This window comes from Sander vitreus, chromosome 2 (genome assembly GCF_031162955.1).
Source record: "Sander vitreus isolate 19-12246 chromosome 2, sanVit1, whole genome shotgun sequence".
In the NCBI taxonomy this organism is placed as follows: Eukaryota; Metazoa; Chordata; class Actinopteri; order Perciformes; family Percidae; genus Sander; species Sander vitreus.
The window spans coordinates 16,838,538-16,982,716 of record NC_135856.1 but is presented as its reverse complement, the minus strand read 5'-3'; the positions used below and the strand labels follow the sequence as shown (position 1 = coordinate 16,982,716).

Sequence of the window (144,179 nt, the reverse complement as noted above, 5' to 3'; positions counted from 1 at the left end):
AAGGCATTGAACTACAAGCAGTCCACAAGTAAAATTCTCTAGTTACCTGTATGATGCTTCCCATGGATTGGGCTGCCTGTCCAGTTTCCTCCATTATCAAAGAACCACCGTGTTGATTAAAGTTTTTGTAGTAACGACAAGATCATCCACTTCACCACCCACTCACTCACACACACAAGCAATGACAATGTGATCAGTTGTACAATATCTTTGCTGCACCAAAGTAAAGTTGTTTGACCGGAGTTTGCTTGATAATGATCAGGGTGTTATGGGAAACTGAGTAGACTTAATATAAAATGTCTCTATTCTTCCAGTTCTTGAACAATCTCTTGTTTTCTGTCTGTGTTTTGTGTCACAGGTTGTCCCAGTTTGTGGACATTAAGAGAATCTGAATCCCAAACCAGTTGCTACATTTCCCAACCCCCTCATCTTCTCTTTCTCTGCTGCTCTTCTCTCCAACCAGCTTGACTTTCTCTGCCTCTTAACTTTTTGACTTTGTCAGCCTTTCCTTCTCTACCCTCCTGTATCATGTCTAATTATCGGAGTCAGTGTGTGTCTACGGGGAGCTCCTCAATACCTCCTCATCAAAGCCTCTGTTTGTATTTGCTTGTTTATCTCTGGCTGCTATTCTAGGCGCTCTCCTGGAGCCCTGATGAGACACAAGCCTTCACTCCCTATGGAGCCTTATACTGTAAGCTGTCACTGCACCTCCAGGCATTAAAAACACTGCCAAAATTAGATTTCGTCTCTGTTGCTCTTGAAGGGTATTTCTTGTCTCTCAATCTCTCTATATATATTGTGTATGCATATTCTCATGTCTTTCTGCTGATCCCCCCCCTCTCTGTCTCGACCCCTCCAGTTCTTGAGAGGCTTTCAGTGTAATAAAAGGCATGCTAGAGGTTCTTTCCCCATCCAAATGTGTTCCCTTCCTTATCTTCTTTCATCCTTCTGTTTTACACTCCTTACACATTACACCTACATATTCATATTGTTTTATGTAAGCCTTTTTTCCCCTATGACATGGCAACCTACCCCACACCTTGAGGGCGCCGAAGGAGTCCTTTAGGTGTTGGTAAGGAGAAGTTTCTCACTATGCTATCACCCCCTAAGGCCCTGAAAGATCCACCATATTGGAAGAGCAAATATAGCATCAGCTCTACCGAGTTGCCTTCTGAGGAGAAATGAGAAACCTCATTCACTTGCATGTGTGCGTGCTTTTGCTAGAAAATTAATTGTCTCAGAAATAATTGCAATTAACAATATATTTCTCTTTCAGTGAAATAATATATTTTTTTTTTATTACGTTTTCAAACAATTAAAACTTAAATGAATCCCAGGGTACATCTTTTGTTATCACTGTTATGTGACAGCCTACGAAGTAAACCATGCCTCTTTATTATCATAAAACATTTGTATTTTTTGCTTAAATTAACAAAACAAAATTGAAAATAGAACATTTATTCCCATCAATAAAAAACAAAGCATTAATCATAAACAAAATTTATAAACAAAATATAATAATAATTTCTCTGGCTTTAGACGGCTACAGCCAGGATGTTTGAGTGACAGCTGCTGCTACCATAGCTTTAGCCAAACAGTCCAACCAATAATCACTTAAATAATTACAATTTGGCACATCTGAACAAAATCAACAATTACCATCAACAGTCATAACCCTTAGGATCTTAGCAAAAGTTAGCAAACAAGTTGTTTTGTACAGATTAGAAAAATAAAAGCACAAATCTCCGTGGAACTAGCTACGTTAGCATAATGTTAATTAATGACAGACATTTCCGCTACAGCGCCATCATTTACGGTAACGTTACTAATTAAACAAAGCACCATAGTAGATTAAACACCACAGACGGACTAACTACATTATTTAAACACATGTAAAGGTGCTTCGGTGTATTTTTTTAAGTTTAAAAGCCGACTGCGGGTTGGGCGTCCTCTGGTAGGAATCCATAGTATCATAGGCTAGCTAACGTTACTGTTAGGTAATGCTACGCCGGTATTGCAAACGCGTTTGATGGATCCAAACAATAGTGTGACCAATCTTATTAAAAAAAATGCTCTAATGCTTTAATTGTGGTTATACAAAATAACCGAGATTATGTAATGCGGTTAGACAATTATTTAATAATTGTTACAGGCCTAGTGTTCAAGTGTTAAAAGCTCTGTGATGGCGATTAGCGACAACAACTGATAGTGTGGTATTTCTTACAGAAAAAGGGTGCCGTAGTGCTCAGGTCTCCCACAGTTGCTGTGATGGCTAAGTGTGTTTTTTGGTGTTGGACAGATCTCTTTATACACCACACCGGATTGACAATGACTGGAAGATTATTGCGTTTAAGGCTATGTTTAGACGGAAACGATCTGAAGAGAAAACGCAAAAGTGGCGTTGCGTTCTCACTTTTTATTCCGCGTTTAGACGAGAGTTTTGGGGGGAAAATCTGCGTGCATATGGTGACACAAAAGTGTGTGAGATTAGATGTAGTATGCACGGCAGGCGGCTAGGTGGCACTGCCACACAACACCACCAAGGCCACGCGCCTACGTAGAACCTTCCTTCTACTTCTCTCCTTAGTAGCGCGAAACCAAAACATGTCGAAGCGAACAACAAAAGCTTGTCTGGAAAGACAAGGAGGTGGAGTTGCATGTTTGTCTGATGATGACCGGCACATTCAACCGTGATAAACCACAGCACAGCACCCACGGGAGCACTACCAATATCCTGAGCCTTGCAGCCCTTCAGTGGCAGCGGCCAGCGGGCAGAGGAGGCTGAAGCAGACCCTCCTCTGCCCGCTGGCACTCGCTTTCTCTCTTTCTCTTCATCCGCAACGTTGTAACCTACTCTGGCTCAAATGAATAGCCTACTTGAACTATAACAACCTTATCCACATTGTCGAAAGCATTTAAATATTGAGCCATTACATTGAAAATCTTTTAGATAACAGGAGCCAATCATTTCTGTAGCCTACTCCGTAACAACAGACTACCTGGACGATATTTTTTCGTTTTCACCCGCGGTAAACAGGGCCTAAGGCTACAATTTCTAATAACAGTGTTTTCACTTTAATTATTCTTATCATATGAAGTCTATTTTTATGAAATCCACCCAGTGCAGAATTCTATGTATGCTAAAAATAAGTGTTGTTTCTCTACTGGGAAGTTTACTAAAGTAGAGTTATGGCTTGTGATGGCAGGAACTCGCTAATGAATGAGTTGCTGTGAGCTGGTTGCTATGTATGACTCTTGTCTATATTCTCTCACGTGCCTTTTGGGAGCTCAAATATTGTCCAATTTAGTCTCAGCTGCAGGGGAAAACAAATATTGCTTGTGTTTATTTTCTTCAAGATGCCATAGGCTGTGTCATGACCGAAACAAAAGGCTTAATGGGGGTGTGGGGGAAAAGGTTTTGGTAAGGGTGGGAATGGTGTTAGTGGATTGCATGCTTCATAAATTGCAAAGGCTGAAGTGCTGTGTCTGATCTTGTGTCGCCACTTAGCAGCTACCTCTATATTAGAGCCCGACCGATATATCAGCGGGCCAATATTATCGGCCGATATAGCTATTTATAATGGCCGATAAATGAATATTTAAAAAATATAATAAAAACGGACGAAACACCCTTCAACCATGTTGTGAGTGTTGGCGTTGCATAGTTTGTCCACCAGAGGACGCTCTACAACGTCCCTGTTGGCAACACTCAGATTTTTTTGTTGTTATTGTGTTTTTGTTCAAAGGACTTTAAGTTTCATATCTTAAGTTTGTATTTTTATACATTTTATTTATCAGAACTTCATATATTTATATATATTTATACTAATATATTTTGATGTTCCTCTGTTCTGTTTTGACAATAAAACAAACAAGTTTATTTTTAAACTGCATTATCATATTATTTTAGTGAGGACTCATAAATAACTACAAATAACTAATGTTAGGGAAATCTGTTTATGTTTTGTTACGAGTTTCAGGATAATTTTTTTTTAAGTATATATATCGGCCGATATATCGGAATATCGGATTTTTAAATCACCAAATATTTGTATCAATATCGGCCTTAAAAATCCTTTATCGGTCAGGCTCTACTCTATATCCTCTGATGTAGCACAGGTGGGACTCCAGGAGAAATACTGTTTGATTCTCTTTTTCACACACTCTTTAAACCAACCTGCAACTACTTTGCAAAAAAACAAAGAATGAATACCTCAACATAAGAAAGTGCTAAACAGGGTTTTATGAGAATTGCAGAGAGTGTATCTGTAATAATGACCTGGGAATAAATGGATCTGATTCTTGTACTCATATTTGTTTAACCCCTGACCTCTAACCTTCAACCCTGTCTTGTTGTGTCACAGGTGCCGGGATGGATGAGACGGAGAAGTACAATCAGCGACTGAAGGCCATTGCTGTGAGTCCACACACCTGTATCTGTGTATAGACGAATCCTGGTAGAGCCGCAGAGGCCCAGGGTTTGAATCCGACCTGCGATGTCTTCCCCGTCTCTCTCCCCTTTCATCTCTAAACTGTCTTATCAATTAAAGGCGGAAATTCCCAAAAAATAATCTTAATCTAATCTGGGTTAATAACGGCTGGCAGTTGCCCCCTCAGACAGATGTGAATGTGGAAGTCTCAAAAAAACTAGTTTGAAATTGTTAGAAAATAAAATTAGTCTGAGTGTGAAAGTTGTGTGTGGAGTAGCTGATTAACCCCAGCAGAAATTACGTGTTAGTTTATGATTGAAATCTGAAGAAATGCATAATTTAATCAAAAACATGCAATAGCGTTGAAGTCATATTTCAGATGCGAAACATAGTACCAACCTAGTGGTGTGATGGTTCACCATTGGCCTGGTGTAGGCAGGTTGCTCAGTCTTTGTTTCGGTCTCAGTTCTGCTCTGTGCTTTTTCAGCAAGCTGCTCAGAATGCGAAAAATAACATGAGCATTTAATGGAGATTTATGAAAGTAAAATTCACTTCATAGAGCAATGGCTTGTCTTTTTTTAGTATAACCGTAATTTTAATGGAACGTATTCACTACATTTTAACATATAACCATTTCTACATGATATCCTTGTCAGTCTCTTGCCAAAAAAGTGAAATCACCGTCAAGCAAGGTATCTACTACTATCTACTTCAGATTTGACTACACAGAGAAAGAGAGGATAAAGAGAGTTAGCTCTCTGAGCTGTCCGTAACTCCTAAATAATATATTGAGTGTTCAATGTGGTGAGCCAGGGTGTCCCTGGTCCCACGAAAACAACACCAGGTTGCCATGGGGACAGCTGCTCTGAGAATTATGGGATATAGAGTACCTGATGTCTATGGTGACAGTGTCCTTGTGACAGATGGTTGACCAGGTGTCCCCATTTTACTCTTTCCCAGTGATGTTTTATTCATTGCCGTCTCTTCCCTTTCTTTGTTTCTGTTCATTAATTTACATACCAGCTTGTTTATATGTATATGACCGCTGATCTGCTGAGTTTCTCCATCTTTCTCTTCATTTGAATAACATTGTACTCCCCTTGCTCTCACTCACTCTCTACCTAAACTATCAATATGTCTACATTCATTCTCTTTTTTTGCAATTTCTCTCCTACCATCCTTCGTTTCCTCCGTCAGGAGAAGCGTCGGCTGCAGGAGGAGCAGGACAGAGCCAGGAGAGACATGGAGGATGAGAAGCTCAGACTACAGCAGCTCAAGGTCTGACACACATACACAGGATGATCTAACCCGTCTCATTAGTTCACAAACACACACATGCAGTCTTAATTTCACTCAGCCAAAATCCTCTGGCGACTCATTTCAGTTTGATAGCAGGACAGCCCCAAAATGTGTTTTGTACTCACACACACACACACACACACACACACACACACACACACACACACAATACAACCTTCCACGCTTCCTGATTCTGCCAGTGTCTCGCAAGGTTAGAGGCAAGCCTTCCTTTGCTGAAATCAGTTTTTATGTGAGTGCATGTCACAGAGCTGCTCTATTGTTTTCACATCATTTCCAGACTAGCATTCCCACTTCCTACTCCACTGTTGCACTGCCTCGCTGGCCTGGGGCACATTCCTCAAATTGTGTGAAATCTGTGCAGCGTGTGTTTGTGTGCAAGCGGGTATGCATGTGTGTGCCGGTGTGGTCATGCAGGAGAATATTTAGCATATGCTCACCTTATTTGTGTGTTTGTGCATTGTGCTCCAAACATGACTTGCATCTATATAATCATTTTGCAAGAGGCTTCATAGAATAATTTAAAACAATTATGTCGAGGCTTGCTCCATGATATCCATGATATCATCATAGCTTTCAGAACATTCATTAGCTTTGACATTGCCTCTAACCCCAGGGTAGATGTAAGGATGTGATAGGTGGGAGAAGCAGCTTATACACAGCTCCTGACCTGCACGGACGTTTAGAGAGGGCTGTGTCCAGTCAGCCAAAGGCGCAGGGAGGGGAACAGAGCAGGGCTTGTTCTGCGCTGCAGGAAAAAACACAGAGATGGTTTTGTGACGCTTATAGTTAAGTAGGTAGCTACTGGCTAATAGTTGCCAGATATTGGAAACATTGGGCCATAGGCTGGAGGGGGAGTATGGGTTTTCAAATTTTTCAGTTTTCACCTCAGTAGTAATGAGAAGCTTACAGACACCACCTGACTTTACACAGTAAGAGAAAGTATAGCTGCTGTGAGTACTTTGTACTGGATTTTATTGCATGTAGCCACTTATTATAATAAGAATGATAATCTTGGTAATTTTATAGATTAGATTTACTACAGTAAAAGTTCACTGCAGACAAACTCTTTATTTCCACTTGTCAGGGTCAGTTGCAGACCAGCATTTCCAGAGCTGGCAAGAATTTACTGTCTGGCTCAAGGGCACTTTAGCTGTGCAGATGCTTGCTGAAACAAGCTGTTGAACTAAGGTCAACTGGTTGCAACACAGCTGTCATACCTACTAAGTGACCCCGCAGCCCCGGCTATTAGTCCTGACATACAGGGGAACACAAATGGTTTATTATGTTTGAGTGAAAAATGTGTCTCCTTCTTGATGGTGCCCTGCTTACAACTATGCTAATTCATTGTTTAATATCTTCCCTTGTGCAACCATTTGAATAGTTTCCATTCATTTTTAGCGGATCATCTTTAAAAGTGGAATTTATTTGTATGTGAAGAAGTTCTGCAAATAGCAATATAATTTGTGGAGTAAATAATGGCAGGCTTGGTTTGAAAAGCCTGACAAATGGCACTGTAAACACTATCATTATAACATAATTTTCATATCACTTTCATCACCAGGGTTCTCTTTCTGATTGCGCAGTAGTATAAGACCATGTTGGTTTTGATTTCTCGATATAGCATAAAATATGTCCAACTTTTGTTGAAGGACAAATAACTTTCTAACGCTTTCCTTGTTGGATGATCATCATTTACTATTCCTAACAAAATAAACAGCCTATATTTTACTCTATAGTGAGTAATACATTGAGATTTAAAACCATCATCATTTTTTTGTAACAATAAGTGTAATGTGGCATTACTGTAATTTTTGTATCTATGCAGCAAATTACATTTTGGCTTTGTAAGTAAACAGTAAGCTGTGTCCTAATTCCATACTATGTACAAATTCTAAGCAGGTTACTTAGTGAGTTCACATTAGAAAAGTGACAATTATAATATATAATAATAAATATATATTCAAAACAGTCACTATATACAAAAAAAATGTGATGTTTGAGTTTGCTGCTGATGTACATGATTTTCCCACAATGACCCATGTACAAAAGAAATGAAAGACCTGCTTAAAGCTGGAAAAACATTTAGATTTATCCTTTAGTTTAATGGCAGGGGCAGATGTTGGATTTATAACGTGAATTGTTGACTTGTTGTATAATAACTGCAAAAACGGTACTAGAGTATAAAGATTAGTAGCTATACAGTACATACTGTAAATAGTTAGTATGTGGTATGAACTTGGGACACAGTGGTGTTGTCATGGTATGGGAACTACTTTTTTCATTTTATTGTGTATTTTCTTGAGGACACCACGCATTTATTTTACACTTTGGACACTCAAATAATATGGTGGAGGGTAAATAAAGTACCTATCGCTACATATTTACAGTCTGCGCAGTAACTTCAGCCGTAGGGACAATAGTTAGCTTACATTGTAGGTTAACTATTGTAATAAGTGGGATAATGTAGAGCGAGGTCATTATAGCGACCCCGACAGGGTGATGCAGGACCCCGGCGCGAAGCATACACATAGTTAACAAATCAGGAGTGATAATGGACACAGCCTCTCTTCATCTCACCATTCTGCCACCAGCAGTTAGTTTCAGTTGAACATTCTGTTGCTAGTAGCAACCAGTACTGGCACAGTTGTATAGCAGTTGGGAGTTAAACTGAGATTGTTAGCTTCATCTACCACTCTGTGAACAAGCAAATATTGACAGGCATCTTTTATCTACTGAAAAAATACCCTTGTTGGACCATTACTTGTAGGTAATCCATTTATTACAGCTTATCTGTGACGGTTGTTTCAAGTGTATGTAATTCTAGATGTTAAAGGAGTTTTTTCTGTTCAACTAGCTAGCTAGCTAAGCGCTTACCAGGCTAGCCATATCATACTTACTAAGCTAGCTAGCTAGCGTTAGCTGGCCATTGCTTCAACATTCTAGTTTAGTTAATGTTAATTTACTGTTGATAGCTTGAGGTAGCTAATACTTTGTTTCTGATTTGTAACTAGAGCTTGATCTGTAAATCAGCAGCCTGATATTATCGGCCGATATTAGCTTATAGATATATCCAGTGGTGGAAATGGTGCTGGGGTACTCTGGAAAATTAGGATAATAACTGAAGATGTTTTTACGTTCACAGATTTTATTAAATAAAATAAATCCTAGTCAAGTGCATTTTATGCATGGTACAATAATGGAGGATATTCTGGTAAAATAAAGAGCCGGATGCTTATCATATGCAATTTTATATCTTGATATTGATACATGTATCTTGCTATAATAGGTTTTCTGAAAAATCTATTGATTCAACAGTTTATGAATAACATCACCAACCAGGTCTGTCTGTTTTGGCTTATCCAGCAAATTAAGCACCAAATCACAAAAGTCCATCACAGTGATGACAATAACATGAAAATCCGATATTGCCAATAAACACTTTTGCTCATTGATTTGCAGTGCTGCTCACAATGTTCTGATACAAGCAGAGATATTAGAGGTATAGTTACTGTGGTAAAACAGAACTGTATAGCTAAATCTGTGACAAATTTGCTTGGATAACTCAACATCATGTTCCTCTTCCTCACCTCTTCTTTCTTACTCCAGAGGAAGTCTCTGAGGGACCAGTGGCTGATGGAGGGAGCTCCCTTGTCCCCAACCTCCCCGGACTCCCAGAGCCCCCGCTCCCCTCTTTGGGGCGCCCAGGAGAATGAAAAGCGAATTGACAAGTAGTGTGTGTGTGTGTGTGTGTGTGTGTGTGTGTGTGTGTGTGTGTGTGTGTGTGTGTGTGTGTGTGTGTGTGTGTGTGTGTGTGTGTGTGTGTGTGTGTGTGTGTGTGTGTGTGTGTGTGTGTGTCGACAGTTTGTGAGCTGACAGAGCTGGAGAATACTGACACACATTTTTGTTTTGAATTTGAATAGTTGAAAAATGTATAACTGATAGTTGCAGCATTCCCTTTTCTATTTTAGTTTTCTTCTAATTTTTGTTGTTGTCGTACATTATGTGTGCTTTGGCAAAGCTGAATTTTAATTCCGCCAGTACTCAACTGAACGCAGGCAGAGAGTGAGAGGGTGATCCTACCTGCACACTTGCCAGACAGGGCTAGACTTTTCTTTATTGCAGTGGACAATGTTGTCTAGTCCCTGAGGTCTACACTCCAAGATACCCATTTTATTATTGCAAAGGTCTGCAGCTCTGCTTCACTTTCCAAGAAGACTCCTCACACACACTGCACATGGCCTCTAGGGGAATTTAAACATGTGCCTTCTGTAGTGTTACTTAGATCCTAAAATAAGGCTATAATCATATTTAAGCATCACATTAAAACAAACTAAGACTAACTTAACTTTTAGTATAGATTTGATGTTTGTTTTTGTGTGTATGTATATATCTCAGGTTGCAGTCAGAGAGTCAGCAGTTGGAAGAGGAGGAAGAGAAGCTGAAGGAACAGATGAAGCATGGCCAAACGGTGAGGAACTTGCACACACACACACACACACACACACACACACAAAATTGCCCATCATTCTTTTGGACACAAAGGGGCTTGGAATATGTGTTAAACAAGCTTGCGCCATCATCTTCCATTACGCAGAAGATTTCCCACAACATCTGTCTGTGGCTTTTTGCCATGAATAATTAATTTCCTCTCTTAATGTACCTTTGATGTAGCACCTCTTGTTCAAAAGCAGGAACTTTGTGAATGTAAGCAGCCCTGTTACATAAACAATTCAGCACTTGATCCACTCTGGAATTATTGTTTCAACTCAGGCCAAGTGCAAGTATGTTTACTTCACCTCGCTGAAGGTCTTTATAGTAGAACATAAGAGTTGTCCCTCCTCTCCTGCTGTACACTACAGGGTCTATTTAGTAAAGTTTTTCATGGTTGTCATATATTCATCTTAATCTTGTCTGTTTGAGTTTAGCTCACATCAACTGGAGACATAAACAGAGGATCTTATTTTTTATTAGCTTTACCAGCCCGTGATGGAGGAGAATGTATGACCTTATCCTTGGTGTGAAAATACATCACTTTAAACAGGCCCTGCCAGCAGAGCTTTGGTTTAGTGGGCAGACTGAGAGTGAGTGACAGCTAATATCTGGCAACTCAAACAGATTTATTTTTGTATCACCTTGTTTGCCTAATGCTTTCTGATGAGATTAGGGATGTGATGATATGTTCAGGAAAAGCTAGCGTTTAACTGTAAAAAGTACAGACATATACATGATCACTATTTATCTGTATACAGATCTGATGTAGTTACGTGCGTGCGTGCTACACCAAACTGTGGAAAGGGGTCAACTTTTCAGAGGGCAGGTCAGGCTTTTCAACTCAATCACTCCCCCTTGTGACCAAGCCGCATGTCATGGTCATTTAACATCTAAACTCATCACTATCATCCATCTGAGAGTCCACAGTGGACACATTAACTATTTTAGTACAGTCTGTGCTGTTAAGAGTGTAGGATATAAACTTATTTAGATGAGATGAGGAAAAATAGTCTGCATTGTGTCTGTTTCCTTAAAGCTTCTGTGATGTGGATGTGCCAGTATTTGCATCTCATTGTTTTGTTTGTCTTTTTATATTCCCTTCGAAATACACTAGATGTTCAGGCAACACAACACAAACAGTTTCACCATTTGAGTCACAGTAAATTCAATTCCTCCACTGTCCCTCTTACCCAGCAGGAGGCAGTGGAAGTGGCAGAGGCTGGAGCAGGTAAGTCAGATCAGATGAACCTTTTGGTACAGAGAAACATTTTTTACAGCTTTTTACCAGAGAAAGCGATACACCCTCATAGTGTGTGCAAATTACACACTGTATGAGAGTTAACATGAGCATTTTCAAGCAATTTGACAAGCTCAGTGTAAGACAGAGTGCAGAACGAAGTATTGCTGTCGTTGATCTGAACGCCTTTTTTTGACACTGTATTCTGTCCAATACCTGTCAACCCTGGCTACCACCACAGCTGCACTTCTAATGCTACTCTTACTTAATTACAGTACATCAGTACATTTTGAGTAGATTTCATTTGTTTAATGCTTTGACTGCTTCCCATTGTTCTCTCTTTGCTTGCAGTGATGGAAATAACTTATATACCACCTAAAAAAAATAAAAAAAGACGCAGGTTTTTAGTTAGGCTTTTGTCAGCTTTTAATTTTGCACCTGTGCATCGATATAATGACAAGATAAGTTCTCCAAAGAAGCACAGGTGTGTTGATTAAGCCACATTGTAATTCTGTCTTCAGTGTCGACCCCATTTGAATATTTTAATTTAAAGGTATAGTAGACTTAATGGTGTCATTTTAATGGAAACCAGTACTCCTTTTGTGTAGTACTTCATGATTTCTATACTGCATATCTAACTGAAAAACACTGCTACCTGCAATAAATAAAAAAAAAATTCTTTTCTTCCTCAGAAATGGTTGTGCAGAACGGAGACAACATTGCAATAGGATCGGGTGGGTATGGAGTTGATGTGTCATAAAATGCACACAGACATACGCCACAATATTCTCATGAAGCTCATGTGCGGAATGCAAACCCCAATTAACCTGAAGAGAATCCTGCACACATTAAATAACGTCTATATTCTTATTGATGTAAACATCTCATCTCATCACTTTGAACCTAAAGGAAAATCTCCTAAATTCTCCTTTTCATTCTTCCTCTTAGTTCTTATCTAATCACCATCTTACCACAACCCCTTAAAGACCATAAATCCCTATAGAAATGTGTCTGTATGCATTGTATAAACTGATCTTAAGAAATTTGCATTATAAAGAAAGGAATGGTGCAGACATACCTATTACTTCAAGTCCATACATGCTGTGATGAATATTTACCCATGTTGAATGAGATTGTGCATATAAATTTATGCTAATAGGCACTCAAGTGCATAACTTGGGCAGCGTGTATGTGGACAGCTACTCAGCTGCTGAGGTGGACAACAGAGTTCTGAAAAGGAAATTGAGCCTTCCGTTTGTATTTAAATCATCTCGCATTTATAACTTTAGACTGCACTTGACAGTCCAATAAATATCCACTTAAGTTATTACATTCTACTCTGTAACAAATAGAAGCCTTTGTTTATTATTAGACACTTTATGGCCTGGATTTAAAACAGTGCTACCCTTTTAGAGCAGAGGTGAATGACTTTTCTGTGTTATTGCATTAAGATTTATCGCTGGCAGAACCTTTTGTTAACTGCATTACAATACATAAAGTAGCTGTATTGAACACTGACATTTCAACCATTTTCATAATTTCAATCAAGTTACGGTGCGTCGACACTACCTACAATTAAAGCTAATAATCGGTGTAAATGACAGCGAGGCAGATTGATTGCAAATTCACTCAACATAATTTATATGTATGAACAGCACTACACTTTCTAATGAATGCAAGTGCACAGATATATCCTCCTTTACTCACAGTGATATTTATTTGATGTTTGTTTTTTTTAAAACCACAGAAGATAAAGTAAAGACAAACCAAAGCGCGCTACTGGATGAAACCGCAGCTGTCCTTACCAATGGCGGAGGAGACTTGGAAGCAGACCCCAATCACGACACTACCACCACCAACGGACTGGTTGTAGCCTCTGAGGGTGTTATTAGCATGACATTGGAGCCTGAGTTAAGCCTGGGTGTTTCTGAGGCAGAGCCTGGTCGGGTTCTAAATGTCAAGATTAATGGGGAGGAGGAAGAAGGGACTGTGGTGATGAGAGCTGAATGTGTGATCATCACAGATGACGGGGATGATGTACCTAAGGATCTTGCACCACAGGAAGATCAGCGGGAGACCATGCAGTCAGAGGAAACCCCTCTGCCGAATCCAGAAGGAGGCCAAGATGGAGGGGAGGCTGTGGAGGAGGTAGTAAAAACAGAAGCCGCTCCAGAAACTTTCACACAACCAGAGAAGAGTGAGGCAACTGAACGCATTGCGGAGGCACCAGCAGCAACTGGAGATGGAGACGTGCAGGGTGCCGTGAAGACAAATGAAAATGGAGATCGAGAGACGAAAACTGAAGGACAGTATAGACAATGGGAGGACCCAACCTCTGTGCAGGTGCAGTCCCCAGCCAATGCTCCAGAGGGCACTGCAGTGGTTTTGGTGCCTGTCTACTCTAAGATGCAACCCTCTACTCTCACCCTCGAGCTAGAGGCTGAGGCTGAAGCTGAGGCAGCATTAAAAGCCCAAGACCCTGCCCCTCTGCCTGGCCAGTTCCAGGAGGTGCCCCTGGCTGATCCCCAGGAGATCCAGAGGACAGAGGCAAGGCCGGAGGAGAAGGAACCCCTTCTGTCACAGGCCAAAGCCCCCGACACCCAAGCAAAGCCAGCAGCAGCTGCCAGCACAGAAACACACAGCCCGACCAGGGCTAGCCAGGGAGAGGAGACCCAGGCACCCAAACACAAAACCTGCCAGTGCTGCTCTGTCATGTAAATGCCCTCTCTGTACATTCATATCCACTCTCCCTTTTTACTCTGTCCCCCTGCTCTTCAATTCATAACACACTCCTTCCCTCGTCTTTTTGTTTTATGCACCCATCCTTTTTCTGTCTTCAAGCAACTTCATTTTCCTCCCCTACTCTCTGTCCTCATTCCTTGTATTCATCTTGAATACCACTCTTAAGTTTGGATACTCTAAAGGAAGTGAGCTCTCGATTCCAACATGAAGACGGGGGGGCATGGACTGGACTTGTCAGTGTTTAAGTGCCTCGAGGAGCTCTCTACCCAGAACTACACTTTTAAATTCTTTTTTTCACACAATGTGGACCAAAGTATGAGGTGTTTCTTTTTTTAACATTGTTTGAGTTTGATTTCATTTTCCTGGTTAGCAGATGAGCCAGCCAATCTACATAGGATCATAAAACCCACATATTAAAGATGTATTATTTTAAACTGTTGTATCTATATGTATACTTCATTGGGTAATATTCATAATCTAAATATGAGATTCAACATCCAGAGATCTGGAAAGGTTCAGAGAGGATATTCTTCTAATTGAATGACTATAACGCTGAATTAATTTTTGATTTTGGACTTTTGTTAGAGATACTTTTAATCCAAGTATAGGGCCTGGATGTTTTATTCACTCTGTAATACAGGTTTTGACAATACACAGACTGATAGTATGAAATGGCCTTTTTTATTTAAACCAGTGTGTACCGCTGAATATTTTGTGGGATGTCAGATTTGAAAGAGAAATTATTTAAAAAATGTCAGATGTGTTTTTTGAAAGAGGGGTCCCAGAGCTCCTGACATAGACCTGTGCATGGCTGTATTAACTGTATACAGAAACGTGGAATTGAGAGTGTCTGAGATGTCAGCTTTGAAATGATTGATTAATGGTTTAATGATTAAACTGACATTTGTGATACATTGCTTGATGTACTCGATGTTCATCCAGCATCTGTTCCTCAAACAGTGAATTTGTCCCAAAACAACATTGCTTCATACAAAAACAAACACACTGGATAATGTTTAACCATAATGTTATTTATTTGTAATTCCCTCTGTCAGGGGAGTGGGAGTCTGCAGTTTCCCTCAGACAACTGGTATGTATCTATCCATGGAGCTTGAGTTGTGGTAAATGTCCCCCTGAAGGGAAGAAGAGAACTAACGGGACATACTATCTATGAGACATTCTGCATTTCTCATAAATCCTCCACTTACGCAAGTGCGTGAGTGTCAAAGCCGCCTGAGCTCCCAGCAGTGTCTTCACCTGCCCTTGTAGTAGTTCCGTGGCTAACGGCACAGCCATCTAGAGGACCAAACCAAAGCCGGAGTTGCTGGAGAAGGGGATGCAGCAATGGGCTCTGTAACTCTGAAAATAAGTCCTGCTGAGCTGAGAGCCCCCATGGGGTCCTGTCCAACAGCAATTGGATTTTTTTTAGAGAACCATTGCATGAGGAGCCACTACCTTTTTTGATATATAAAAAATAAAAACATGAGTTCAATGTGTTTAATTTTTTTCTCATGAGCAGGCTTTGAACATCACTGATCATTTTCTTCAGTGAAGTAAAAAAGTCAAAACTGTTTTTTTCAATTCTTCATAATACGGTTGGAAGAAGTAAAAATGTATTATTTCTTAAAAATTATGACTTTTATTATTGTGTAATGTAAGGGCTTTAACTGTTTTGCCAGTCAAATTAACGTCACACTGTGACACCCCCCCCCCCGAGTTAGAAAACTATAAATCAAATCATTCTAATTTCCCTATCACCGAGTGGACTCTGCTCTCAGTATTGTGAAATCTCCATTTTTTTTCCCCTGATGCAGCTATAAAACCAGACAAGAATCTATACTGGCAGTACTTTCAGACGGACGCTGCAGTGCCACAGTCCAGCTGTACAGGTGTATGATTTTGACAAGAAGAGACATGTTTGCTGTGTGCGCCATCACTCTCCTCTTCTTGATATCCCTGAGCCATTCAGCTCCTCTGGACTGTAAAGACCTGGTCCAGCCTTTGGCTCAAGCGGATCCTCGTCACTACGAGGGCAGATGGGCTATGATTGCAAGCAGTCTGCAAATTATTAAACCTGAACGTACTGTATTACCTTTCGCTGTTCCTTATGCCGACAGTCTACGAATTGATTTCTACAACTCAACGTACACCCAATCCAGTCGTAATGGTGACCAGTGCCACTCTAGGTCCCAGAACATCTCAATAGAAGGCCCTACGTTTTACTCTCAGATTGGGCAGATGTCTACCTACAATGGGACCCTCTTCAAAACGTCCTGTTCAGACTGTATGATGCTTAAGCTCGTCATGGATTCACCAACACATAAGATAGTGGAGTTGTGCCTGTTCAGCAAAAGGAGGGAGGTGGACCAGAATGAGTTGAACGAGTTCAGAGCTCAGATGGAGTGTCTGAAGATGCCGAAACCTTTTGTGATGGATCCTACCAAGGAGTTTTGTCCAGAGCAAATCTCGCCGCAGCAGCTTTAGACACTGAGGAGAAAACAGAGGATCCAAAGGCTTAGGAGACTTTGGTACATGATATCTGTTCACAGTATAAAATAAAGTGTATGTCGTATACAGTGTATGTTACTGCTTTAGGGCAGATGGTAAAAAGAGAATGTGAGATTTCATGAATAATCATAAAAACCTTCCTGCAGTACAACAGTGAATATGTCTTTATCATACAGTATTATGTTTCATGTTAACAGAAAGACAGATGAACTGCTTGTTAAGCCACAAACAGTTTGATTTATGGGAGCTACAATAACCAACTTTCAATTTTTAAATAAATGTGAAAATAAGGCTTTCTTAATGACATATCCTCAAATAAATTCACTTGATTACAAACACATGTGAAGACCATTTTCTTATCTCCACACACCATCCTATGAGTTTCCTCTCATGTTAATATGTTTGATATAATAATAAAAAATTTAAATATGATTAATGCAACCACCACAGATGTAAACAAATGGAGACAAATCAAGTATTTCCCTTATAGTATATTGGCTTCATCTTAACTTACTAATAATTAAATTTTCTTATGAAATTCAATCTGGGAAGGTACAAATCTTTTCAATACACCACTCTTTGTAAGGGGTCACAATGAAGCAGATAATACAGTATAGCAAGCAAAGTGCCGGTAATAAGCATTAACAGTCTTCTTGTTTAGTTTATCTTAATAAAAATTTTCAGTTTCTAAGTAATATCCATGTAGGACATTTTGACATATTACAGCAGATAAAGTACAGGTGTAAATAATAAACCGTGCAGTGCGTTGTAATTTCAGCATGTTTGCTTGTGTGTGCCACAGCTCTCTTACAGGAAGGTCTGATATATTCAGAGACGTATCTCCCTGTAGGTATAAGGAATGAAGAGTTTCAAATTTGAAAAGCACATTTTACCTTACAGATCTCATTCAGTTTGAAATAGCTATATATCGCATGCTGGCACTAATCTCCAGACTTTAACAACCAAGACCTTGCAGTATGCTAAACAAAGTATAAGCACATTTTAATACTGTTTCAGTATGAACCCTGAATATGTACAGAACTTAAAGCCAGATAAAGTACAAGAGGCAGCACTTTTTATTGATTGTATTTGATTAACAATGAAGGCAGAAAATTGTCCGTTTTTTTGTCTAAAATTGTAAGTATGTTATGTTCATATTTACAGTATACGTATGTCCATGTGTATTTTGTATATATGCATATACACTAAGCAGCATAGTGTAGCCAACTTGTAAGAAGGGACTAGGGAAGGATCTTGTCTTCTATCTGTCTTTGTGTGTGTTCAATGTGTTTAATGTTTTGTTTGTTAAAAAAATGTATACATATTTTTAAAATATGTTAACTCAAATATTTAGTTCACACTAAATAAACAAAGACCCTCTACAAAAATGTTAATATGTATCTTTTATCCATGACCAGTTCGTGGGCTTATTTTCCTCAATGTGTGTAATTCTACACGTTCAGATAAAGCACACATCTTTAATCTAAGGTTTAATTAGACTTTGTCAAGGTTTCTGAAATATTTCCATAATTTCACAATCACAGAATTGTCAGGTGAGAAGGCACTCTGCATTCTGGCATTGACAGTGTTGCCAAACTAGAGGTTTCTGATCCAACTCAGTATATGGACACACCGAAAAACAGGGAGTAAACATCCTTACCACTACCTTCATGCATGTACAATATAACAGTTTATATGTTTTGTTAGTCTACATACATACTATATGTGTGCTTGCTTCATTAAGGGAAGTCTTCATTTCTAGAGCAGCGTCTCAGACAGCTCAATGTTAAAATGAATTTCAAATCAGAAAAGCAAATCTAACCTGACAAAGTGAACTATCTATTATAATTCTATTGAGTTTGAAGCAGTTATTATCACTTCATACTTCAGTCCTCCAGAGATTCAGATGTGTATTGATCACAATAAGTTTAATAAAAATACCATCAGAAAATGAGTGTGTGCAGCTTGCATTCACAGACCACCTACTGTTAATATCTGCAACTACAAATATAAATTTTACAGAACTTCAATCCAAGAGATGTAAAGAGAACTAAGCAATGGATTTCATGGTTTTCTCACTGTGTACCCACAACAGTGCCAACTAGTAAAACTCTACAAACAAAAAATTGTGACAGACCGTACTCAAAACATTCATTCATTTCACAATCATAGAATCCACAGAGGAAAAAGGGACTCTGCTCTCTGGTATTTTCTGTATTATGAAACTGGAGTTTTCTGAAATAACTATAAAAGCAGCCAGATCTCTTTACCGGCCACATTCTCCGTTACTGTAAACACAACAGTGTGACTGACAGCGACTGCCCTAAAACAATACAATGATTTGTGCTGCGTGTGCCATCACTCTGCTCTGTTTGGTGTCTGTGAGCCATTCAGCTCCCCTGGTCTGTGAAGTCTTGGTCCATCCTTTGGATCAACTGGATCTGGGTCGTTTGGAGGGAAGATGGGCTATGATTGCAGGCACTCTGAGCACTCTCCCGTACCTGGAGCGATTCAAACAAAGAGACAGTGCCACCGTTAACTTCTCCAGCAACACTAGTGACACTCACATTTCCTACTCTAGCAGCATCCATTTAAATAACAAGTGCCTGTACCATTCCTACAACATCTCCCTGGAAGGCAGCAGCTTCACCTATGATGGGACAGATAAAAGCAACCTCACCGGAAACTTTGTTCACACATCCTGTCCAGACTGCTTGCTGATGCGCTTCAACGTTGAGTCTGGGAAGCGGCAGCACTTCTACCTGTTCAGCAGGAGGAGACAGCTGGAGCAGAAGGAGATGGAGGAGTTCAGAGCTCAGGTGAAGTGTCTGAACATGCCTCCACCTGCTGTGATGGATCCTACCAAGGAGCTTTGTCCACAAGAGGCCGGCGATCCAGCAGCCAACTGAAGAGGAAACAGAGGCGCAAAACAATTGAGAGACAATTAAAAAGACAAGTAGTCCCATAGTGTTGATAACATGTACTGTATGTCACCATCAGTTGATGTTTTGTGGAGATGTTAAATTGTCTTTTCTTTTGTTTCTGAATGCACAACAACATGGCACCATCTAAAAATGTTTCAAGACTTAATTTGACACATTTTCTCTGATATGTTATTAATATAATACAGTAGAACTTACCTATTGTAAACCATCACATCTGTATTTCTATACAAATCTATATATATATATATACATTTAAACTGGAAATAAATGCATTTTTAAGATGCTACTTTCTGAAAAGAATTTGTTTTTCAGATCATTTGAAGATACCTTGAACATGATGAATGACAAAAAAACGTGCAAAAGAAACTAAGATGGAGCTGTTGTCATGACGGACCTCAACTTTAAAATGTATTTTGGAATTCCAATTTCAATCATTCAAATTCATTTCTCAAACACGGACCTTTGTTACCTGAGAGTGAACTGGAAGGCATCACATTGCTCATTCGTTACCTGAGCTAAACAGTTCTCATCACCTGCAAAACTCAGTCCAAACAACACAACTCTTCACACACATCTCAAAACAGGCCAAAGACTTTGAACAATCCTCACTGAGATAACACACACTGTCTCTCAGAACACACTGAGAGTAAAAACACTAGCATCAAACACCAATACAGACATTAGAAACTTTTACAGTTTAAATAATTTCAGTGATTTCACACAAATCAATATTTTTGTAGAGTAGCCTACAAATGAAGCTCAGCACAAATTCTTTCAGGAAGACTTCTAATCACCGCTCTCTCTTCCTAAAACTATTCAGCTGTTAAGAGGCGTTCACTTTTCAGTAAAGCAACCAGAATTGGCCACGAAATTCATGATCCAATCACAGCATGACATCCTGCTTTAAATGTCTTTTCTCTCTGTTGCTGTCAGCTGTCTTTTCAGGCAAATGTGCAACCCTCCTCCTCCTCCTCCCCTTCCACTTCTGGTCATCGTCAACCACGGCACCCTGAGTCCCTTTCCGGCAGACAGCTCGGTCTTCTGGTTCCTTCTCCACCATCACCAGTATCTAGGCTCCATCGGGGGGGGGGGGTATATAGGGGGGGGAGATATGTCTTGGCTTCTCTACCCCTTTAAAAAATGATTTTATAACAATGGAGTCTAATCTCCAAAGACTCTGTCCATTTCATATTATGCATATGTACAATAAGTCTTTGCATATCTGCAACGAAGTCTCTCCTGATTGAATTCTTTCACATGAACTATTACATAACATAACCATTTTTTTAGGTAAACAAGAAGGAATGAAAATCAGCAGTTTGCTTCAATAGATATATTTTTTAATTTTGTCTGTAGTAATTTACATAATTACTGGAAAAAAAAAGAAGTTACAAACTAAAGGTACATAATACGTAATAACAAAGAATTGTAGGGTCAATCCTGCCTCTCTCCAGCATCAGGCCACACGTTTTTATCATCACATTGGATGTCCTTGCTTGCCATGCACCTGCATCATCTATAAATACAAATGAATGTGATGTTTCTATTGCTTACACCTCCATTACTTTCTGAAAGTGCACAGTTTCTCTGTAGTAATTCTAGTGTTTTTCAGATGTTTTATAGCTGTGTATGTAACCTCAGACATCTCACCTGGACATGTTGGTATCTTTGCTCTTTTACCCATTCACTGTTTCTTGCCAACGTTACAGTGTCTAACTGTTTCATTCTTACTTGGTATTCTTTATTTTAAAAAAAAACCATCTTTCTGAGCTTTCCCTACTGTATGTGTTCACTAACAAGTCTGAAACAAGACAACTGCTTAGGCTTTCAGCTGAAATTGCAATCAGCAGTGTTTGAAATGCACCAGGCAGAAATCCATTCTGTTTTGAATGTGTGGTTGTACCGTTTTGACAGCAGTGTGTTAGCATTTGAACAAAGTGCTGTAAATTCACAGTGCTGTGCAGGTTGTGGTTAAAGCCATGGGGTATGTGTTTAGAGTTCTGAAAACTGTGTTCAATTGATGAAAAAGGAACTAGAGTTTGGTCCACATGAACTGCTGCTGTGCAGACTGTAGTTAGAGTTTTGCACGTATCTCCAGTTTTGCCCACTGTCATTTAGCAATCGAAAAAAGCTGTTAGAGAGGATAGAGCTTTTTCACAGCAGACGTTTTAAATAGGAAAAGCACACTAATAACACTAACAACGACTCTGTTCTTTTTTAAGTGAGAGAGACAGTGAGTCAGCATGCACAATCCAAGAATTCTGAAATCAAATCATCATTACACCTGTCAAAAATCCTATGAAAAATCGAGGAAGGGATGAAGTGACCCGGGGCCCCCGTCTGGAGCCAGGCCCAGATGGAGGGCTCGTCAGCGAGCGTCTGGTGGCCGGGTTTGCCACGGAGCCCGGCCGGGCACAGCCCGAAAAAGCTACGTGGCGGACATCTCTCCATCCCATGGGCCCACCACCTGTGGGAGGAACCGCTGGGGTCGGGTGCGCTGCCACATGGGTGGCAGTGAAGGTCAGGGGCCTCGCCGGACCAGACCCGGGCAGCAGAGGCTGGCTCTGGGGACGTGGAATGTCACCTCTCTGTGGGGGAAGGAGCCGGAACTTGTGCGGGAGGTGGAGCGCTACCGGTTAGATCTGGTAGGGCTTACCTCTATGCACAGTCTTGGTTCTGGAACCATACTCCTGGATAGGGGTTGGACTCTTTTCTTCTCCGGAGTTGCCCAGGGTGTGAGGCGCCGGGCGGGTGTGGGGATACTCACAAGCCCCCGGCTGAGCGCCGCTACGTTGGAGTTTAACCCGGTGGACGAGAGGGTCGCCTCCCTACGCCTGTGGGTTGTGGGGGGGAAAACTCTGACTGTTGTTTGTGCATATGCACCAAACAAGAGTTCAGAGTATTCAGCCTTCTTGGAGACCTTGAGTGGAGTCCTGCATGGGGCTCCAGTCGGGGACGCCATAGTTCTGCTGGGGAACTTCAACGCGCACGTGGGCAATGATGGAGACACATGGAGAGGCGTGATTGGGAGGAACGGCCTCCCTGATCTAAACCAGAGAGGTTTTTTGTCGTTGGACTTCTGTGCTAGTCATGGATTGTCTATAACGAACACCATGTTCGAACATAGGGATGCTCATAAGTGTACTTGGTACCAGAGCACCCTAGGCCAAAGGTCAATGATCGATTTTATAATTGTTTCATCTGATCTGAGGCCGTATGTTTTGGACACTCGGGTGAAGAGAGGGGGCTGTCAACTGATCACCATCTGGTGGTGAGTTGGGTCAGGGGGTGGGGGAAGACTCTGGACAGACCTGGTAAGCCCAAACGGGTAGTGCGGGTAAATTGGGAACGTCTGGAGGAGGCCCCTGTCCGACAGACTTTCAACACACACCTCCGGCGGAGTTTTTCACGCATCCCTGTGGAGGCTGGGGGCATTGACCCCGAGTGGACAATGTTCAAAGTTTCCGTTGCTGAAGCTGCGGTGAGGAGCTGTGGTCTTAGGGTCTTAGGTGCCTCAAGGGGCGGTAACCCACGAACACCATGGTGGACACCGGTGGTCAGGGAAGCCGTCCGACTGAAGAAGGAGTCTTTCCGGGATATGTTATCCCAGACGACTCCGGAGGCAGTTGCAAGGTACCGAAGGGCCTGAAGGGCTGCAGCCTCTGCCGTGAAAGAGGCAAAGCAGCGTGTGTGGGAGAAGTTCGGAGAAGACATGGAGAAGGACTTTCGGTCGGCACCAAGGTGCTTCTGGAAAACCGTTCGCCACCTCAGGAGGGGGAAGCGGGGAACCATCCAAGCTGTGTACAGTAAGGATGGGACGCTGTTGACCTCAACTGAGGAGGTAATAAGGCGGTGGAAGGAGCACTTTGAGGAACTCCTAAATCCAACTAATACGCCCTCTATGGTAGAGGCAGAGCTGGAGGATGATGGGGGATTGTTGTCAATTTCCCTGGTGGAGGTTGCTGAAGTAGTTAAACAACTCCACAGTGGCAAAGCCCCAGGAATTGATGAGATCCGTCCAGAAATGCTTAAAGCTCTGGGTGTGGAGGGGTTGTCTTGGTTGACACGCCTCTTCAACATTGCGTGGAAGTCTGGGACGGTGCCTAAGGAGTGGCAGACCGGGGTGGTGGTTCTCCTTTTTAAAAAGGGGGACCAGAGGGTGTGTGCCAATTACAGGGGTATCACACTTCTCAGCCTCCCCGGTAAAGTCTACTCCAAGGTGCTGGAAAGGAGGGTTCGGTCGATAGTCGAATCTCAGGTTGAAGAGGAACAATGCGGATTCCGTCCTGGTCGTGGAACAACGGACCAGATCTTTACTCTCGCAAGGATCCTGGAGGGAGCCTGGGAGTATGCTCAACCAGTCTACATGTGTTTTGTGGATCTGGAGAAGGCGTATGATACTGTGGGAGGTACAGCGGGAGTAAGGATTGAGGGGGTCCCTTCTCAGGGCCATCCAATCTCTGTAAGACCAAAGCGAGAGCTGTGTCCAGGTTCTCGGCAGTAAGTCGGACTCGTTTCAGGTGAGAGTTGGCCTCCGCCAGGGCTGCGCTTTGTCACCAATCCTGTTTGTAGTATTTATGGACAGGATATCGAGGCATAGTCGGGGTGGAGAGGGGTTGCAGTTCGGTGGGCTGGGGATCTCATCACTGCTTTTTGCAGATGATGTGGTCCTGATGGCATCATCGGCCTGTGACCTTCAGCACTCACTGGATCGGTTTGCAGCCGAGTGTGAAGCGGCTGGGATGAGGATCAGCACCTCTAAATCGGAGGCCATGGTTCTCAGCAGGAAACCGATGGAGTGCCTTCTCCAGGTAGGGAATGAGTCCTTACCCCAAGTGAAGGAGTTCAAGTACCTTGGGGTCTTGTTCGCGAGTGAGGGGATGATGGAGCGGGAGATTGGTCGGAGAATCGGCACAGCAGGTGCGGTATTACATTGAATTTATCGCACCGTTGTGACGAAAAGACAGCTGAGCGAGAAGGCAAAGCTCTCAATCTACCGGTCAGTTTTTGTTCCTACACTCACCTATGGTCATGAAGGCTGGGTCATGACCGAAAGAACAAGATCCAGGGTACAAGCGGCCGAAATGGGTTTCCTCAGGAGGGTAGCTGGCGTCTCCCTTAGAGATAGGGTGAGAAGCTCAGTTATCCGTGAGGAGCTCGGAGTAGAGCCGCTGCTCCTTTGCGTCGAAAGGAGCCAGTTGAGGTGGTTCAGGCATCTGGTAAGGATGCCCCCTGGGCGCCTCCCTAGGGAGGTGTTCCAGGCACGTCCAGCTGGGAGGAGGCCTCGGGGGAGACCCAGGACTAGGTGGAGGGATCATATCTCTAACCTGGCCTGGGAACGCCTCGGGATCCCCCAGTCGGAGCTGGTTAATGTGGCCCGGGAAAGGGAAGTTTGGGGTCCCCTGCTGGAGCTGCTACCCCCGCGACCCGACCCCGGATAAGCGGATGAAGATGGATGGATGGATGGATTACACCTGTGCTTTTCCTACTGTGACATGTCAAAACGTCTTCTAAGAAAAAGTATGTAAAACCCTGATTATTAACACCCAACAGCAGTTATCATTCAAATCAGCAGTGTCTTCCAGTATTCCAAGAGAAACACAAAATATTCTCAGAATTTTAATCTAAGAAAATTAGACACAAAACACAAAAAGAATGATTTTATTATATTAATAACACGTAGAACACAGTGAACCCACAACACTGCAGAATTAAAAGAGCCAATAAGTAAACCTCTAGTGTAAACGCTCAAAAGTCACAGTACTCAAAACATTATTTAATTTCACAATCACAGAATTTACAAGTGAAAGAGGGACTCTGCTCTCTGGTATTTTCTGTATTGTGAAACTAGAGTACTGGTTTCTAAGACAACTATAAAGCAGCCAGATCTCTTTACCGGTCACATTCTCCATTGAACACAACAGTGTTACTGACAGAGGTTTCCCAGCGACCGCCTTCAAAAAACACAATATGTTTTTTGCTGTGGGCACCACTGTTCTCCTGTGCCTGATGTCTGTGAGCCATTCAGCTCCTCTGGCCTGTGAAGTCTTGGTCCGGCCTTTGGATCAACTGGATCATCGTCATTTGGAGGGAAGATGGGCTATGGTTGCAGCCAGTCTGAGTCATCTACCACTCATGGAGCGATTAAGAAGCAGAGACAGTGCCACTACTGACTTCTCCAGCAACACCTCCAGTGAAACCAACATCTCCTTGAGTCGCAGCATGCGTTTAGATAACAAGTGCCACTATGGATCATACAACATCTCCCTGGAGGGCAGCCGCTTCACCTTTGATGATGGCAACGTCACCACAACCTTCATCTATACATCCTGTCATGACTGCATACTATTGAGCTTTGATGTTGAGTCTGGGAAGCGGCAGCACTTCTATCTGTTCAGCAGGAGGAGACAGCTGGAGCAGAAGGAGATGGAGGAGTTCAGAGCTCAGGTGAAGTGTCTGAACATGCCTCCACCTGTTGTGATGGATCCTACCAAGGAGCTTTGTCCACAAGAGACGGCCGGCGATCCAGCAGCCAACTGAAGAGGAAACAGAAGAACTAAAAGACATTTAAAAGAGAATTAGTCACACAGTTTTAATAAATAGTACGTCAAAATCAGTGATGATGTTCTGTGTTTCTGTGTCTGTCTATTGTACCTTTTAACTGATCTGTAACTTGAATTAAATTTATTTTCATGATGCAAGCTTTTTTTGCTTGTTTGAGTCTGAGTTTGTTATTTGAAACAATTGACCACATTTTGTGACACAAAGAGAAATATACAGTATATGCAATTCAGTGTCCGCTTAAGTGGCAACATTATATTTAAAAAGAACATATTTGAACATGGCATGCTCAATGATAAATTACATTTTAAAGAACGTTTTAAAATGTTGTTTGTATTGAACGTAACTGAAAACAAATTCTCTGTATCAGCAGAGGTTTCACGGGCAGTTTTCAAGGGCTGTAAAACGTGATTTGATATTCAGTTTGATATTCAACCACCACCACCATCAAAGAGCTTTACATACAAAGGGATCACAATCTCCAAGGCTGCACATAGTGTCACCACAGTCTAAAACTTCAGCATCCTGACTTGATCAGCAAGTTGTAAATAAATTGTAATTTTTGAGAGTGATCATTTTAAGCATTTTAATAATGAAATTGATTTGTGCAAACACAAGTTTTATTTATGTCTATTTGTCATATGTCAGGTATGCAAAGTGGAGATGGGATTTGATGGTCTCTTTATTTTTGTCTTCCTCAGGCTTAGATGTTTTCATCATATAAACTGCTTAAAAAGTAATTTGAAAAAGTAAAATATAAAAACAGCACAATTGCATTTTTATTAACAATTTGTGCCTAAGAGTCAACCAACAACACCACAGGCACGGTGGTAAGAGGTAGGAGAGGGCCAACCAGTGTTAATATTTAATAGTCACACAGTACACAAACCATTCCTTCATTTCACAACCAGAGAATCCACACATGGAAACGGGGACTCTGCTCTTTGGCATTGGTAGCATTTTGAAACTGGAGGTCTCTAAAACCCGGGGCGGATTGGCCATCTGGCAATTCTGGCAAATGCCAGAGGGGCCGGACCATTTTTTTTAAATGTGGGCCGGTCAAAAAAATGTTTTTAATAAACAAATAAATTGTCTTTACAGGCAGACAGAGCATAGGACGGATTTTTATTGCTTGCACGATTTCACTATGGTTATAATAATAATAATAATAATAATAATAATAATAATAATAATTATTATTATTATTATTATTATTATTATTATTATTATTATAACAATAACAATAATAAATATTAAGCATTTGGCCAGTCGGCAACGGCCTGGTCCCGAGATGGGCCGACCGACCCATCCAGAAGTTACTCAAATTGGGACGTTCAGTCAAAATCAAGCACGTCACCTTCAAACGGGATCTCCGTTTGCAGGGTTCAGGCTGTACCGGACCCTCCCGGTGATCATGCTGCTCTGGGGGAGCGGCTGCAGCAGCGAGAAGCTGCTGACGGGCGCAGAGCTTTGCCGGAGCTCCGACTGCTGTCTGTCCGCAGACAGATTTCCTTGCCATAAATATAGACGTTTTTACCATAAATTGGTGCCCAAAAATGTATCAGAATGCAGGAATTTAAGTCTTTTACCCTCAAAACTTTGTGCTCCCCCAAAGACCAATTCTGAGCAAGGAAAAACCCTGAAGTATAATCACAGCCATAAAAACATATTTAAATTGCAGAATTAGAGAGTTAAAACAGATGAAAAGATGGAGAACCAGACAGACAATATGTACAGCGTCAACAGAGAGAAACACAGACAAGCAGACAGACAGTGACAACAAAGAACAACATACTGTAGAGAATGACAGTAACCGCATACAAACGGCATAAACACAAATTTGTTATAAACGTGTGCTCTTTAAAAAGTAGCAAGCATTGTTTGTCAGTTACTTACATTAAGTGTTTAAAAATTTGTTACATAAGGTACTGCTTCTATTATTTCACCATATGTACACAAATGTAATTAGTGAATGCACGTGTCCATGGGTGGGGCTGCATGGGGTGGTGATGTGGGCTGGTGTGGCTACAGTGCCAGGGCTGGATTTTTGTCCCAGTCCGCCCCTGGAGACAGAGATACAGAAATGTTTACTGAGGGTTCCATCTTTCTCCTCTGCCTGGTGTCTGTGAGCCGTTCAGCTCCTCTGGGTTGTGAAGTCTTGGTCCGGCCTTTGAATCAATTGGATCCTCATCATTTGGAGGGCAGATGGGCTTTAGTTGCAGACAGTCTGAGCACACCCATACTAGAAAATCCCACAGGCAGCATGACCGTGTACTTCTCCAATTCCAGTGAAACCTCTGTCTATTCCTACACTCAGGGCAATCGTTTGGATGACCAGTGCTTTTATCTGTTTTACAACTTCTCAATAGAAAGCAGCACTTTCACCCATAATCTGGACGATTTCTTCAACCTCACCGGGTCCTTCCTGTATACATCCTGTCCAGACTGTCTCGTGATTCGCTGGGTTCTGGAGAGAGAGACTAGGGCGTCAGTAGACTTCTACCTGTTCAGCAGGAGGAGACAGCTGGAGCAGAAGGAGATGGAGGAGTTCAGAGCTCAGGTGGAGTGTCTGAACATGCCTCCACCTGCTGTGATGGATCCTACCAAGGAGCTTTGTCCAAAACAGACCACCAGTGATCCAGCAGCTCACACTGATGCAAAGACAGAGGTACAAAAGGCCTAAGAGACTTTGATTAATTAACTAATGATATTTGGCAACATATTGTAAATGACATTGCACTACAGTGCTGTATGTCAATGACAGGATGTTGAGCAGTATGCATTATCAAGTTGCATTTGTTGTTCATTAACTTTCATTGGAAGTGTATTTTTTATTTTTGGCAAACTTGCCAGGAATGTCGGATTTTTGCATTAGGGCACTTAAAGGATAAACTCAGTATTTTGGGAAATGCACTTATTTGCTTTCTTACTGAGAGTTTCTGAGAAGATCCCTTCTCATTTAGAGGAATAAAGTTTGCCAAAATGTTTAACTTTTGCTTTAAACAATAAATAGTTTCAATCATTATGGTAAATTGCATTATGAATAATACTTTTTAATGCAATACATTTTGACTTGTCACTGTAAAAGCACATGATGGCTAAAGTCCATTTAGCTGCCTTAGTTTTAGGGTCCTGGTATCGACTGACTGTCACACTGTCACATGACACTTCAGTGAACAGAGCTATGGTTATTGTTATTAGTAACACCTGTGTTTTTACTGCTATAGCCAAAATGTCTGCTGTAAAAAAGACCTATTGTAGCTAAGAACATTCACTGGACACATACCATTTCTGTGAGTGATTTATACCTAAATGTATATGTGTTTTCTCCCATATAAGTGGACGAAATGTAATGTTTAGGTGACAGGGTTACAAACTGGAGGAGTCTTTTCTCTTTGTCATTTAAATGTTTTAACCACATACCATTGGCGTGTCTACAGATCCACACTAATCATGATTTTTCTTTAATGCACCAGTGTTTAAAAAAGTCTTTCAATAATAATATGCACGTATCTTTAACAAACCTCTCTCCAAAGTCTTTATATTAGCTCACCTCCCATTTTCTTCCAAGCAGAGAATAACAGAAAATCCTTGAATGCTATCAACAGAATCATAGAGTTCATTGCCTGAAGTGACATGCATGTTGTCTTTTATCTCTAGATTCAACAAATATCTTGGTTTTGAACGTGACTATATTGTACATAAATACTGGACGCATTGGTTGCATGTTGCCTAATAGTACAACTAGTAATCAAACTTTCTTTCATTGCACAATAATGGACTCAACAGTAACTGTAGATAACGGGTCATGAACCTGTACTGTGTAGCAAGACTGGACTCTGGATTCTTAATGCAAGTTGTACTATAAAACTGGACAAGCATTCTTCATCCAGCTCCACTCTATAGGTGAGAAATTACAACTGGGACCACAGATTAAAAGGTGAATAGAAGATATCAACACAGAATCAGTATAATTTCAACATGTTTGCTATTTTTGCTACCTTTCTCCTCTGCTTGATGTCTGTGAGCCGTTCAGCTCCTCTGGTCTGTGAAAAATTGGTCCAGCCTTTGAATCAGCTGGATCCTCATCATTTGGAGGGCAGATGGGCTTTAGTTGCAGGCAGTCTCAACAACCTGCCCTCCATGGAGGCCCTGAGACTAAGAGACAGCATCACTATGTACATCTCCAACTCCAGTGAAACGTCCAACTTCTCTTATACCCAAATCAACCGCTTTGGTGATCAATGCCAGTACCTGCACTACAAAATCTTGGTAAAGGGCAGCACTTTCACCTTTGATGTGGGGAATCGCTTCGAGCTCAACGGGACTTTACTCTATACGTCCTGTCCAGACTGTGTCGTTATGCGGTGGATTGTGAAGTCAAACAAGAGGCAATCTGAAGACTTGTACCTGCTGAGCAGAAGGAGGGAGGTGGAGGAGAAGGAGTTGGATGAGTTCAAGGCTCAGCTGAATTGTCATCAGCTGCCTACACCTGTTGTTAAGGATCATACCAAGGAGCTTTGTCCACAACTACCCGAGAGCCGACCAACAGCAGCAACAGTTCAGATTGAAGAGAAAACAGAGGAATAAAAGGCATGAGGGACTTTGGCACATTGGTACATTATATTCAGTCACAGTATTGGAAAAAAGGACAGTATGAATGGATGAATGAATGAATGAACAAATGAATGAATGCAATGAATATCTTTCATCATGGAGAGATGTCGCCCTAAATCAGCCCTTGAACGCTGCCAATACAGCATGACCTGATGGGATTTATTTTGTTTGAATGTCTATTTCTGATTTATTCATGTATTGTCATTTGGCAGACATATCCCTGTGGTAATGCAGCAGACAGTTTAAACAATCAGTGGGTTTTTTTTTCTTTTACCAATACATGGACACTTGCATGCTTGTAATTAATGCACTCTCGATGGAAATGAAATTATTTTTGGCAACCTTCTCGGGAATTTTAGATTCAACTTCTGCATTCAAGGGTCAAAAGGAAAGAGGGTGTTGTATGTCTTTTGAGGCAAATTTGTGAATTGTGATTTAGGCTATATGAATAAAATTGACTTGACTTGATTTGACTACTTTAAAAAAAAAAAATAGATGTATTCATCAGAGGGCTGTAAATTGCATCTTTTCTGTGATATATACCAAAATGTAATGTAAAGAAAATGTCACACTGTTTTTCCCCCAGATATAAGAGGACAAAATTAAAGCGTGTAGTGATGTACTCACCTCCTTATCCCTCTGGTACATTCTTTATTCAATTGCATTGTATAATAATGCATGTGTGTTGCTCACTAATTGGATTGGTACTATACATTTTCAAATCCACAACAATACGGTAAGCCTCAAGCACACGTGTTAGGTCATGCACACATGCCCAGTCTTGAGTATGTGTTGGTGAATGTTTGCAAGTGTGAGAACGGAATGCAAATGTGGGCGTGCACAATCGGTGTCCAGGGGGTGTTAGTGTGCACAAGGGAGGAGATTCAGGCAAGCGAGCTGTAGAGCTGTGAGCAAAGAGATTCCTTTTGTGTTGATTAAACATCAGTGACATGAAACAAGAAACAAGTGTGCATTCTCAGAAATGAGAGTCTTTTGTCATTGGAGGGCATCTTCAAAGAATTTTGTTAACAGGTATGTGCAACTATATAGTCCATTATTCTGGAATTTACTTTTGCTTTTGTTGAATTTTAAATTTCCATACACATACATCCTTTATATTCCAATCAGGTAAAGAATTACTACAATAGAACTGTGGTGATTCCAAACAGCCAGGTATGTCGAGTTCGGATTATCCTGGTGTTACCTTTTGCCACAATGACTAAAGCATATCAAGGTAAGTGACTGTAAAATGTGCAAAGAACCATGTCAGCAACCATTAGAGAGCAGAAGAACGAACTCTAATTAGGGATAAAGTTGGCTGCAATTATTTAAATTAATTTGCATTTTTGTCAAATTTCCTCAGATCATGAACTACTGCTTAGGACACTGCTGACCCCCAAAAAAGGGCAGATATGTTTTTTTGTGTGCTATATTTTCTTTTGATAAAGTGAGCCCCCTTTGTGGATAATGAGCAAAACATAAGTCTGTTATGTAATGGAGTTTTAATCCGCAATCTCTTGCAACCTCCCTTACCCAAAAAGAGAGTTGGAGAACCTTTAGTTAAATTCTGCCAGCTGCCTCTGAGCATCTTGGAATATAAAAAAAAACAGCATGTCATATTAGATACAGTATATAATGCAGTTAGTTTGTTGAAGCAAATGCACAAAAGGGAAATATCTCATTAGGGAATTCCAGAGTTTATACCCAGAGTAGTCAGATTACATTAACATACCACAATATCAATGAGGGGATTGTTTCACTGCTGTAGCGTTGCAGGATCATTGTATTAATTCATTTAAGCTTGTTAACGCTGGGGTAGGCCAAAAACCTGCCAGTATTATGAACTGCAGCTCCCCCCTCTCTGTCCTCAGCCCCTCCCTTAATACAGTGACCTGTAGGAGTACTAGTCATTCATTACAATCATCCCCATCATCATTGTGATACTGATGCCATTATATAGCTTCAACTCTATGAGAATAATCGTCCTGTTTTACAAAGCCCTTTAAGATAACATACTGTCATTTGAGGCTCTAGCTAGCTACCGAAACATGAACTTGAATTAGCCGCAGCAACTTTTAGCAACATTTTCTCTCCATCTCTAAAACGCTTCACTTTCTCTGAAATGACCAGATACTTTCTATGTCTGGAATCTGTAAAGGTGCAGTATGTATAAAACTCAATCAATGATCGAGTCTCATTTAGACACAGGGATAACTTTGTGGGAATGCAAACTATCCCATTCCCCCTCCCACTCATCCCATGAGAAAACAGCCAGTCTGACAGCAGCAGTCAGCGGTACTGCAAAAAGTCAGTAGCACATTCAGAGTCCACTCTAATAAGCTGTTTGTTCATCATGTAGACATAGAACAATATACTCACATTTTTAAATATATGGTGAAGTGATAGCAACACAATTTTACCAATGACAGCCCAAATACAGTGATGGTATGCAGCTTGTAAGTGGTTCCCAAAACTAACCGTTGTTGTTTGCAAACAGTGTCTGTCATAACTCTCATGACTCACTGCTCTCATTCTAATTAACTCACATTAGGCCATGTTGTTCTGCCCTGGTGCCTACAGTACAGTACATGCTCTACCATAATTGTTATGGCTTCGTTCTGCCATGTCATGCTGTCCTTATTATCTCTACATGAAGAAGGGGCTGCACTGGAACTATCTATCTATCTCTCTATCTATCTATCTATCTATCTATCTATCTATCTATCTATCTATCTATCTATCTATCTATCTATCTATTGTATCTGTCCATCTGTCCCAATTCATCATTAGAGACTAGTCATCCCCAGTGCTGTGATCTACATTCCCTTAATGATCAGTCACAGTGTTGTCCAGCCAAAGTGGCTTGGCAAGAATCAACATGAATGGGAATGGCAGTTTGTCAGGAGCCAGGCTGAAAGACAATGATGGAAGAGCTTTGTGTGTGTGTGTGTGTGTGTGTGTGTGTGTGTGTGTGTGTGTGTGTGTGTGTGTGTGTGTGTGTGTGTGTGTGTGTGTGTGTGTGTGTGTGTGTGTGTGTGTGTGATACTGAGCCATTCTCCATCCTGTAAGTAGATTAAAGAAAGGTGTGTTCAGCAGAAAACTGTATACGTTGCAGAGTGGAGTAGAGTAGCTAGCCAATCACAAAGTTACAAGCAGCCTGCCTATCATACAATAAGAAGAGCACTCAGTATCTGCCATTGAAAAAGATACGCACCGCACATCAACTGGATTGCTTAAATCTTGCACCAGCTATCATATACAATTCTTTGCACGAATACAAACAGCAAAAAGGGGACAAGTTAAAGTAAAAATACATAAAGTGTAATATTAAGGTACTGGGCTACCAAAAGCAATAGGCAAGATGTAAAGCAATTGTTTGTATTATTCTTTATTTATTTTGTATTTTCAACATTTTCTTTAAAATATGCATTCCTTTCTACAAGTTGTAGCGTTGCAAGACTGAACAGGAGGTTGGATGAGGTTTAAAAACAAAAAATTAAAACAAAGCACTTTGCATTTCAAAACTAAGCCACACTAAATGTCAGAGTAAATACAGTCTGATAATTCCCAGCGCGGTAATACTAGTCATTTCATCTGCTTTGAAATAATGGGGTGTAAAATGGGAGGCCATGTTTGTTGTTCAACTCCGTTAATCACGCTGTTGTTCCCCCTTTCCCTTTCTGTGTTCCTGTGCTTTCACTCAGACTGACTGGCTGGAGGCCGAACATCCTGACTGCTCCAAATAGTTTTATATCAGCAGACTTGTGACCATGGCAACAAAGCCCGTGGCCTGGCAGGAACAGGGTCCTGTCAACCCACTAGACGAGTGTGTCAATGACTTCTTGGCGCACGGCGAAGTGGGTGCAACCATAAGTCACTCCCATCACAACTCCTCACAACTGCGAGACAAAAAGGCTCCCACAGCAGAACCTGAAGAGGACATAGACGGCCTGGATCCTGGAGCTCGAGACCAAACCCTCCAAGAGAACCGAACGCTCTCAATAACCGAAACAGCTGATGCAACCAAATCGGAAAATCAGGAATCAACGAGAATTAGTCTGTGCACCCCAAGGGAGACACAAGACATGGTGACAGACTTAGAACAAGTTGCCCAACTATCAGAAGCATTACAGGCTCAAGAGAAATCTGAAAAGTCTGCTGATTCATGTGAGAATGCTTTGCCACCTCCTCCTCCCCTCACTGCTTCATCAACAGAGGAATGCTTTGAGAAAGAGAGACTTTCCAGCTTAGAGGGGGAGGTGGCTGAGTGGATCAGTGATGCTGAGATTATGTCAGACCCAGCAGAAGACATTGCGTCCCCTGATAGCCAGAGTAGTCAAGAATGGCAACCTCTTCTCACTGAGCCAGTGAATAGAGAGGTAGATTCATCCTGTGAGAAAGTGAAGGGACATAATGTGACAACAGAGAAGAATGGCATACAGCTGAACCTCTCACCAGATGGTTTTGACAACAGTAAACCTGAAAATAATATGTCAGGGGCTGCAGCTGCTGGAATAACTTTAACTTCTCATCATTCTCCGTCTGACAGAAACAACTCAGATGATGTATATACGGTTTGCTCTCCTCCTTTTGCTGATGAAAGTGAGGAAGAAGAGGAAGTGAGCATGCATATTATGTCTTGTCAGCAGCAATGGACTGCACTAGATATCAGACGCAAGGCTTTCAAACCCTCATATTCTGCTGATATTTCAGTTTCCACTGAACAAGACCGAACCTCAACCCTGGCTGCAGTTCCCTCAGCCAAACAGCAGAAGGAGCTATTGTCCAAGAGACAAAGTGAACTTGCCCCCAGGGGAGCAAACCAGGAAGCTGCACAACAGGTGCTCGGCCAGAGCTTTTCACCTTTGTCTACCGTTGCCATGGAGCTGTCCAATCAGGGCGGGGCAGCTTCTCAAGGCTCTGGTTATGTTGTAGCTGTGAGAAAACCGCACAACAGGGCGGGGGAAAGGACAGAGGCAGAAAGCAAGCAAACAGGTGGAGAGGGAGGACAGAAAGAGAGTGGACTCAAAAGAAACAAGGCGGTTGGGCAGAAACACGGTGGAGGACTGTTGACATTTTTAAAAACAATCCAAACACAAGAGTTAAAGACAAAAAAACACAGCTTTGTATCTTCTAAACACACCAGGATGGAAAGTGACTCCTATGATGATAGCCAGAGTGACAGTGGAGTTTCAGCGGACTTCTCCCCATGCAGCACTTTGGAGGGCAACACCATCTCTACAGGCACTCCAGCAGCTATACCCAAAGAGACTCCCATTGAGAGGGAGATCCGACGGGCTATAGAGCGTGAACACAGCCTGAGAAGGTCTAGAGGTCTTCCAAATCCACCCACTTCGCCAGAGTATGTAGACATCCCTTTAAGGAAAACTGTTCTCTGCCAGCCGATAAATGCTCAGTCTGAGAGGTGTCAAGGTAAAGACAGGCAGTTTGCAGGCAAGAAGATGCAGCATGAGATCCATGAGGAGGCCCAGAGGGAACAGGATCTGGTCAATCTTGGGAAAGTTCCAGGTTTCTATGACAAAGGCACTGTACGCCAAGTCAAGGAGAGGAAACAGCTTTTTGAGGCCTTTCAGAAACCCAAAGACTCAATTTTGACTCTGTCAGCCAGGAGTAAGGCCACGTCCTGGTCCTCTGCCAGTGACATTTCAACCCTGGAGAACGAGGACGACATGTCATCACAGGCATCCACCATAGGAGGCTCATATGAGGAGAGGATTCCCACACAGAGCCCAAACCTAGGAGGGGGTTTCACTTCTTTGACCCCCCGAGGACCAGGCTTCTCTGAGGGGACAGCCTGTCAGGTCATCATCCTAGAGAACAATCTGAGTGTCCCAGCACAGAAGCTCTACCACGTCAAACCAGAGGCAGAGCCCTTTACTGTAGTCGACTCAAGTCCTAACATCTCATCATCCAGGACAGAAGGACATGGTGGGATTAAAGTGAGAGAGCAGGAAAAGGAGGAGGAAGAGGAGGAGGTGACACCCAAGGAGAACCCCTTTTTCAAACTGCGCACCTCAACAAATTTAGTCAAAGTGGAGCAGGACATCCGGGAGGCTCAAGAGAGGGAGAAGGAGCTTCACAGGCAGAGGATCAGTCTGTATGGGGGTACAGAGGGTGCAAAAGGAGGGGGAGGAGGAGGAGAGAGGCCAGTCAGCACAGAAGGAAAGAGTCCCACTTTGTCTTCTTCTTCACTGAGTGGACTGTCTGTTCCTGACTTACCTGGCTCATCATCCAGAGGGGGAACTAGACCCACAGCAGGTTAGTGTAGAGCTGAGTGTTGGTCTAGAGCTAGAAATGAGTGTGTGCAGGGCATGATTGATTCCGCTTGCCCCCACAAGCCCATACTGACAATTTGTTTGTGTGTATGGATGCTTCTGTGTGGGTATGTGTGTAATTTTTATCTGTGGTGAGATGATGAAAACCCCCCAAAACAACCTCGGGAGCACATTATTTCATTTTTTCTCATGGTCAGTGGAAAACCTCGAAACAGCTTTCGAAATAAGTGTTAGCTGTTATGAGCAATAATTTTGCACTGGAGACCATAAGCTGGCCGACAAGAAAATAGAATTCTGTAACTCCACTATAAATAAAGCATCTAGTCTGTCATATTAATTGCAAAAGCTGAGGTAAAGAAAAGACCTGAGTCATATCTCCACACTTTATTGTGTCAGCAGAAAAGGAGTGTGTTGGAAGAGTCCAGTTTTGGGATGAAGCGTTCAAAAAGTGCATACAACTTTTTTAGTTTTATGACGATATAGAGTTAGTGTAGAGACTCATGACAACAAGAGCAAATGTGAAATACAGTGCTGCCAATAAGGCATAATAAGTTATTACGTAATGTGCATTTCTTTCAACTCTTCTGCCATTGTATGCACTGTACTGTATAGCAGTCCGGAGTTGCTCAACTAAATAATATATATAGATATATAGACATATAGATATGTCTATATAGCTATATATATCTATATATATATAGATATAAATATGTGTGTGTTGATAAAGGGTTAGTTCAGTTCATTTGGCAGGGCTGCGGGGGTACATCAGACAACGGACTCCTGTGTGTGTGCGTGCGTGCGTGGGTGCGTGTGTGTGTGTGTGCATGTGTGTATTGTTAGTAGGAAGGGCTGTATGCGGTTGTATATGAATGAAAGGGTCACCAGTCATCTTAGGTTTAACAACTGTGTGACAAACCGATCAGGGTGTGCTACTACAGGACCTGAATGACCATGACTCAGTGTTGGGAAATGAACAATCATGTATTGTTTTGTAGACAATGAGATATGCAACCTTTTTCATATTCCTTTTTTTTTTTTTTTTTCTCTTTCACCAAGTTCATGTTCAATCAAACACATTTATTTTCCCTTAGTTCCCTCTGCATTCCTCTCCTCTTCATGTTCACTCTTAATTTGATTCAAGGAGGCTTTATTGCTCACATTGTGAACAAAATCACATGAACGCCTTGGCCTTATTGCTATCCTGCTCTTGCTCAACCTGCCCGCACACACTTTTTATTCTTTCTCTCTCGCAGCACGCCAGTCAGTTGGCAAGTTCGGCATGTGGCCCCCTGCCCAGGCTGAAAAGGAGAAGATTAACCAGCCAGAGGTGAGTCAGCATTGCCAGTCGTCCTATTGCAATTAAGTTTAAACAATACAATTTTCCTTCTGAAAACACGAGGCCTCATAGTGAAAGTATTTTTTGCTCTATAAAATGAACACACCAACCCCACCTATCTGGCACACTTGGTATAGGACATGAAAATGTAGGCAAATCACCTTCCTAAGTCTCCTTCAAATGCAGTTAAGAGGATATCAGGTTCCTTAATCATAAAGCTTCTTTAACTGAGAGTTCACATGAATTGCAATGTCGCTTTGGGGGTTCAATTAGTCTCTCAGCAGCATGAATATGAATGCATGTTTCAAACTGCACTGCCTGGATTGTAGGTGGGTCCAATGAAGAAATGCTCTTGGGAGGATGTCAGCATCTCTTTTCACCAAATATGGGCCAAAACATCTGATAACATACTGAACACACAGTAAGGAGCTTATCTTTATAGATAATAGAAGAAGTCAAATAGCCCTGAGACAGCGAGGGAGGGAGAGTCTGTAGAGTGTGTTTGTGGGCGGAAGTGTGTGTGTGTGTGTGTGTGTGTGTGTGTGTGTGTGTGTGTGTGTGTGTGTGTGTGTGTGTGTGTGTGTGTGTGTGTGTGTGTGTGTGCAGTCAATAGTGTAGAAAGAGGAAAGTCAATTGACAATCCCACTGATTTCTGTTACCTGCCTTGTGGGTGTTGCATCTCTTTGAAACTGTGGTACCTCTGATTAGAGTTGAGTTGTGCTCCGTGGCTTTAGCTCTTTAATTCAGTTTGGCATTTACTTCAGTTTGACGTCAGCATTAGAAACGTTTTGCTGTCTTTCCTCTCTCTCTCTCTCTCTCTCTCTCTCTCTCTCTCTCTCTCTCTCTCTCTCTCTCTCTCTCTCTCTCTCTCTCTCTCTGTCTCTTTCTTCTTTCCCTCTCTGCTGGTTAGTTATCTGCACTCTGCACAGACCTGGATCCTGATTAAAGTTCAGGAATAAATGGAAGATTGCAGGAGAAATTGGCCTGTTTTTTACTGAGTCATTCCGAACATGGCCTTGGATCACAGTCGCAGTAACCTCCCTTTGACTTACAGAACTAACGATGCTCATCCAAAGAGATGTCCTCTAGAGGAAATATGTACATTCCTCTGTCTCTTTTTGCTCTTTTTTTCTTCCTGTTTTGGCTTATTGGACTTGTCTCCTGCTCCCACACATCTAATGTTTCTGCTCTTTAATTCTGTTTCTTTTTCAACACCCACTTTCACATGCAACGTTCTGTCTCATTTACATTGCAAATTGCAATCACCAATTACTCCTGCTGTCCCGTCCTTTCCCGTCCTTTCACCCAGGTCCTCCAGAGTCCCCGGACCCCCAGACAGAAGACCCCTCTGGTACAACGCTGGGAGTCAGGTCTAGTCAACGGGCACAACATAGAAGACGACTGAGGAGACGTTCACAGGGCGTAACTGAAGGAGGGAGGAAGGTTACCAGAGACCTGTAGTCTTTTGAAGTGGAGGGCTGAAAGACTGTGAGATAAAAAGAAAAGCAGTGTAAGGAAATTGGGAGCAGACTAAAGGAGGGAGCAGTGATGAAGTAGAGGAAAGGGAGAATGTGAAGTGAGAAAGAGGTCAGGGATTGAGGCTACAAAGGGGGTCAGGAGGATTGGGAGCAAGGAAAAGGATTGGCGGTGGACTGAAAACCCTGAAGAGTCCTTCATCGAGGAGGAGAGAAAAAGAAGGAAGAGGGCCACGTTATTAGTGGATAAGCACTTGGCCTGTTTCTGGTGCTGGAAAACTCTGAGACTAATGAATGTAAAAAGGCAAAACAAAATAATAACACTGCACTGGTGAAAAGAAAAAAATTATTAAGAATGGGATTTTCAAACTTTAATGAAGTTCTTAACCATTGGATTTTTTTAATAATAATGAAACGTTATTTCTTGATGAAAATAAATTGAGTGGTACAGTATCTAGCTAGAAAGATTGTGTCATCACCAGTTTTATGCCTCTAATAATGTCTCACACTGAGTTACTAGTTTATTACACCTGTACAATCTAATGCAATCCCATACAACATCCATGCAATAAATCCTATCTTTGTGTAGCTCCGTCTGTTCAATTTTTATTGACATTGTGTTAAAGAGTTATTATCCACAGCACTGTGTCAGCGCTGGAGGAGTCTATATCCTCAATGTTCCACTTCCGGTATTGTTCAGGTGCTGCCGGAAAAAGAGAATTAATTTCAGCAATTATTGTATTTGATCACTTAATTGAGGTGTTCCTTTTGAACTGGTAACTCTGCAGTATATAGGCCAGTGATCTGGATTATTACACAAGTCATAATTCCTGAATAGTTACTTCTTTTGTACATGCATCACTACTGAGAGCTGGATTATAGTGCAATAAGGCACCTTCTTAAAAAAGTGTTGATCTGGATTTCAGAGCTGAATGATGCTACATACTAGCCTGACATCGTCATACTTCCCGACCTTGAATGTCGTGGGCGGGGCTAAGTTCAGCTGGCATCCAGGCTAGCTACATACTGTAATACACATCTAATGCTTAAATAATAGCAGCTCTCTATTGTTTAGATGTGTACCTTTTTTTAAATGATGCAGTAAATTAGTATTTTGGAATGCAACTTGATTCACATAATTAAGGTGTCTCCTTTATTGTCCTTTATTTCTCTTTTTTTCTTCTTTTTTTGTACCTGTCTGAGGCCGACATAATATGACGCTAATATATTCAGCATTATTGTATTCTACTAACTCATACACCACAGCAGCCTAAAATGAAACTAATTAAGGTGGGCTGAAGTCAATAATGGAGCCCTGTCAGTACAGTTTCTCTTTCAGGGCTTGACCCTTTAGCACCAACACTATGTTTGGACCACAACGCAAATGCCACTGATCCTCTGAACAATTTTCTGCTTTATGTTCTATCTTTATTTGGGTCCCTCACACTGTCAGTGGTCAAAGAGAAAATGTGTCACCATGGATACAGCTTTGGAAAAAGATGTAAGCTTTGCTAGAATTAGGCAGCATAAATGCCACCGTGGACCTGTGGAACTGTGTGTGTGTGTGTGTGTGTGTGTGTGTGTGTGTGTGTGTGTGTGTGTGTGTGTGTGTGTGTGTGTGTGTGTGTGCGTGTGCGTGTGTGAGAGAGAGAGAGAGAGAGAGAGAGAGAGAGAGAGAGAGAGAGAGAGAGAGAGAGAGATCAGCAGACCATGCTTTAGTGACCTCCCAATCTCCTATGAATAATTCATCACCTTATTCTGACTGGCCCAGCGACATTGCCAGAACATTATTATTATGGTGGAGCTGCCGCAACGTAAGTGCTTAAAATTATTAATAAGCTTTATTCCTCACTAGGAAACTTCCCTCATATTGCCACATTGCCATGTCTAATGGCAGATTACCTTAGTCTGTCAACATATTTAAAATATGAAAACGAACTACACTCCCTACCAGACCAACAGCTTGGCACCGAGGAGACGATTCGCAAAACACAGTATACTTTCTGTTTTGTTATCTTGGAATAATTTCAGAGTCAAAGATCAAAGATGATTTTTTTTTATGCCCAGACAATCAAACATGCAACTACTTCCCAAGTTTTCTCTCTCTCTCTCTCTCTCTCTCTCTCTCTCTCTCTCTCTCTCTCTCTCTCTATGATATATAATCTGGCTGCTTTTTAGATCTGCTGATGCAAAAATGAACCTGGACACCTGTCTATCACCTGCTCAGCTCCAGGCTCATTTCCATTATATTTCATTATCACCATTTTCCAAAGTACTGCTGGCACAAAATCATCGCAGCAGCATTGTGTGAGACAGTCGGCGTTTAGAGGATTAGCTGCTGCACAAACAGAAATTCCGTCACGGAACGGAAATTTCAAAAAGAGAAAATACTGGCATCAGCATTATTGTCAGAAAAGATAGTATTTCAACTTAGCATGTTTCCTTAATATAAGATCTAAATACTTCTTCTTATACTCCTAGTTATATTTGGGCATGTTGCAAAAAGAGGCTGCCTGTCTCTATGGAGGAAGTTGTGGACCTCCTGAATTACCTCTGTTGCATAGAACCTTCAGCTGTTAAGTCATAAACTCAGTTTATGCTTTTATAATCTGGGGGTATGAGATAAGCAGGGACACAGAATAGGTAATTAAGGTGGCAGGGGATACCATGGTTAAAAGTTTACCCCAAAGATTGTGTGTTTTCCAGAGATGGTGTGTTTCTGTGTGAGAGGTTTTATGGCAGGAAAAAGTCAAGTAGAGATGTGTGTTCAGGCGTTCGGTCAATAAGGTCACGACAAGGAGACGGGGTGTCTGTCAATCCCATTTGGAGGAATGAACAGACAGCTGCCATCCCGGGATGCATGAAGCATCCCCCATGCTGAGGAGGAGGAGGAGGACCAAGCGCCCAAAGGGAATAAAAAGAGAATGTAAACTGTATTTGAATTGAATTGAATTGCTCATTTGACTTGGGAGGTATCGGAAATCTCAGTTAGTGAGCCCACATGTGCCTTATATCTTAAAATACTGTTACTAAAAGTGTTAATTGTAATCTATCGTCTCAGTGATTTTATTTTAAGTCCATTGGTTAAGAGATCTTCCAGTGAATACGCAAAAGAGGATAGTTTATAGTGTAAAACAACTGGGATCAGAATTTAAAGTGAGAGCCTGTGAGCCTAACGGTGCAGAACAAGACAAATCCTCTTCAACTGTCAACAGACAATAAAAGAAATTCAGAGATTATTCTTTTGATTTCCTCACATATGGGCCTTATGCATATCATAATGCTTCATGTGGGTGTGTGTTGTGTCGCTTTGATGTTCAAGAGAAGGGGGAATAAAATGGCAGAGCTGAGTCATAGAGAATAAACACAAAATTTGATTGTATGGAGAGGAAAAGAGGACCTATTTAATGCTCATTCACTGCAAACACACATCTCCATCTTTATATAGGATTGTGTCTAGTAATATGTTGTTATTTTCTATTATTGAGCCTTAAAAATATATATATATATATTCTTAAAACAAGTGACGAAAACATGGGTTGGGAGAGTATCTGTTCCAAATCAGTCCATTTTTAAACCTTCCTAGAACTCAGATAATAGAAGAAATGGATTTGTTAACAAAATAAAATGGCTCTTAATCAATGAATGGTTCTTAAGTCTTAATATGCATCACCAATGACCAATTTGCCATATACAGTATGCTCTACAGTCAGGTAGAGAAGAGTGCAAAAAAAGGTTATAAGTAGTTGTGCAGCACAACTCTTTATAACCTTATTACACACACTGTTACACTCAACAGCTCACATTTGCTTTTGCCCTTGAAATATCAATTATTTTACAAGGCTGTCTGCTAAATATTACCGAGTGTTCCTGTAAAGCCACTGACAGGAAGGGTCGTCAGCAATCAAAAGGCCTTGAGCTATGGACAAAGACAGCATTTTTTCTTGGTTGTAATTTATTGAAGATAATCACATGACACAATTTGCTATCCGACCTAAATCCTCACTTACTAAATTAATGAAGTGCATTGCAACAGATTAAATTAGAGATTAGATTATGGACCAAAGTCGGCTGCTAAAACTTCCAGTCTTCGGATTCCAGCAAACACCTCCTATGCAGTCTCTGCATACACTCCTTTAGCTATCACATTGGAGACACAGTATGGGGTGGCTTTAAAAGGGTAATTATCATGAGTTATAGGATTGCCAATGTCATTTAATATCAACCTGACTCATAGTTCAGGGTGAGGCTGCCACAAGCCAGTGTGCTGTGGGTGCAAATTAAGGTGCCACTTGAATTCAGCACATCGCTCAAGCCTCTTATCGTTAGTCTGCCTCTTATTCAAACAAATCAGACGAAAGCCATTATCTGAACCTGAATATCTCCACTGTGTGTGCTTGTGCTTGCGTGTGACCGCATAGGAAGAGTAAACTGTGGCTCAGACATGACAAAACCGGTCAGACTTTGCAATCCTTAAATAAATCTGTGTTGTCCTGTCCTCACATGTCATCTTTTTTTTCTGCCTGGACAAATGAATAAATAGATTTCCCCGTGTGCATTTCTGCTACTGATAGAAAGCCCTGTGCTGCTAAAGAGGCCAATAAAATGTAATAAAACTCAGTACTAATATAGAGTTGGCTTCTACTGCTTCCTGAAGTACATTGACAGCCCTTCTTTGCTGAATTATTGTCCTCCATAAAAAAAAAAACACACACACACAAACAGGTGGGTGTTGTCTCTCCCTCCTGAGTCCTTTTTCTTTCTTACTTGTGCACAGTATTGATGTCAGCACATTTACTTACAATGTAGGAATTAAAAACTAATATACTGTAGATATGAGGGCTTAATCATAATGTCCTTAGGTTCGATGCTTCTCCCATCATCATATGGTAAAAAGTAAGCTGCAGCACATATCAGTGGCTGTTGCTTAACTATATAGATACACCTGGATTGCTCAGCTTTATGCACGTCAAAGTCACATTGTTCCACTGAACCTGTTTTGTCAATTATAAAGGAAGGCAACTTGATAAATGACACTCTTTAGGTTGTGCTGTACTGTAGGTGTGTTTTACAAATTATATCTAAGCGGTGCCCTCTGCAGGATATTTAGCAACACTACAGCAGGACAAATTCAGTAAGTGATGTTAGTTGTCTTTTCCTTCACAATCACTACCCACCGTGTCACACAGGTATGCCAGAACGTATTACATTTGTGAGATATATTATTATGTCCTGGCCCGGCCCCAGATTATATTTCTGAATGACTCTGCACTTATCAACCTGCACACAGTCTGAGGTCCTCAGGCAGGAACTTGTTTGCTGCTTCTATCTTCTTCTTTTTTTATCACCTTGTTTATTTAGGGTAATTTATTTTAATAAATACACATTCATTGTATTAATGTGTGTATGTAGGTTGGTATATGTACTAATCTGTAACATGTATACATATTCTCACATTTTTTCTTGTAAAGCACTTTGAAATTTCTGGTTTTGATACAGTAAGTGCTACATCAATAATAAACAAGTTTAATATTATCACCATTACTATGTAACTGCAAATAAAAATAATGTTTAAAGCTCCGTATATAGTATAGTACTATGTAGTATATAGCACTACAAAATAAATTGTATAGTTAAGCCTAAAGACTATACAGATAGATACAAAACAATCCATTAAGTAGCTAGTACTACATTCTGTGACGTCTGGTCAAAGTACTTCTGCTGATGAAGTTCCTGCAATAAGGTGGAAAGCTCCGAAGCAACTACTAAAAGGACCTTGCAGTGAGATTGTTTTGGCATTTGCTTTTTTCTTAAGGTCAAGAATAAACAAGTTATTAACAAAACAGATACAAACTTAATAATAATAAAATCTGTATTTGGATTCACTGGCTCAGTAACATGTAAGATCAAACAAACATCATATCCTGTCAATTTTACTGCCACACATGAAATAGGAACTGAGGAAATAGCCCTTCCTGTCCCGCTGTGTAACGCCAACTGATGCTACATTGATAAACTACTCAAATAAAGTATAAACACAGAGAGAGAGAGGGAGAGAGAGAGCAAAAACAAACATTTCTAATGGATTGGAGGGATCGGGGTTGTGAATGTGGAAAGCGAGTTCCATAAAGGAGATCTGGAGCCTGTCTCTGTAGTTGTGTCCACACTGGCCCATTCCTGCAACATACACAAACACACAAGCTGTTAAAGATCTCAGTGTAGGGTCATTTTCTGTGACATACTCATACACATTCTGCTGTTTCCTTTTGTTCTAATTCAATCATCACTTTCTCACTCTGTCAAATGACCTATATTCACATTTCATAACAGACCAATTATGTTTCTGCCCGTGTTCCTAGATCCAATCAGTCTTTGGATACTGCTCTTTAAATATCATCGCAATTCTGTCTTTTACACCTCCGCATCACCACCATGCCATGCCATTCCCTCCAGTATGTCCATGTTCCATCACACACATAAAGGCTTCACTCTACAGCATCCAGCCTCCAGAGAGATCCTGCCTATCACCCATCTTCATATGGGCCTATGCTTAATGAAGATGCTTCACATCGATGGAGTCTTATCGCCAAAGTCTTTCTCTGTTGCAAACCTCAATAAATATTGTTATACACTTTCAATTGATCTCTAAGTTCAAAATCTTCAAATTACTTTGCTGTGCAGCGACAGCATGTAACAAAACAAGACATAATTGATAAAATACCCCCAAAACACCTGCCTTTCTTGATCAAATTACTGCTCTAAAGTAAAATGTAAGACAAAGACACTCCAGATCACTGCTAAGAATGAAACACGTCTGATATTAAATATTCAGTTCAGATGTTTCATGATAGCAAGTATCAGCTGGCGATGACAGCATTCCGTCCTCTTAAGATGGTTGCTCAGTAACAGTGTGCAGAGAGAGAGAGAGAGCCTTCAGTCTAATGACTGAGTCTGATACTGAGATGAATGAGTCCTTCATAGAGCTAATTTATCAACGCGATAATATATGTGTAGGTTGACAGTGTATTTGGTGATTGGCAGTGTGTGCTTACATGTGTTTGTATGTGTGTGTGTGTGTGTGTGTGTGTGTGTGTGTGTGTGTGTGTGTGTGCGTGTTTCTGTGTGTGTCTGTGTGTGTCTGTGTGTATCTGTGTGTGTCTGTTTACAGCAAAAGGATCAGGGAAGTTTACAGTTGTTTGTTAAATTAAATCTACAGGAGGAACATGCTGTAGACCGCAGAAATACCAGAAATACCTAAAGAAGAGAATCGGACTAATGTCAGAAAACTGCACATGATCGGCCTTATTTTAGGTTAAAATGAATATTATTGCTATTGCAAAGCTTAACATGCTTAAAGGATAAGTCTGGTCATATTCTATGTTTTTGTTATTGTCAACAAATCCCATCAAAAGACCAAAGATTATATATATATGATATTAGATTTACATCTCCAGTAGGAACCAATGGGCTTGAGGCTGAGTGCCACAGACTAGAGCTGAAGATCTTTGCCCGAACTTGATGGGTTCGGTCGGGTTCTGTCTTAATTTCTCTCATTTTACACGGGCTGGGGCCGGGCTCGGGCTTGTGCTCCGGGTTGCTCGGTAAATGAGCGGTCAGGTGATGCGTTTCGATTAGCGTGAAAATGGATGCTGAGGAGGAGAAACGGAGGCTGGCCTCTGGAGGACTTATTTTATTTCTTTGTTCCAACTTCTACGTTAGTCATGAATAAATGATGTTTGAATAATGTCGGGCTGTAAACGGGTTTGGGCTTTTAAAAAGCTGTCAATCAAAATGTCCTTGTCGGGCTTGGGCCGAATTCTGTCGGGCTCGGGCCTTGTCGGGCCAAACTTTTAAGGCCTGATTACAGTTCTACCACAGACACTCTGGGAAAGTCAGAAAGTAAAGAGAGACGGACTATTGGTTGATTCATGGGATGAACAATAACAATAACAAAAAGCCAGCCAGCCTCATTCTTTAATTCAAAGTGTTGTAATAGGAGGTACAAAGGTAAAAGGAAGCTATTGCCACATCATAGTTTATAAATCACCAAATAATATTTATTAGAAATTGGAGATTCAGATGATTCATAACTACCTGAGACGGGAACCTTGTACGCCTGAGTGTAAGATCTGCAAAACACAGAAGAAGAAAAACAAGCAAGCACAATATCAAGCAGTGGTTTGTATCAGTATATCTCTTTACTTCCATGAAATATACTGCAGAACTAAAATTGCCTTGTAGAAACTAAAGGAATTTGAATGCAGATAATTAACAAGTCATAAATATGACTGTAAACTCACCAACAACATGGTCCTTAGCATGAACTTGAGCCCAGAACTGGGCTTCCTGTCTGAAACAGTTCAACACAGCAACATGTTTTACCACAATACCAATTATGCAATGCACTAATGCATTTTATGTACCAAGTTATATGGAAATCAACATGATAACCCCAGATCGGAGCTGTGTAAAGGCAAGCCATAATGTGTAATGGATATTCTTATTGTGAGAGAGGGATCAATAAAGTGCAGCAACTTTTCTCTGCTGGCCATTATACATTTTTAAACTATATAATATTTGTGCAATCTCTAAGCAATTTTAGGGTATATGTTTTAGTGATACCTTTGTTTAAAACAGTTTGTTATGTTGCCAACTTGAGAAAAATATTTGCAGTTGCTTATGTGTCACGGCTGTCTCGCTTGTTTGTGGTAACTTTAAGAAGACAAAATTATTCTGGATAGACAAACAGGGATTTAATGAGCACTGAAAAGACAATACCTTTTCTTCTTTTCCTCAGCCGCTGCTTTAACTTTAAGGGATTGTGAAAAGAGAAGAAATAGAGGAAATAATAAGTTTCACAATGGAAGACAATCACGGCTGCATGAACGTATCATGTGAGAAAGCAGAGATTCATGTGTAAAATACCTTTCCTGTGTGCCACCACAAGCACGAGTGCCACTGAGCAGATGAACAATACCACAGCAGAGAAAGAGCCCAGTACGAGAGGCCAGTCCACACCGGACAAATCTGCAGACATTTGTTTATTTGTTTACATCTCATTGGCATTAATGTGAGATATATAAATATTTGTATTCATGGTCACTGGAGTCATTTCTTTTGTCTTTTACTCCCTGCCACTCAAAATGTGTACTATAAAACTACGTATGAAATAATGACACATTATTGCAGGTCTACCTGTTGTTGATGGAGGAGGAATTCCTGAAAGAAGAGAAAAAAAACAGTCACATTTTGTGTAAAATTATATATCTAATAAAAACACACAAATATAGTACAACTGTAAATCTGCACCTCTGGTTACAGCCAATGAAAGGCTGCGCTCAGAGCTGCTCCATTTCCCTCCCAGGAGGACATCGTACTGGCACTGGTAAAAAGCCACTGGAGTGTCCTGAACAGGCAGTGGGAAGGTGGCCTGATGGTCGAGCAAGGTGGCACGGTGAGTGGCAATAGGAAGTTCAATATCAGCCATGTAGAGGGAGAACACAGCACCGGGGTAAGCAGCAGAGCCTGTGCAGAACAAATGCCACACGTCCGTCTGCTGCTGGACGACAAGGGTGGGAACTGGCAACGCATCTAGCAACAGACAAAATCAGAGGAAACATTAGTCCGATTGGTGCTGACATGTGTCTTATAACCTCACTAGGTTTTACACTGTAGGCTATATATATATATATATAAAAAAAATCATGTTTCTAGATTGGATAAATAAGGTGTTATAGTTACAAGTTAAATCATGAATCGATAAATTGATTAGTCATTGAAGAGGAAATTAATCTGCAACAATTCTGAAAATCAATCAATCCTTAAAGTGATCTTTAGGCAGATAACTCACCAGTTCCAGCTTATCAAATGTGAATATTTGCTTTTGTTTTATACTATAGTAAACTAATCATTTTAGGGGTTTTGGACTGACAAAACGAGCAATTGAAATATGTCAAGTTGGACTCAGTGATTGGGATGGTGGGCATTTTTTGCTGTTGATTGACATTTAAAAAACATAATATATTGATTAAAAAAACACATAGTGAATATAATTACTAGCTGGATCCCTAGTTAAAACAGTTTCCAATTTTAATGAGCACTAAAACATTTGCCATTCAATGCAACATTCATCTCTTTTGCAAATGTTATTCATATAGTAATTAATTCAAATAACCAGAATATTATTCAGAATGCATCATAATAATAGTTACAATATCTAATTCCTAAACACAAAACAGAAAAAACAACATCCCATAACAATAAAATAACTTGAAAAAAGTATATGATTGATTGAAGAAAAGCCACTTAATGTAAAGGAAGTTTGTAAATGTTAGTCTTCAGTAAAGATTTAAAGGAAGTCAATGGAGTAACAAGGTAAACAACACAGAGGCTGTTCCAGAGCTTGCAGGCCCTAGGAGCAAAACGTTGTGTGACACCCTCACCTGTAATAGTGATTTGAACCATGTTACTGACAGTTGAATTGACCAATCCCCTTTTTTTGGTGATCTGGTAAAGGCAGGTGTACTCGCCCTCCTCTCCTCCCCTAACTGGCCCCACAGTGAAGACTCCTGGTTGGGGTTCAGGGTTTGATACCTGACTAGCCTGAGGCTGGAAGATAACAGATGTTGCCCCTGTTTGCACAGCAGCCCTCAGCAAAAGGAAGGCCACTGGTTTGTTGTTAATGACAGACTGGGACTGAAACTGGTTCAGAAGAGGGACTGAGCAGCTGAAGGATAGCATCTCCCCACGTTTTAGCACACCAGTAGAGGGATTCACAGACAAGACTGGAGGAGGGAAAGAGGGCATGGAGCGAGTAGGGACAGCATCTGGAAAGTACAGAAAGGGAGATGATAAAGAAACAATTATCTCTATGTTTTTGCGGCCTTATTACTTTTACATATTTGTTCCTCCGCACAAAACCCATGTAAACCCCAATGCTAACAACCTTTGTTGGTCACTGTTGCTAGCCAAATTTGTCTGTCACCGTCAACAGTAGAAGCCAGTACACATTGTGTTTGATGCTTTTGTGTGTATGTGTGTGTGGGTGTGTAGTTTCTATATGAAGTGCAGGATGTAACTACCACTCCACACACCCACAGAGCGGAGGACAATAAGAGACCGCAGAGAGCACCTGCATGCAGCAGTGTGTTTTGGAGGTTGGAAAGGAGCGGATGGGAGTGTTTATTATTTTATACCACATGTAGAATCACTACTGGGTGCAGAGTGAACAGATCAACTCTACAAACTCTTTTGTTTCTCTTCTAACGAGATGTGGAGCTACAGCCCATAGACCACATCACACTCTGCTTTGTTCTCTATACGAGACCTGTCTGAGTAAAAGCTTCCATCGAGAAACTGAGGGTCAAATCAGATTTTTAAATCAGTCACAGGCACAATTTCTATAAAGATATGCATTTAAAAAAAAACATAGACACACCTCTTGTGTGCTCCAGCTGCAAATATGGACTGAAAACACTGTAATGACCATCCTGGTCCTTGTACAGACAGCAGAAGAGTTGGACTGAATCCCCTTCTTTTACCCTCACAGTGAACTGAACCTCCTCAGCAGCAGACTGCAGCGCCTGAGAGTCCACCTCAATGAACGAAGAGAAACACAGAGAAGAATAAAATCACAGGAGCCCAGTGATAAAACAAAACACATCAGAAAAAAAAAATATATCCTTAAAAAAAAGTACCTTCTCTCTAGTTCGGTACAACATGAAATGAACCCCTCGGTGGCCTTCTGGGGCCCGGCAGACCAGAACCACTGCGCTCTTTGACCTCAAATAAATGTCAAGTTTAGGTGCAGGAAGAGGAGGAGAGGAAGTGGAAGCTGAAAGCCTTCCTAGACAGGAGAGAGAAAGGTATAACATCAGATCAAGTTGACAAATTCCTTTTGAGGTGGAGCAACAGTACAGCTGTGCAGCAGGCATGTAGAAACACTGCTGTTATTGCTACATGTGGTGACGCTCGCTTTGTACCAAACCGATGTTTGCAGCTAATCAGAAAATTACAATGTGACATGAAACTCAAAATGGAAATATTGCCTGTAACTTCAATATTTAGTAAATTTACAACAGACATAATTGTTTGTTTGTGTTAATGATTATATATGTAATGGCAATTGTTTACTTCTTCTTTAACCCCCCAAAAAATCAGTGAATAGATATTTCTAGTGGAAATGTAGTGTATTTTTTAGCTGTAAGACAAAACAAAAGAAATAACAATAAGAATAATGTATTTAGAAACACCTCTAGTATGTATGATACTTACCCCAAAGTTGTAGAGAAGTGAATAACAGAGTGTACATCCAGAGTGATTGTCCACCACTAACAACCTGCATCTTTGACACAAGAAGAAGACTGAATATAGTATGAAAGCACCTATAACCATAGGCTGCTCTCTCTCTCTCTCTCTCCCTCGCTCCCTCCCTCTCTCTCTCTCTCTCTCTCTCTCGCTCTCATCTGTTTTCTTAATACGCATCACATCCTCTTAAAGACAGAACGATTGGGGGAAGTTGAACCAGTAAACACACTTCCTTTTTTGGAGTCCACTGGTTGGGTGTGTGATGAGAATAAATAGCAGGCCTGTGTCTCAGTAACCCACATGTAAAAAATAATTTACTCAATTATTGGGAACACCACCTAAATTAAGATACCAATATATTATTTCCATGGCCTAGACAAGTTCAATCAACATTTGTGAACATGAGCTATAAAGTCTGGCGCTGCTCCATACACAATGATTAGGAGACTTTGTGGACCCACAGAATGTTTGTTTTCTTTTTATATTCCCAAATTAGCTTTATTCTATTGTAGTGCTCTCAGTTCTGAAACAGAAAATGTTCCCATATACTCAGAAAATTCCCCTGGGTGCTCTCAGTGTCATCTATAACATCTTTCCCGATTCATCATCCCTATTGTCTATGGAGCAGTTCCACACTTTATACCTGATGACTTCAAATCTGAGTTTTAGCACTCTACTTTTTGGATTTGGGAGAGATTTGTTCATGTCAAATATTTTTGGACTGTATAGGAATAACATATACTGTATGAATTTTGAAAATGTGCGTAGGTCCTCTTTAAGTGCAATTTTGAGGTACTACTTGACTAGTATTTCCATTTTTCATTATTCTACTCCTCAGCCAATATTTAGTACTTTTTACTAAACTACATTTATTTGACAACACAAGTTACTTTGCAGATTCACATTATTAATACAAAATATAAATCAACTAATAAATTATGTTGTATTATTATAAGCCAGGAATATGTAAAGTAGTTGAAATTAGTCTCACTTTGCAGCTGCAACATTAGTGAGATACATCTTTCTCACTAATGTTGCAGCTGCAAGGTGGGGCTAATTGTCAGGTTAGTGTATTATGTTAAAATGAAAATGTCATATTATGCAGATAAGATTTCATTTTCTGATAGATTACATTATTAAAGAAATAGTGTCATTAAATATTGTCATGATGATTACATCACTGCCTTTTTGTTTATTCATTGATAAAAATCTTAATACATTTTAGATGTTACAGCTGTTATGTTATTTTTTTGTTACTTAATACTGTATACTGTCATAGATTAAATGCAGAGTAGCCTACAACATGTTCAGCAAACTTGCCTTTTGTTTCGCGAAAAGGAAGTAGACTTAAAAGTGTTGGAAGGGTTTGAGTCAGCTGCATGTGCAAAGGATGGGAAAAAACGAGAAATTGCATAATAGAGACCAAGAATTTAGTCATTAAATGATGAACAAGATGTTTATAAACTATATAAACAACTCCAAACTTGAATCTCTGTGAGGCAGAAGTAGTTTAGTTTGCATAACAGAGGGACTAGAACTCAAGCCTTGAGGAGAATTAAAGTGTGCATTATAAATCTAATTCATCTCAAGGTGGTAAATATTCTATAAAAAGGATATTAAATCACATCAGTCATGGAACATTACTCTGGCAACTTCCACTATAGCACCCGGCAAAATAAAGAGTCATATTTCATAATGAATTCATCAACTCGTTCATCTACTCGTGTTTTATTGACAGTGAAGTCAGTTTTACTGCGGAGGAGTTATAAATTTAATCGCAAATGCAGATCCTTAAGGATGGCCTGCCTATCACTTTTTATATAAGAGCTTCCTCTTATAAAGAGTGATCAGGTGCAGCAACATTTTAAAACCTGTAAAACACAAAGTCACGTTATCTTGCTTTTAAGGAAACTGGGTTTAACAGGACAACTTTAAAACACTTTTTCTTTGTAGAATCTCTTCTAAAGATTCATATTTTGTGTCTCATTCCCACCCAATATACATATAAAATATGTACAGTGAAGGATACACAATGACGCATGTCAAATACAGAAGAGAATAACTAGTGGCTACTGGTGAGCTGGTGGTATATTTTTGAAGAATATGAGTTATGTTATATTGAGAATAGCATTGTTCTTTGAAATTCCCCACTGAATCATTTTCTAAATAAAACACAAATCCCCCCCTCCATTTTTACCAAGACATTGGTTTCTTTCCTTCATGTACTGTAGGCTAATACATGGCAGAGTAGACATTACAAGACATACTGGTGCCCAAAAACACACAATTGTTTTAAATGCAACTCTGGGTACTGTAAACTGAATAACACATACACTGTTAGACTTTTTAGTGTCAATATGCGGTTATGGTACTGTAATGGAGTAGTTACAGTAACAGTGAGTTACTGTAACTACTCCATTACAGTACCATAACTGTACATGTTTTTTACACAGGGCTTAAAGTGAAAAACAATCCTGAGCCTGAAACATTTTTTTGAACAGGGAGGGGGCGAGGTTGCCAGGGGTGTCAGTGTATTATTTCAATATGCACTCATTAAAGTTAATTTGACTGGCAAAACAGTTAAAGTCCTTCTTACATTACACAATAATAAAAGTCATAATTTTTAAGAACTAAAAAGTTTTGGATCAATTTTTACTTCTTCCAACCATATGTTAAATTAAGAGTCAATGTACATTTATATATTGCAATAATATCATAATCCTACAATGAATCATTGTGAAAACAAAACTTTCTAGATGTTGTGTTGTTACTTTGGCCAGGTCATTAGCAAATTAGTACCCAGGTAACAATTTTTGGTTGCGGGAACGTTCCCTGAAGGTTAGTTTTTGGTTCCCATGGAAAGTTTTCCTGGCGTTTAGGGAACTTAGTTTTTGGTTACATCGACCGTTCTCAGAACATTCGCCTAACGTTGTAACCTTTAGAGAACGTTCCCCTAACATTGCAACCTTTATGGAACTTTCCCCTATCGTTGTAACCTTTATGGAACGCTCCCCTATCGTAACCTTGATCGAACCTTTAGGGAATGTTCCCCTAACGTTCTTTTTTACATTCCCTAACCTTTAAAAAACTTGAACAATCATGGTACCAAAAAATAAAAAAATATATATAAGAATCACAATCAGTTTTATTGGCCATATAGACACATACTGTACAATAGAAACAACATACTAATAGGCACATTAACACAATATACAAAAAATACAACTATACAAATAAGACATAATATCAATACCAGTACACATGGAGTGGGATGTAGAGTTCAAAATAATAGTGCAAATGTAGTGTGCAAGATGCATATTGGAATGATAAAGTATGTAATGTGTAGGTGAATGGCCAAAGAGGGGATGGGCCCACTTATCAGCAGTTCAGGAGAGTGATGGCAGTGGGAAAGAAGCTGTTCTTGTGTCTGGTTGTTTTTGTGTGCAGGGATCTGTAGCGCCTGCCAGAGGGGAGGCAGGAGGATAGCAGCACTGTAGAAGATGGCCAATAGCTCTTGTGGTAGGCCATGCTTCCGCAGTTGCCGTAGGAAGTACATCCTCTGCTGAGCCTTTTAAGGATGAGTTTGAGTTTTTTTCTGGGAGGCCGCTAGAGTAGAAGTCAAAATGAAGCAAAGTTACAAATTAAAACCTCTTATCAGCCAAGCTAAGCATAATACTGATGTGAACAATAAAATAACTTTTGTCAGACAGATTGTCAGGTCCTGGAAGGCCTTCTTTGTCTTTCTGTAAAACATATAGAAATACAAATTATACATGTAGAACAAAGTAGAGAGCTTGTACAATCTCATTTTGTAAGAGAAGTCAGTTCAGTTATAATATTTGAATTTATGCAATTATATAGTGTTAATCTTAGGGCAGGACTATGGCCACTTAATTACCATTTTGTTCCTCCTCTCCTGTTGACTGAGACTCCTGTTGAACTCAAGCAGCTCGGTGACTGCTGAGCAGGGCGACAGCAACATGTCATCAACTGGAGCAGAGGGAGGTGACTGGGAGCTCCTTAAGAGCATGAGCAGCTCATCCAGCTTCTCCTCAAATGCATCCATCCGCTGTGCCATGCGGGTAATTGTTGTCCTTATGGCTATGGAAAAATTAATGGTTTTAGTTGTAATACATTATATACTTGCATATGTAAACAACTTGAGTCTTCTTACCTCTCATTTCCGTCTCCTGTGTGATGAGTTCTGCTGTTTACAACAACAAAAGTTAAGTTGCTCTCAAGTTCCTTGTCATGGAATTGTATTGGAAATGGAAAAATTAAAGCCACAGTACCTTCAACCGGGTCCCAAGATGAAGTGGCAGGCCGAGCTTGCGTTACAATAGACCCATCCAGCATTGGGCGACCGGCTGGTTTCCTGTGTGGTGTTGACTCATCTAAAAAGAAAGATATGAATATTGGTCAGTTCATTTATGGCAGGTTTCTTGCACATGCCATTGCAAAAGATTAACCTATGCTGTTACATTAGACATCGCTAAAAAAAAATTGACATGCAAGTGGTGGAGGCAGTGATGTCTGCTGACCTGAAAAAAGGCAGGAAGAGACAAACACATCAGAACAGTCACATGATATGCACCAGGTTGAGTGTCAGTAGTTCCATGGTAGGAAATATGACTCTGGTTTCTTAAATGCATGCATAAATGTTAACTTACGGACAGGACTTCCGGATACACGGTCCGTCCTGGAATGCTTTCTTGCTTGTGGAACGGATTCATCTGAAATAAAAGACCATACAATTTGTATTGATTGCAAAAAGAATATTTGAATGTATACAGTCAGTGTAAACATTGTATGTGACAGGATTTCTCAGGATTGTCAGGAATCCTGCTTCCTAGGTTCACTTTCTGCCTCAGTTTCTGTTTTCACCTGTGAGTCTGTGTTTTTCTGAGTTCCTGAACGCATCCTGTCTAGTTGCCTGGCGACGAAGCAAGGCGAGAGAATCTGCAATCACACTCACCTGTATCTCATCTGCAATCTGCACACCTGGTCCTGATCATCACCTCTCCACCATTTAAGCCGTGAACTGACATCCATTCCCTGCCGGATCGTTATCCTCACCAGTATGTTTGCTAGAGTGCCAGTTAGTAAGTTTGAGAAGTTTGTTCTGCTCTTTTGTGACGTTTTACCGTTGCTAATCTGCCTGTTCCTCTTTCTTTAGTTTTGGGACCTGGAAGATTCTCTCCATCACCATCTGGTCGTCTGCATCACCTTTATTACTGAGTCTGCACTAATCCGTCAGCCGACTCAATTCCACCCACTGCCTCACCAGCTGGATTCCCCTGCTTCCACGTACCAAAACCAAATAAATAAATACTTACCTTTTTACCACTCTACTTGTCTGCTTTTGGGTTCCTGTCCTAGTGAAGCGTGACATGAAATTCATTGCCTGGTGGCTCAGCAAGTGATGAGGGACCATGTGCTCCTGTGGGCCACGGGGTCAGATCTTCATGTCCAGCTTTCTTCTTCCTCCTGTCTCTCTCAGTTTTCCGGTCACTGGTTGTTGTTCTACATATGAAATGATGAAAATTAATATTTTTAAGTGCATGCATGGGGTTATAAAACACAATTACAACAAGATACAAAAAAATGCACCATGCATTAGTATGCAGGGAACCAGTATAATGTAGGTAACTCTTATATTGTTAGAATAACACAGAATGTTATGTGATGCATTACAAGTTAATCACGTAATAGATAGCTAACAACACTTTTGTCAAGAAAAACTTAAAGCCATTATAAAGAGTCCTTAAATCACTTGTTTAACGATCGGGAAATAATTACATTTTACTTTTCTTTTCCCCCATAAACCATGGTAGCTATACACTAAACTCCAAACACCATATTCTTTGAGTTACACAATCTTTTGCTGTGGTTAATAAACTAAAAAAGGAAGAATTCAATGAAATATCACATTACAGAATGCTATAATACTTCTGTAACGTTGGGCACTGAGGCTAATTTTTGCTGGACATCTTGATGGTTTTAAGTGGCCAAACTCTGAAGCAGAGAGGAAAAAAATGATATCCACAAATGCTCCACATTAACGTTACTTAAAGACGTCTTCCCTGTCACCCGACATAACTTTTACAGTGGGTGTTTTTTTTAAAGATGTAATGTTAACATTAGATGCTATTAAAACTAGATGGGCATCTGTAGAGGTAACGGTTTAATGTTAACTTTACCTCCACTAATGTTAGGATAATATAAACGCGGTACGTTTTGCTTAATCATGCTAAAACACTGACAAACCAACCCACAGACTCAACATTAGCATTAAGCGGAGGTAATGGCCAAAATGCGGCAACAGCAAGCTAAAAAGATAGCAGTTACTGAGCTTAAACTTCCAGAATATGGGTTACATTTGAATTCAGACAAAGATAATGGTGGTCTGACAGGTGAAAAAGATGTCCCGAACAGCGCGTGTAAAACGAGTTGTATTAGCTTACCGAACGTCGTCATTATAGCTACCATGGAGAAAATGAAACTAGTCAACAGTTTGCTCTTGCCTAGCTATGACGCAGGTCGGTAAACTAAACCTAACGTCGCTGCTTGCGAAGGCTTGTGAGCAGAGATTTTAATGTCACGGAATTAGCAAAGACTGGTCTTACCTTAACGCTGCTCCAGCTCTCTTCGAGACCAAACCGGGCGGTACTCCTTTGTCTCTTCCCGGTACTCCTTTCAACGCCTTTGAAGTATCTACGCGCTACTCTTTTGAAGTTGTGAGGTCAGAGTTCAAATCTGGCGGTCAAGCATGTATATCCGTAATGCCTTTCTTGTTTCGCTCAATAAATGATTTCCACTGCTGAAAAACATGTCACATTTTTTAATTACCTTCACTGCTAAAAGCATAACAAATAGTGATATTTTATTTTTCCATTTCATTTCTATGCTTCTATAACATTAACTAACAATTGTATTTAAGTAGGTCTTATTCAACTACAGTAGCGCTACTGCTGTTGTTTTACAGCAGACTACTGCAAATTGAAAATATACAGTAAATCACTGTAAATTAAATGTTATTACCCATAATGCAATGCATATTACAGTAATGAACTGGAAAAGAAAATTATGGTATTTTACTGGGCATTTTGTGGTAACTGTAGAAATTACAGCTAAGTCTAACAGTGTACATCACCATCATCTTTAAAATCCACCAGGAGACAATCTTCAGCTTCAAGACCAGAAATACAACACTGCTTATTTACAAAGCAAGTTGTGGGTTAAATCTCAGTATAATGATTCTTATTATTAGCAGTACAATACAAAATAGTGAGACTTTTGTTTTGTTTTCCCAGACAGTAGCGATTTTACATCTGGTCCTTGCATGTGATCAAGGAACAGCTACTTTCTATCCCACTAACTTATTAATAACATCCGCCTTCCATCCTGCGTGTGAAGCTGTCTCTGATAAGATGCTAAAATGAAAGTGTATTGAGAACTACAGCCATATGCACAAATAGCGAAATTATTCCACTAGAAACGTTTAAGAACCTTTGCTCTGTAAACCACACGCCTATTCATGTAAACCAAAGAAATGTTAACTGGCATTCACACATGAAACCCAGTCACATGCAGCTGATACCATGAAATTTGGTACAGATACCCACGGTGCCCTGATGATGAATCCTAATGATTTTGGTGATTCCCTGACCTTTCCTCTAGTGCAGGGGTCTTCAACGTTTTTTAAACCAAGGACCCCTTAACTACTACATATATTGTATAAAATGAAGTTGCATATTAAACTGGGCCTACAATAACATGTAGGGCGGCCTAAAGCCTTTATACATAGCCTTTTTTGCATAGAATACCAAGCTATTAAAATAGCCTAATAATTGTTGGCATGATTTTATAAATCATGTTTTTATGTTAAAACATACATGTGGCACAGTGGATAAATACATAAATTAACTATCTGTTGATGGCTATCTTAGTGACTTACCTTACGCCAGTAAGCCTATCATCAGTGGGGATTTATATTTGCTAATAATAGGACTTTCTAATTTTTGAAAAATTAACAATAATTTGGTAGCCCTACTGCATTGACTCTGAAGACCCCCTAGTCCCGGACCCCCAGTTGAAGATCCCTGCTCTAGTGCCACCACCAGATAATCAAAGTTTAATTTTTTCCTATGAAATATCTACTTGATGGAGAGGCACTACATTTTAATTTTGTACAGACGTTCATGGCACCCAGACAATACAATATTCTAATGGCTTTGGTGGACTTTGGGTCTGACAAATACTCACACTGACTGACAAATGTCTTTACAAATACTGGATGGACTGCATGAAATGTGTGACACATTGATGTCCCCGTAGAAGTTTTAACTGCATTGGTGTTACCCTGACTTTCCCTCTAGCAATACCAACAGGTCAAAAAAGGTTTGTCCAATTCTTTGGCTCATGCAAACCTGCAAAAAAAAAGGACATTCCCATTAGTTTCAGTACTTTGTGTTAATGCTAATTATCTAATGTTAGCATGCTAACACGCAAGATAATGATTGAACATTATTCCTACTTACGTAAAGTCAACATGTTAGCGTTTTCATTTTTATTGCTAACATTAGCATTTTGCTAGCTTAGCTGTAGGTCTTATGTGGGTGAGTCTATCAGGGCCTCAGTTTTAAATCACACACCACTTTTTACACTTCAAAGAAGAAAAGGTCTGTTAGAGTAACTGACCTTTTCTTGTGATTTGTTTATTGTGCTAAGGTTTGTTGTAACAGCATGCATGGTAAGCTATAGTTTAATATACTCTCTACTAACAACACTGGTTGCTATGGCAGTTAGCTGTTCTACACTACAGTGAAGCTGAAAAAGTGATGACAAACTGACGGTGAGGGATTAGTGGACTTCTATAACGTTACTTTACTGATAATGGAATACATTGCTGTGCTTCCGGTTTGTGACTTGTCCTCTGTCTATCAGCATCAGCATCACGCCTCCTCTCGCGCTCAGCAGCAGCATCCACGAGCTCTTGTGTCACATGCGCACAGCCCGAGCGATTTCCAAACAACATGGTGTTTTTGTGGTTCACGTCGGGCTAAAACACAATAAAGAAATGGATATAGACTTTTTTCCTGAGCCGGGACGTCTGTTGACATTTGTGAGGAAACTCAAAGAGGTGTTTGACGTGTGTGACGAAGACTCAGACGGGTTTATCCGCCCTGAACACTTTGTGCAGTTGGGTTCCCAGTTTGGACAAGCAGAACAGGTGAGCACACGTGTCTTGGACCTTCAGTAACTGTCAGCCACTTCAGTAGGATACTGCGGTCACGCCATCTGTGCTTCGGAGAAGCGCGGTCACGCCATCTACGCTTAAAAATATATTGCGCGTCTACACGGGGTTGCGTGGCAACCGAATAACGCTTGCATTTGCCACACGCCCTGATTACTTTATAGGCTAGCCTACTGTATGAAGAAGCTTACGCGAAGTTCAATTTTTGTAAATGGACACACGAGAGGTTAATTGGGAAGAGCTCAGCTGGACCTGTGTAGCAAAACAGCCAGATGCTCCTTTACCTCTCTGACCTAAAAGTTGGACGCTCTGGTGGAAATATGCAATTCACTTTTAACATTTTTCTAACAATGGCAGGTGTAGAATATTAGAGACGTTACATTTGTTAACTAACGTGGAAAGTCAGGTAAAAAACATCCCTTCGATTTGACAAAATCCAGTAATAAAAGGAGATGAAGCCGACATATAAACCAGAGGAGCAAGAAAATGATGGCATTTGAACAAATTGAGATGTGAATAGTGCAAACTGACCCAGCTAAGTAGCCTAAAACGAGAAGTAGATCTATGGTCCGATAGTTAATGGGCAAAATCAGTGCACTGTATGTTGACCAATTGGTAACAAGAAATTGCAGTAAGGAAATGACAAAGGTTTTAACTCATCAATAATGTGACACTGTTACATGTATTGGTCCAGCAGAGAGCACTGACAAGTTTCAAAAGTCCCAATTCGTAGGCATACTTATCTTAGAATTAAATGAAACATGTAAAGGTCAACAAAAAAGGCAGTTGGACTGATCAGTCTCCCCGAGTTGGTCAAAAAAGTGCCTCGGAAAACACCAAAGCGACGAGACGTAATACGTCTCCATAACAGCAAGCCGCGCTAATCTGTATTGTCGCCCAAAAAATGAAAACCGGCAGCTGATTGGACGAATGCCTCAGGTGGGTCTGGCTGCTGCTTCCGGATTTGGGATTTTTCAACTGGCCATTAATGGCAACTCATTCAGAATACGATGTCATATTTTACTAAAATAGTTCACTGAAACGTGTTTCTGAAAACATTTTAAGCAAGAAATAGTCCATGCAGTTGCTGAATCTGTCTTCATTTCAGATTGACAAAGGTCAGTTTAAAAGATTTTGAGAGGCTTAGTCACGGTCATCCCGCTTGCCATTTCCGGGTGAGTCCCGACTGCCCTGTCTCCGACTGAGCATGTCAGGTCGGCCAAAATGAAGGCCGACAGCTCCTCCAACGGATGACGGCACGGAACACACCGAACAGACTCGAGTCAGTGACCTCGCCAGACTGTATCCAACGGCCGATTATCGGCCCGGTGTGTAGCTGCCTTAAGGGATCCCTATCAAAAGTGTATTTTGTGTTAATTTTCTATTGTTTTAAAGGTTGATATATCATCATCATATTTTGTTAAACTCTTAAATACCTACATTAAAATCCAGTATCAATAGGGTTATAAAGAGTACATTTTTCATCTGAAGTGTAGGCTATTTAAACCTAGACTGGTGACCAGTCTTGTATAAAGTACTTGAAAGCAATAGTTGACGATAGTAACTTTATCTTCATCACCACTGTCGTCGGGGTGGTCATCGTCTGTTACCATGGCGGCAGAGCCTGCACCAGGTGCTTCCATGACACTATCAGTCATTATGCTTCCTACTCTTCTTCTTTAGTTTTGGCCTATGGTTGTTTTTTTTGCCGCTCGTCAAAAAATAGGCATTAGGTCACCAACTGAAATGGAGGGTGCATTATCTTGGCAGTTAAGGAGCAATGATTCGCCAAACCTGCTTTTTATCCAGTGTAACACATTTCTTATGATTTTATTTTAACTTAAATGCTTAGGGGAAATGTAGTGGAGTAAAAATATACATTTTATTTAGGAAATGTAGTAAAAGTTTCCAGAAATGAAGTAAAGCACAGATACGTGAAAATTCTACTTAAGTACAGTAATGAAGTATTTGTACTTTGTTACATTACAACACTGCTGGTGACCTGTTCATGGTGGGTGTACCATGCCTCTCACCCAGTCTATTCTGAGACAGCTCCAGCTTGACCCTGAACAGGATGAGCAGTTTAGAAAATGGTTAGTGTATGAGTGTATTTTGGTGTAAAAAGGAAATCCAAATATGTTTTTTTGATTGCTACATACATTTCACTTCCTTTAATCTTTTCTTGAGAATGTTGACCAGGACAGAATTTACTTAGAAAGAGGAGAGCTCTTTAGCAGTAACTGCTGCTGAAATGCTTTTGAGCAAGCTCCTGTGTCTTAATTACAACAAATGACCTCAGCTCTGAGTTAGGGCTTTGACTTTTGCCCAAAAATCATATTCGAAGTTCGTTTGTTTGTTATTAATATTCGAATATATTTGAATATTTATTAATAATATTTTGACCATTAAATGCCTTCAGTAAGACTTATGTTGGTATCAAACTTCGTATATGTTCTGTCCACCAGAGGGCAGTGTATCAATCAATAGGCAGGCAATGATGTTTCCAGAAGAAAAACACATTGCCACAACTGTTTTTTTTTATTAAAAGTCAGACCCTGGATTAAACACAAACAGTATGCTTTCGACAGGAAGTTCGGAGCTTTCACCGTAGCCTACGTAAGTGGTCTGATGTTTATACTTTTGCGCTGGGGTGTGCGTCGAGCCGGCGTGTGTGTGTGTGTGTGTGTGTGTGTGTGTGTGTGTGTGTGTGTGTGTGTGTGTGTGTGTGTGGGGGGTGTAATAGAGTGACGGTGATTACCGGTATCTTCAGAGCGAGTAGCGACTCTGCAATCTGAGAGGAACAAAGCGTCTCCCCTGTTTTTTCTGACCACGGTGAGACATCTGTAGCAGGAAAAGTTAACCCTCTCCTTGATTTCACGTTGTTTATGGAGAAGGAGAATCAGGAAATAAGTCAGGGGAAATGCAACGCTACCACGCTACGGCCGAGGGAAAGTTACATTTTGAAATGTGTGAAAGAGCCTCGGAATCTGAATTGAAAACAACGTTTACAAGCAAACACATTTACCAAAAACAATGCAGATAACAGGTTAGAATATTAAGGGCTGCCTAATATTCATTCGAATATCAATATGTTTTTAAATATTCAAATTATATTCGAATAACGAAGTTCGGAGTCAAAGCCCTACTCTGAGTAGTAAATTCAATGAACTGTATTTATCCGTTAGGAACTTCATTTGTGCAGAATATCAGTGTGTGTACAGTTTACATACCTAGCAACACAATACCACACACAACCAGTCCATGTATTGGACTGCTCCTGTTAATATTCGTAACTGAATAACTATGAAGCTTAGGAAATAAATTGTTTTTCACTTCAGTTTTTCCAATACATCTCGATTCAGGATGCTGTTTCATTTGATTGAGGATATTTTCTTTGAAGCATAGCATTAATTATGGAAGACATGCCTACAAAACAAAGTGGAAAATACTGTGGCATCTTCTGTAACTAATTTGACTTAAAGAGCTTAGTTTGGGATGAAAAAGGAATATTATTGGTCATGTCTCAATGCATGTCAGAGTAAATGAGCACTGTGGTTGATTGGCTCCCCAGTGTTGTGTTGTTCATCAGCAGGAACATTGTGGAAGCACTGATTAGCTCCAGGGGGACGCTTTCCACTGACCTGACAAATGGGTTAACAGGATGAAGTGGATGCTATTTATAACTCAAGGACCTATACATTAGTAGAACCTATGCAATATAATGCTAAACATTTTGCATTTCACAGTGCATTGTATAACCTTTTTATTTGTTGTTTATCCTGTTCTTGTGATCCAACTCTCTAACTCGTGTGTTGCAAGTTATTCAGAATTTACACAAAAAACGGACAAAACAATATCTATTCTATGATGATAATAAGATTGTATACAAATAAACCATCACATGCACATTACACCTACATTGGGTTGGTACTTTTAAATTCACGCACCGTATTAAGCAGCCGCCTCCTGCATTGCCCTCTCATGTCATTGTCCTATATGGGCAAATCCCACTGGCTGCTCCTGACCTACTATTGTAACCAGTAGGTGACACTCTCCCAGTTGTACAGTCACATGCAAATGTGCACACACTCGTGTAATCCTACAGTTTTCTCCTCTGACCTCTTTTCTTCCCCTTCTATACTTTTTGCCTGCATTCTTTCTAATGGCCAGGAGGGGTAGATGCGAGAATGTAGTTACTGAATGAAGTTACAAAATGTAGTTTCCGCAAGCATCGATAAATATGAAGCCAAACGCAACAATAATCTACTTTACAATTCATTATACGGCCACGGTGGAGGGCCCCATCGGATTGATTAAGGTCAGATGGCTCATGGTCTTGCATCAGCGGGGGGACCCTACTATACACGGCAGAGGACACGCGCTCTCCCTCACAGCTGTTGCCTTGTTATGACTCATGAAAAAAACACGAGTAAAATAAAAGACACTGCATAAACTCCGCTACTGTGTGTTTATTTAAATATACGTAAACCATGTAGGCCTAAGAGATTGCAATATAAGCCTGTATATTACTATGGGGACTATAGCATACATATGTCAAGGATGTTTAAATTAAATAAACTTCGGAGTCCGATTCACTACGGCAACACTGTTGACCGCATCAGTGATCTCTTTCCATTCCACATTCTTTCCACAGCCTTTAATACCAGTTTTCAGGCTGCCAAATCTACAAACGTAAGTGCAAATGAACCTGAGATATCAGGGTTTCAATCTCCTGAAAAGTGCCGCTTCTACCGCCGCTACGAGATTACGTCTCGTCATGTCGGAAATTGTAGGAGCGAGGCCTCAAAACCCAGAATATATTGGGGTGTGATATTTAAATTACGATCGTTTCCAGCCGCTGCATTTATCAATGTACCACCATTCTTACGCTCTGATTGGTGTGATACGAACGTTTAATGAATCACACGTGAAGCCTGTCATAAGAGGATTTCTGCGCTCATATCTGCGCTGGTTTCTACGTTAGGTTGATAAATGAGGGCCAATATGAGGTGTGAGGGACGGCGCTGGCAGGCATGAGGATGAAAAACAAGATTTTAGTTAACCAAAATTTACAGCAATTTACAAAATTAGCAACAAAGTTCTGCATCCATAAAAGATATCAACTATACATAATATAACTCATTCTGTGCTAACTTAACATAAACTGAACGGACTAAACTGACCTAGTTCAGCTTTGACAAAACATTTATTCAAACTGAAACGAGGGTGCGTTGAACACGCTGCTGTGTGTGCAAGAACACTGCCTATTTTTATTACCATGAGCTTATATACACGTCGCATCTTATTGGGTGACATCTCTGACACACCCACCAAACAAGAGAAAACATACCTTAAAGCTTGTTGCACACCAAAATGAGGAAACTGCAGCAAAATGGTGCACACCGTTTGAACGTGCCCCTTACAAAGACAAAATCTGACCTAACAAACTAGGGGAATATAGGGGAATATATATATATATATATATATAATATATATAATGAGTGATCAGACCATTTTTGACATTATGACAGGACAATTAGTATATTGATATAAATATTTGAGTAATTTGGATGCTTCTAGCTCACCCAATAGAGTGTGTGCCCCCCCCCCACACTACCATCTAATAAAATAATAAAGAAATTAACCAACAAAAACACCAACAAACTACTATACTCTAAAGAAATGAACAAAATCTCTAAATCACAAATCCCCCCCATGATGTGGCAGACACTTGGTACATTCCAATTGGCCACATGCTGTATTTAAAGGCTCTGCTTTTAAGGGCCAATCTTTTGCTCCAGCCTGCCAAGACCTCCATTCAGGGACAGCTGCAATAGCATAACCTCCAGCACTGGTAACTTAAGAAATAAGAAAATAGAATAAGTTAAGACTAACACAAGTGTCACTGCAGAAGTTAACTAAATGTGTGCACAACAAAAAGAAACTAATGTACTGCCAATACTAAATAAACTAGTTTGATGTATGAAACAAAAGCTGTGTCAGTTTGTTATTGTGTGTGCAATGTGTTGAAAAGGTAAACAAAACTAAACAAAGGAGAAATAAACCATTAAGTGTAGACTATAGAAAACTAAAGTGTGTGCAGAGGCTAACTGACATTTAAATCAGCTGTGTGGTAGCATGTTGTCACATTATGACAAAGTCTGCACTTCTCAAGAAAATAGCGAAGTGTAATGGATGCATAGATGCTGATTCCTGTCCATTTTGGACATCTCCACCACCATAAGGCCAAAATATCAACTTTGCACATTGGATATCTCCTAATCTAATAGGCAGATTGCCATGAATTTTGCAAGATGACAAACCGTGTTGGTTTAATGACCCAATTGACTTTCCTCCATTGTCATTATCTTGACAAACGTAACACTCGGTACTCCAGAATATTAAAACCATCAATAATGGTATGTTTTGCCAAACAAACACACCATTGGGCCGTGCAATAAACATTACAGATTCCATTGAGGTTGTAAACATTGTCTTGTTGATGATAAAGGCAATAACATGTCAGTTAGACTTTTATTGTTGGTTATAGTCCTACAGGACTATATTTTAACATTCTGTAGGACCTTTTTTTGCATAGTAGATGGAGGACAATTGAAAGTCAGTTGTTTGAGGGACAAAAGTTGTTTTATACAGCACGGACTGCATAGTGTAGTTCTGCATTTGAAAGACCACAGTGTTGACATTGATAAAGAGGATAGATGCAGCATGAGAGAATACTATGACTATCAAACTATTCGTTATACTTAATATGGTTGGTGATATGAAACTTTTTGCAGCGCGCTTCATCTCTGTAAAGAGCCTTAGTGCAATGTTAAGTCAGGATGAGTCATGTACTTATAACTGGTTTGTATTAATCAGCCACCTGTCTATCTCGGAAACCAACTGGTGTAACGTGACAGTGAGAGGCACAGACCTGCATTAACACACGCACATGCAAATGCATGTTGAAGTGGCTGAAGAATGTTTGAATAGGGCTGAGGGTCATTATAGGTACTTTTTCAATAACCTGACACCAATATGATAATATAACAGGATTTCAGTACTGATAGATTTTTTTTCACAGCACATATTTTGAGTTTGAGTAGCAAGAAAAGCACAGGTGTAACTAATAACACTAACGATGGCTGAGTTCTGTTATGTCGGCGTTACACCAAAATGAAACGCAGCCAGTGTATCGGACCTCAGCCAGCACAGAATATATTTACAGTACCTTTTGTACCATTTGGGCTGTAAATTATTGGTAATTTTTGAGCAGTGCAGTTTTAGGACCATGGATTCCAAATTGCTCCACAGGACCTACAGACAAATGTTTTTAAGCGTAATAACCTCATCCATAATTTTTTAAATGTACTGTGCGTTAACAGAAAAGTGTTTGGCGTGCTCTGATAGCGGCCATGTTTTTTTCCGTACCTTTCCACAGGTGAAGAAGTTGGCCCAATGTCTACACCCCGACACTTTTGGGAGGATCAACTTCAAAAACTTCTGCCGTGGTGTCCTCACCATGAAAGGTTAGGGAATGGGCTCAAGTATGGGAAAACATTTTCTGTGTGTGAGAATTAATGGTTTTAAGGGCTGCACATGTGTTGGTTTAGAGAACACACTGTAAGTCTATAACAACGTCTTGCTCCCTCAACAATAGCTTTGGGAATAATTTAGCATAGGCTACATTTCTTTTTCTATTAACTCAAGTCCTATTACCATTCTCCTGTTTGTGAATAATGCCTTTATGCATTTGGGGAGAATATAAGTAATCAAAACCAAACCACATTTTATACAGAATTATGGAGTGAAAAAAGGGTGTGGAATGGTTACTGTTCTGGAGCATACTGACTGATAGCAAACTTGTTCATGTACAGAAGTATTTTTTATATGTGTGGCTCTTGTGAAGCCCTGATAATGCTTCCATGCTTAACCAAGTGGAATAATGTAGCATGTATGCCAACTCATCATATTTCCTCTTTCCGAGTTCTGTTCTCTTTGTATTCTGCCCAGACTCAGTCTCTGTAAAAGCAGGTCAGTTTACCCACTACAGTGGACCCAGGCCAACCAGGACACAGGAAGGCACAGAGCCGGGGCACTGCCACTGAGTTAGAGAGGAACAAATTGGGTTTCTAGTTTTTTGCATTGTTGAGTGGTATTGAGTTGACCTACCATTAATAATACGATGTGCATTTAACCCTCAAGTGTCAGTTAATGATCCATTTCCAAATGTGTGAGCAGAGAATTATCACCTGAATCTGCAGCTCCATTCAACTTTACTTTATGGAGAGTTAAAGAGAGTTCCAACTAATTGTTTAGCTGTCCGGCTGCAACTTTACTGTTTTGGTTCACTTTCATAGCTTTAGCGTAGTTTTCGGTCTCAGCAGGCAGCTGCTATTCAATATCTTTTTTAAAAGCCCTCTGTGCATCTGCTCAGCGCCAAACAGCAGACAGACATAGTTAGCAACTAGCTGTTGAACATAGTGGAGCATTTAGCAGCTAAAAAGATCAATATTTCCCTCAGGAGTCGGTAGAGACCAAAACCAGAGCCAAAAGGAAACATCACTCCAAATGAATGATAATATTGCTCCGCAATTGCTGGATATGTAAATGACCAAACATTTGCAAACAAGATATCAACTTAAAACGTGAATATGCTAATGTTTTGTTTACTTGTTTCCTCTGCCCTGAAATGGCCAAAAATAATGTTATTTCAGTTTTAAGGTAAAGTTTTCATTCCATGCATCAGTTTATTTTGCATTTTGCTGGATAAAGTGTTGCATCTTTACCTCATATCAACTCTGTAAGCCCTCCCTTGGTGCCACTTCTGTTTCAACGAATTTGGGGTTCTAAATCGGTTTTATAAATTACACCACTTATCTGCTCTCTCCTACAAGTTTGATCACAGAGTGTTTTTACGTTTTTTTTTGTCCTGCTATTGACCCGCTGTTTTTAAAGTAGTTTGGAAACATCAGAGAAGCTACTTCTCTACTTCTCTAAACCACAGGAGTGTCCGGTTGTTGGGGCTTTTGAAAGGTTGCTTGTTGAAATTCAAAACTAATGTGATGCTGATTTTCTTCCTTTTTTGAATTTGCTATTTTGAAAGTAAATACAAGTAATGGTGTTCAGGTGAATAATATAAATTGAAAACCTAAAATATAAAGTCACTTAACACCACAAAGACAAGCCTGCCAGTGCATTATCTCCAACCAAAATACAACACACAATATACAGTTGTTTGTCTCAACAAAGTTATTGTGTATTTAGCAGCACATGCTTTTAGAAATGATTGTAGTGCAGAATCTCAAACAGACTGAGATGAGTCATGCATGCTTTTCTTTGCAGGTTATGTTGGGATCCTTAAAAAGGAAAGAAGGACACAGTTCATCACAGGGCCATGTGAGACTGCTAAGAGTTGCTATCGGGTACGTTTTTTAAGTGTGTGTCTGTGTGTGTTGGATATACAGTACTGTATCTTGATTAATATCATCGGCACTGCAGCACATTAAGTGAGGAGCAGGTTAATTGTGATACAGCAAGAAACTACAGAAAGTACTGTACTTGGCAGCTTTCCTCTCTATTAGTTTTACAGTCCACATGTGCACATGTGAGCAGCTGTTGGAGGGGAGTCTCAGTAGTCTGTGGGCTATACCACAGTTTAGAAGATATATGTAAAGTAAATAATGGTTACTTTCTGAATTATTTCTTTTTAGTATTTAGTCTTAAATTATAGTTTACTGTACACAGGTACAGTAAACTATAGTTTTCGGTAATCCATGTGCAATAAAGAAGAAAATGTGCTAAATTTTCATCTTTAATAGCCCTCAATACAAGACCAGTTACACTATGTATTGTGGGCATTAAATACATTTTACAAAAATGTAACGGCCATGTTGAGAGTCAGAACAACAGCAGTCAAGTGCATGCAGCTTGTACTTTTACTATTCTGCCCACTTGGTGGTAGTGTTCAGCTGCAGATGTGCAGTAGAAAGTATGTATATCAGGTTCACTTACACACTAAATTACTTGTATGTCAACAGGACAAAAATCCCTAATGAGGTCTTGGATTTGGTGCATTTCTATAAACTGTTCAAAATGTATTATTTTGGCTTTTAAGGACCCTTGGTTAAATGATGAAATCTACTCTGGAAAGTTATTACAGTTTTAGTCATTTGGTCTTATTGCCACAAAGTCTTTTGTTCGAGTTCAACTGACGTTTGGGTACGCTGAGATAATTGGTTTGTTAATCATAGTCTAACTGAGATCCCTAGGTGTTACATGTGACGCATTTTTCATGAACTCCTGTGGTTATCTCTTGGGAAATTTGGTATTTTCTACAATACCATTCCCTCTAGCATTAAGAACACGGGTACTTTGCATAGCAACAAAGTCAAATGAATGTAAGCTCCACTTTATAGTTGAGAAGTAACTGTTGTAGAATGTTCTGTGCAACAGTTTGCGTCAATATTCTAGCTTTAGATTGTTTGTCTTTAAATGTGACCACAGGTTTAGAGAAGTTAAGTCTTTTCATTTCATTATACCAATGGAGAAGTGCTCTTAAAATATTCACACTGGGTGAAATACAATACGCTCACGAGTCACTACCTACTGAATCTTTCACGGGCAATACAAAACGTGTCTCTTTCTTTGGAAATGCTGTCTCATTTGCAAACTTCCCTTTGAAACTCCGCTTATGAAGGTTTTCTGGTAGCAGTCATACCACTTTATATTCCAGGAAGAGGTGTGTGCTTTCATCCAAGATTATTTTTCACTATTTATTATTTTTTCCACACAATGACAGGTACGTGTTGCAGTTATGGGTTTCGTCATCTGTTTGAATAAAAATGCATTGTGTTTTTACCCTGGAAATGTCTTTAACATGACCGGGAAACAAGAAATTAGCCAGAATGGAAATATGCATGTTACTGTACTTACAGTATGTGATGTAGAGACTAGATAGAGTAGAGACTAAGGATAAATGATGACATTTTATATTGTGATAGAGGATTTTATCCATATGGCTCACACCTAACTTATAGTAATGGATGGAATAGTAATGGAGATGAGCATTGAGATGGAGATGATGAACAGCTCATATGAGAGCAACTTGGCTGGTCTGTTTACATAATTGATCTGTTTACAGGGAGTGTGTACATACAGTATACAATTTAAATATTGTGTTCTACATAAAAGGACTTCTTACTAAGACTTTTTTTCAGCTTGTTTTTATGGTTTATTGAATGTTTACCTCTAATGAAATACGCTTTAAAGCTCTAAACTGCTTAACTGATGTTAAGGAGGTGTAAAGTTGTGTTGCCATAGCAAGTAGAGGGGGGAAGGTGTGTGTGTGTGTGTGTGTGTGTGATAGACGTAGGAGATGATTTATTAGCTTGCTCTCCTGCTGCGTGCGTGCGCGCACACACACACACACAAATATTGGTCATAACAGGGGAAAGACTCAGCATGGCCAAGGTGGGTGCTGAAATTAATTTTGGCACATAGCAAAGACAGATTGAACTAGTGTACTAAGCACCTATTAAGCAGTGTACACACCTGCTAAAGTGTGTGGGGATATTTTGGCCTATGTGCTCAGCTCCAGAGTAACAAAGACAGGGGTAGCAGGATCAATACGAGGAGGGTGGGAGAAGGCTGTAAATGATACATTTTATGGACTGGAGTAAAAGACAGAAAATGAATTTCTTGATGATATTTAAAGCAGCTTTCTGTTGTGCTCCCTGCAGTGTGCACAGACAAATGCTCCTCCATGTAAACATTTTGGGACTCATATGAGTGACAGTGACCAACATATTGTATATTTAACCATGTTTTATACAAAATCAGCATCAACAGTTTTTTGGCCATGTGGGGACTTTGCAGCAAGCTGTAAACACACCACTTGTATATATGACATTACCACCTTATAAAGTTGCAATGGCCAACATGTTAGCAAGCAGTTTACACATCCGACAAATAGGCAACATTAGCATTCATTTGGAGTCATGTCTGGTGCTACCCTACACTAAGTGTAAGTCCAATATTCACTCTATTTAGCTCTGTTTTTGAATTCAGCTATTTCTAAGGGAAATATCTGGCTCTTCAGCTGTTAAGTGCTCCACTACTACTTCACCAACATACCGGTAGTTGCTGACGCCATGTCTATACAGCAGGTGTACACATTAGCAGCACGTTGGCAGAGCAGCAGCAGCTTTGGTCCTCCGTCTTTGTCTATACAGAATGTGTTCAGCAGGCACATGAACAGATAGACCCCAGGAGGTGCTCAGGAACCTGCCCTTTTGGCCTCTGACTAGATAAATGCCCTTTTTGCAAGACATATTTTCAGTTTCTTTTCTAATTTTATATATTTTTTATTTGGCCCATGGCATCAATTCTCAATTATACAACAAGTAGATTCTACCAGGCAATCGGATTGGTCAACTAGACATTTAGAACGTTATCAAAGCAGCATGATAGCACACCAAGAGCCGTTTGAGCACACCATCGCTAAAAGTATCTGCCATTTCCATGTCAACATTACAAAGTTGAATCAAAGATGTTGTGAAAAAATGTATTAATGATAATAAATCATGAACAAATGTGGAACACACAAAAGCTCTCTAACATATTTATATAAAGTGATTCATTGGATTAAACAACGCACTGGAGTTGACTGTTACTGGAAATGTTTAGATCACATCAGCTGTGCCTGTGATACGGAGCTATATTAAAAATGGCCTTCTACGTGTGAAGTATAATAGCTAAATCTGTTTTTTCAGCAGATATCTTAGTTACAACAAGATTGAGCTAGCAAAGCAGTTTTGTGTTTATATGTGCGGTATTTATTCCGTTTTGGAAATCCTATGATCTTAACGTTATCTTAAGTTGGCTGGCTGACTAAACAGGAATGGACTACAAATCTCTGTAGCTGTTGCTTTTTTTATTTTGAGAGCGAATTGACCCACAATATGAATATAGTTTATTATTTCTTTTATTTTGTTGGTAACCGTTGTATGTATAATCTCAATATAACGCTAAAGGGTGTGATTTAACGTCATATTATTGGCACATCAGTGATGCTTACGAACCTCGGCCCAAGTGCCTGTGTACTAGCCGCATCACTGCCGTACCGATAATGATGTTAAATCACACCCTGTAATTTTCTTAATTACTGATTAGCAGCTTTAACTAACCCAGCCTGTTTAATGTTATCAAAAACTTGCCAGGGAGTTGTCACCACTAAAAAGAAATTACCGGTACACATTTGAGCTGCAGTGATAATGCAAGTACATTATTGTTCCTGGGTTTTGCAGGGTGCAAATGTTTCACTCCTTCCAGAAACTATTTTGCAGAGCCACCGTTGTTGCATCCGGAGTTTAGCGCTGCCCAAAACTATCGTGATTGGTTTAAAGAAATGCAAACAACCCAGAGCATTTTTTTTCTCCTATCCTAGAATGTATGTGTGGTGTGGCCAGACCTTACTCCACAGCGCTGTGGAGATAGGTCTGGCAATGTAAGACTAATCAGTTCTTAACAGCAGGGAACCTCAATTAACCTGATCCTGAAAATATGTGAAAACCGTGTGGTGACCCAGATTTGCTGAGCAGCTGCAGCAAAATAATCAATAATTTACACCTAATTTGTCCTCGTGTGGAGGGATGTTTATTTCTTCTCCTTAGGGTTTCTAGCAGGTCAGAGAAATCATTTGAGCTTTCTGCCTGTAATCTGCCTTCCTCTCAAAGCTTGTCTGCTCTTTCTCTGTGTGTTTTCTTTATCTCCTGCTTTTTTGCTTGATCTCTGTGTGCTCTCAGTTAAGGCACATCCTCCCTGGGTTATCACCAAGACGATTTTGTTTGTGTGTGTGTGTGTGTGTGTGTGACGGATGCAGAAGTGGGGTTTTCTCTTTTTTATTAATGCTCTGCTCTTGTTCCCCCACCCCCCTTGTCTGCTTCATACTGTATATGCTCTTGTTTAGAGCATGTCTCTTGGTGTTATTTATTATCCATCACTCCCCAGCACTCTGCTGCACCCCTTTGCTTGTACTTTGTTCTTCCTTCATCTTTTTCTAGAATTCTCTTACATTCATTGCTTCATTTTCTCTCTCTCTCTTTCCTGTCTCTCTGTCTCTGTCTTGATCTCCGTTCTCGTGATTTCTCCATCTCTTCCTACTTCCATCCTCCTCTTATCCCTCCTTCCACATTAGCACATCACATGAGTAGTGAGGAGGAGATTGCTCTGCCAGTCTCTGCTGTCATTTCATGGTCTAATTGAAGAACTGCGATGGAAGAAAAGTAAGACAGAGAGTTGCGAACCGAGACAGGAGAGAGCAATAATGACTAAAGTTGAAACCAAGAACAAAGAAAAACAAAAACTGGATGAAAAAGGGATCCAGCAAGAAACGGAGAGAGTACAAAGAGAATGTTTGCTGTTTACCATTGTTTGTGCAAGAGCACGATGTGAAAATCAGCTATCCGAGCAGAGGCAACATCCCTGTCACCATCTGCAACATGAACACTTCCTCATGAGGACTATCCACAAGCCTGCCTCAGAGCTGTGTATTGGTGGTCTTTGGCTATTTTTTGTTTACAGTTGAACTCTCTGAGTAAGCGGAAGTTGTCTAATGTTTGTCAGTCAGCAATGTAATAATGCAATTGGCTCATGGTCATATCACAGTATCATGGTTAAAATGACCTACATTTGTGTTTACCTGACAAGGAGCTCTTGTGGCCATGCAGATTGTTTTCTCTCAGAAGCAAAAGCGAAACAATGTTGTTATGGAACCTCAAAACCTCCTAGTGAGGAAGTCAAAGTTGGGGGTTAGGCTTAGAAAATGCGTGCTTTTGAAAGACTACTTAATGCATCCTGTTTCCGACCAACTGTCAGTTGGTTTCTTTAAACCATGACTACAATCTTTCCGTAATCTTAACAAATAAGTTGTGTTGCCTAAAACCTGACCAAACCTAATCCATAGCAGTGGCAAATCAGAAATGAATAATTTGTGTAACCTTCATATGCATTTTGGAAGGCACTGAAGAATTATGTTTTCCACGTTGATTGGAGCACCAGCTCTGAAAATGCTATAGTAGCCTACTATTTCATTGTTAAGCTTGGCAAACTGAGTTTACTTTGCTTCATGGGGAACCTCCATGCTGTGGGGAGGTTGCTGAGGTGTTTAGGCCGCTCTGCTAACTCTTGTTGCCACTGTGACCCTGATCAGGATAAGCAACTCGAAAATTTATTGATTTTTATTAGTATCTTTTCTCCTACAGATGTACTGAAGATCAGGCTTAGGATTACAAATGTATGAACATGACTTATGCCACTGTTTCAAAGTTTCCTTAGCAGGATGAAATGATCTGGTTACATCTATGGTTCAGTTTGAATAATATCTAAGAACCACACTGTAATGAAATCCACTTATGTCAGATCTTTGTTGAATATGGGGGCAAAAACTACCTATATGGTTTGTAGAGGTTGACAAATCATTTCAGTTTTGTGTATGTTTTATGTTTTTGGCACACATGTGGAGCAGCATGTGTAAATTCCTGCAGGCATGTAATGTTTAGGCCATCCCAAACCAACACAACACAAACTTTCTGGCCACATTAAACGCCAACACAGCTGACTGATACCCACACTGACAGCCATGGAAACCTTACAATATGCCATCTGGTATGATTTGATGTGATGGCACAGTATGACAAGCTGTCTTATAGATTTACCATTTTCTTGTGATAAGTGCTGGCAGTGTGTGCTTTTTCTGTGATGTCTGCTAATGACCAAGACCTTTTCTCAGCTGCTGCCGTTAAAATCTTTTTGAAAGTCATACAGACGTATGGAGAGAGCTAAAGTTTGTGTTGCATCTTTTGTTAACTTTCTTACAGCAACAATCATTAAAATATTCAATGTACAAATGCATCTTAAAAATATTTCTGAGAATTTTCCTGGAAAATGTTTGTCTTACAGAATTACAAATATTTGTGTTTTAAAATAAACGTGACCATCACAGAGGTGTAACGGAGCCTAATTTCACATAGTGTGATGATTCAATCTCTCCTCTTCGATAGCAGTTAATAAGACAAGCTGATTTTAGGCCTAATATTATAAATGTTGCATTCAGGTGCAAAACGCATCATGTCAGCTGTAAATCTGTAAAGCTGTAAGTCATGTAATTTTTGCAACCCAATTTAAGTTTTAGTTTGTTGCACACTTTTTTGACAATCCAACATTTACACCCGCTTCATGCCATCATTGGCCAGATGTGCGGAGGTGAGAAAGTAAGCTGGGTTTGAACTCTCTCTAGCTCTTGTTTTCATTTTTTTACACAACTAACAAATAGCCAACTATTTGTGGACAACAAAAACATGCACAAGTACAAACTACTTATTTTCGTGCGTGACCTGGTTCAGGTTTGCAGTGCGTATGTAAAAGGGGCTTAACAGAGTTATACATCAAATATTACAGGTAGTTTGCTATCGCTATAAATGTAGTGTACATACAGTAAAATGACTACAGTACTGTAGCATTTCTACCACAGCCTGTAGGAGGAGCAGAGCATGTGGGTTAACTAGCTGTCGCACATACAGCCTAAAGCAAAAATCAATTGGTATTCATTTGTTTGTTATATTGATAGTATATTGACTTTGACTACATCTAAAGGAGGTTATGGGAAGCAAGTGTACATGTGAATACAGACCATGTGAGTTTTGTTTACCTCTGTCTGAGCAAGTGAGGAGAAATTGATGGAGAAGTGATGACCGTAGAAAGAATGACACAAGGGAAACATTAATGGATTGATAGATGTGAAGGAACGAGAGTTTGGAAAGAGATAAGAGCTGTAGAAGGAATGCAGACAGAGTCTGAAGAGAGACGAAAGGAAAACAGAACAGGGAAAAACTAAAAAGATAAGATGTGGCCAAAGAGAACAGATGAACAACAGAGATAGATAAACTAAACAGCACCTTATCTAATTTATTAATCATTGAACCATTTGTCCTGTGATGGTGAGTGACGGGCCCCATTACTGCAGATGACACTCATCAGGTCTCACTCCAAATACGTTCTCTGTTCTGATGGAAACGGGAACGAATGATACGGTCAGGACGATATGTTCAACCGTGTGGGGGTCTGCACTGTTAACAATAAATTATCCAAACTGAAGATCTGCAATGCAGTTAAAACATTATAATTGTTATTCATCAGGATTTATATGTTTAGAGTTCTTGTGACAGGTTAAAGTGAGAGGAACGGGACATGCACTATAACGATTTCATATTTGGTTGATTTTACAGTATTGTCAGAATTACTTGAATTGTAAAACTTGCTTTTATTTCATTCTATATGACATTAAAAAGATAAGAAGTTTTGAATTTCACCTTATGGCAGCCTGGGGTCTAGATTTCTAAAAAACTCATTCTGAGCCTCTTATTTCCTAGTCATAATAGTCTATTCTTCAATTTGGCCTTTGAGTTATGCATTATTTAAAGCTGTCCGATGTAGGTTATGTCTGTGCCTCTCTGTGTGTCTGTGTGCGGTCTACTGAAACAGAGTTCATCTACATTTCCAGAATTTGGAAAAAAACAAAACAATGTGATCACATGAAAAACGATAACTATATTGAGCTGTGTGGAAAATACGCTCAATAGTTCCCCCATCGATCACAGTGCTGCAGAAGTCTCCAAAATACCCTTGGGAAAAGCAGCCAGTCAACCCAAAAATGTGGAGTTGCTAAATTATTCTAACTCTGTTTAAGCAGAGAGTGATCAATGGATAGTATCAATAGAGAAATGCAGTGAGGCATTCTGGTAAAGATGGGACAAGGTGCATGTAGCTGCAACCATCACCTCCCTTTTTCTATTTCATTTTTCTTGGTGCTTCATACTGTCCATTGCCAATAAATGCCATTTGAAAAATATTTAATGCAGAATTTAGCACTCATTGCTGTTTCTATTGTTATACATCAAATTCTCAGGATTGGTAATGCATACACAATAGGCTGATTGGGAAGGAAGGGAATTACGTGTTGTTTATTTGGTAGAGCACAAGCATTGCTGCCTTGGCACGTGTGTGTGTGTGTGTGTGTGTGTGCGTGTGTGTGTGTGTGTGTGTGTGTGTGTGTGTGTGTGTGGCATAGTTGTTTAATTAAGGTTTTGAAAGACTTTAATACACATGCATACACACACATACAGTACACACTGTCTGGAATAGAGACAAGGCCCAGCAGAGTCCCACCAATGACAGTCAAGGACACACAAAGCAGACAGGATTATTCTGTAACTATCGGGCTATAAGGGAGGACTGCTAATGAACAGAAACATCACTTGTTCACTTCACCCTGAGTCTCTCTCTCTCTCTCTCTCTCTCTCTCTCTCTCTCCCCCCCCACCCCATCACACATGAACATGTGAATTTCTCACTGAATAGCAATGGCTATAAAACTTATACACAACTGTCTCTCACTCATTTCTGTCCAATTTGCCAAATTAATCTTTATATATGTATGTGCTGTAGGTCTATATGTTAAAATGTTGTTACAGCATTTCCTTTGCATTAATACTCTTATATTTCCTGTGTTGTAGACCACACCATCTTTCCACTTCCCTCTTTCTCTCAATTCATCCTCTATCGCTGAAAGCCAGAATGCAGTGCATCTTCACACTGTGTGTGTGTGTGTGTGTGTGTGTGTGTGTGTGTGTTTGTGTGTGTGATCACACCTAACAAGGTCAGTTAGATCTTTAGACCAGTTGCATGTTTATTCTCCCCTCTGAGTTCAAGGGACTGTCTCTTTAGCTGTTACTTTGCATAGAGAATGGACGCCCAACTACTTTTTTACATAGCAGTTGTAGCCTGATAACGTGTATTCTCTGGATAAGCTTCCTGGTTTTACCTCAAATATGCTTGTGTGTGTGTGTGTGTGTGTGTGTGTGTGTGTGTGTGTGTTATACTGTAAACGATTCTTTAGTTGGTCAGTGTTTTCACATGTGACCCAAACTCAAGCAAATGAAGGAATCATACTTGTTGCCTTACTGTATTTAATAGGAGCAGGGGACCCACATTTTAGAGCAGTTATCTTGCACAGCAACTCAATAAACTATGTATATATACAAGTAGAATGTACACTAATGAGCTGACCTATCGGATGTGCTTTTTTCTGGGAAATATTTTAAAGATAAGTCTGGCGATATTCTATTTTTTTTTTCATTGTTAACAAATCTTAAGATTGATCCTACTATCAAGTAGGGTCCTGTTATCCAAAGCTTGATATAGTTTATTCCTTTGTGCCATAGAGCTCCATTGTTGTCCGAAAACTAGTGAGCCATACCACTGCACTGAATAACATTTTCCTTCCCTTGTTGGTTTTGAGTCAATACCACATACACCATCCTGCTGCCATAAATGCTCAAAGATCACAAAATGTGTATTATTTCGCGGCTGAAAGTAGTGCCCCGACAAATGTGCTATTTACTCCTATTTGAGTGTTTGCTAACAACTATAGTGCCCACCTGTTTTGTGTGTGTGTGTGTGTGTGTGTGTGTGTGTGTGTGTGTGTGTGTGTGTGTGTGTGCGCGTGTGTGCGCGCTGTTTCTTCTACAGTATATTATGCAGAACAGAGTTGCAATATTTAACAAGTCACAAACTTCACTTCATTTGGAAGAGAGCTGCAATGAATGTGACGAGCAAGGCTGGAGTCAGAGAGGAAGGTGGTTTTCTGCCGTTATTTTTTTAACTGGTTATTCTGTAAGTTGTTGTAATGACTGTGTCTGTAAACAACTTTATTCTGACTTTGAACTGGCTTTGATACTGTGTTGCCACAGGTCCAGACAGTCTGTCAGTCGACAGAGGTCACCTCCTGCCAGGAGCATCTGGGTGGAGAGCATGAAGCATGAACTGTTACACACACACACACACACACACACTAGCATACCTGCAATTATTTCTGTGTTGTGTACAGACAAGCATTGCACAGGCAGAAGGCAACTGATTTTCACCTTGAACTTGTCTTTGTGTGGCTATGCTGCTTTTTTTTCTTTTCTTTTTCTCTATTGCTTAGTCCAGGAAGTTTCTTTTCATTCTATCGTGATTCTCCAGATGGAGAGGAGTTGTATTGTACACTCTCAGAGAAAGGTAGAGCATAATTGTACCTTAACTACAATGAAAACCCCAGTGGTTTATGCCTGACATGTCCATGTGTCCAGAGATAAACAAGACTGTCCTCCCAGGAAGAACAACAGCATCAGTTCTTTCAGCAAGTACCTACAAATTACATATGTTCACATTCAAGTGATAAAGCTGTAGTAAAGAAGGAAGCCAGGTGATGATGTTAGCAAGCAACAACGTCCATGTAGTGAGGAGGTTGATGTGTATGGATGGGTAAACGAAACATTCAACTTTCAAATGACATGACATGATGATGCCCACAATCATTCCCTAACCTTAACCCCATGTTTATTTTTGCAACCATGATGATGAATGTCCTTAACCTGCAGTAGTAAATTAACCCAAACCACAACGTTTCCCTAACCTTAAATACTTATTTTAACCCTTACCATGATATTTTCCTAAACTTAACCCAACCTTAACCATATTGTTGTCCCATTATAAAACTGACCACCTATTTTGTCATTAATCTTGTAGGACTTGGGGAAAAAGCCAGTCTATACAGTAATGTATGTGCTTTTGTAAGCTGTTCTGTCCTCACTGTCTGTCTCAGTATGTGCGTGGGTGATCTCTACTGGCCCTTCCTTTTTTGATGACACCCCTCTTAACACTTTGCTTTGCCATCACTTTTAGCTGTGAATTTCCAAACAACTTTTCTTTCTGTCTGGGTGGTGCCTATTTCATCGTTCCGTGCACAACAGAACAGAGTGCAAAACAGATAACATGCGAACTGGCACAGCTGTTAAGTGTCCTTTCTGCAAAGAATGAAGAAGAAAAGTGTCACAGTACTCAGCAGAACACAAAGTGATTGTGCATGTAGATCTATCATCTACGTTGTTGCAAATGCAAAAATGGATCTGCAGACATATTTCTTCATACACATGTCTATGTGTATATTAAACATAAAATCGCATAACTGTGTCAATACTAATAATTGGATATACACTCAAAAACACACAAATGTGTTATCATCAAAGCTGAAATGAGAGATTGTACTGTATTTAATGTACCGATACTTAATATTTTAAGAAGCAATTCCATAAGAAATTACCCTTAATAACCCTCTTAGCAACAGTTGCACAGACTACACTGTGCCTTTGTCAGACTGAATCTGGATGATGCTGTACATCAAAGTGTCAGATGGCTGAATCAGTGTAGGATACAGTATACATTCTGTCATTAAGTGTGGCTTTGGTATCCAGCAGTCTGCCTTCTTTCTCTTTACTTGTGTGGATTTTCCAGTTTTTCCCCAGTATATGCTATGCTCTACTGCTGGCCTTGTAAGGGCTGCAGACAGGAAATTGGACTGCTACTGGGTTTTTGTGGTAGTGGGAAAAAACATCACCTCTGTGCCATCCGTAAATGAAATACTTAACTCTGTCTCTCTTACTTTCTGTCCCACTCTCCTTCCTCCCTCCTTAATTTGCTGTCACTTTCCTTTCGTCTCTCTCCACTGTTATCTCCCTTGACCAGTGCTGGAGGTCTGGGCAAAGCTCTGCTAGTGTCTGTCTGTCTATCTTGTTATCCATAACATGTGGTCAGACCCTGTCTTCATCATTTTAAAGTAGATAAACTGAAATGCTTGCAGCAGGCCTTTTGCCCCACACCCCTCTCTCTTTCTCTGCCCCCAAATCTGGGCCAGCATTTATTATGTTGTTCAAGGCTAGTGTGTAAAACACTGTACCCCTCCTAACTACCCCTGACTACATCCTTCTTTACTTTCTTTCTACTCTGCTGCTTGTGTTTTATTTGGGCCTTGCCTGATATAATTTTGTTTTTTTTCCTACCAAGCTCTTTAGATCCTCCATTTTAGATCTCATTCTCTCTTTTCAGTTTTTTTGTTTCTTTGATCCCCATTTTCAGCTTTGGTTTTTTCACTAGCTTTCGATCAGTCCACACATCTTTTTTTCTCTCCAGATTTCCCATCTTTCCTGTCTTTTTTTGTCTTTTACTCCCTCATCCTCGTTTGTTTAATTAGGTCGCTGATTGTCCTGTGATGTGTGGACTGAATAGAAAACCTGTCACATAAGCTCAGTTCTGGATCACTGCCTCCTCCTTCTCTCCCTTTTTCTCTCTCTTTCTCCCCTCTTTCATAAACAACTCTCACTCCCACTCATAGTGGGAGTAATGGCGTTGCACCACACTTAGGGTTTGATTCACCAAAGTGACTGGAAATTACCCTAAGGGCAACAAACCTTTTGTTTACAATTTAGAGAAAATAGCAATTTAATATTGGAGTGTGATCACATTTTTGTTTGCAAATGTTTGTATTGTGATATTTTGTTACGCTGCTATCAATGATAAAAGTGACTTTACATTGTTCTACCACCGACCTGTTCCAGCTGTGAGGAGAGAGACGCATGTAGCAACTTTACAAGGCAATTTCACACATAAATGTTGCCTCCACCTCAGGGTCACAGTGCAGCCATAAAGGAAGTTTAACGCTTGCACAAACTGTTTCAACAGGTGTTTCAGCAAAAATCGTATCCCCCACACTATCATAACAGGGTGAGACACAAGAACGTACAATAAACTCACAGCTGGCACAAATCCTTTTTCCACGCAAACGAGAACTATGAGTGAAAGAAAGGAGTCATCTTGGTGTAAATGTTTACCACAGCCTACTTCCTGTGTCTACACCCAGGTGTATTTAAAGGTGTCTTTAAACCAGAACACTGCTGTATTGCTTATTGTGCAACTGGAATAATAAATCAAAAAATGCAGTTAATGGTGGTCCCACTCGTTGAATTCAAATACCTTGCCCACTGTGTGTGTGATTTGTGTGTACAGTATCTTCAGATTTTGTTCATCTCTTTGCAAAGTGCATTTACAGAACATTCCATGACATTGGTCAGTAACTCCTTTCATGGTTCAGTGTCTTCCCTGTCAGGGCAAATTAGCAGCCATTGTCTAGTTGCATTGTTTCAGTTCAGCTCGCACCAAGTAACCTTTTAATAGAGGAAGTGAAAAACCTCCATAAAACCCTGAACATCCTGCAGAAACTCTGTAGCACTTCTTCTTCCGCTCTGAGCTGCAAATACACCGGGGTTTTTAAATAATCACTAGAGTTTTGTAGTGTGAGAGATGTAACTTACAAACACAAAGGTGTGTCTCTTTCTTTTTGTCTCTCTCCCCTTCCTGTCTTAGTTTTTACCAGACTAATCTTCCTCACTTCCTCATTGATCCCTCTGTCACTTGCTGTCCCAGTGGTCTGGTAGTGATTTGACAGATGGATAGCCACGGCGTGTATTGATCACCGGGCTTTGATCTGTTGTCAGTCAGAGGCTAGCCAGGCCTGCTCAGCATTCCTACAGAAAACTCAGTGTGTCTCTTTTAACCAACAATCTATTTTTGACTATTTTTAACATAGCAAACATCAGCTCACCACAGCATTGCATTGGCTAATAGGCCTACATGGGTAAAACTCAAATTGTGAGGCATGTTCACTGACTCATGACTAGTTGTAACATAATAGGAGACATAGCTCAATCCATCCATTTGTTATCTATACCCACATGTCAGTTTGAAATAACACTAAACATTGTTCTGATATGCAGTCTTATCTTAAAGTCCTTTGTTACCCAACAGCTGGTAAACATGAGTTTGTAATTCAAAACATTTTGAAGAAAAATCTTGTTGGTCATAGATCTTTACGTGTCCCCTTAACAAGGTTTTGTACTTGTAATGACTGGGAAAATGTTTTTCCTGTGGAGCATTCAATAACACTGTAATTTGCATCGTCGCTGCATATAATATACTACTATATATATGTGTGTGTGTGTGTGTGTGTGTGTGTGTGTGTGTCAAAGTACATTGTGTCCTTCCATAAACATGCATTCTCACCATATGAACTGTAATCAATACCTCAACAACTGGGTGTGAGTTTTCCCTGCAGGCAACACTGACCCAGTAGCCTGGTTTCACTCATATTACAGCCATATAATCACCACCAATAGATAGACGTGTCTCATTCTTTACATATTTGACCTGCAGGATTTCTTCAAAATATTTTGTTACTGGATACTACTTACGGTATATGTCAATTTAACTACAGTTCTGTAAAAGTAGATCAGACCTTGTTGTTAAGACTATTGCTCATATTTTAAAGACAAAGTTGTTCGTATCATACTAGATCTGCAGTGAAAGGAGATAATGTTGCATAGGTCCATGCAATACTGTACTACTCTTGCTTGCGACTTCTGTATGAGTTGTAATGACTACACCAAATGGTGTATATTGTTGCATAGATTAAGTGCAAGAAGAAGTGTGAGGAAGTTGATACTAGATCAGTGTTCATTCTTTTTGTTTGACAGTATTTATAGCTTTTTTGTATATGTATGTTTGTGAGAATGTGTGTGTATTTATATCTATTCTGTTTGTTTATACAGGGTATGTGTACAGTCTGTGTTTATTGCCTCATGATGTCGTGAAACTAAATTGAAATTTCATATTGCATAGATGTATTTCTCTCCTCTGTCATTCTCTTCATTTGACTTTTATATTTCCCCCTTCTCTTCATTTGTCCTTTCCTCTTGTAAACTTCATCTTATTTCATTACACTTAATGAGACTCATGGTCTCACTTTTCCTGTCGAGTTTGGCGAACTCAAGAAAGCAACAGAAATTATACTGCAGTTTTCAGCCTTTTCAATCTCTCACTCGCTCACTCACACTCTATCTGACCCCCTCCTCTCACTGCCTCATTATAGTGAATTTCACAGAGTTGTGCATTTAGTGCCTGAATGTTGTCAGATCTTAGGCTCTGTAACAGATGTCAGCTTTAAATATACTCCTCCAAACTCCAACCTTATATAATGATAGAGGATAATAATGGCATCAAAAGTGCAACATTTCAAATTAAGTGTGGTTATTCTATAGGTTATCAATTATGCAAGAAATTATATATTAATTTTAAAGGATCAAATCTGTGAATGTGGCACGGTCTAGTAGTCTAATCAGTCCATGCCATGATTCAGACTAGGGCTATGGAAATTATCGGGGGCAGGAGCAGCATAGGAATTCAGTAGACTGGAGAATCAACTGCAGCATATAATAGTGAATACCCAAGGGTCGTGGTTCCATACCATTAGTGGCCAATGATCTGAAATGAAATTTACTTGTCACAGGTAAACTTCTGAGTACACATGTGTGGCAGTGCATACATGCATGTTTACAGCAAATGTGAATCTGGACATGCATTTTAACTTTTTTCTCATATGTCCACAGGAAATAGCAGCAGAGTCTTTGGCATTCTCACAGCACTCAACCCACATAAGCAGTTGGTTGGTAGTATAACCCTGCCTCGTTTATTTCTTGTAAGCTTCTTCTGCTCTCCTTTCCCTCCCTTACTCTATGGGGCCTCTCCCTCTCTCACTCCATCCATCTCTACCCCCACCCTCTTCCTCTCTATCATTCGTCTTGCTGCATTGCGAACCCCAGCAGCTGGTTGAGAATCCCCACAGAGCTGTTTCAGCTGCAACACGCACATATTAGTTTTTTATTTATTACTACTGTACAGTATGTGTGAATGTACTTAAGGGTGTATGTGTGTTGGCTTTAGCCCTGTGTCCATTAATCTATGAGGAGTATAATGCAGGTTTCTCAGTCCTTATCACTTTAATTTTACTTCACTCCTTTATAACCATTACAGAAAGTAATGTAATAATAGCTTTTCCTCTCTGAATAGCATTAACCATGTTAACACTTTGTGAAAGCACGTAGTGAAAACCAGGCCCTTGGTCCATAACTGTGTTGCCATCTGAATAAGGCAGGTAGACATGAATAGAATTGTAAATGGCTTCTTTGAAAAGGGGGAAAGGGGCCAGCCCTCCAACAAATTGCACATAAACAAATAGCCACAGGCCATTGGCTGAGCCACTGCCAACATCTTTTAAAAGTGAAGGAGAAAGAGAGCAGGAGGGAGAGAGAAAGAAAGGAGACTGTAGGAAGGGTGCATTCCTTTCCACATAATTCCCTCCACTTGGATCATATCTCTCTCCTCCTCTTTGTCTTTCTCACCACCTCTCCCTGTTCTTTTCATCACTCCATCAGCGTTAAGAGTACTCAGATCAAGCATCAGGACTCAAGCGTCTCTGACACATACTATATGCGACACAGAGATTAGCCGGCATGCAGAGTATGAGTCATGAAATAAAAACTGAAACACTGAAAACATGTCAACAGGCGGCCTGACGGAGAGAAATAGCAAGAAGGTAATAAGTTCACTAACATTTCCTTGTAATTTTAGCAGGATTAAGTTTTGGCTCAGCTGCCATTAGCTCCTGCCAGTGGCTGCTGAGTCCAGTAACTGGAAGACATGAAGTGGTGAAACCTGAGCTGACATCATATAAACAAAAGCTTGCAAACAGATATGCATACTCCCAGATTGTATCATCATTATAATGACAAAATAGGTTAATATAATTTAAAGACATATATATATATATATATATATATATATATATATATATATATATATATATATATATATATATATATATATATATATATATATATATATATTATTCAAGCTATAAACAGCCAGAAAGTGAAAATGAATGCACAAAAGTAGCATACAGCAAAAAAGAAACTATCATCCTTCTCTTTTTTTCTAGTGGCACACAGACCGGAGGGGATTTGTTGTGATGGCAGTGGAGTGTGTGTGTGATTTATGTTTCAACAGCACGGGGAACAGGTCCTTCACGTAAAAGTAGGACAACAAAAATATGAGAGGCAGGGATGTTCTCAGATAACAATATTAAGAGAGAGTGTATCATAATAGCGGCTTGTATATAATGCAGAAATAAAGCAAATACAGCTGAGAAATTATTCGCAGTGAAATATAATCTTGTTTGTGAGCAGTTCTTTACAATGTATATTAACAAATACAGAACAAAGTGAAAACAGACAATTCAAATACAATACAATACAAAAATATAATACATTCAGACTTACTATTAAGGGGTTAATGTTCAAGGGAATTCATACACATGAATGTATATTTTACAGTAATCTGAATAATAATCCAAATTCATGAGTCCAAATATAAGGAGCAGTAGTACATGTGAGATATAAAATTGCTACTGGTAATCTGTTTGTAGAAACAACACTTTATCCTCCGCCTTTATTGCTTTGTGCAGCACAAATGAAACCAGGTCATCTTGTTCTCTTTGTGGAAGACGTACAGCTTCACAAGGACACATATACTGGTCGTTAAAACAGGCTCATGGTGCTATGTAACAGCACTGGGTCTGCCGTCATATCATGGTAATGTCCATATGCTCCACATTTCAGTTGTGGCCCATGAGGGTGTAGAGTTGGTTGACATTAGGATCATAATGTTAGAGCCATTAAACTACAGCCACATTCACCTTTTCACTAGGCTAACAATATGCAGTCTTGTCTTTAAAACAAATTGAATTTGGAATGCAAAAAAAGCTCCACTAGGGACTGACACCACCAAACAATATTAACACACATGATAATCACATTTTTGGAGCTCTAATTAGAAGAATTCGGGGATCTCCAGTGCTGACTCCAAATATCCCTCTTAAGAGGGTCTGGTCAGCATCCAACTAGAATAGGACCAATTTAAAAGGAGTAAGGCATAGAGTGGCAGCTGAAAGAAGGATTGATATTCCCTGCAGAACTGAGATAAGAGTTGAAAGAGAATCAATGGTAAACATTATGAAGAGCCCACTCTGAGAATATTTGCCTACATTTATTTAAAACTTCTGTAGACTCTTTGAGGAATAAATTAAATGCTTTAGGGCACATCAATAAGACCTTAAGTTCTGTGAAATTATTTAGAAATGTAGAAAATGGCACAGCAGAAAAAAAGTTGTTTTTTGCAATTGAGCATATAGTTTTGGTCTTCAGATGTGTTGGTGCAAAGGGAATTTGGAGTTTCCATTCTGCACATCATGATATGTGATATGTTTATATAATCCACTATTTTATAAATATGAAGACTTTGAGTTTTGGCACATCATTTCTCAATTATCGCATCAATCTGTAAAATGTCATCTTCTCAGGTACCACGAAAAACAGCTTTATGTGTATATTGTACACCATGCATTTTTGATAGGATTTCAAAAGAGATTTGAGGATTTTCTCCACTTTGAATCAAATAATCTTACAAATGAAACATGGACATGTAAGTCTCTTGCATTGTATGTCTGTTTGGGATATGAGAAGTAACTGGATTGTTGGGAGTTTATGCTAGAGTGGGGGGATACAGTTTATATAATATGATTATGATTGGATTGTGGTGGTTATAATGCTGTGTAGCACTCCAACTAAATATTGTTTTCATCATTGATTAATCTGTCAGTTATTTTCTCGATTAATTAGTTAATTGTCCATCAAATGTCAGAAAATAGTAAAGAATATTACAACACAATCTTCAAAAATATTTTAAAGTCCAAGTTGGCATATCCAAATGCCAAAAGTCCAAATTCAATGTTTATTTTTTTTCTGACTAACAGTCCAAAACCCAAATAAATTCTGTTTAATAACATAGAAGACTTAAGAAAACCAAAAAAGTATTCACCTTGGGGAACCTGGAACCAGAGTATTTTGGGAATTGTTACTTAAAAAGTATCCATTATTGAAATAGTTGCTGATTAATGTTGAGTTTAAGCTCCTAACTGTAATGATACAGCTTAATTGGTGTCTTCTCCTGTTTTTTAAAGAACAAACTGCTGCTGTTATTTCCTGAACAACAAACAAATACCTCTGGCTGCTTTGCCATCAACTCTCTCCTTCTCTCCTTCCCCATTGTGACTAACCAGTATGTCTTTTCTTTTTGACCCATCTTGTGGAATCTGCTACATCACTGAAGACAAACTGTTTCAGTTTGAAGTGACAATAATCACCTCAATCCCCCTCTCCACACAGCCCACACAGGGACTGGCCTCTGACACAGAGCCAGGCAGGACTTGATATGCAAATATAGCCTGAGTAGGCGGCAGCCGAGAGCAGAGTGTGTAGCAATGTGAGGACTCTCACAGGCCCCGCCCACAGAAGCCAGTTGCTAAGCAACGATCTGCAAGGGTGGGTGGAGTGGCCATGAATTCAACAACTGTTGCCTGATCTGAGCTCTCTCACTGTGTGAATGCAAGTCAGCCAGCGAACCAGTCAGCGAGATAGGGAAAGTGTGTGAGGTGCAGAGTCTGTGCGTGTGTGTGTGTGTGTGTGTTTGTGTGTGTGTTTGAGTTTCTGTTTGTGTGTGTGTGTGTGTGTGTGTGTGTGTGTGTGTGTGTAGTGAGAGAGAGAGAGAGAGAGAGAGAGAGAGAGAGAGAGAGAGAGAGAGAGAGAGAGAGAGAGAGAGAGAGAGAGAGAGAGAGAGAGAGAGAGAGAGAGAGAGAGAGAGCGAGAGCGGCAGTCTGTTGGTGTAGAAGAAGCCAGGCAGCCGGTGCAGTGTTTTAAAGTGAACGATACATCTTGCTTCGCTCCTCAGCCTCTCTTTGGACTATACCACTAACAGGGACTCACCCTTTGGACTATCCCGACTCTTGCCTCGTAAGGGAACACCTGCGTGGGGTGTGAGCCAAGACAACGGACTTAGACCTGGTGAGCAGGGAACAGTGGATGACTTCAGTGGATGAGGGTTTTGCTGGTGGGAAGAGAGGGACTGCTGACCATGGACTCCCCTCACTAGTAAACGGGGTAAGCAACCAGACTGCACCCATCCAGCTGGAAATGGGGGTGATGAAAGATCACTTGACAGAATGAGAACAAAACAGAGAAAAGACTCAATAGCGAGACGTGAGGGTTCAGTAAAAGAGAGGCAAAAACATAAGCAGAGATGGTTTATATGTTAAGGAGTGGGTTAAAGACTGGCGAGGTAAAGGGGGTCAGTTCAGCAGCAGTGCAGAGTCCATTGTCCCCGTGTGTGTGTGTGTGTGTGTGTGTGTGTGTGTGTGTGTGTGTGTTGCATGGAGTTGACCCTGCCTCAGAGCTTCCCTGTCTGTCTTGCTCAGCTGTCGGTGTCTGTGTCATTGCAACCCCATCACGCTACACTCTCCTGTCTCTTCTGTTCATTCTCTTCTTGTTCCTGTCTGCTGCCAGTATCCCTTATCATTTTCTCTCCCTTCCTCAGTCACTGGTGGCTCTATTGCAGTTCAACATCTCTCTGATGGTAATGGGATTAATTGGAAACCAGGGTGGCTGCAAGGAGAGGGAACGACAGAGTGACTGAGATCAAAAGAAGTGTGCAGGGAACAGGACAGATATAGTACAGACAGATCAGAAAAGAAAGAGGAATATGGGAAAACAGGTTAGTTGTCTAACAGGACTGAGGAGAATGCTATTTGGCACATAGTCTAAGACATGTGGCTGGTGTGAATCATTTTGTCATTTGTATTTAACTTTCTCAGTAGCCTAATATTAAGTAATTTGGAAACCGTCTCAAATAATTATTCTCTATTACTGTTTATTCAGGACATAGTTCAGTGTAAAAGGGAAGTTTATACCATATAGATTACGTTGTGTTTTAATCCAACCCCACTGAAATTGTAAACATAATACACACAACATGGCGTAGGAATGATTTAATTGTATTTAAAGAAATTTGATTTACTACTAGAAAGTTTTAGATGTCAATAATGTTACAGTAAACAATAAAAAAAACTCAGTCAGTTAAAAGGTTGTCTTTGTGGCAGAAAGAAATAAGTCTTACTGTAGATCATCAAAAATTGCTGTTGACAATACAACAGATATTTGCTGTACCTTTTGCACCTTCTAATATCCATTCATTATTCCAAAAATAGAGAGGCAAGGTGAGTTTTATTTGTATTGTGGGGTTGGAACACGTGACGTCAGACACTATAGTTGTTTTGAATGCTCCTGTTCTGTGACTGGACATTGCATAGTGAGATTTACTATTCTTCAGCTGAGCAGAAAAATTATCTGTTGATTGTCCCTGGGCAACCAAAAAAACCAACTTATTTTCCACTAAAAGAGTTTTGCTTTTGGTCATATAGTTGAACATTGTTGCTTTTTACAGTAATGTGTATTCCATAAACAAGATTGACATTTAGCCAAGAGTCTTTGACGGTGCAGTGTGTACACCAGGACTAGAATAACTAGATTAACATGTAGTACTTAGCTGGACTGGTTGAATGGAGGTTAATCTGTTAGAGTTAGAACAGTCACTCCTCTCTATGATTTCTGCCATACTGTCTAATACATTGATACTGTCAGAGACGAAAGAATAGTCTCTAGACAAAACAAACAATTATCTTAACACAAATACATTTCCCCAGAGTTAAAGGTCCAATATGTAATATATTTACTGTAATGAATCCAAAAATGAACCCAATGCGTCATCAGATATTAAGGAAACATGCTAAGTTGAAATACTATATTTTCAATGCTATGCCAGTATTTTCTCCTTTTGAAATTTCTGTTCCATGACGGAATATCTGTTTGTGTTTTGGCCTGTGTGTTGTTATCAACTGCCCAGTTTGACAGCCAGGCCGGGTTGCCAGATATACCTGTAAAAACGTAAACAGAGCATGCTACAGCTGTAACGTTAGTACAGCCATGAAAGCAGCAAACAAACTAACATGATCAATGGAGATAAATTCTACCCAACCTAAACAAACTGCATGTTTCTAACAGTTGCATGACCAGAGACGTAACAAACCCTGGGTAAATATTGGAGATGTATTTGAAAGATGGAGACAGCTTAGAATGACGCAGAGTTGGCTAATTTCCTCCTGAACAGGTAGCTAAGCATTAGCTTCAGGCTAATTTATCACTGCTACAATGGACGGGCATTTATGTAATTTCAACATTCGTGTACTCACATTTAATTATACCGCTGGAGTACTCGTGTTGGTTACTTGCAAAAACAAATTGAGACACAGCCAGTAAAGTGATCCTGACTGGTCCTGGCTAATGCCGCCATGCTAACACTGCTAACGTTACCAGAGGACCAGGCAAGTGGGTCACGGCTGTTAACAACGTGTAACGTTAGCCTGTTCAGCGGCCGTAGCCGACGACGATGAGTTATTTTAAGCCAAGGGATGAGGGCTGTAAATCGGGAAGAGAGGACTGTGAGTTTGCGGTGTGTTTAGCGATTGTTGCCATAATTCTAAGCCAATAAAGTGTGTTCAGTCGGATGGAGAGGACCACAAGGTAGTGTTATTTTTAGCAGTTCCTACCATAATTCTAAGCCAAGGAAGTGTGTCTGTTCGTCAAGTGGCACGGCAAGGTTGTTGTGTTGTTAGCGGTTCCTACCGTAATTCTAAGCCGAAAAAAGTGTGTCTGTCAGATGGGTACAGAGCTCTGCGTGAGCACGGGCTTTTATGACCGCCAATATAGCCAGCATCTAACGTTAGCTACCTCGCTGTGCTGTGAAGTAATGTCTGTCTATGTGAGACAAGCGTCTAACAACATTGTTGTGGATGCTGTGGTCTCATCCTGGCAACCAACTTGAACATCGAGTCTGGGGAGGAGGGGGCGGGGGAGACGACTCTCTCCAGTATTTTGAATTTGTACTGCAGTAACTATTTTAAACACTAGCTGTCGGTATTACATATTGCACCTTTTAATATACTGTAGTTTTAAAGTCATATTATCTGTGAACTTCTTATACTTGTTTTCCTTTTTAGAAAATGTTTAAATGAGTTATTGTTGGCACAGAATACTACATTTGAATGACAAAATTTGCATGCAACAGCTGAAAAGAAGCAGGGTCCAGACCACCTGCTGAGGGTCTGCCGCTAACGAACACACTGAAATGCCCCCATTCAAAGGCCGACAGCAAGAGGGCTGACAAACAGTCGCTTAGGAGAAAGACAAAGCACTTTGTTAAAGAAAGACTTTCTTTTTCTTTTCACTGGACATGAGTTTGATAACACTAAGAGGACATTCAAAACGCTAGACACAACACACTTTGGCTGTGAGAGGACAGACTTCAACAATGAATGAGACTGAGAGTTTATAAGTGTTTGTGCTGCTACATATGAGTCAGTGTGCTGTGCTTTTCTTTGAAGATGAATCTAACTTCTCTTCTTGCAATCCCTAATAATACTAGTGATGATGATAATTCAAGGGAAACATGACTGAACCATCCCAAATGCTAAATCAGTGGACTGCAGACCTGAAACCATTAGTCAAACAAAAAAAATGAATCCGCAAAAAATTGATAATGGATTAATGTTTTTTATTATCAAGCAAAAAATGTTAGAAATTCTCAGGTTCCAGCTTCAGAAATATGACAATTTGCTGCTTTTTATCTGGTATATATCATTGTAGATTAATGGTTTGGGGTTTTAGACTGTTGGTTAGACAAAACAAGAAGTCTGAAAATATCACCTTGGGCTCTGGGAAATTATGAGGGATATTTTTTTTTTTTTTTACTGTTTTCTGAACCACAATTATCCTTTGTTGCAGCCCCAGTGGTCTGTATTATGCTGTCTGTAGCAGGGTTAAAAAGGAAGCACTTGGTTTGACTTCTGTGGGTGAATGCATACTTCCTTGTTTTGATGTGAAGCAGTAGTGCTTTTTGTTCAAGCATATGGTGTAAGCAGTTGTCAAACACTTAATAGTTCAGAACAGGTGGTTGGTACGCAGAGAGCAAATAAACTAATAAACCTACGCACACCAGCCTACTTGTGATAGTTTCTCTTAATTACACTTCAGTGTGTCACTTATGCTGTTTGGCTTATATTTGGATTTTAAAACACTTGTCCACACAAACATTTAGCTTTCTTTTTAATGTCTCTCTCTCTCAAGCATTGGTAACCATGTGTACAGGGATATACAGAAGTACAAGAATAGCTCTTTGGTTTAACTTTTAGACCAGATTGTGCCTTTTTTCTGATATCACACATCGCACACTGACACACACACACCCCCACATGTAGAGCATTGACTGAATGTTGTGCAGTAGTCAGCAGGATACAATCATTGCTTTGCTTGCAGCTTTGTGATCTTCAAGTACTGGAGCTAAATTGTTTTGTCATGTTCTTGGCGATTTTTTTTCTTCGTAATAACAGATTTGCGGTTTAAGCATTAATTCACACACATTGTAATAGAACAGTCATAATCACTCATAATCAAGATGTATTTTAAGTTCTCCTTGTTTAATGGGCCTACTGTATACGTAAACCCACACACACCCGCACTTACATGGAAACGTTCTGCTCTTGTCCTAAACCATAGTCTGAATGTTGATCTTCACTCTAAATCCAAATGTTCACCTTAAAATACCCCCTTGATAAAATATCCTCGTCTTTCTAATTTCCAACGCCATTTTAGTTTTGTTCAAGAAATTCAGACATGCAACAGAAACACAGGCTCTCACAATGTTTCACCTGTTGGGGTTTTGTGCATGTAACTTACTGGGTTTCATTGAGAATACCTCCACAAAGTCTCCAGTGTACTGCTCCAGTCCCTCCCTACATTGTCCTTTGTCCAGCGCAACATTCCTAGTAATCCAAGCAGCTACATGTTTAGACTCAGGTGGAAACAAATGTGTGTGTTTGTAATGCTTTTATATATTTGTAGTTGTGTGTGTCAAGCTTCAAGCGTTAATGTTTTACTTACAGTTTTGATGTAAAGAGGGAGGAGGGGAGGGTTTCTCACATTGGGGAGTCTCAGGTGTTTTTGTTCAGCATTTCAGATGGACAAGTGTGTGTGTGTGTGTGTGTGTGTGTGTGTGTGTGTGTGTGTGTGTGTGTGTGTGTGTGTGTGTGTGTGTGTGTGTGTCTCATTTGCTAATAGTTTCACTCAGTGTTGGCCTAACAAAATGTTCATGGAATATGAGTCATTACTTCCTCTTTGTGTAATGTGTGAGGGTGTGCATGCATAGGAAGAGTATTGCTTACCAAAAGAGCTGAATAATACAGACATGTAGGCAGAAACATGCACATACACACAGAGTGTTTATGCTGCTATGTATTTTGCTAGAGTGGTATTAAAGCAATGATCATCACTCAACAACTGAAGACTATTTAAAGGTAATATCTCTACATTAGCAATGGGTTATTGATTTCATGAAAAATTCATCCCTTGATTATTTTCTTGATTAATTGCTTATTTGTCTAAGAAATGTCAGCAAATCGTGGGAATTGCAATCACGATTTCCCAGAGCCCAAGCTGACATCTTCAAACAAACAGTTCAAAAACCCAAAATATTCCATTTAATATTGAATATGTCAGAGAAAATCCCCACATCTGAGAAGCTGTAACCAGTAAATGTTTGACGTCTTTGCTTGAAAGAAATACTCAAGTGATTGGTCAATCAAAATAATCGACTAATCGTTTCAGTTTTTGTGTACACATTTGTGATTTAGAATATTCTGTAAAGCCTCTTACGCTCGCCTGTCCCGGAGCTTCTGCGATCTGAGGCTCAGAATGACAAAAGCATCCACAGGTAACAGTCACAGCGCTAAATATCAAAGCAGAAGCATTAAATGATTCACTTTATAGGGGAATATTTTTGTGGTGGCAGCACTTGAGGCGCTAAGGGCTTAGAAGAATGGGGAGAAAGAGAGTAAGAGAGGATGAAATAAACAGAGAGAGCAAAGCCTCTGCAGAGAAACTCATCTTATCTCTGGAGCTCGCTCAGACAAACACAAGCAGAGAGACTGCTGTTCTTTCTCTCCCTTCTCTGTCTCTTTCTCTCTCAATTTGCTTTATTGGCATGACAAAAAAAATACATCTGTGTTGTCACAGCATAAGAACAAACACATGTATTAAACAGCAACAAGGAGCACATCTGATATAATAATTACAACAGGATAATTATGATATAATTGCAGATACTAAACAAATTCTGTGCATGTCATTCAAAGGGACTCCTCCTTACTCGCTCTCCTTCTCCCTCATTCTTTTTTCTCTAACTGATCCATCCTCTATATTCCCCCCCCCCCTTTTCCAGTTTCTATACTGCTGACTCACACTATATTAAAGCTTCAGTGTGGATTGATCCAGTTGTCAGTTCATGCACCTGCACATCCAATTCCTCCCCACACTTATGTAGCACCCCATCTCTGTTTGGTCTTCTGTTGTCTTTTGCACAACACTTGTTTTGCATGATTGTACAGCAACAAGATAGTTACTGTCTAGCTAGTTATACAACAAATAGGCGACAGAAACAACACCTTTTTTAAAACCCTATGAGCTGTATAATTCTTTCAATCTAGCTTTGCTGAAATGACAAACCACATAAATATTTTTAGAGGATGGTCCTCAATGGAGAAGATCAGCTCACTTAAAGCTGTATAAGAGTGCTAGAGGGGAAATGCTTTAACTTTTCAAATGCAGAACATTTGTAATTGATAAAATATCTCATGCAGATCAACTTGCATCAAGAATTCTTTTGATTATTATGTCTTTTATTGATATTTATGGTATTATCTGCTGCATTCTTTGTTTGCTAATTGAGTTTTTATGTAAAATTTTGTAAAAGTTGGAAAACGAGTTTATGATAAATACGTGAAACTAAATTAGACACGTGGTGGGAATCTCACTCTTGGCAGCATTTTCAGCTGAGAAAATAAGATATTCAGGTTGTACCACTCTTTCTCAGGCAAGTCCAAAGCCATCTTCTCCCTCTTTTTCCATTTAGATCAATAGGGCTATGGCCGGAAGGGCAGATTAATGATTTGTTCAGCACTAAACTGGTATTGACTCTATAGCACTCAGCATAGACTAAAGGGGTGTGAGGAGGAGTGGATCTTTTTAATGACCGCTGTTTACAATGCTGCTGTTGTCAAACCTGACTTAATGACTTAGAGATTCAACACTAACCTTAAATTAATTGGTGTGTGTGTGTGTGTGTGTGTGTGTGTGTGTGTGTGTGTGTGTGTGTGTGTGTGGTCAGTAAAGTTGACTCTGGTTCTAATTGTGGAAAAAAGGAGGTGTCAAAGTGAAGACAATGAAGAGAAAGAAACAAAATGAACTTGTACTTTTACTTTTTCAGAAGATGAATATACATTTTCTTTTTTCTACAATCGTCTACATCTACCAAATTGAACAACTAATTTTACCCATGCCCTCTAGAACGACACATAGTACATTATACATTCAGTTTCACATTTCATTCTAAGAAAGAGACTCATCCTAAGAACTGTTGGTGCGTGTATGTCCATGAGGAATTTGCATCATGTATTTGAATAGTTAATGATTTGACTGCAGGTCACCTCAGAAGAAATAAGATTGAGCAGGAGGACTTTGTGATAAACTTTTAGTGTATCTCTGAATGCATGTTTGCCTCCCCCCCACACACACACACACACACACACACACTGCCTGTCAGTCTCCCTAGCAACTGTATTGTAGCAGTAATTGCAAAACAATAGCATAATTTGCGTCTCACAATATTCAGTAGGCCTATACAGTGTTGCTCAACAACTGCAGCATGACAAATACATTACTCAATGTTTTTGAGTTTCAGGGCTGTGTCAACATGGTGTGATTGGTAGTCATCATTCATGTTACATAGACTTCCATCTATGCACTGCTGAAAAACTTATGTCGCTGCCAAGCCCACCTGAAAGCTAATTAGGAGGTCAAATTATTTTCCAGTTCCTTCAAAAAGATTTCCAAAGTTGAGGCACATGTGTTGCACAGATGTATAGCAATGCCTGTTGTTGTTGTTGTTGTTTTTTTCTTTAAAGTTTGTCTTAGTGGTCTCTGGACTTCTTTTTTGCTCTACCATCTGTCTCTTATTTTTTCCACATTTGGTGATCTCTCTCTCTCTCTCTCTCTCTCTCTCTCTTCAGTAGAGAAGTGACATTGATCCTTTATTGTCTGTCCCTTTATCTCTATTCTTTTCAGTTTTTACATTTCTATTGCAGCTGCAGTGGATGTAAATAATACATTTTTCCCAGAGAGCCTGGCTTTGTTAGAGCTTCTTCTTTACTCTGTATCATACATAAGTATTCATGCCGCACGAACTAACAGCCTAGATTTTCCAGGTACAGTTAACAATCCCTGTATCTATACTGAAGGTGTGTGACTTGTATTTTCCTAGACAATGTTGACAGTTGAGTACTCATTAAGCCACCCATACATGACATGTAATAAATTACCTAACAACTCTGTCACATGTTAGTAATCCAGTGATGATTGAGAATGTGTAGAAGCTCATCTTTAAACACAACACCTGGGCGGGGCTCTGCTAAGGGGTTAGTTGGATAGAGAGAACATTCACATACGGCTAGTAGTTGTTGTTGTTAACATGCATACAGCCAGATACAGTATACACATATATATATATATATATATATATATATATATATATATATATATATATATATATATATATATATATAATTTGTATTGTTTTAAAAAAAAAACACATCACCAGACTCAAATGGACCACAAACGCACAACAAAGGTCTGTTCACTCAAATTCACTGAATTTCTCATTTCAGAAAAAGGATAAAATGTTTTGTCTTCTTCATCTCTCCATCTTTTTCTTCTCTGACATTAGCCTCACCTGGGAGAGTGAGGAGAGAAGTAGGGAATATAGGATGTCTGTATTTAACTAGGTCATACCCTGCAGCAATAGACTCACAGAGACATCAGAAATATTTTCCTGTTTTATTTAAAAAAAATGAAAAAAGCATGCAAGCAGCATGCTGTACAGAGTAATGCTATAAGGCTGCATAGTTGTTTTTTTTGTTTTTTTTACATCTGTTCTGACACTATGCTTTTATAATCCGTGGACATTATAAAGAAGCAATGTATCTGTAAATTCTCATTCAGCTAATACAGTTCTGTAATGCACCCATTAGAATCTTGATATTTCGTATACATTTTAACTATAAGGCATTTATCTGAATTGAGCCTGTTTTTACTGTATTTAAAAAAAAAATGCTACTGATGTGTTAATACCATCCTGCAAAACAATTGCACTAGCATATAAAATAGATGTTGGTATAATACATTAGGAGTTCTGCCAAACACTGAAAGTCTTACACACTCATAGATTTATTCACCTGCTGAAACCTGTTAAAAAACATCAATAACAGAGCTTTGGCCCATTCAAACATGTAACGGTGATAAAAGTCCTCCTTAGACCAAACAGTGACGTGAAGGTGTGTCGGGTTTCAGGCAGAGCCGCTGCAGTTAAAAGCACAGCAGATTTTGGTGTCGGTTCAAAGCCATTGGCAGGTTGGATGCTGTTTGGCAGGTTTGTGCTCCGGGGAATCAAGCAACTCAAATCTCATGTTTTGGCGGTCACAGCCCCCAGGCTGTTCTGGAGCAGGCGAATACAGAGAGAGGCATACTGTAAAAACACACACACACACACACACACAGAGTAAGTCAAAGAATGCTGACGCGTTCACCTGAGCAGAGAAAAATGAAAGCTCTTTAAATACTTTGATATTATTAACTACAGCCTCTACTAGGTATTGTATTATTGTAGCATGGGCATGATGTAGTTAATGAAAATGAAGGTATAAATAACAATATCAACTAGAAAAGGTGTTACTCTGCCAATGAAGCGATAATTTAATGTAAATGTATTGCATAAGCAGGATTTGTCATCTTTTCAACCCTTATTGAGAAGTTTAGTTATGTATTTTGACTGGTTCTTCTACCATTATTTGTTTATATTAGGTGAGCTAGCACTACATATGAAAATACCTCTTCGTCTCTCTTCCGCAGATCGAGCGCGACAGGTGTCAAACTTCCCTGCTGTGTTTGCTTGTTCATTTCTTCAAATTGTTGTGGTGGACGACAGTGGCATCACACTGTTTATTTTTTCTGCTGCAGGGGAAAAAGGAGACTGGTCTAAGGAATGCTAAAGAGATCTCTGTCCTTCGTTTTATTCTCGTGACTCAGCTCCAGACCCCATAGTGACTCTTTGTAACAGTGCAGAGCCTCAGTTTAGAGGTTCAATGGGTACTTGTTGTACACAGGCATGCAGGTTTGTGTGTGTGTTTGGCTGTGTATGGGATAGGGATGTAAACCAATATTGATATATTATTTGGATATGTACACATAATTGGCTCTAAACACTTGCAGTAATATTAGTTATTTACAGACCATCTCAATTTTGACTCATATTTTCACACTGTCAAAAAGCTCTGTTTCCACTATTAACAGTCATTTTGGACTTGCTTCTTTTTTGAAAGTCAGAATCCAATACAAGTCGTGACTTATTTGATTATTTAGGTACATGGTTACATTTTTGTTATAGATACAGACTTTTACACACACTAGACATTTTCTAACAGCTTTTTGGTGTAGGCCCTCCCTGCTCATGTCTGGTATACATTTGACTACATATAGTTTTGTGACATAAATACAGATAGTAGCTTTGTGTTGCATCCTTTATTTAGACACCTCCTGTATCTTTCTTCACAGCTCTCTCACTCTCTCGTCTAATCTCGCCCTCACACTGTGCTGCAATTTCTTTTGCATTCCTTCTTGGCTTTGTTCCTTATGCCCCCTTTTTCTTCTCCATGCTTGTCAGCTGTGTTTTTCTCTTCTATGCTTATTCTTCCTCCCCACCTCCATCCATACCGCCACCCATGCCTTTTCACTCCCTCTCCACCTTTCTGTCACTCACTACCTAACATTTTACTCACCCTGCTCTCTCTCCCTCCTGTCTGATCACCTCCTCCTTCATGCTCTCAGCTGTTCAGTCACGCTGAGATAAGTCCTTGTTCTCTGTTGCATTTGACGAGATTTGAGCCGTTGAAGAGTGAAACTAGATGGAGCGGGACCTGTGACCTTTGACCTGTTGCCCTTTCACCTTTTCTAGCCCTCCAGACCCCCCTATGTGAACTTAAGACCATTCCCACAGTGAAGGAATGTACTAAATGGGAAATCCAGCCTAACACACAATCCACAAGTGTTAATACTTGCAAACAACCATGATTTGTGAGCAGCTCTCCTAAAACTAAAAACTAATTAATACCATTTTAATGAATTTAAAAGGACTTCCATTGTCTAAAAATTATACATTTCTAAGATGTTTGGATGTATTTTGGAGAGACATGAACATTTCTCCACCGTTTGGCTGTCGCTGATATAATACAAGATCTGAAACAGTTTTCATTAGAACATTTTTTGAACATAATTTAAAAGTTATTTGAATTATTTGCTCGTATGCCTACAGGTGAGTTAGCTGATTTGTTATGTACTGTATAACTACTAAATAATTTGTGATAGTTTTTTTTACTCTGTATTTCTTTACATTTTGTTGAACCTGCACCATAACAAGTCATGCTGCATAAGCTGCTAGCAGTTCATGTTTGCACTATAACCATGGATTTACAAACAGAAATCACTGTTTAAGAAAACATCTTAACATGATGGTCACGAGGCAAGCCCTGACGTCATATGGAGTGTCTTTTTTGTTTTGTTTAAATGAAGTGGATTTATGTTTGCTTGCAATATAAAAAATTGGTAACGGAAATAACGCTATCAGTGCAAAGAGTCAGTTGTGGTTGCAAGATTTTCACTAAGAAGGATTTGGCAACATCACTGTGATCCCAAAAACAGCCTCAATCAATCTCTGTTTCTGCAGGCAAGTGTCTGTAAATGGGTGTATGAACTCCCTCTCACCCTCCTTCCCCTCCATCTTTGCCTTTCTTCCCATCATGCTCCAGGGTGGTGAGGAGGAGCGGCTTTGTCCGGTCATCATGTGCACACGGGCCTATCCTGACCCCGTCCCTGAGCGCCAGCTGTTTCCAGGAGAGGTGGAGGAGCCTGAGGAAGAGGTTGCAGACGAGGCCAGGGAGAGGGAATCAGACAGAGACAGTGCAGTGGAAAGCACCCAAGGGTCAGACACCTCTGACGGGCTGATCAGACCTGGAGACAAGGAAGACGCACTGGGGGATCTCTTTTTCTCTGGGGAGAAGTAAGCGTTGTTCCATCTTTTTTTTACTACTGCTTTACTGTCTGTCTCACTGTCTCTAAATCATACTTCAGTCCACATTCAATGATGCTCCTTGTTCCAGTGCTGCATATAGTAAAGAGCTTCATTCATGGGGACAGATGTCTGTTTGTTTTCACCTAATGGTCATCACTGCTGTTTTCTCAATCAGACTATCAGACTAAAATTCTCTGTCAGACTAAAAATATAAAAACAATATTTTCAAATAAAGGCCAAAGTCCTATATTCACAGTAGCACCTCTCTCCACTACTTCTTCTGTAAAATGTATCAACAGTTGATATTTTGGGGAAAATATATCCTCTGAACTCAAATAAAAGTACAAGATACCAGGGGCTACTTTGTAATCATTCATCATCATTACTTTCAGATCAAAATCTGAAACACATTCTGTAATTCTACTATTACTTATGGAGTGCCTTTTGTTTTAATTCACCACTCAAAATGAAGATAATGAATGTAGAGTGTAAGTAAGTATGACATCCCCCCCTCTTTTTCCTCAGGTGTGGTCAGACCAGCGTCTCAGTGACCTCTGACCTATCAACACGTTCCTCCGCTTCTCTGAACGAGGAGCAGTTTGAGGACTACGGAGAGGGGGAGGAACCGGACTTCACTCCCAGCAGCCCCTGCCCGGAAGACGAGACTCGGACCAACGGGTACTCTGACCTCGGCTCATCTGTTCCCTCTAGGTAAGAGAGAGTTAGAGAGAGATATATTGTGAGACATTGTTCTTCATGTTTAAATGCTGAGGTGACATTAGTAAGGTACTGGAATAAAGTGCAATTTTGGTATCGGCACTGAACTTCAACATTGTATACCATAACCACCAAAATGATCCATTAATGAAGCCTCTGAAAAACGCCACCTTGTGCCACCTAACCTTAAATGTTGACCATCTTCGTCATAACAGTGCACATTCATGTTCTAGGTGCTATTTAACACAGTGAAATCTAAATATGAAACAGGTGTGGATATTGTTTAGACTGTCATCTACTACCTACGAGACAAGATGGATTACGATCAAGTGGCTTACCACCCGTGCCAATAATTTCCATATTGACACTAGAATGTTTTATATGCAAATATTGTGGAATGGTCAACATGGTGGCAGCGTGCATTTTTTGTGTCGCGACCACAATAAAAGTCAAACATTTGGATTTTAAAACGCATGGTTTAGGTTTATCCCCTAGTTCCTCCAAAGAAACATTTTTCTGTTAAATCCTCTCTCAAACTCTCAACGTTTTTGCTTCTTACCCAAGTTAGCTTGTTGCAAAAGTAATAGGAACTCTGCACACGCCAATTGTGTAGCTAAGTGGATCACAGTTGATGACCTTGTGTACTGATGGCCTACTTCAGTTCAAAATTAGCATCTTGTTGTTTTGGGCGTGACAGGGAGTGATTTGGAGAAAGTACAGAGGCAAGGTCAAGGTAGTTACTGCAAAAATAGCCTTAATTAGCCTATTAATTGCTATAATTATTATTCAGCTTTCTTGACGAATCATAGCATTCTTCCCAGGCCCAGTGGCAAGTGTTTGGTGGCCGTGCAGATAATTATACATTTCACCTGTGCCTAGGCTTCTTTGCTGTTTGTTGAAGGTTAAGTTATGATAAAGACATTGACCAGTTTCTGTAGACACAACTCTGTTAGATATTATGGACTTGAGGCTCCACTCTGCTGAATCATTACTTGACTCATATTATTCTGAGTCTTGACTGTAGAAGTGTACTTCTTGCCCTTAAGGCCACATTAATATTCATTAAAGGCTTGTGTTTAATGGGATTAAGTCTCCCGGGCTGATAGAGTGGCAATACTGCTCCATGCTCCTTCCACGCATACCAAGCAGGCAAAACTCACCAAATGGAGTTGGCATGGAGATTTAAATTCAAAATGAGGCCCAGATTTACAAGAAGTCTTAGACAACTCAGCATGGGAAAGAAGTTTGAATAACTAAAGTACAAAGTGGGTTGAAGGTACACTCGCACATTCTGGTATCCTGCTAAACCCCAAAAATAATTTTGAGGGTGAGATTTTGAGAACTAAATAATGGGATTTGGGGGAGTTATTGGAAGCTATTATGAAATCAGGGTACATGTATGCATTATGGCTTCTCCTTATTTTGGCAAATATCTGGTAATGAGTCATTGTTTTGCTGTCTTGCTTTAAGCGTCGGCACCTTCACAACATACTGTAACACAATAAACTAAGACAAGATTGCAAGTTACATTTCTGGATCTAAGTATAATTATTCCAAACAAAGTGCTGTTACTGAGTTCCTTTGTAGCTGGATTTGTCTTAGAAAATATGGACCATCTCATAGATGGTCAGAACTTTATTCTTTCTCTCCTTCTCAATCTTTGACATCTCTTTCTCTCTATTTCAGTTTCAACTTGTATTGCTGTTATTATATAGCGGATAGCCAAATCCATTTTCTAGGAGTCTTGGCACAGGCTACATGGTTTTATATCACCCTCACTTCTCTACACACTCAAATGGTCATATATTCCCACATGCTCTCATAATCTTAGCCAGTTGAATTTCAAACGAGTCTTTCTCAGTGTATTGACAGATTAAAAACTGCATTTGTCTCTGTGTGTGTTTACAGTGCGGGCCAGACTCCTCGCAAGGTGCATCAGCATTACACCGGTGAACTGATGGATGTCTACTGTTCTCAGTGCAGCAAAAAGGTCAACCTGCTAAATGACCTGGAGGTTCGCCTCAAAAACCTCAAGGCTAACAGGTAGGACACACATATGCACACTGTACAAACAAACACACACAACACACAACACACTGTTACACAAGATCTACACCCACCAAATACCAGTTGTTAGTACAACGTCAATAAAAAATAACTTTGTGAGCTATTTCTACACTGTTCTTTCCTTCCCTCAACCCTTTCCAGCTGACCACCACATTCTTATTCTGACTGTAAACCTAATATAACTCTGCATGGTGAAATACAGTATACTGTAGCAGAAATACAGTACCTGCTAATTAATTAATTATCCCAGCAGGTCATTTTTAGACACAGCCATGATATATTAAAAGACAATAACTTAATTATTAATGACAGGAACTATACACCACGCTGTTTTAATGTGAGACAGAAACAAATGTCAGCTACTGTATTATGTGTATTGTACAGGATACACACAGAGGGATTTGAAGTGTATTGGTCCACTCACATTGGACTGGTGAGGTTGACTCAGAGGTCACTGTTTGCTTTGTGTGCTCTTCTTTAGTATCATTTAATAAGAGTATGTTTTAAGTGTTTCCCCTCCTGTTTCATGCACAGACAAACACATTATTATCATTCACATGTACACACACACACACACACACACACACACACACACACACAAGCACACACACAAACACTAATTGATTGTTATATAAGGCTGTCACTCCTGTGCTTACCTCATCAACCATTGTAATAGGGAATCTATTATTGGAAACCTAATCTGTGGTGACACAAGTGTGCACACACACACACACACACACACACACACACACACACACACACACACACACAGATACATACATATAGTTATTTGATACACTGAATGTTGTACAATATTTTTTTGGAATATTGTGTGAACTGTGAAGTCACTTTTTTCTATGTAACTTGGACTCAAAGCTGACTCTGCAGGATTTCTCCCCAGAGAGGAACGGCTCTATAATCGAACATGTCTCTGCTTGTCATCTCTTTGCTTTCCTCTTATGAATAATGAAAGAGGAGTTAGAGAATGAAAATAAATTGATTGGAAAAATTACTTTGAATGGAGTGAGCTCATAGAAAGTGGATACAGACTGAATAGGATGGTGGTAGGAATGGATTTTGATGGAGAAGGGTAAATGTGAAACTGTCTAAAATATTTAAAATGGCAACATATATATTAGTCCAAAGAATGAAGGATTTTAGGCAAGACTAAATGGATTCAGAATGGCCAGGAAGGGGCTTTTGCTACTAAGCAGCCTACAGTATTTAAAGGATCACTTTGCGTGTCAAGCTCCTTTATACACAGTTAATTAAATGAAAATGGCCACACTGAGGCACGGGTAATAACTCATGAAATTAGTGGATGGGGTTTGGTTCATTTCAAAATGGGTCATACATAGATGGGAAGGACATACATGCAATCACACAAACCAGTCCATTTAAAACCAAACATATTTGCTCTCACTGACAAATATAGGCAATATTGGTAATGTATTCATGTGAAATATTCTCTGTCTAGTGCAGTATATCTCACTGTGCATTCACTTTTAAGAACATCTGTGTGTGGGAGCAAAGGAACGGTGCTAGGGTTTTTAGCATGACCTTAAAAACGCACCGCTCGTATTTCTAACAGTGTAAAACCACAACGTGAAATGTTTAACTTTTAATTACAGTACAAGTATAGTTTGTACATAAGAGCACTTTCATACAAAAAATGTTAATTCATAATTGACTGCATATTGGGCAGATGAAAGTTCAGAAATTAAAGATAAATTGCGAGCAGAACTTCTGCTCTACACTTTAGCCCCTTTAGACTTCTTCAAAGAGGACATTAGGTTAAGTGGAACCTTAGCTGCAGGGGATTTGGTTTGTCACACAGGATTATTGACCCTCTGTAAAACTTTGCTTCATCTGAATGCTGAGAGGATCCACCTGGAAGATCAGCCTTTTAGACACGCATGTCAGTTATTTCTTGGTAAAGCCAATTTCAGTATCAAGTTTCTTGATATACCAATCTGTTACCAAAAAGTAAGAGTTTTGAATAAGCTTAAATGCTTTTGAGGTTCTTCGCAGTTTGCGTGACGAGAACAGTACTGCTGAAGCAGAATGAGTGAATTCAAGAAAATCTTAGTTGTGAGAATTGTATATGACGTGATCGACTACGACCTCTAAATCATTAGGAGCTAACAAATTTGGGTTGACATGACACAGATAGAAACATGCGCAAAGCTGTTTCACATGGATGCAACAGTGATGCATTTCTTTATTTGCACAGAATAAACTGTTTTTATAGAGTTAGGCACAGCGCTCCTGTTGTCTTACTGTATATTCTACTACTGTATTCAATTTTACCAGGAGTCTGTGATCGTGTTAGTTAGTCAGTCTACACCAACTGTCATTTCTGTGCCCCCACAATACGTTTGCTCATTTTTGTTAATCCAATGTGAAACCCAGCACAGACAGACACATCAGACTGAAAGAGTCTTTGGGCTTTTGTCCCCCTGAGACAGTTGCTGAGCTGACAGAAACCCCCGCTCAACTGAACCAGGAGTGAAATTGTGTTATCATTGACATGTCCTTCAGTCTCTCGCTCTCGCTCTCGCTCTCGCTCTCGCTCTCTCCTGCATGTCTGTCACACTGAACTGAATTGCCAAAATCTTAATTGACATCAGCAGTTAGTGCCAGTGCATTGTTGAACTGCAAGTCCAGACATATCCATGGCAATTCACTGTAATAAAAATGTCTGTAATTTTGTTTTTCCATTTGTAGCCCCAACAGGAAAATCACCAGCACTGCCTTTGGAAGGTAAGCCACTCACCTGTGTGTGTGTGTGTGTGTGTGTGTGTGTGTGTGTGTGTGTGTGTGTGTGTGTGTGTGTGTGTGTGTGTGTGTGTGTGTGTGTGTGTGCGTGCGTGCTTCTGTGTGTGTCCACAGGAAAGGTCACTCACTTGTACTGTGTATGTTTATGCATTATAGAACACACGTGCAGCCTGTGCTGCACGTGTGTTTGCTCTTTTTGTTGACATAGGCACACAAACTACCACCCACAGCAAGATTAGTTATCACTCAGCTGCCCGGGCATTGTGCTCTAACCGCCAGTTAATTAGTAATTGGTCATTCAGAGAAAACGCACAACATCTGGATGGAAATAATCTGATCTAAAACCAGGCGTGCTGTAAAAAAAAAAGAGTTTGGACATCAGCTTTTTCAGTGTCAGCCATGTATCCCTCTTCATGGCCTGTTGGTCTGTACTGAGTGAAATGTTTTGTGTCGAGGGTTTTGTCCTATATTCACCCACAGTAACTGAATTATAGCGACAGAGTGAAAACGGCCTGTCAGACCTGATCTATGTATTCAATTTAAGCTTTGGCTTTCTCCCCTTGTTCCTTCCACTGTCCTCTCTGTCTGGTTTGATTACTTCTTCCACTTTATTGCTCTCTTTATCTGTTCTTCTTCTACTCTTTCCTCCTCTCCCCTCCTCTCTTATTTCCTCCACTTATCTCCTTTCCTCTCCATATAAGTAATCTCAGTAATGGATCAGAAGCTTGCTGTTCTCAAGTTATTTTCATCAGAGGAAAAAGAGGTGTGTGTGTGTGTGTGTGTGTGTGTGTGTGTGTGTGTGTGTGTGTGTGTGTGTGTGTGTGTGTGTGTGTGTGTGTGTGTGTGTGTGTGTGTGTGTGTGTGTGTGTGTGTGTGTGTGTGTGTGTGTGTGTGTGTGTGTGTGTGTGTGAGAGACTCAGAACCAGCTGGTCCCTACCCAGAACTATTCCGGGCAGATTCTTTAAGTTTGTGCGTCTCTGTGTGTTTGAGCAGGCAGCTGCTTCACAACAGCAACTTGAGCAGCAGTAACGGCAGCACGGAAGACCTTTTCCGAGACAGCATCGACTCCTGTGACATTGATATTAATGAGAAGGTATGAATGTGTTTGTGTCTTTTTGTGTGTGCAATTGTGATTGTCCATATGTTGATCTGTGTCAGCAGACCTTTATTTACCTAAGCTCTTGTAGGAAGTTATAATAACCCTTCCTGTTTCCATGTGACTACTAAAAACTCATGAAAGATTTACTATATCTCACCTTCAGCATTCTTTACGCTCTTGGCACTAAAACTCACAGCAAAAAAAGACTTGTTTCTGGTGGATGCACAGCTTAAGTTGAGAATGCTAATTCATAGGATGAACCCTGTCAGGATTCCTCTTACATCTACAAATTCAAAGAATAGGGTTATCATTTTTAAGCCTTTAAAACCTTGTGAGTTGCACAATTACTTTTAAGAAGTCTGAAAAGTGTTGTTCAGTGCCAATGTGATATTTCTTGTTTTATTGAGTGATATTTCCTACTTTTTACACTGACCAGAGTTTAGCATACATCTTAAATCCCTAAGCATCGTCGTCACATTTGATTACTTTTACATGTATGGTGCAAATTCAGGTTTTAGTAAACTGTCTCTATTTCTATTAGGTGAGTTCTCTGGAAAAGAAGGTGGCAGAACTCGAGAATGATATTATGATCAACGGTGATCTCAAGTCCAAGCTGAAGCAGGAGAACATACATCTGGTGCACAGGTGACAGAAGTTGTTACAGTGACCATATTCTGAGAGAGAACTGGCTTTCTGAAATACACAATTTGTTTTAGAACAAATATATGACCGGCCCAGTATCATATCATACAGATTTTTCTCTGTAACTTCTCGTTGTTGAAGGTTTTCTTTCCTCAAACAAGAAATTGTGTAGACGTAATGCAACAGAGTGTTGCCGTAATTTAGTATTCACTGTTTCAAAAAAGTAACACTCAGCTCAGTTATGATACTGTATTGAATAATTTTGTGTGATGTGGTCATCATCTCAGGGTTAATGAGCTCGAGGAGCAGCTGAAAGACCAGGAGACGCGAGCAGAACAAATTCTACAGGAGGGGCTAAGACGACACAGAGAGTCCTACAGCAAGATGGAGAGAGACAAGAACACGCAGATAGAGCTGCTGACCAACCGGTGAGAAACACAAATAATCAAGCACACATATTTGGATGTTTTTTTTATTTATATGCAAATGAATGAATTAATTAAAGTGTATACTCTGATGCTGACATACAGTTTAGATTAGGAATTTTGTATGTAAGAAAGTGAACATTATCCATATGATAATGGACATTGACATGCCTGCCTGTTTGGACAAAATGCAGAATGTTGCTACTGCTAAACAGAGCTCACCGTTCTCCTAGGGTTAGTCAGTTGCCTCTGCAGCCACAGCATATTCTGTGGACATTTGCTTAAACCGGTGCCTTAGCTGACTAAGAGACACACTCAGCTTATATATAAAAGTAAACTGATGTACAGGATTTTGTGTTTTTAGAGTTAAGCAGGTGGAGGAAGAGAACAGTGAGATGAGTCTTAGCATGTGCCGGCTCAAATCACAGACAGAGAAACTGGATGAGGTAAGCCATATTTACTTTGTATGTTTGCTTTCTTTTATCTTGTTTGTCTTTTCTTTGTTCTGCCCTTATTTTTACATTGAAGGGGGATCTCCACTGATGTTACACATCAAAGTCTGTTTACAGGTCTCGGGGAGTACTACTGCATATGTGGAGAAAAAAAAGGTTGTATGAAGCCTTTAGTGGCTCCAGAGGGAGCTGCGTGAAGTCTGATCAACCGACTCAAGTGATATCACTTGAGTCAGCGTTGGGTTGGAAGACTACGGGTTTAAAAATGAAAATAATCTGTGTGTGTATGGAGTTAGAAAGAAGGGAGTTTACCAGACCTCTGTAGCCCGCTCCTCATTTCTGCTTGAGGTTAGCGGCTCGAGGCTACGTTAGCTGCTACTTGCATAACACACTTGAATGAGCAATGCACACCAGGTTTTGACAAGGAAGAATAACGTTTGGAATAAAAAAGACTATCTTTCATTTCGATTTTTACATTCTTTTTATTTTAAACTGCCCATTGCGAGTCTGACAATGTTATAGAAATGCATCCTTAATCGGTGGAGTACTCTCACATCCAGCTGATGCTCTTATCTGGAGAAACTCTTCAGCTAACGGTCTGTTTCTCTTTCTCACATGCAAGGTTGTTGTTATTTCCATATTCCATCAACACAGTTCTACTGTCCTGAACCACACCACTATTTTAAAACAGTACCTATGTAAATAACACCAACGCAGATAGATGTGAACTCTTGCTCGTGGAATAAATGTATGACCAAAGGTGTCACAGAAAACAGAAAACTTAACTCTATAAGTAAATACTTGTTTGTTGAATTTTCATGAACAAATGCAAACTGAAAACCTTTGATACCAAAGATCTGTGTTGTTTAATAGCATTCATACCAAAGTGTCTGACTGACATGACTGCATACTGTAAATAGGAATGCCTATCACATAACTGAGTGCATGTGTGCTTGTCTGATTCGACACAAAAAAAAACTTTAAGCTGTAACTGTGTGTTTATGTCTGTCCTTCCTCAGGAGAAGCAAAGGATGACAGACAAGCTGGAAGACACCAGTTTGCGCTTGAAGGATGAGATGGACCTTTACAGGAAAATGATGGACAAACTGAGACAGAACAGACACCAGTTCCAGAAAGAAAAAGAAGCCATGCAGGAGGTGGGAGGGACTATTGTATGCAATCAGATACATGCATAGAGTGGATTGTTTGCTCTGCTGCTCACTCTGTTTCCTCTCTTTCACTCATCTCTCTCTCACTGCAATTATACTGCCTCCAACACCCACACCTACAAAATACTGCACTGGCATTATATAACATTGTTCATCTGTCCTTTCTCTGTGTGAAGCTGATAGAGGACCTACGTCGAGAGCTGGAGCATTTGCAGCTCTTCAAGCTAGAGACAGAGAGGCCGGGCCGCAGTCGCAGCTCTTCCTCTGGGCTGGCGGACTTCAACAGCAGGACCAGGGAGGTGGAGCTAGAGCATGAGGTCAAGAGGCTCAAGCAGGTACTGATGAAAGACTCTGTTCAAATGTCTTTGTTGTGCACAGTCAGCTCAGTGAGTACTGCAGAACACAGTGCAGTTAACCTGGCTCTTACAGGAAGTATAATAGTTTCCAATTAACACAATAGATTTGTTTGTGTTACTGCAAGAGTAGTCTTTATCCATGACGTTCCACTTCTGGGATTGCTCCGGTGCCGCATGAAATTCCGCTGGATGCATGTATTTTTCGCCAATTTCCGTTTCCTTCCGCTTTCTTTGTGTTGGAATTTTATTTTGTTATGGTTGACTGCTCCTCCAGATCTCTGCATGGTAAATGGAGACAGCTAGCTAGACTATCTGTCCAATCTGAGTTTCCTCTCGCACGACTATTTTACAGCGGCTCTGTGCGGAGCTTAGCGCCGCACATGATGATTGTGATTGGTTTAAAGAAATGCCAATAAACCAGAACACATTTTTCTCCCATCCCGGAATGCTATGTGGACTAGCCAGACCCTCCTCCGATCCTCAGCGTGTGGATGGTCTGGCAAAGGAGACTACTGCCAGAGGAACATAAAGTGTGCCGCTGATTTCATAAATCAAGCCATACTTTTACAATACCATGAACATTATGTACATGGTTGCAGATGCTAAGTTGATCACATTGAAACAGGGTGGGTTGAGGTAGAATATATTATCATATATTACCAGTGTGGTTAGGGGCTGGTAACGTTGACAGTCACTCACACTGGCTCCTCTCATTACCTTGAAATCCCCTTTAACAGCAGCAACATCCTCGACATGATGTACTAGTTTGGTAATGGAGATTAACCCAGCTTTATCACAATTTGTTACAAAATGTGCTCTGTATATTTTCTCTGTTCTTTCGTTTCTGTATTTTAAGATACTGTGACATTTGCCTTTGAAGTAACTGCCTGCCAGATTTAATGTCTTTAATTTAATGTTACTGTTTCCAGTCCTGTAAAGTGTACAGACCTGGTGCAAAGTAAACATCAGAGACCAGGGAGTAGATGAGGGTGTTTTTTACGATCTCTCTGATAAGACTAGTAAGTAGATGGTAATGCTCCTTGAAGTTGTATAGAAGCCTGACTCATTTTCATGCATTATAAATGATGCTTCCTAAGCCAACAGAAAATGCAATAAAAGCAGTGCTCGAATTATCTTTTTGTCTTTAAGGGGGTCTCTCTATCTCATAAAGAAAAAAGTTGGCACACCCTGCACATAGCCTAACAAAGCTATACAATTAAATAGCCTAGGTGTGCTTTTGCGCAGTATATGTGCACGGTAGGCCTAGGCTATAACTTGACACACGCATACAGACAGACAGAGAGATTTTTATTTTTTTACAGAAATGGATTCCTTTTAATTAATTTCAACATATTATTGATTGTAATAGTCCATATTTCATTTCAATTTCGCAATACAAAGAAATAGACTAAATGATTTAGTCTGAGTGTCATTCTCAATTTCACGATGAAATAAAACATAACTCATTTGAACCAGACCACCGTCTCAGATATCCTCAGTGTCAAACACAATAATGCATGTAGTCTTTAACTTATACACAGGGAAAATGTACTAACTGGCAGAAATGAATGAAGCCATTGCACAGCCAAACTATGTTCTAGTCTTATAATGTACACGTAGTGATAACAACACCTGGGTGTTCAGTCGTCTCGTGTGTTGAACCGTGGAAATAAATAGACGAACAATTTTGGAATTTGCATTGAGATGTTGTCGGGTAGCCTATTCACTGAATATTCCGCCATCAGAGATTGCATTGTATTGCTGACAGGTCTTTCAAAATATCTGGGAACTTTTCCGAAGCTCTGAATGGCAGAGGATAGCTACAGATTTATTTATTTAAGATGTATTGGTGGTATTTACCTCAAAAGCACATTAAGCTAAAAGCAAGGGGACTTCTTCGGACTTGCGAGTGCTGTCAAATCGATCGTAGCCTATGCAGTTTGCTCACATAGCCTAGTGGTGTGGTGGTGAAGTGCAGTCATGCTGTGTTCATGAGCGTAGGGTAGGCTCAGGTCTACGTCCCATGGTAGCCTATATTTTAATTTAACGTCTGTAATGGTAAGAGACCGCACATGGATGGATAATGAGCGTTATTTAAGATTAAATTACAATGCCACATATGGCAGACACCTTCAGATATGAGAGACCCCCTCAGATTTTTGACTTTGTTGCTTTCATGGGAGCCAGTCCTCACTCTATGGGAGCTCGGCTCCCTCTGGCTCCCACGTAATTCGAGCACTGAATAAAAGGTAGAAGTTACTAAAACAAGTCCTGAAGCAGCTCTGTAAGTGGTGCATAGCCAGTGAGTTAGAAGTGCTGATTTGTACAGTGTGTGTATCTTATCAGGTACTAAGATGATAAAGTCCATGTCCCTGTGTAGTTGCCTCAGAACAAACTTGTCACACTAAGTGCATGCAAGAAGGGGAATAATAATGGTTTTATTCCAGCTTCAATCTGCAGATACTTCTTTTTTATGGCTTTCTCTCTCAATATATCAACTTCTTATTCTGAGCTACTTCCTGCAGTTTTAGATATAGAACAATTCAGTTTGATTGTCTGTGGACAGATTATGTAGCTGTGTGTCTTTAAGAGGCACTGCCCTGTGATATCCATGAGGATTAGCTCACTATCTTATGCCTGCCTGTGCACTTATGTAAATGTCTGTATGTGTGTGTCCAGCGATTTGTGTCCCAGGACTTTCTTCCCCCTGAATTCCAGCACCTGGTGTTGTCTGGGGCTCGGCTCCGTCCTGGTCTGATGGTAAAATTGCTTCTGTGACCTTTGACCTCCCGATTAACCACTAATCACAATGGAGTATAGCGAACATGCCTAAGCTGAATTGGGGTCAGTGCTGCAATTCCCTCACTAATGGTTCAGGATAGAGCAAGGGAAAAGCAAACTGACCGCTTGTCAGCGCTTAAAGGCAACTTAATCATGGAGCTTTCATAACACATCAGACAAAGCAGGGGAGCAATTTGTTCTGTAACACGTATAACCCATGTTATGTCCTGTAGGTGTTGAAAAATAGAATGCTGTGTTTGCTGCTGGATGAGGTACATGAAGTGCGTTGTTTTGTCATATGGGTTGAGTGAGGCTTGAGTAGTGGCCATGTTTTTAAAAGCATTAATCACAGCTGATACAGTGATTGAGTGGTCCAGATACTTATCTTATTCTCTATCTCTCTCTCTCTCCTCTACCTCTCTCCCTGATTCTGTATTTTTAGGAGAACCAGAAGCTGAGGGAGCAGAACGACGAGCTTAACGGTCAGATCCTCAGCCTCAGTCTATATGAAGCCAAGACCCTGTTCGCCACACAGACCAAGGCCCAGTCTCTAGCTGCTGAGATAGAAAATGCCTCCAGAGACCAGGTAAAATCAGGACAAGATAAAGATGATGCATGCATATTTTATTCTTAAACACTTTTCTGCCTGTATTTTCAACGTTGCCTGCTGAGCTTCTTAAATAGATTTCATCTGAACAATGTTATTAAAGGTGCCTTACATACGTAGTTAGAGCGTTACTGTATTTCTTAGCACAGCATGATAGTGTTCTAGATATTACATTATTGTAGATTTGAATCTATTATGCATAATATGGAGGTCATTTCTCACACATAGACACTGACTAACACCATGGAAATAAGCTGTCCGTGCTTAAAATGGAATAAGCACTATGAAATCTGCACCTCTAACAGAATCAGAGCTGAACAAGTAGTGGATCACTAGAAAATTAATTTTCAACTATTTTGATAATCGATTAATTGTTTTTAATCAAAAATGCCTCTGGCTCCACCTTCTGTAATGAATGTGAGAAGTTGCTGCTGCCTTTGTTTTGGTTTAGGAAAAGTAATTTCTTTTTTGCCGTTTTGGACGGTTGGCTGGACAAACAACACCTGGGGCTTTATGAAATTGTGATTGCCATTGATTACTATTTTGTGACATTATTGACCAAATGATTAATTAATTAATCGGGGAAATAGTCAAGTTTAATCAGTAATGAAAATAATTGTTAATCACAGCCTTAATCAGCATTTCTATATAAATAATTAACTCACCAGATTATTGCAGGTGTACCCCTTAACAAGTGATTTGTATGCAGCCAATCTAGTCCCAAATTAAAACTAAGAAACTCTTGTGTTATAATACTTGTTAATAAACTGAAATGAAGATGTGTTTGACATACGTCTCTCTCCCCAGTTAATGGAAGCCCTGAAGGAGCAGGAAGAAATCAACATACGTCTGCGACAGTACATGGACAAAATCATCCTGTCCATCCTGGACCACAACCCCTCCATCCTGGAGATCAAGGGCGACTAGCAGGGACTCAATTGGAATGAGAATCGTTCCCGCTCTTGGGAGAATGAGGAACATTCCAGTTGTTTGACCAGAACCTGCAACTCAAGTCAGGAATCTGTAAAGGAAAGCATAGAGAACCAGAGCCAGTCTGAAGAACTGGAACATACCGTATAAATAGACATGCATCGCCCCCTGCTGTTTGTGGCGGTGAAATAACTTCTAGAATGGGATTCTGCGCTGAACTAAAGGGAGTTTTCTCAACCAGGGACTGCTCTCTCACTGCAGGTCATACTACTGTGACTCTTCAACTTGATCTACCCTGCTCTGTTTATTCACTGTCTATGCTGTGAACTGTTGTTACTGTCACAACGTTGATCTCATTATGACAAAACAGGTGGTTTCTTCCCAGGAACATCCTGCGCTCAACATGCTTTGAGGATCGACAAAGTTGCTCGATGTAGTACACTGGACATAATGTACCTTGGAATTAAAACTGGAACAATGTAACAAACCTGATGTACTTTTTCCTGTTGTAATATTAGTTGTATTATTCACGGATAGAGTTTGGTATGATGTTTTAGGAAAATGCAGTGAGACAGACGAACCAGTTGGCAAGCAGACTGTAAACCCGACTCTCAGAGGCATGAAGGCAGACCAGTCAAGTGTTGCCTGATCTGTAAACTGCCCATCTTTTCTCCTCTGTCATGTAGGTGTTCTCTGAAGAATGCATGTTGACGACGTTTTTGGACAGGCACGTTTTAAGAGAGGATGGAGAACAGTGTCAAAGTGGTCAGAGAAAGGGAAAAAAAATAGGAACTCCTGTAACTACAAGGAAGCAGACGATTCAAAGTGAGCTTAAGAAGTGGGGCGTCAGATGCTGGACCTTGTATGCGAGCAAAGGAGGGTTTTGGTGAAGTCGTGATGGTTAATTGAAGGTGGATTTGCTTTATTCTCGAAAAAATGTCTTCCAGTAACCTTGCAACAGCACTTGCAATGTCAATCAGTCCAATAGTGAATCTTTTTCACTGAGAAGTGGCCCTTAGTTGGTTCAGATGAGTAGGAGGGTGTCACTTTATGGAGCAGAAGCTGCAACCAAGGAGTGTCTTTAAACTGTAACTTCCATGGATGCTATTTGCTAGCAATGCATTGGCTTAGTACATTGTTGCTACCCATAGACCCAATTATGTTGCACAGAAATATAAGGATATGAATGTACAGGGTGTATGGTGGATTTCCATCGGTGTGACTGGTAGCCATTGTAACATGGTTTACTGAATCATCTCTCTATGCTCAGTGAAATCACCTCAGATATTGTATGTGAGCATGCACAGGAGATTCAGTTTTTGGTACAAAAAAAACTGGATTAGCAATCTCATTGAAGCCTACAGGTTGCAGATTGTTTTTAAAGCCCTCTGAAACTCTAATAATGTAAATATCATGAATGTACAACTGGACATTTCACTTTCTGTGAGGCCAAAAAGGCTTTTTGACTTTAAACGCTGTAATCGGTTCAGATGCGTTGTAATGAAGAGGGCATTGTACAGGGAGGGAAAACAATTACAATCTGCTGCATTACCATATGTTATTATTCTAAACTTGAGTTTTGCTTCCTTGCACAAACAAACGTTTTGTTTCCTTTTGCATGGTTCACCTTTTCTTCTGTCTGTGCCTTTGAGGATATTTTTCAAGACGATGTTGCTATAGATTTACATAGTTTTTACATTCTTTTACATTCTATGTCTATGTCTGAAATATTTTCTTGACTTGTAAATGTTGTAATTATATAGTGATAATTTGTATTCATGTGCCACTCACCACTTTTTTCAGATTGATACTATGAAAACGATTTTATACAGTTTTATCAAGAAATAACTTGTGATTGCTTAGGTGTCCTATTAGAAAAGCGGTATAGCACAATGCTTTGTATGTAAGGCAAGGTTAGCATTTTGGAACTTTTTTTGTTAGTCACGGTAAGTCCATTGCTTTTCAATCTGCTTTATATTGGCTTTTACATGGTTGTAAAATGTCTTCCTAACTTAAAGTAAATGGTGAGCATTATGAGCAATATTAACGTATTTACCAATACCTGCTGATTTTTGTTTTGTTTCACAAATATTTTCACTCTATAGCTGATTGTGCCATTCTAGATAAAAAAACAAAAAAACAACAGTACATTAAGATGTAAAATTTGTCACAGACCCATTTCTTGTAGCTCTTAAATTTTGAATCATTAGGGCTATCCAATGTGATGTAGTCACTAAAACAGCAATAAAATGGCTTTGGCAGTGATGCCGTCTCATTAACTTTATTTTAAATTAAATGTATTTCTCATTTCCATTTATATATCTGTAATATAACAAGAAATCACTTATTATATGCCTACACTGCTGATGTCTTAGCTGCCATTGTGTTTTACATACTGTTCTGTAAATAAAAAAACATTTGAGCTGACATTGAACCCATTATAACCCATTCTTATCCAGTTACATGACTGATTTCAGAATTTACAATTATGGTTAATTGAAAGCTGGTTGCATCTGAAGGCATATCTATATTGAGATCATTAAAACAGGCCAACATGACTGGAGCTGAAAGACATGTAAATGGAGAAATAGATCTATCTATACATAGTACTTTGCGAACAGCAAAACAAAGTATGTACCCCAATATTACACCATTAAACTGCTTCTATAACAGACTACACTGTACTGGGAATTTCCAGTTTTATGTGCAGGCCAGTCAAGTTCCTCTGCACCAAACACGGATAACCATTTAATCATGGATCTTGCTTTGTGCATGAGGTGACTTAAGTCATGCTGAAACAGGAGGGGGCCCAGCCTTCTCAAAACTGTTGTTAAAAAGTTGGAAGCACACTAATGTCTTAAGTACCACTGTACCGGGCAGCATTACGATTTGAACAGGACCTTGCCTAAACCAAGAGCCCCAGAGTCCATACATGCATGAGGATAGGACAAATTGTCCACCTAGTTTTGACCAAAGGGTATAGTGTAAGCTATCTATAATCAGGCACATTTTTAATAGATTATTCCAGCCAATTATGATTAGTCTAAAATGCTTTGATATTCAAAGTTTAATCCTTGGTCTAATTTATAAAGAATAAATATTTCTGACTTTTTTAATTTGTACGTTTGTACTTTGAAAGGTGGCTTTGAAAACTTCACAGATGATAACGTAAAGAAAAACAGAAGCGGTAGGCTATTTATAGAAATATACAGCTGTGATTTGGCGCAAATATGAGTGTTTGTAACTAATAAGAAGTGGGTTATGTCGCATGCATTGATGAGAAGTTGTTTTTTTTGCCACAAGGGGTCCCTGTTCGATCATCGATTATCGTCCTGTATCTAAGCAATCTGTTAAGGCCCTGAGAGGAACACATTCTGAACAAACAGAATTATCTTTCACGCCTACATGGGGTTAATGTTTTGATATTTGAAAAAGACTGTATGTCTAACCTAAAAACCTAACTCACCTGGTTATTGGCGTATCGTCTAACGTTACTTCCTCTTTGTACATCGCGGGATTCCCAGTTTGTACTAACGTCACACCACCGGGGAGGTGTGCCTCTGGCTGCAGTAACGTTACAGAAATTCTCTGGTTACAGGTAAGAGGTAACGTTAGCCAATTTTAGGATTTAGAGTTAGGTAAGTTATGGGATTGATTTTCCATTAACATGTTTATTGGAAGGTTACCTAGCTGTATGTTGTTAACTGGATTGCTTTTCTTTATGGTAAGCACATTCACTGTCAACAGCCAACACGACGGTTAACGTTAGCTAGCTAGCTAATGTGGGATGTTAGCATGCAGCAGGTCAACTGTCTTTCATCGGGGTTGGGAAGAGTAGCTAACTAGCTACTGCTGAGTAAATAGCAGTGATTATGAATAACGCTGATAACGCTCATGAAGCAGGTACAACGCTGGTGTGAAAATTAAATTTTGGGGTAACGTCAACATAACCGAGTATTTGATTGATTTTAAGGGGAGCATGGCTAATGTTCTACATTGTAGCAAACGGTAAAAGTGCACAAAAAAGGGGGAAGCGGTGATGATCACGGCGGTCGGGGTACGAAGCGTTTGCCGCCCACGTGAACGCGCACAGATTTTGCTCTGCCGCCCAGCGTTCACCGTGCTGAACTTCTGGCGGTTTCCGCCAGTCGGCAGGAACCGTTTTAAAAACGCCTTTGCGTTTTGGGGAAACGCTCTTGAAGGTAGGCGGTTGTCAGGGCGGTTTCCGCGCGGAGGTGTAGCGGGATTATTACAGGAGTCATACTATGCTTTAAGGTCAGCTTCACAGTAAACAAGTCATTTAAATTGCTAATTTACATTCAAAGTAAAGATTTGTGCACCAGACTTACACTTTATAAATAAATGTAGCTAAGTTTTATGACAGTAAATGTACTCTTCTCAGTAAGAAGGGAAGGATATTTACTGGTATTCCCATTTGAAAGTTATAAAGAATTTCTTAAAGGGGTGAAAGAATGCAAAACCGATTTACCTTGTCATAGTTGAATAACAGACAGTTTGGAGGGTAAATAGGACGTACATAGAACCTCAAAATACCAGCGACACCTCTTTCCTCTGCAAATCTCACAATTTGAAACTGCCTCTGAAAACGGGCGAATCTCAATGAAGCTCATAGTTGACGTCAACTATGTGGCTGTACCTTATTTGGCTCTTTGTCACGCCCTAACATTTACATAGGCTACACCGCTGATCTGAGATCAGGTAGTCTTCTGAATAGGTCGCGCAGATCTCAGAAATTGTATACATTGTTCATCTGCTATTTTATCACTACATTCACTTCTGAGACTTTTTTATGCGAGAAATCAACTATGTAGAGGTCAAATATGGACCGTTTTACGAAAATTGATGGCTAATTTTGTCCGACTGTGCAGCGAGCTTGTTACGCCCGCAATCTCTTACCACAGGTTCCAGTTAATCTTATAATGGAATTGAATTAAATTGAAATCGGACAAAAGTGTTAGCTAAGCTTTGTAAGACCTTAGGGTAGCTGTGATATACATGCCGTGACGAAATTTAAACTGTAAATATACGATAGTTATGCTGGCAGCCGGCCAGCTCCGCAGAGCCCCGAGCCCCGGTAGTCCAGTAACCCAGAAACGGTGACTTTGCCCTGGGTATGGAGCCCAGCAGGCTGCCGCTTTCTCGTCAGACTGTGTGGAGCTCCTGAAGTCCGACACGTCTTACCAAATTTGCAATTAGCCATAAATTTTTGTAAAACGGCCCATATTTGAGCTTTATATAGTTGATTTCTTGCATAAAAAGTCTCAGAAGTGAATTTAGTAATGAAATAGTAGACGAAAAATGTATAACATTGCAGTGTCTGAAATATGAGACCTGCTGCTCAACCAATCAGCGCACAGCTCATCTAAATATTCATGAGCATACCATATTTGGAAGAAAAACTCTTGTTCCAAATAGAGCCATATTCACAGGGTAGTTAAGGGCCCATAGAATAGCACTCGGGCCATTTTCAGCCCAACCAATGTTACATACCCTATTAGGAGACCTTAAGGAACAGTGTTAAATACCCTATATAATCATTCTGTCACCCCTTTAATACATCTAACATTGACTTAGAATCCAAATGATTTAAACTGTTGGATGCATTCTTCCCTACTTTTTTTTTTATTTTTATTTTTTTATCAACGAACCACATAAATCCTAGTCTGATTTTAAAATATCCCAGGGCGTTAGTTACGTTTACTGGTTTTATTGTTATTTGGATTTTATTATTTTTTAACCGTACCAAGTGCAAAGGGGCCTAGGTCAGGGAATTACCAAAGTCCTAAGGATTTATTCTCCAGGGACCAATAATGAGCTCAATTGCATGGCAATGCATCCAGTAGTTACCAAATGCAATATTAAATTAATTGATATATCAATTTTGATTATTGTCACGTTGTTTTCTTTCATTCTTTGCACTTATATCAAACCCTCCAGATACATTACAGGTGACGTGATGCCTCAGAATGGTATGAACTATGAGGGTGGAAGAGGAGGGACGCGTCACAACACCTGTAAAGCAAACGGTCAGGTTCCAGGCACAGGTTTGGTTAATGGAGCTGTTGTTCACAATGGCTGCTCAGCTGATGCCACTAGAACCAGTGAGAAAACCCCAGCTGGCACACTGAACGATACCAAACCACGATGCATGGTTGATGGTTATATTGACCAGAGCTCCAAGGGCAGCAGTACAAAAGCAGCGCCCCCAAGGACAATCAGGAGACATGGAAGCACGATTTCAGCTGTCACTGATGCCTCAGCAGCTGGCAGGGTCCGCAGTTCAGGAACTCCAGGTGGTATCTCAGTGAATGGGGACACCGGTATAGACACTGTTGCTTTGCCATGTAATTCTGACCAAATGGCACCACAGCCCAGCCTGTCGGCAGCAGCAAAGATCCAGAGAAGAAGGACGAAATTCAGACATAAAAAGAGGTGCGCCACCTTCCTTACAGCTGCTTTGAATACATGTACATTCACGTATAGGTACTCACTCCTGTCAGTCAAATCTCCTCTATATGACTTGAGTTACAGTTACAAGGCTGGTGTAGACGACTGCATTGGTTAAAATGGAAATGGGTCTGTTCTGTCAAGACAGGTGGCTGAAAAATGTGACTGCAGAGACAGGGTGTGAAAAATACTACTTTACTATTTTTGGTGGATTTCTTTTCTCTTATGAAGATGTGCAAATCAAATGAGTACAATGTAAAAGGAATAGTTTGACATTTTGCTATACTCGTAAAGCCTTTCTTGCTGAGATTTCGAAGAGAAGATTGATATTACTCCCATATCTCTTATCAAACAATTCTACAGCCAGCAGTTGGTTAGCTTAGCGTAGCATAAAGACTGGAAACAGGGGAAACACTAATGAAGAAATTTGCCTGATTGTGGAATGCTTAAGTCAATTTGAGACCTATCAATCTGCCAACTTTTATAGAGACACGGAAGTCATCCATCCAGTGTACCCTACTCTCCCATCGATGCCCCCACAAGAGAAGGAAGACTGGGAAAATGAGATCCAAGAGGTCACAAAGACTGACTGGGGAAAGTTCTGTTTCGGGGAGACACCCTACGGTAAAGGAAAAAAAAAAAACATTTAAATATTACGATTTCTCCCTCCAAAGCACTGTATTGATACTATATGTTAAAATACATACTAGTTAGTGTATATACTTATTTATAAGTTATATGAAATAACCTTTAAGTGCTCATATTGTGCTCATTTTCAGGTTCATAATTGTATTTAGAGGTTGCACCAGAATAGGTTTATGTGGTTTCATTTTCAAAAAACACCATATTTTTGTTGTACTGCACATTGCTGCAGCTCCTCTTTTCTCCCTGTGTGTTGAGCTCTCTGTTTTAGCTACAGAGTGAGGCATCTCACTTCTGTTCCATCTTTGTTGGGAGTCGCACATGCGCAGTACCTAGGTAAGCACTGCTAGCTAGTCAGTTGCAGAGTATGAGGGCATGCCATGCTAGCAGCTAGGCGAGCATTATAACGTGTTACAAAGTGATGCACGTTCATCACGGAAGTAAAGGCTGGACTACAATAGAGCTGTTTGGAGCAGTTTGTGAACAGTGTTTTCTGTTGGAGATGGTAAGTCCCTTTAGGGTGGACTTTGGGCTTTTTCACTTTATAAATCTATAACGTGCACAAAAAAGATATATAACACGATAAAGGAAAGGGGGGAAAAAAGCCAAAAAGCATAATATGAGCACTTTAACCTATTTTGCTGTACGGGTAATTTCAGAAAAATTGTTACCACTGCAGTCAGATGAAGGAAACAAAAAATATATATATAAGGTTTCTCTCAGCAAGCTGTTTCTACTCAGGCTGACGTTGACTTTCAAAGTTCCTAGGATTCAGGTCAGACCAAGCACAAATGTTCTAATGGTGTTCTGTGCCTCCTCCAGGTCCACAAGATGTTATCCATTTTGATTTGCGCGATTTGACACTTAAGCAAAGGGACACAGTTGACCTGCCGGTGACAGCCAATTACAAACCAGCCGTACACCACCCTCGCCCTGTCAAATGGTCCTGCTACAGCATTCCCACGGAGACGGACCAGTTCGCAGACGCTGACGAGTAAGCCAGACGCATGTTGTTATGTTAAAGGTTTGGTAGAAGTCAATGTTCACATACCAAAAGTAACTAAGGGGTTCTGCTGTGAATCGTGTTAGCCCTTATTGGCATTGTGCAGATGTGGGGATCCTGGATAGTACCCATGCTTAGAATATTTGTTTAGTCACCATGAGTCTTATTTTCCTCATCTAAAACATTATTGGACATTTTTTTAATTTAAAACTTTTCTGGGTTAATGCTATCTCAGGTCAAAGATTATAGGGTGGAGCCTAGGTTGCAATCAGGTTGTTATTTTTATTGTATGTTTTACTTTGTATTTTATATTCAGATTTTATATTGTAACATATTTGTCTTCTGTGAGCTTAAGGAATGATTTTAGATAAACTACCATACTTTGCTGTTGTACCGCTTCAGTGACTGTTACTGAAAATGGTCATGCATTTACTGTTCTTCCATTTCATATCTTCATCATTTTGCTAGTATTCCAAAAAACTCCATTAATAGTTTTTATGTAAATTCTGTATTTTGTGTTTTATAATGCCTGAAATGGGCACACTGTTGGCATTATAAGTTGCTCTTTTGAGCTATCAATTCAATTGTTTATCAACTGCACGTTCACAACAAGCACATGAAGCAACTATTTTAATTTGGAGCCAACCTAACCAAGAAATGATAGTTTGATTATGTAACAACAACAAATCGTTATCTGCCCTTTCACACTTTCATTTTCACAACCACAATAAATCAAATTTTCTTTTACCTTGTGGTCAAACCTCCACGTTTATCTCCACTATTCACCGCTATAGTTCTCTGTTAAGATCTCTCACTCCCATTTTACTACAGAAACCAATGTGATGTTGCCTGGTTTAAATTGTACTGGTTTGCCATGACAGCGTTTGGCCACTAGATGGAAAAGTTGTTGTCAGATTTGGCTTTCTGTGTTATTCCACACACCTTTGGGAGTTCAGTGGGTTCATTCCCAAAGACTTGGGAGACACAAGCACGTTCTTGCCCACAATTCAAATCCCATTTCCCCCCTGGTAGTTTATTCAGAATGCTAAAGATGGCTGTTACTAAGCTGATTCATGTAATCTATTAGTACTAAATCATTCATGTCCACAGACACCATGTCAATAATAGACTGAGGTCATAATCTCTGGTGAAATCCACAGTCGTGCGCTCTGATAAGACTTTGTAGTTAAATTCTAAGTAGAGCTCTTCAAGACTCTAGATTCAAAAGAATACAACATCAGATAATTCACTAGAGTGAAAGAGATGAAGTAGCTTTTGATGTTCGCCGGCCATCTGTGTGAATTGCATTGTTGATGTAAAGGCTAAATGTGACTGGAGGAGTGATGAGCATAGATGTCGTACTTTTCTGGTGTTTACAGACACTTGAGACGGGGATTGAAAGGTCACTGAGCACTTCCTGTTGAACTGTTCATAAGAGTTTCAGACGGTTAAGAATGTAGTGTCCGAAATAAGAGAAACATGGCATGCCAAAATTAAGGGTGTCAAAGATGAACAACTGCCTCTCGATCAGTGCATGCAGGGATAGCCTTCAGCCTATCCACCCCTGAACAGGATAAGTAGTTAACAAAATGGATGGGTGAATGTCAGAATGTACATTTTAATATGCATTTGTCTGTTTTAAAACATAAATTTCCAGGAAACTGACTGAATGTCATTGTTAATTTACCCTACGGATGATCATTCTTTGCAAACTTGGCTTGACTTGGCTTTGGAGTGAAACTCCACTCCAAAGCATAATTCACATATGCTATTTGTTTGATCTTAGACAATTTGATAAATATGTGTGAGCATGAAGAACTCTCTCCCAAACCTAGAAAACCCAGATTTAAATTTGTCATGTCTTCATAAGATTAGGTCTTGTAGCTGCTTCTTTGACAGGAAGTGTTACACCGTTGCTGATTTCACATCCATATGACCTATTTTGTTAGCTTAAATGCTTTTCACAACAAAATGGCCCGTTTCCTCATTTAAAGTTCCCCTCAACACTAGGAATCTGTTTACCAAACCCATCTGTTATTCATTGTCATTGGAGCAGCTCACATACTCTCACAAATAGCTGTTTGAGAGACTGCTTCACATTCACAAAACTTGACTAAACCAGCATCATTTAAAAAGTGTTTTTTCTAGGGTGGAGTTCTCCTTGAATGCTGCAGTAGCTGTAATAGTCTTGCATTATAATTGTGTGGGGGTGGTATTAGAGAAATAGAAATAGCATGTATCATACATGTTGTAATCCTGGTGAGTGATTCATGTCATCTCAATGGACCCTTTCTCCACATCCTGCATTTGGACAAATAAGCGGCCTTTTTGCCCTTTTACATCCACACTGCAGTTATTGTATGGGTCAAGTTCAACTCATTGCTTGTAGTTCATGTTTTAACTGAAGTTGAGTACATTATTAGAATGTAGGTAGTGCGCTGACCACCCACGCTGTTTTATTGTATTGATAGCCAGATTTACTTTGATGATAATACAAAGTTACATTTCCCAGTGCTCAGAGGACTTTGGGAAAACAGTTACAGTCCTTTTAGCGCCACATTTCTCAGATGTGAATCACCACCAGTTTTTTCATCTGGTTCCAGTGTGACCAGTCATTTAGCATTCAGCGTGTTGATTGATCTGGCAGCATAATGGTTTGTTAGTCTGGCACAGGAAGAAACCCAGGAGGAGACAGGAAGGAGGATTGTGGTCATTTTAACCTCCTCCTGCTGACCAAAGCAAACACAGTGTGCTAGTGGATATAGACATTTGTCATGAAAATCGGCGTTATTCAAAATCTGCTTTCCTAAATCACTAATCCTTCCTTTGCTTCCACATGGAAGCTGCAGCCAAATGCTCAGCCTAGTGTAGGTACAAGTGGTAACTTCAGGTTAACTTAAATGGTGATATTCTACTGTATATTTTTCTACATGTTAACAAATGCCACCTAAACACCAAAATCAAAAATGTATTGATCCTATCAACAAGTATTGTCTGTTGTCCAAATACTATAGTATTAGAAACACATCAATGAGCCAAACCTGTGCACTATGGGCATGTTACTTCAGTAAGATGTACACAATCACTGTAGTTTATTATGAGGCAATCCCCCCATAGACCGTCCTGCTGCCATTACTCACTAAAGACCCAAATGTATATTTATCTGCCGTTTTAAATAGACCCCAACAAATTCACTTTTATCTTTGTTTGAGTAATGTTTGCTAAAAAAAAATACTACAGTGCCTTTTTGACCCTGTTTTAAAGATTTTCAACTTCAGTTGGAACCAATGGCCATTGTGGCAGAGTGCCACAGATGGAGTCGGGGAGTCAAAGTATTGAGAAACGTACTAACACAAGAAAATACAGAATATCAATAATAGCTATTGTTAAATATTGACATTCTGTGGTGTCAATTCAAACAAGTTATCAGATTTGAGCTTGGGTATCCTCAACTGTTTAGATTTAGTGTGTATGGAAACTAAGAAACAAAACCAAAATGTATTTTATAATATGCATCCGTTCTCCTGATCCAAAGGGCTTTATTGATGCAGGGTGCAATTAGGTCACTATTGGGGGGGGGGGGTGACCATCGAAACAAATCCTGTTCCTTCACATTCTTCCATACAAATAGCAAGTAATAATGTGTGTAATTAATAATAGATTCAGGGTTCATACGTTTTGAAAAAATCTGGAAAAGTTATGGAATTAAAAAATGCAAATTACAGGCCTGGAAAGGTTTTGGAAACATAAAAAGACCCAGAAAGTTTTGGGAAAGTCATGGAATTGTTTTTTTAACAAAGCATAATAATATGTGATTTAATAGATGTATTTCACGTCGTCCTAACCTCAACGTTCTATTCGGGGCGCGATATTACGAATTCCACTATGAACCACATCAATTGTCATTCATTTTATTGTTAAATCTCTGAGGGTAAACTTTTTATTCTTATTGTATAATGTCGACTGACATTTTCAGGAATACATAGTCATGGAAATTTGCCGAAAAGTATTGGTTAAAATGCGTATGAACCCTGTAGATTGCACACCTAGTTCAGAGGCACTTGGCTCTCTGTTTCTCCTCTGTGACTCACCTCCAGTCCTGGCTTTTTCATCTCTCTTCAGTGTGTCCGGTCACATCCCATGCCTTCTTTTGCTAGATCTTGTAACAGTGTGTTGGCAAGTACAGGAAGATGCCTGTGGTTAGCCAACCACAGCCAGAGCTAACCAGTACAAAAACATAAATAAATTGGCTGTTTGGGGGGTTAGGGATTCCGGTAAATTACAACAATTATCTTCAGTCCACTAGTGAAAATTGGTAAAAGATGGAAACTACAAGGCCCTTTTGGAAAACTTGCCTCATTTAGGGTATAGTCATGCCAGTGTTATTTCATTTGTTTTTTTGTTTTGTGTTCATAGACATTTGGCAGCATTAAATTTAATGACTCCTTGGCACTAAACTTTCTGGAAATGGTGGGTACTATGTAATGGTTTGTTTTTAGGCTGTGAGGATGTGAACACATTAATTTCTCTGAGGTTGTAATGCTCCTAAAGAAGAAGATTCATGATTTCATAGTGACTTGACCCAGTAGGAAGACAGTCAGGGTGTAGGGATCTGGGTGACAGACCCTATCGAGAAAGAAATTGACATAGCCTGTGGAAATAGCTGGCAGCAGTGACTGTAAAAGTTAGAGCAGCCTGATGACAAGGCACACTGTTTCTTAACTTTGTGATGAAACAAAAAAGGTGCTGCAATGCTTCTGGATGTTCATCCAAGTAGGTTAGCTTACACACTAAATCATCTGTGGGCCTTAACCCTGAGGCAATCTATTAAGTAAGTAAGTAAGTAAAGTTTATTTATTTATATAGCACTTTTAACAGATACAAATCACAATGTGCTTTACAATAAATTGGAATATGATAAATAGAAGACATAAGAATATACTATTAGTGTTTATATTTTGGAATTTAGGACGCTCTCATTAAGTTTTAGCATAATTTTGTGTTTTTGGGTGGATTGTTCTGAAACAAACCGTCGCCACATCTGTTGAACAGAGGAAGGGCAACAGATTTTGCTGAGTCAGAGTGATTGGAATCAAAGGGCGTTTGCCTTACCATATGGTGAAACTGGAGCACTGCACCAGTGCTATAAGCCCAGGTCTGGTAAATTCACTTCCTGAGTGTCACTGTAATACTTTTCTCAGACATTCTTGTTGTAACATGATGGTTTTTATTAGGATACAGTTAAGGGAATACATACGTTTTGGCATATTCCTCCTGAATTTAATTATAGCAACATATTTCAGCTACTGCCCAGTTTGTGGACACTCACAACTGTCTCTAATATAACAAGAGACAGAGAATATTGTGCCATCCTTTAATGTCTAACATCACAATAACACAGACATTTCCACACAGAATTAATAGAAAAAAAAGGAAAATGCCAGCATCATTTTCCAGGGTTATGGGTACATTTTACGCTAAGGAACATTTAAGAATTTGTGTGTATAGTTAATCTCCTTTTACAAAGAACCTAGCCTTGGTTTATACAGCCTGAGATTAGTTTTGCTCTCATTTAGACTTGTTCTTGTCATGGCCTCTTTTGCTACATAGGATCAATGTTTTATGAAGTAATTGCAGGTCCTCTTTAAGGTCTTAGTATAAGAAGCCCCTGGCACTGTAGTCAGTTGATTAAGTTCATTCAGTCTGTTCTTTTGTTTTTTGCTTTAATACTCTATCACTTTACACTAAATTTATCCAGTAGGGCTGCACCTAACAAATTATTTTCAATATAATTTAATCTGACAGGGATTTTTTAGTTTGTCATATAATATGTCAATAAACACCCAAATTGACATTGAGCTTGTTTTGTTTTGACCAACAGTCCAAAACCCAAAGATTTTCATTTTGCCAGAAGAAATCCAATTTAGAGTAAGCCAGCAAACTAGCAGATAAGTTGTCTGTCAATCAACATTTCCGCTCTACGATGAAGCCGTTGGTGAGCTAAAACTGTTAACCTTATTTAAATCACAAATGTCCCACTATCATTTTGAATGTTCCATGTTGAGTTGAACCCAAAGCCCAAAGTGACCTTAAAGGTGCTGTAGGTAGGATTGTGAAGATCCAGGATTTAGCCCAAAAATTTGAACATCAACAACTTCTCAGTCCCTCCCCCTTTTCTGCTAAAGCCCAAAACTGTCTAATAAGCCCTTCCCCCCACAAGGGAGAATGAATGCGTGTGCATGAGCAGTGATTTACACGCAGTTAGACTTTTTAATGTTTACTATTCTATACTCCAGGGATTCTCAAACTTTATAATCAAAGGTCCAAATCTGATTTATATACAAGGTCAAAGGTCCGGAACGATTGGCAATAAGCAATTTACTTTTATTAAACTTGCTTATAACTTACAATCAATACATTTGTTAGGTTAATTTAAATTTAAGTTTAAGGCAGTCAGAAAAAAATTACATTCAAGCCTAGTGGAAAAGATGTCACGGTTTGACTGCAATCTGTTGCCTAAATTACAGCAACTCTAACTTTAAAAGCAACATACATTCAAGTGTCGGACATTTTCAAAATACATTCCAAACTAGTGCAAAAGAAATGGCATTGTCTGCTAGACTGGGTAAACCCAGCCTGAGCTGCAGGGCGTAAATCAAATCGGGCGGCCGATCGGGCTGGGTTTACCCAGTCTAGCAGAAATCTGTACGTTTATCTATCCTGCATCCATTACAGTTTTGCGGGGACCGATCACAAACTGGCTTATCCACCTGGCGCTATTGGCGGGTTTAACGCGATGACGATAGAGAAGCGACCAAGCAGCTTCTTGTTTACATTCGGCCACCGAGCGCAGCAACCCGTTGATGCCGCTGTCGCTGCTACGTCACCCGGACCGTTGGTCTGATTGGTTGAAGGACTATCCAATTGCGTACAGAGTCATTTGAACACATCACACCTCTTGTGCAGTAGAAAATACAGAGCAGACTCCCCAGACTAATGTTCAATCTTAAAAGATTGAGCTTGCACTGGTGATAGCCAGACTAAGTGTCTGCCCCGAAATGGTTGCTTTTGAACCTAAGCAGCTCCAACATTTATGAAAAAATGTACAGGTGTACAGTATAGTTTTAGAAGAAATATTAACAAAAAGAGAACAATCTTCATTGATTGATTTTTCATGCCTAAAAAAAGTAAATGTTACAAACTAAATAAGCAAACTGTTTTTGTTTTCATGCCTGGAAAAAAATGATTAAACAAACTGACCTTAAAAACTACAAGGCACAGTAATATAAAGGCTACTCGGAGAGAGGCTTCAGTAGCACTCTCTTGCTGTGTCACAGGTCTCACAAAAAAAAATGACTCATTGGAAGATTTTAACTGACAAAGTTTTATTGTTCTCACCTCTGTATTCTGAGGATATTGCTGTTCGAAATATCCGTGCTTTGTGTCATAGTGGCGTTTAACATTTCCACTCTTCACAACTCTTTCTGTGCAAATCAAACATAAGGGCTTCATGCTGGATTGGGGCAAAATGAACGCATTTTTTTCAGTCCACTCATCTTTGAAAACTGTTTTTTTGGTCAACTTTTCTTTACATATTTGGAAGGTGACAGAATACGCCGAAGTCTCACTTTCTCGTGCCCGCAGGACAGATGTGAACGCCAGTTAGCCGACCCTGAACTCACTATGAAAGTTTGGTTTCGCTAATATTGAACGTGAACGCCAGCCGACAGTTAACTCGGTAATATTGACCGTGAACGGCAGTTAGCCGACGTCAAAGGCTTTTGGCTGTCAACGTTGTCATGACAACGATGTCAAACAGGCAAACGATAATTTTTATCCCGGGACATGAATGATCACTGTAACGTTTCAAATCAACTACTATATTCTGCAAGGCTAACAATGTATTGAGTACTATACAACCACTTCAATAAATTGTATTGTTGCATTCCTACAAGGTGTGGGCTGGGTCCGGACCAGAGTCTGGACTTTGAGAATCACTGCTATACTCCATTCCTCCAATATCCCCACCTGAATATTACTTCAGGTTTTAGGAGGAGATAACATCATCTTTTGAGTCTTTGGCTGAGCATGCAGTAATTAAATGGTTATTCGTCTCCATGCTGGCATCATTTAATGTGTGCAGTACTGTGCCAGGCCCAGACAGAGGCAGTGTTTATCAGCCATGCAGCTACTGACCCTCTGGCCTGTTGGGATGCTGGGCTCGTAGCTCGACTGGCTGCTACGCACCGGCCTGTGACGACCTGCTTGTCTGGCTGCTCAGCCTATGTCTCTCTATATTTCTACCTGTTTGGTAGTCTCTTATTAACAGCCTTTCTGTCTTCTCGTCAAACTACTTGCATGGGTGTCTCAGTGCTGCCTCTCTGGACATTTCCCGTCCAGTTGCATTTTTTTCTCCGGCCTGTCAGTCTTGCTGCACTAGCTGCCGAGCTGTCAGTCTTTCCTCCTCCTCCCTGATCGTCTTTTGTCATTCTATCTGGCTGTCTGGCTTCCCAGCTGGGGGATGTCTGGATAGGTGCTGGATAACAAGGACCCCGCAGACCCACCACTCACATACAAGAACAGTGATGAGGAAGGAGGGTGAGAGAAAAGGGGGAGGAGGACGCTGTGACAGATAAGTAGAGAAAAATAAGGAGGAGAGGATTAAAGAGGGAACACATTAACACACAGTAAGAGAGGGAGAGGGTGAGAGGCAGGAGAGGAATGACCACAAGGAGATAGACGTGCGTTAACGAGGAACAGAGGTAGACAAAGGGAGGATAAAGCAGATGGATAGGACGGGCATTAGAAATGAGCAGTAGCTGTAAATGCTGTGATATATTGCATTGGACATACTGTATTTGTCCCTATCAACTAAATATTAAATTAATTTAAATACGTGGGCTAAGCAGGGCAGAGTGAGTGAAAGAAGAAGTGAGACAGAGAAACAAGGCATACTGCTTATTATGAGGCTCACACTTTGCTGCTGTTCCTTTTTATTAAATTAGCATGCAGACATATTGTTAGTCTGAGGAGCAGAACCGTGACTCTATAGGGACTAATGCACAACAACGCACACTCATTCCTTCTCATACCTTCTCATACGCATGCACACCCACACAGGCAGTTGTGTAGTGTCAGAATTCTGGGTCTCTGCACACAGTCATTGTGATGAGACTTGCATCTGAATAACAGATGATACCGTGTAGTGTTAAGTGCTGCAGTCGGAGTTATAGATTTACAACTCATTCGTATAACACATAACTGACTCTAGTTAATCTTATCAGGCAATCTGGGCCTTAAGTGTCTCTTCTTGCATGATGCTGTGGCCAAACGCTTCGCTCCGACCCCATTTGTAATGCATAAACTGAATTGAAGTTTTTTTTTTTTTTTTTTTTAAGATAATTTTTTGAGGCTTTTCCCTTTATTTGAAAGTGAATAGACATGAAAGGGGGAGAGAGATGGATTGATGACACGCAGAAAAGGGCAGCAGGTCGGATTCGAACCCTGCGCATGGGGTGAACGCTCTTACTGGGTGAGCTAGTAACAGTGCAATGGCGTAGAAGCTAAAACAGGTGGTATACTTCATTAAAAATGTCCAACTCATATATTCAGATTAACTCCCTTTGCCTTTTAGTGTGTGTGTGTGTGTGTGTGTGTGTGTGTGTGTGTGTGTGTCTTTAAACTCAGAACCCTCATTCTCCACATTGCTTTGTGGACCGACAAGAGGAGCTTACACCTCCCATGCCCATTTCTACAATAAACAGACGCACACATACACACACTCGCACTCTGCACCCATACATCACCCACAAATCTGCCCTTTTTAAAGATGAATTACATTCACTTTCCTGTCTCTGTTGCCTCTCCCTTTTCTCTCTCTCTCTCTCTCTCTCTCTCTCTCTCTCTCTCTCTCTCTCTCTCGCACACACACACAACCACACACAAACACACACATGCACACAATCCGCGAACTAAACAGGCTACATGACCAAAGTCCAAAGGTCTTCAGCTCTCCTGCCATCCATTCAGAAAAACCTAACCGTTTTTCCGCCCCTCCCTCCTGTGACTCGGCCCATGTGTTGTCTTTCCATGCCTTTTGGAGCTGTGGTCAGCGGAGCCATCTTTGCAGCTGCATCCACAGTTATAACTAACTTTCCGTAGGGGAAGGCCCGTCTGACAGCACATAACAAAGGAATGTGACCAGACTGTCACAGCTGATAGAGATATCTGTGGCCTTGTGTGTTAATTTGCACCCTAGCAGTAGCTGGTGGTGGAGTTCAGCAGTTTGTAATATTAAAGCGGTTCTCCTCTTCATCTACATTTGGAAAAACACTCAAATCGTCGTTTGCAGAATGGAATTTATGCTTGTAAAGAAAATAATTATTTGGAGATGAGAAACTGCATCTTTCATTTGGCAATGGCATGCAGATTCCTACATTGCAATATTTTTTTTGGTCATCTGCTGTGTTAGGATGCTGCCTGGTGACACTTTCTCCTAAAGCAAAGCTGTCATGTCATTCTGTTGGAACACCACATGTGTTTGTTTTGTTAATTTTGACTCTATTTTAGGACTCACTTCCTTCATGATGACATAGAGAGGAGTATACCAATGCATTGATTTTGATTAGGAATGAAACAATTAGTTGATTAATCAATTAGCTGATCCACAGGAAATTAATTTGCAACAATTTTTATAATCAGTTAATCATTTAAAGTGCTCATATTATGCTTTTTGGCTTTTTCCCTTTCCTTTATTGTGTCATACTAGTGCAGTGCCCATTGAAAATGTGTCTGTTTGGGACGGGCCTATTGCTTGGCCTGTGGTATTGCTGCTTGTAGAATTCATAAAAACCAAATTGTACCCCAAAATTACTTACCGAAGGACCCCAAACCACTTCATATGCAACTCCCCTGTATACCCTACTACTAACTTACTGATTTACCTGACAGAGAACGTTACAGATTCAGAATGTAATCACAAAATATCACTGACTGTGGAGTAATCAGACATTAGCCTCATGGACTCAGGGGGCAGTGTGCTACCCACCCGGCCCGTTATGAGAGCTAATCAGCACATATCTGCGTTAATCAACCACCAGAACCTGTGTGTGTGTGTGTGTGTGTGTGTGTGTGTGTGTGTGTGTGTGTGTGTGTGTGTGTGTGTGAAAACTGATGTGTCCCTGTTCAGCTCTGAGATTTTCTGGCATTGCACAGTGCTGTGAAGGAATAAACTCTTAATAATAATCTTACTTTATATTCTGCCTCTGGTTAGAAGTGGTGAATGTAGGCTACAGCTCACAGCAACTTAATACTATAGTGTCTGGCTTTTGTTTCATATTTAGTGTTGGCAAATGGCTTTTTGTTGAGTTTCCTCTTAGCGAAAAAATAGACACGGAAAAGTGTAGCGCCCTTATTTCGCCAACCTGTCGCGACGTTCCTTTCAGCTATCTGCTCGTGCTCCAGGAAAGTGAAGAAAAGTAAGTTTGGTATATCCAGCAATCATGTAGCTAACGTTGGAAGCAGGAAAAGAGTCAAAGGCGGTAACCCCTCCCCCACTGTTGTAAAGCGTTCTGCATGTGGCGTGCAGGTTACCTTCCCACCAAACACGCCCCCAAACACGGACAACGATATGACTCAAAAACAGTGTCTGGTAGCCTGCCTATAAGTGGTATCACGCTCTGTCTCCCACAAAAAACTGTAGCTGGTTGTGCTTTGCACATGTGGGATTCTAAAACGTCCTTGAATTCGGGAATTGTCGTTTGTTTATTCAAAGTCAAAGACCGTCCAAAGTAGTGCTACTTTGAAAAGAGAGCTGCAGCAATGTGCAGTACAACAAAAATGTAGTGTTTTTTAAATATTAAAACACATAAACCTATGCTGATACAACCTCTAAATACAATTATGAACCTGAAAATGAGCATAATATGAGCACTTTAAGTCATGCAAAAATGCAAAATATTCTCTTATATTCTATACTTTTGCTGGTTTCCATAGCCTTTTATGATAATAAGCTGAATACTTGTGGTGGTTTTGGCTGTTGTTTTATACAAAACAAGCAATTTGAGTATAAGAAAATTCAGTCCCTCCAGGATTTTGCGGCCTTTTCTTGAGATTGTTGCGGCCCAAAATGCCTGATTTCGCGGGAGCTTTTGTAAAGAATTGCGATAAAAGTTGCGATGTCTTTTGTATGTTTGTCGCAATGAAGTTGCAGGAGACAGTGAAAGTTGCGATTTTTTTATTTATTTTTTTTTAAATAAAAAGGAAACTTGTTTTGGGGAGAATAAAATTAGTCTGGGCTGAGTTTTCCTAGTAACCTTACCAAAAAGGCTCAGGATGAATGTGAAAATGGCTGGTGGATTTAAGACAAAAAATTATAATTTATTGAATCAATCAACTTTACATTGTTAGTTATTTTCCTATGCTGGCCTGGGACACATATTCATACGGTTTGATAAAGTACTTATTGGACTTAACAATAACGAGCGTAGCTGTCCTCAATTTAGGTCATTGTGTCGTCTCATCTCCTTTTTTCTCCTGCATCCACCGTGTGTGTGTTTGTGTGTCTGTGTGTGTGCAAGCGTCAGTCGCGGGGAGTACGGAGCAGTAGCCCCACCCGCTGCAGAGAGCCGACAGCCAGGATGGAAACGGCAGCAACTTCAGCGACTTTTAAATCGTTAAAGTCTACATTGATGTTAAAATGTATCAGACGGTCTGAAATGTTTTGCACGCTGTGACGTTTTGACATACTAGCTTAGACATACGTTTAGGCATACTAGCTCTGTACCCAACTGACAGACACATTTTTTTCGTCTCAGAATTACAGTAGGAACCGCTAAAAACACTGCAACCTCGCTGTCCTCTCCACCCGACAGATAGACACACTTCCTCGGCTTAGAATTATGGTGAGAACCGCTAAAACCGTTTGCCTGGTCCTCCGCCAACCTTAGCTAGCAGTTAGCAGGGTTAGCGTGGCGGCATTAGCCAGGACCAGTCAGGATCACTTTACTGGCTGTGTCTCAATTGTTTTTGCAAGTAACCAACTCCGGTACTCTAGCTATATAATTCAATGTGAGTACACAAATTTTGAAATGACATAAAATGCTTGTCCATTAGCCTGAAGCTAATGCTTAGCTACCTGTTCAGGAGGAAATTAGCCAACTCGGCGTCCTTTTGGGCTCTAAGCTGTCTCCATCTTTCAAATACATCTCCAATATTTACCTGGAGGTTGTTATGTCTCTGGTCATGCAACTGTTAGAAACATTTTTTAGGTCAGGTCCTGTTCATTTGTTTGCTGCTTTCATGGCGTCAACGTTACAGCTATTGCGCGCTGGGTTTACGTTTTTACAGGTATATCTGGCAACCCGGTCTGGCTGTCAAACTGGGCAGTTGATAACAACACACAGGCCAAAACACAAACAGATATTCCGTCATGGAACAGAAATTTCAAAAGGAGAAAATACTGGCATTAGCATTGTTGCCAGAAAATATAGTATTTCAACTTAGCATGTTTCATTAATTCCTTAATGATGACGCATTGGGGTCATTTTTCGGATTTATTACAGTAAATATATTACATATTGGACCTTTTAATATACATGTCGCTCATTCACTCTATTTCACTTTGGCAAAACCATTCCTTCATAATGAAAAAATCACTCTTCAGCAGCACATCAACGTTGCATGTAAGGGAGAAGAACCCCCACATACTAATTAACATGGGCATGTTTTGTCATGATCCTTGTCAAAGATCTTTCTTAACATGATACATTGAAGTAAAACAGAGCTGTCTGCCATTGAAATTTTGGCACAGCATGGGCAGAAAAGTGTGCATCTGGTGGAGCGACACTTCTGTGCTCCTCACAGTGTAACCTGGCACCGGCTGCAGAGAGATGGCAGTAGTATGGCAGCTTAGTAGGCGGACAAACAGAGGGAGCGGGCATGGTATCCAGGACAAGCAAGGTCACCGGCACAGGTTGATTGAGTGCTTGTAGGAGTGGGTGACCTCCTTCCCTTCCCCTCAGTGGCAAATGAAAGAGGAGAACGACAGGAGGATGGAGAGGAGGGAGTTAAGAGCTGTGTCGCTGCCGTCTGTCCCACTTTCTCTCTCTCTATCTCTCTCTCTGTCTCTCGCGCTCTCTCTTTCTTTCTTTCTTTCTTTCTTTCTCCATCTCTGTCCCTGTGGACCCACTCACAGACACGCTCTCTTTGTCCATACACATATTTACACCGTACAATATACTTCCATACATACTTATCAGGGCACAGTTAAACTCTCTGCTTCTATCTTCCACATTTATACATCCAGTGTACATGTTGAGTGTACTTTGGTGTGCCTACACACCACATATAAACACCTTGACCATTTTTATTATATAGCATCAAAGCAACACCCTATAATTTAGAGCCTATGTTGAGATTATCTCTGACTTTCTCTTTGTCTCAGCCACCTCATTCCTTTCAGCCAGCTCCTGTTGTACAGGACATATTATTGTACATTAGCACAGCCATGTTTTCCGCGCAGCATTGATCACACTTAATCACTGTGACAGACGAGCAGGTTGGTGAGTCAGCGGGCGTGCACGTCCATGTGTGTCAAGAGGGTCTACCACTGAAATGTAACAGGCAGGCTTAAAACCTGGCCATCATGTGCCAATGTGAAAAGCACAGCAGGGCTGATCTGTGGAGGGCAGAGAAGAAGAGGGGGAGTAAATCGAAGATTTAAAGGTGCTCTATGAGTTCAACACAGGGGTCGTAAATGTCAAACAAACACTAGGGGCACAGGCTGTGCACCAAAATACAACAAACCACGTTCCAGCCAATCACCGACAATATGGTTGGGGGAGGGGTGGGATTAGTGCTCACTGTCTTTCTCTTTTGTTTTTCCAAAACGATTGATACCACTCTCATGTCTGTACAGTTACTGTTAGCTTAGCACAAATACTGGAAACACATAAATACAACAAGCATCTCTTTCTGAAGGTCGCAAAATCTGCCTACCGGCACTTCTAAAGCTCAATTAATTGCTTATATCCTTTTCCTTGTTTGTTTAATTCATGCAAAAAGAGTGGCAGTTTTTTAAAACTTTGGACAAAGTCAGGCTAGCTGTTTCCCCTTTGTTTTCAATCTTTATGCTAAGCTAAGCCAATCAGCTGCTGGCTGTGGCTTCATTTTTAGAGTACCGACATCAGAATGGTATGGATCTTATCATCTTAACTCTCAGCAATAAAGAGAACAGGCGTTTCTCCTAAAATGTAAAAGTTTTTCTTTAACAGTGCAGCCTTTGTCGAAGGTTTTTTTCTTTTTAAATTAAGTTTTTTTTTTTTAGGCCTCCTCTTTGATTCATGCCTCGTTTTCCCATCCTCTGTCCTTGTTCTTCAGCCCTTTGCTCCCTGATTGCTGTCGTCTGTCTCTCCTCTCACAAATCTCTCTCCGGTCTCTCTACCTTTGGGCCTTTGAACAAGCCTTTAAACTCCTACACTCGCACTCCTTGTTGGACTTCATTGCTGCACGGGTTTGTTTAGCTTGTTTTATCTCCTCATGCACAACCTCCCAGTGAAATTGGGTTGCAGTGCTCCATCGTCTGCTGGATTTGAGGAGCGTTTCTGGCTCCTTCTCCCCTATCACACGTCCACTAACACCTACCTCCAGGCTGGGTCTTTAGAGCCACGACAGGGATGCATGCTTCGTTTGGAATCTAGCCTAGCGGATGTTTCTAACAGGTGCCCTGCCCTTAGACACCCCTGTATCTATGTCTGCTGAGATATGTGGCCTGGATGACGTGTGTGTGTGTGTCCGTGTGGGTGTGTGTTTGTGCGCGTTGGCACTGACTCCTGCATCCTCTGTGGGAGGAGGCGGGGGAGGGGGAGGGGGGGGGGGGTCATCAGGGGCACTCACTGAAAACAGATCTTCGTGGGCATCAGCAAATCCTCTGGCTGGAGCATGTGCTCTATACCATTCTATCATTTTCTCTAACACACACACAGGCACATAAACATTCTCACTCATGCATTTACACATTGCTTATCTGTTGAGCAGAGGTTTCAGTCTCTCTCTGCTCTCTTTGACACACAGTCTCTCTCTACCCCTTTCCCTGACAGTGGGGCCTCCCGCTTGTTTTACCGTTTCCAGGAAGCGGGTAAAACCAGTCTTGAGTTTCTCTCCCCTCCATTCCAAGCTTCCAGGTGGTGAAAATAGACTCCGCTGTCACCCTTGTCCAAATCTGTCCTCACGTTGGAGTGGAAAACAAACAGTGGGGCTGCCTGACAGGTCCAGGAGGACATGAGAACCTGCGGACTGTTGGAACAGAGCACAAGAACTGAAATGTACTTCAAAGCTGCTGCATTTCACCTAGTTAACTTTCTTCTGCCTTGCCATTCATTTAGCTTTTCGTCCACCTTCTACCTAATGCCAGACAAACAGGGCAATAAATCTGCCGCCATGACTGAGTCTCAACCTCATGTCTTACGTCACAACCTACTGTTATACATCACTATGAGCCACAAAAAAATGTCTTACGCTCTTAGCTGGTACGAAGATGCCAAGCTGTCAGATGGTTTAGTTTCTTTCAGGGTGTCAACATAATGATATGCTGCTAAAATCAATATAACCTCTTATATTTAAAACTATTATACATGAAGATGTGATGATTCCTGCAAGGTGAGCGATGTTCAGTTGCTACTTAGAAACCATCGTTAATCATGTGACAGCATTGTCTATTTCCTCTTCCAAGCAGCACCTACTGCTGCTGGGTCCCACCTCTAGTAGTAAGTTGGAATGCTGACAGCGTTTACAGGCAGCACTTAAATTACCGTATTCGTCCGAATATAAGACAACCCTGATTATAAGACGACCCCCCCTTTTTCAAGACTCATTTTTCTGAAAAATACTTTATAAAAGCCAAATATTGTTTTCATAAAGAAAATAATTTTATTTGAAAATAATTCTAATAAAACCACATTGAATAAAACAAGGTAGGCTGTTGTTTTTAACATCTTTTAAATGAAATATTTTCAATATCTCTTTAGATGAAAGTGTCACATTTAAATTAATGGTAAATATTTTCAAGGCCTTCAGCTGAATGACTGCTCTGGTAATGGGCATCTGATCATTCCATTTTTCTGTCATGTAATCACACACTCTCCTGTCAGTCTCTTGGAAGCGGCCGCTTTGAGGACCACGGTAAGATTGTCTCTGGCTGTTTGCATTTTTAGATGGTGTAACATCTCCATGACAACGCCTCGTTGTACTTCCGACTTCCAGGCTTTTTGTAGCTGGATATATCATTTGTTTCGTCTATGTATGAATGTGGATAACGTTAGTAAGATGCTTGCTACAGTTACATTACTAGTAATGAATCGGCGAAAAACACGTCACAGCTTTGTTCCAACGTTGCCGTGCTTTTGGGTGCTCGTTGAGGTTCCGTCTAAAACTCATCTTTTTCGACCAGCTGTTTGTAACATTAAAATAAAATGGATTATGGATCATTTCATTTCTATAGTTTATAGCTGACTTCTCTATTGGCTGTTGAAACAGGTGACGTCCCTTACGTTCTGCGACGTGAACAGATTGAAAGTCTAGACCCCGATTATAAGACAACTCTACTTTTTCAGACTTTTTTTCTAGGAAGTCTTATATTCTGACCAATACGGTATATATTTTAGCCACAATTGATGCAGTTTAATGGAATAAGTGTCCACAAAGTCCTTTTTAAAGGTGTTATTTGCAGGCTCCTGGATAGCTAAGTTGGTAGAGCGGGCGCCCATATATAGAGGTTTACTCATCAACGCAGCGGGCCCGGGTTCGACTCTTATCTGCGGCCCTTTGCTGCATGTTGTTCCCCCCCCCTCTCTCTCTCTCTCTCCCCTTTCATGTCTTCAGCTGTCCTGTCAAAATAACAGTCCCTCCAGGATTTCACAGCCTTTTTTGAGATTTTTGCAGCCCAAAATGCCTGCTTCCGCGGGAGCTTTTGTAAAAAATTGCGATAAAAGTTGCGGGAGACAGTGAAAGTTGCAAAAAATTTCTTTTGGGGAGAATAAAACTACTCTGGGCTGAGATTTCCTAGTAACCTTACCAAAAAAGTTCAGGATGCTGCAAATGTTGGTATAATATGAAAATGGCTGGTGGATTTAAGACAAAAAATTATAATTTATTGAATGAATCAAATTTGAACACGTGTCAGTGGCTTGTTGATCTTTACATTGTTAGTTAATTTCCTATCCTGGCCTGGGACACACATTCATACGGTTTGATAAAGTACTGACTCTAACTTGTCATTGCACTTACAATAACGAGTGCAGCTTTCCTCAGTTTAGGTCATCGTGTCGTCTCATCTCTGGTTTTTCCTGCATCCACCATGTGTGTTGTTTGTGTGTGTGTGTGTGTGTCTGTGTGTGTGTTTGTGTGTGTGCAAGCGTCAGTCGCGGGGGGGAACGGAGCAGCAGCCCCACCCGCTGCAGACAGCCGACAGCCAGGATGGCAACTTCAGCGACTTTTAAATCGTTACAGTCTCCATTGATGTTAAAATG

The 144,179-nt window shown here is 40.2% G+C and overlaps 6 protein-coding genes across 17 annotated transcripts in view; 5 read left to right on the top strand and 1 right to left on the bottom strand.

The window, feature by feature from the left end:
- Window positions 1-15,132, top strand: part of palm3 (paralemmin 3) — a 34,643-nt gene extending 19,511 nt beyond the window's left edge. For 3 of the 6 annotated variants that reach the window (XM_078280874.1, XM_078280865.1, XM_078280837.1), the window contains exons 2-8: window positions 4,365-4,417; window positions 5,628-5,708; window positions 9,357-9,478; window positions 10,146-10,218; window positions 11,436-11,469; window positions 12,171-12,212; window positions 13,226-15,132. In XM_078280874.1, coding sequence (XP_078137000.1) covers window positions 4,373-4,417; window positions 5,628-5,708; window positions 9,357-9,478; window positions 10,146-10,218; window positions 11,436-11,469; window positions 12,171-12,212; window positions 13,226-14,196 — 1,368 coding nt within the window. In that variant the 5' untranslated portion in view covers window positions 4,365-4,372 and the 3' untranslated portion in view covers window positions 14,197-15,132. Of the gene's footprint in view, window positions 1-633; window positions 692-1,045; window positions 1,073-4,364; window positions 4,418-5,627; window positions 5,709-9,356; window positions 9,479-10,145; window positions 10,219-11,435; window positions 11,470-12,170; window positions 12,213-13,225 lie in introns of those variants that run through there. The other 3 variants (XM_078280857.1, XM_078280847.1, XM_078280884.1) reach the window with 3 other exon arrangements.
- A 13,086-nt stretch (window positions 15,133-28,218) lies between these two features.
- LOC144531151 (uncharacterized) lies at window positions 28,219-28,917 on the top strand. Its single transcript, XM_078271126.1, has one exon. The coding sequence runs from the start codon at window positions 28,219-28,221 to the stop codon at window positions 28,915-28,917; it is 699 nt and encodes a 232-aa protein (XP_078127252.1).
- A 1,298-nt stretch (window positions 28,918-30,215) lies between these two features.
- LOC144531143 (uncharacterized) lies at window positions 30,216-30,824 on the top strand. The gene has a single exon (XM_078271113.1). It carries the CDS (start codon window positions 30,216-30,218, stop codon window positions 30,822-30,824), a length of 609 nt encoding a protein of 202 aa, XP_078127239.1.
- Window positions 30,825-35,716: 4,892 nt separating this feature from the next.
- On the top strand, window positions 35,717-40,531 carry misp3 (MISP family member 3). Of its 2 annotated transcripts, XM_078268902.1 has the most exons (4): window positions 35,717-37,130; window positions 38,401-38,474; window positions 38,813-38,904; window positions 39,793-40,531. In XM_078268902.1, the coding sequence occupies exons 1-4, from the start codon at window positions 35,732-35,734 to the stop codon at window positions 39,857-39,859; spliced, it is 1,632 nt and encodes a 543-aa protein (XP_078125028.1). In that variant the 5' UTR covers window positions 35,717-35,731; the 3' UTR covers window positions 39,860-40,531. The 2 variants fall into 2 exon arrangements, with proteins under 2 accessions (XP_078125028.1, XP_078125038.1); XM_078268912.1 differs by lacking the exon at window positions 38,813-38,904.
- Window positions 40,532-45,812: 5,281 nt separating this feature from the next.
- On the bottom strand, window positions 45,813-52,409 carry LOC144537242 (uncharacterized). Of its 3 annotated transcripts, none has more exons than XM_078280807.1 (11): window positions 52,232-52,408; window positions 51,655-51,803; window positions 51,396-51,552; window positions 50,401-50,784; window positions 49,268-49,549; window positions 49,154-49,177; window positions 48,884-48,985; window positions 48,737-48,767; window positions 48,259-48,308; window positions 48,053-48,087; window positions 45,813-46,135 (listed from the first exon to the last, which is right to left on the bottom strand). In XM_078280807.1, exons 1-11 carry the CDS (start codon window positions 52,299-52,301, stop codon window positions 46,037-46,039), a joined length of 1,383 nt encoding a protein of 460 aa, XP_078136933.1. In that variant the 5' UTR covers window positions 52,302-52,408; the 3' UTR covers window positions 45,813-46,036. The 3 variants fall into 3 exon arrangements, with proteins under 3 accessions (XP_078136933.1, XP_078136951.1, XP_078136940.1); XM_078280825.1 differs by having other exon boundaries at window positions 51,655-51,799; window positions 52,232-52,313; XM_078280814.1 differs by lacking the exon at window positions 48,259-48,308 and having other exon boundaries at window positions 48,053-48,074; window positions 52,232-52,409.
- A 19,784-nt stretch (window positions 52,410-72,193) lies between these two features.
- rab11fip4b (RAB11 family interacting protein 4 (class II) b) lies at window positions 72,194-119,969 on the top strand. Of its 4 annotated transcripts, XM_078280772.1 has the most exons (14): window positions 90,965-91,338; window positions 91,772-91,948; window positions 103,257-103,507; window positions 104,045-104,230; window positions 106,145-106,279; window positions 109,031-109,066; window positions 110,075-110,174; window positions 110,722-110,825; window positions 111,110-111,250; window positions 111,612-111,693; window positions 112,719-112,856; window positions 113,045-113,203; window positions 116,448-116,591; window positions 117,420-119,969. In XM_078280772.1, the coding sequence occupies exons 2-14, from the start codon at window positions 91,937-91,939 to the stop codon at window positions 117,537-117,539; spliced, it is 1,608 nt and encodes a 535-aa protein (XP_078136898.1). In that variant the 5' UTR covers window positions 90,965-91,338; window positions 91,772-91,936; the 3' UTR covers window positions 117,540-119,969. The 4 variants fall into 4 exon arrangements, with proteins under 4 accessions (XP_078136907.1, XP_078136898.1, XP_078136918.1 ...); XM_078280781.1 differs by lacking the exons at window positions 90,965-91,338; window positions 91,772-91,948 and adding an exon at window positions 72,194-72,321; XM_078280764.1 differs by lacking the exon at window positions 91,772-91,948 and having other exon boundaries at window positions 90,966-91,338.
- The last annotated feature ends 24,210 nt before the right edge of the window (window positions 119,970-144,179 follow it).

What these genes read in the sequence shown, in the direction of transcription:
- LOC144537242 (XM_078280807.1), bottom strand. Translation starts at nt 52,301, where the DNA reads ATGCAGGTTGTTAGTGGTGGACAATCACTCTGGATGTACACTCTGTTA. An exon ending in TGTACCGAACTAGAGAGAAG is followed by an intron (nt 51,553 to 51,654) that starts GTACTTTTTTTT and finishes TCGTTCATTGAG; the next exon opens with GTGGACTCTCAGGCGCTGCA. An exon ending in GCAGCTGGAGCACACAAGAG is followed by an intron (nt 50,785 to 51,395) that starts GTGTGTCTATGT and finishes TGTACTTTCCAG; the next exon opens with ATGCTGTCCCTACTCGCTCC.
- rab11fip4b (XM_078280764.1), top strand. Translation starts at nt 91,261, where the DNA reads ATGACTTCAGTGGATGAGGGTTTTGCTGGTGGGAAGAGAGGGACTGCT. An exon ending in GGCTCATCTGTTCCCTCTAG is followed by an intron (nt 104,231 to 106,144) that starts GTAAGAGAGAGT and finishes GTGTGTTTACAG; the next exon opens with TGCGGGCCAGACTCCTCGCA. An exon ending in ACCAGCACTGCCTTTGGAAG is followed by an intron (nt 109,067 to 110,074) that starts GTAAGCCACTCA and finishes GTGTTTGAGCAG; the next exon opens with GCAGCTGCTTCACAACAGCA.
- LOC144531151 (XM_078271126.1), top strand. Translation starts at nt 28,219, where the DNA reads ATGGGTGGGGCTGCATGGGGTGGTGATGTGGGCTGGTGTGGCTACAGT.
- misp3 (XM_078268902.1), top strand. Translation starts at nt 35,732, where the DNA reads ATGGAGCTGTCCAATCAGGGCGGGGCAGCTTCTCAAGGCTCTGGTTAT. An exon ending in AGAAGATTAACCAGCCAGAG is followed by an intron (nt 38,475 to 38,812) that starts GTGAGTCAGCAT and finishes CCTGGATTGTAG; the next exon opens with GTGGGTCCAATGAAGAAATG. An exon ending in GATAACATACTGAACACACA is followed by an intron (nt 38,905 to 39,792) that starts GTAAGGAGCTTA and finishes CCTTTCACCCAG; the next exon opens with GTCCTCCAGAGTCCCCGGAC.
- LOC144531143 (XM_078271113.1), top strand. Translation starts at nt 30,216, where the DNA reads ATGTTTGCTATTTTTGCTACCTTTCTCCTCTGCTTGATGTCTGTGAGC.